The sequence below is a fragment of the Ovis aries genome, chromosome 7, assembly GCF_016772045.2.
Source record: "Ovis aries strain OAR_USU_Benz2616 breed Rambouillet chromosome 7, ARS-UI_Ramb_v3.0, whole genome shotgun sequence".
In the NCBI taxonomy this organism is placed as follows: Eukaryota; Metazoa; Chordata; class Mammalia; order Artiodactyla; family Bovidae; genus Ovis; species Ovis aries.
The window spans coordinates 36,791,966-36,936,144 of NC_056060.1; the positions used below are offsets into that span (position 1 = coordinate 36,791,966).

The 144,179-nt window shown below is 37.8% G+C and overlaps 1 protein-coding gene across 1 annotated transcript; it reads right to left on the reverse strand.

Annotated features, from left to right (window-relative positions):
* Positions 1 to 13,012: 13,012 nt before the first annotated feature.
* LOC101118703 (heterogeneous nuclear ribonucleoprotein D-like) lies at positions 13,013 to 105,761 on the reverse strand. The gene is given in 2 exon segments (XM_012181307.4): positions 13,013 to 14,134; positions 105,347 to 105,761. Coding segments are annotated over 2 exon segments (1,425 nt in total). The 3' UTR covers positions 13,013 to 13,124.
* Between the last annotated feature and the right edge of the window lie 38,418 nt (positions 105,762 to 144,179).

Consider the following 144,179-nt stretch of genomic DNA (forward strand, 5'->3'; position numbering starts at 1 on the left):
GGGCTGCCCGTCTATGGGGTTGCACAGAGTCGGACACGACTGAAGCGACTCAGCAGCAGCAGCAGCGGTGTATACTTGTCAATCCCAGTCTCCCAGTTTCTCTCTCTCCTTTCTCCCTTGGCAAGCATAAATGTGTTTTCCACACTTATGACTCCATTTCAGTTTTGTAAATAGGTTCATTTGTACCCTTTTAAAAGAGGTCATTTCCATATATAAATGGTATCATGTGATATTTGTCTCTCTGTCTGACTTTCCTCACTCAGTATGGAAATCTCTGCGTCTATCCATGTTGCTGAAAGTGGCATTATCGATATGTTTTTAAGGGTGGAGTAATTTTCCGTTGTATGTATGTGCCATATCTCCTTTACCTGTTCCTCTTCTGGTGTCCATTTAGGTTGCTTCTATATCCTGACATTGCAAATAGTGCTTCAGGGAACATTGTGGCGCATGGATCTTTTTGAATTATATTTTTCTTTGAATACATGCCCAGGAGTGGGATGGCTGGATCATAAAATAGATGGCTCTATTTTTAGTTTTTTAAGGAGTCTCCATACAGTTCTATATAGTTGCTTATTGATTTACATTCCCTAAGTAAAGGAGAGTTCCCTTTTCTCCACACTCTTTCCAGCATTTATTGTTGGTAGATTTTTTGATGATGGCCATTCTGACCAGTGTGGGGTGATATCTCATTGTAGTTTTGATTTGCATTTCTCTAATAATTGATGATGTTGAGCATCTTTTCATGTGCCTGTTGGCCATCTGTATGTCTTCTTTAGAGAAATGTCTATTTAGATTTTTCTGCCCATTTTTGATTGAGTTGTTTATTTATTTGTTTATTTTTAAGTTATTTATTTTTTATTGAAGAATAGTAGCTTTATAGAATTTTGCTGTTTTTTGTCAAAGCTCAACATGAATCAGCCATAGGTATACATATATCCCCTCCCTTTTGAACCTCCCTCCCCATCCCACCCCTCTAGGTTGGTATTGTTTATTTTGATATTGAGCTGTATGAGCTGTTTGCATGTTTTGGAGATGAATTCTTTGTCAGTTGCTTTGTTTATGAATATTTTCTCCCATTCTATGGGCTGTCTTTTTGTTTTATTTATGGTTTCCTTTGCTGTGCAAAAGCTTTAAAGTTTAATTCAGTCCCATTTGTTTATTTTGTTTTTATTTTTATTCCTCTGAGAGGTGGATCAAAAAAGATATTGCTGTGATTTATGTCAGAGTGTTTTGCCTATCTTTTCCTGTTAGAATTTTATAGTGTCCAATCTTGCATTTTGGTCTTTATTTTCAATTTATTTTTTATGTGGTGTTAGAGAATGCTCTAATTTCATTCTTTTACATGTAGCTGTCTAGTTTCCCCAGAGCCACTTATTTAATGCTGTCTTTTCTCCATTGTATATTCTTGCCTCCTTTGTCATAGATTAGGTGATGGTTCCATTGATTTATATTTCTGTTTTTGTGCCAGCATCATACTGTCTTGGTTACTGTAGCTTTGTAGTATAGTCTGAAGTCAGGGAGCTTGGTTCCTCAAGCTCTGTTTTCTTTTCTCAAAATTGCTTTGGCTCTTCAGTGTCTTTTGTGTCGCCATATAAATTGTAAAATTTTTTGTTCTAATTCTGTGAAAAGTGCTATTGATGATTTGATAGGGATTGATTGCATTGAATCTGCAGATTGTTTTGGGTAGTATAGTCATTTTGACAATACTGATGCTCCCAATCCAAGAACATGATAGATATATCTATCTGTATCGTCTTTGACTTCTTTCATCTGTATCTTATAGTTTTCAGAGTACAGGTCTTTTGCCTCCTTGGTGGATTCATTCTGAGGTATTTTGTTCTCTTTGATGCTATGGTAAATGGGATTATTTCCTTATCTTCTTTTTCTGATCTTTTGTGTTAGTGTATAATAACGCAGGAGATTTCTGGTATTAATTTTGTATCCTGCAACTTTGTTAAATTCATTGGTGAGCTTAGTAGTATTCTGGGAGGCTTTTTAGAATTTTCTATATATAGTATTATGTCATCTGCCAACAGTGATAGTTTTACTTCTTCTTTTCCAGTTTGTATTTCTTTTATTTATTTCTCTTCTCTGATTGCCATAGCTAGGACTTCCAAAACTATGATGAATAAAAGTGGTGGGAGTGGACATCCTTGTCTTGTTCCTGATCTTAAAGGAAATGTTTTCAGTTTCACTGTTGAGAATGATGCTTGCTATGGGTTTGTCGTATATGGCCTTTATTATGTTCGGGTAGGTTCCCTCTATGCTCACTGTGTGGAGAGTTTTTTTCATAAATAGGTATTGAATTTTGTCAAAAGATTTTTCTGCATTTATCCAGGCAAGGATACTGAAGTATGTTGCCATTTCCTTCTCCAGGGATTGAGGTGACCATATGGTTTTTATTCTTTATTTTATTAATATAGTATATCACATTGATTGATTTATGTATGTTGAAGAATCCCTGCAATTCCTGGGGTAAATCCCACTTGATCATGGTGTATGATTCTTTTAATGGGTTGTTGGATTCAGTTTGCTATGATTTTGTTAGGATTTTTATGTCTATGTTCATCAGTGATACTGGCCTGTAGTTTTCTTTTTTTGTGTGAGTGATAGCTTTGTCTGGTTTTGTTTTCTGGGTGATAGTGACCTCATAGAATGAGCTTGGGAGTGTTCCTTCCTCTACAATTTTTTGGTGTAGTTTGAGCAGGATAGGTGTTAACTCTTTGATAGAATTTGCCTGTGAAGCTGTCTGGCCCTTGGCTTTTGTTTGTTGGAAGTTTTTAAATCACGGCTTCAGTTTAAGCACTTATGATTTGTCTGTTAATATTTTCTATTTCTTCCTGGTTTGGTCTTAGAAGGTTGTACCTCTCTGAGAAATTGTCCATTTCTTCTATGTTGTCCATTTTATTTACATACAGTTGCTTGTAATAGTCTCTTAAGATCCTTTGTATCTCTGTGGTGTCAGTTGCGACTTCTCATTTTTATTTCTTATTTTATTGATTTGAGTCCTCTATTTTCTTCTTGATGAGTCTGGCTAAAGCTTTATCAATTTTGTTTATCTTCTCAAAGAACCAACTTTTAGTTTCATTGCTTTTTGCTATTGTTTCCTTTGTCTCTATTATTCTATTTTGCATGTGTTCTTCTATCTCTGTGGAACATTTTGTTGGACTGTTATCCTGTTATCCTGCTACTTCATCTATCCTAATAGCTCTTAAAAATTCCAGCTTCTCTATGAATACTTTCCCAATCAGTGCTCACTTTTCTTCCAAAAATATCAGCTCCATCTAAGTAAAATGTCCTTCTTCAGTGCTTCTAAGGCATCTTCACCCAACATAACATTCATCACTGTAAATTGCCACTACTTGTTTATTTCTCTGTGTCTCAAGGGGTGGGCCAGTGACTTGCACATATATATATTTCAAATATTTAATGCTGTGCTTGGTAAACCTTAGGGGGCATGCAAATAAAGATTTGCCAGATGAATGGAGAAGTTATTAAAAAAAGTTCCCACCTTAAAAAATAAATTGCTTTTCATGTTTTGTTTGATTCTATCTTAAGACAAAATTAAAATAGCAATATCAAATATTTCCATAAAAATAAGAAAATTGACATGTTTGTTTCTACGTTTTCTTTCAAAAGGGGTTATTTGTTACCAGGGTTGCTCCTGTGGACTTAATCATTGGGCATTTCATCAATACCCGAGGGTGATAAATCAAAGAACATAAAAAGAAGAATATTAGCCTTTATTATATAGTGTCTAGGTCATTTTCTTAGGTTGAGATAGAAGAAAAAAATTCTATGGAATTACAAACTGAGACCTAAAAAGGACACTTGAAATATGTATGGAGCACATTGCCTCCAGCACTCAGATTTGCTTAGAAACTTGGGAAGAATAGACTCAGCCACAAAATAGTTCTAGGTATGGCAGTGATAAGAAGAACAGTGGGGCAGTGGAAGGCACAGGAAGGGTGAGATTGCCTTTAGCTGGAGAAAGAGAGAAATTATTTTGGGGAGAGAGTTGAAGACATTAGATGTCAGGGTACATACATGTGAAAGGGTAAAGAAAACACATACATTCTTAACTCTGTCTAAAGAGAGGATTAATTTAACTATTCCTAGTGACTGAGAACTAAAACAATAAGGAGTGAGATCTCAGAGAGAAAATTCAACAAACTGATCTAGAGTTTATCCAGGACTATGAAACATTAAAGAATGCCTTCTGAAAGTTGTAGACAGGGAGTCAATATTGAGAGCTTTTTGGATGACTGGAAAAGCTGCACTAGTGATTATAGAATATTTGTACAGACTTGAGCTATTTAAACTGGAAATTTCACTACTGATCATTGTGAACATTGTTAGATGAATTTCAGGGTGACCACAGTTATCGTAGGTAGGGGAAACACATACGTGGTAGATCCCTTGGGGAAATATGGCCAAAATTTATGAGCTTGAGATATTACCTCCATGAGAATGTGCATTAAATATGAAACAGAGTAAAAATGAATCAAATGGGACTAATTACAGACAAATAAAGCTCAGATTACAAACTGGACTGATGGAAGATTTCCTTGTGTGGACTAACTCTTAACCCTGTCCAGGATTTGAAAGAGGGCAGAATTTGTTTAAACAATAGATATTTGTGGCAGATCTCGGACTTTGATTTCTTATCTCTCACTGTGGAGGACTTTAAAAGACAGAATCTAGAGTTAAGAAAGCAAATTTGAGGATGGGGAAGCAAACCAAAAAAAAAAAAAAACACACATAAAGAGCATTATTGTTATTACTTCTTATAGTAGAAAGAGAACAACAACCTAAGGATTATATTGAAATACTCAAATTTCACTTGGGCTTGATTAAAAAGAATAGAGGAACAATAGCCCGATGTGGAAGGCTGGACATATGTTCCATTACTATGAGGAACAAAGTGGCAGAAAGACGAGTTTCTACTGCTAATGAATTAGTGCAGTAGACAATAGATTGGAAAATTTATAAATTGAAGTAATGAAAAACTTTGAGGACAAAAACATGTCAGATGTCAGATGATAGCAAATATCATGGGATTACAAATTCTAAAATGGAACTCTAAAGTGATTGTCTGGTGGAACACATATGGAGATTAAGGATAAAGTTCTCCTTTGAGTCAAGATTAATATGCTCAAGGAATTCTTCACCAGGAGGTAATAACACTTGCCTGGCAACCCACTCCAGTATTCTTGCCTGGAGAATCCCATGGACGGAGGAGCCTGGTAGTCTACAGTCCATGGGGTCGCAAAGAGTCAGACACAACTGAGCGACTTCACCTTCACCTTTGATACAGGAGTTTTCCTAGGGATGCAAGACACCCAGAAAAGGTGTCTGGGACCACAGGGAATACAAGAACATGAAATTTGCTTGGAGAAAAGTGAAATGTGCCGTTTTATTAAGAGAGAGTGGGGGCCACTCATGTGCCAGGAGATTTACACCGTGTTTGGATTGTATTCCTCCAGAGAGGAGGGAAGATAGTAGGAGAATTTCTTTTATTTGGATGTGGGAAGTCAGTGTCACATTTACTCTCTTGAGAGGAGACTTTGGCAGTTGTGTTTATGTTTATATGTCATAAACACTAGACCCTGGCATGAATTTGCCAGCCTTCTGGCAAAACAGAATCAAGATGAGGTTTTCTTGTTCTGTCCTGTTTTCTCTTTTTACACTGTAGTAGTAAGGCTTCCCTAACAATACAAGGTGTCTGTTATCTTGACTGCCAAGCAATGTAGTCTCATTTTAATACATTCTTGTTTCTGAAGATACCATCTTTGCTTGGGATAGGGTTGTCAGCTACAAGATATTGATTTTTTAAGGTGGAGCTTATGCTATAGAAAAAGTCAAGGAATGTTAGATTAATGAAAAATTTCTGGAAGTTTAGGGAAAATTACAAAAGTAAATTCATAGGAAATACAAGTATAATCCTTTGATCTGGGATTCTGAGTAAGCTGTTGCTTATAAGGGAAACAGGGTTCTAAAAATTTGTTCTTACTTTAAGAACAAATAAATCTAAAGAGAGGGGAAAAGAGAGGTCATTTTAAGAACATCAGATAGTAATTTTTGGTATAAATCTAAAAGATAGACCAATCCATCCACTTACCTATGAGATATATCTATCTATATATACACATACACACACATAATTTAAAATGAAAATATGTAAATGTAAAACATATATATTTAATGGATGAGACATATATAATGGAGAGGTACACATATTTATAGTGGAATATATATATATATATATGGAAAGGCTTATGATAAGGAAAGGTGAAAAAGTGTTTTTTAAGGTAGCTAAAGCTTGAGTAAAATAAATTTCACACAAATGCTAGAAAAATATTAAAATTCTGATTTGGGTTTGAAGGAGAGAAGACAATGGTTCTGCTGAAGACTATGTAATGCTCACAGATGAATTAGAAATAGAATGATGAAGTTTCAATTGAACTTTCATTTTACATCAAGGGGAGAAATCTTAAAATTGGAAAGGGCAGAACATATAATGTTCAGGAGAAATTGAAGTCTCAGGCAGGTGAGGAGATGGGGAACATTCATTTTCTTTCGGTAAGTCTAGGTCTCCAGGCTCAGACGAAGTATGTTGGAGACCCAGATGAAATATATGAGCTGAAAGGATTTGAAGATAAAATCCCACAGCAATTATGAATTTCAGTTGGTCTTCATTTTGTGGGCTATAAAAGGAAATGAATAGAAAGCAAATCATGAATAAATATCCTGATTTTCTAAAAGATAAACAGTAGACTCCAGGATCTACAGACTGCTGAACTTGACATGGATTATTAGCATGATAAAATAGGTAATTAAATAATCAGTTTGAGCAATTAGAAGGAAATGATCAGTCATGAATTTGCCAAAAGCAATTTATTATACAAGTTTTTTCATTTGTATATTCATTAATTTTCAAAAATGATTTCTGAATATCAGATTGTCCCAGGCATTGATCTGGATGCTGTTGAAAGAAAGGGTCCAAGAGAGGTAAATGGGGAAAAACAAAAATAGGTAAAGTAATGAATTAAAAAAATAATCACAGATTATGGCATGTATTATACAGAAAATGAACTGAGTCAATTTATAAAGTAAGGGCATATGAGAGGGTGTTCAGAAAGGAAAGGGCTTTCTGAGGAGATACATTTGAATTGAATTTGGGAAAATGAGAAAGAGTGAGCTCTGCAAAAACCAGAGGAAGAGGGAACAGCATTTTCAAAGACGCAAAGGAAAAAATGATTTGAATATTTGAAGAGCATAAAGCAGACTAATGTAGCTGAAGTAAAATGAGAGAGGAAGGGAGAAGAGGAATCAGGTAATTTTGGAGGGGAAGAGAGGCATCAGGGTATACTACCTTGTGGGCCAAGATGTGAAATTTGAATTTTATTCTAAGAGCAGTGGGAAGCTAAGAATATTTTAAGAGGTGAGTGATCTGATATGCTTTATGTTTTAAGTGAATACTCTGTGGAGAATAATTTTCAAGATGGGCAGGGAAAGAAAGGAGGCTAGATAGGAGATTATTATGGAGGCTCAGGCAAGAGATGGTGGTGATTTAGATGAGATCCTGGCAGTGGACAGGCACTGATGGCTTGAACATATACTGTATAGGAGATGTTGAACTGATTGATTGGATATAGGAGATAAAGAGGTCAAGGGCAGCTCTCAGGTTCTTGGCCTGGGTGAATAGTGACGCTCTTTCCTGTGATGGGAAGGAATACATTTATTGGGAGTAGGAGGCATGAGGGACTCAAAAGTTGGATAGTGTAAAAAACAACAACAACAAAAAAAGGAGTCAGACAATGTAAGTTAGAGAGACCTATTAGACATTAGACATCTAAGTAGAGTGGGCAGTTGCCTACAGGAGTCCGAAATTTAGGGGAAAATTCAGAGCTAAGGAGGTATATTTGAGAGCTAGAAGCATATAGGATGTATCTAAGGGCATGGAACTCAAAGAGAGAAGACACTGAGAACACTCAATGAGTGTAGGTGAAGTTTAACGAGTTCAGGTTGAAATCCAGTTCTTGGAGGTTGGGCAAAAAGGATACTGAAAAGGCGTAGCTGAGAGGGAAAATGCAAATCAAGAAGGGTAGAGGCATGGAAGCTAAGAGAGGGGTGTTTCTCATGAAGAAGGTATGATCAGTTGTCAAGTGCTTATCAAGTTGTCATTTTGAGTAAGAAAACACGGAAAGAATTCTACTCTCATTTCCACTTAGGCTGTAGATCTCTTGCCGTTCAAAAACTTTTCCTGCAAAGATTTCTTTATTTTAAATTATGAACTCTTATCTTTTGTCAGAAGCATAAGCCCACAAGACCAAACAAACAAACAAACAAACCCTTGAATGCTTATTCTTCTCAACTACTTCCCTTTATCACTGATCTTTTTCATAGCACATTTTGTTAGAATTGCACAATTGTTCTTTCATTCCTGTCAGTCTCTCGAAACTATTATTACAGTCTCAAATCACCAAACAATACTTTGTCATATTGAATAAAGAATTCTCTATTTTCATTTAAAGAATTCTCTATTTCATTTAAAGCCCCAGCAGCACTTGACATGCTTTGCTAAAATATTTTTTTTTTGCTTCCTCTGCACCAAATTTTCCAAGTTTTCCTCCTACTTCATTGTTTTCTACTCTTTATATGTTTTGCCCACTTCTCTTCTTCCTGGAAAAGGTCAGTTTTCATTCCAATCCCAAAGAAAGGCAATGCCAAAGAATGTTCAAATGACTGCACAATTGCAGTCATCTCCCTGATGGCTCAGTTGGTAAAGAATCTGCCTGCAATGCAGGAGACCCTGATTCGATTCCTGTGTCAGGAAGATCCCCTGGAGAAGGGATAGGCTACCCACACTGGTATTCTTGGGCTTCCCTTGTGGCTCAGCTGATAAAGAATCCGCCTGCAGTGTGGTAGACCTGGGTTTGACCCCTGGGTTGGGAAGATCCCCTGGAGAAGGGAAAGGCTACCCACTCCAGTATTCTGGTCTGGAGAATGCCATGAACTGCATAGTTCATGGGGTTGCAAAGAGTCAACTTTCACTTTCATTTTCACATGCAAGCAAAGTGATGCTCAAAATTCTCCAAGCTAGGCTTCAATAGTACGTGAACCGAGAACTTCCAGGTGTTCAAGCTGGATTTAGAAAAGGCAGAGGAACCAGAGATCAAATTGCCAACATCTGTTGGATCAAAGAAAAAGCAAGCGAATCCCAGAAAAACATCTACTTCTGCTTCATTGACTACACTAAACCATTTGACTGTGTGGATCACAACAAACTGTGAAAATTCTTCAAGAATTGGGAACACCAGACCACCTTACCTGCCTTCTGAGAAATCTATACGCAGGTCAAGAAGCAACAGTTAGAACTGAACATGGAACAGTGGATTGGTTCCAAATTGGGAAAGGAGTATGTCAAAGCTATATACTGTCACCCTGCTTATTTAACTTATTTTCAGAATACCTCATGCAAAATGCCAGGCTGGATGAAGCACAAGCAGGAATCAAGATTTCCAGGAGAAATATCAGTAAACTCAGATATGCAGATGACACCACTCTTATGGCAGGGAGCGAAGAGGCGCTAAAGAGCCTCTTGATGAAAGTGAAAGAGGAGAGTAAAAAAGGTGGCTTAAAATTCAACGTTCAAAAAACTGAAATCATAGCATCTGGTCCTATTACTTCATGGCCAATAGATGGGAAAACAATGGAAACAGTGAGAGATTTTATTTTCTTGGACTCCAAAATCACTGCAGATGGTGACTGCAGCCGTGAAATTAAAAGACGCTTGCTCCTTGGAAAAGAAAATCTGTGACCAACCTACACAGCATATTTAAAAGCAGAGACATTACCTTGCTGACAAAGTCCATCTAGTCAAAGCTATGGTTTTTCCTGTAGTCATATACAGATGTGAGAGATGGACCATAAAGAAAGCTGAGCACTGAAGGATTGATGCTTTTGAACTGTGGTGTTGGAGAAGACTCTTGAGAGTCCCTTGGACTGCAAGGAGATCAAACCAGTCAATCCTAAAGGAAATCAGTCCAGAATATTCACTGGAAGGACTGATGCTGAAACTGTAGGTGCAATACTTTGGCCACCTGATGCAAAGAACTGACTCACTGGAAAAGACCCTGATGCTGGAAAAGATTGAGGGCAGGAGGAGAAGGGGATGACAGAGGACGAGATGGTTGGATGGCATCACTGACTTGATGGATATGAGTTTGAACAACCTTTGGGAGTTGGTGATGGACAGGGAAGCCTGGCGTGCTGCAGTCCACGGGGTTGCAAAGATTTGGACATGACTGAGCGACTGAACTGAATTGAACTCACAAAGTGTCTCACAATCCATGTGTCAATAAAATGGCAGAATGTGGGCTGAATGAGAGCGCAGGATTAAGAGATGATTGCAAGTTTGTCCCCAGAAGGTTGGAATTGAACTTTTAAGTAGAATTGGCTTTGTAATATATACTTGAATTTATCTGGGTAGGTAATTTTATTCTGCAAAGAGGGAGTAATCAGCAATATTTTGAGATAGTGAGTATTTATATACTATGCCTTTCCCCTGAATGTTTAGGAAAGCAAAACCTCAGAATTTGTATTTATAGGCTTTTTAAAGTCAGTCCCGTCCATTATGGACCTAACTAAATTTTTACTGACAGAGCACTTACTGCAAATAACCAGGAGATTAACTCTGAATTATAGCTTTTGTTTAATTCACATCCACTTCTAACAGAGCTTATTTCTAGCTTATGAAACTTAAATTTACTGTGATATAAAATAATTAATGACTTATGAACTTTTGTGCCCAGAAGAGAAGATATGTGGAAATGGGAAGCCAATGAAAAAAATGGATGTGCATTAAAACTTAGAAGGAAAAATGGTAACTTTTGTAAACAGGGTTTTACTCTAGGGCAATGATTCTTGACCATGGCAATGTTTCTCCCTCAGAGCCATTTAGCAATATCTGGAGACATCTTTGATTATCATGATGGGTGGTGGGGGGTTGCTACTGCTATCTAGTGGGTAGAAGCCAGACAAGACAATCCTCCTTGTCCCCCTAAAAGAAAGAATCATCTAGACCACAATGTTAGTAGTATCAAGCTTGAGAGAAATCTCTCTATAGACAGTTGTTCTTAAACTTTAATGTGCATCAGAATCACCTGGAAAACTTACTAAACCTATTTCTGTTTTGGGTCTCTAAGAGTTTCTTATTCAGCAGGTCTGGCATGGGGCCTGAGAATTTAAGTCCAGGTAATGTTGATGGTGCTGGTCTAGAGGCCACATGTTAATAACCATTGCTCTAAGGCTAATATTTTTTTAACTTATTTATTTATTTGGACTTACTTATTTATTTGAAGGATAATTGCATCACAGAATTTTGTTGTTTTCTGTCAAACCTCAACATGAATCAGCCATAGGTATACATATGTCCCCTCCCTCTTGAACCTCCCTCCATCTCCCTCCTCCTCCCACCCCTCTAGGTTGATACAGAGCCTCTATTTGAGTTCCCTGAGACTTATAGCAAATTCCCATTGGCTATCTATTTTACATATGGTGATGTAAGTTTTCATGGTATTCTCTCCATACATCTCACCCTCTCTTCAACTCAAGGCTAATATTTTTTATTTATTTATTTTATTTTACTTTATTTTAATTTACAATACTGTATTGGTTTTGCCATACATTGACATGAATCCACCATGGGTGTACATGCGTTCCCAAACATGAACCCCCCTCCCACCTCCCCTCCCCATAACATCTCTCTGGGTCATCACCGTGCACCAACCCCAAGCATGCTGTATCCTGCGTCGGACATAGACTGGCGATTCGATTCTTACATGATAGTATACATGTTACAATGCCATTCTCCCGAATCATCCCACCCTCTCCCTCTCCCTCTGAGTCCAAAAGTCCGTTATAGACAGCTGTGTCTTTTTTCCTGTCTTGCATACAGGGTCGTCATTGCCATCTTTCTAAATTCCATATATATTTGTTAGTATACTGTATTGGTGTTTTTCTTTCTGGCTTACTTCACTCTGTATAATCGGCTCCAGTTTCATCCATCTCATCAGAACTGATTCAAATGAATTCTTTTTAACAGCTGAGTAATACTCTATTGTGTATATGTACCACCGCTTTCTTATCCATTCATCTGCTGATGGACGTCTAGGTTGTTTCCATGTCCTGGCTATTATAAACAGTGCTGCGATGAACATTGGGGTACATGTGTCTCTTTCAATTCTGGTTTCCTCGGTGTGTATGCCCAGCAGTGGGATTGCTGGGTCATAAGGTAGTTCTATTTGCAATTTTTTAAGGAATCTCCACACTGTTCTCCATAGTGGCTGTACTAGTTTGCATTCGCACCAACAGTGTAGGAGGGTTCCCTTTTCTCCACACCCTCTCCAGCATTTATTGCTTGCAGATTTTTGGATCGCAGCCATTCTGACTGGTGTGAAGTGGTACCTCATTGTGGTTTTGATTTGCATTTCTCTAATAATGAGTGATGTTGCTTTTCATGTGTTTGTTAGCCATCCGTATGTCTTCTTTGGAGAAATGTCTATTTAGTTCTTTGGCCCATTTTTTGATTGGGTTGTTTATTTTTCTGGAATTGAGCTGCATAAGTTGCTTGTATATTTTTGAGATTAGTTGTTTGTCAGTTGCTTCATTTGCTATTGTTTTCTCCCATTCAGAAGGCTGTCTTTTCACTTTGCTTATATTTTTCTTTGTTGTGCAGAAGCTTTTAATTTTAATTAGATCCCATTTGTTTATTTTTGCTTTTATTTCCAGTATTCTGGGAGATGGATCATAGAGGATCCTGCTGTGATTTATGTCGGAGAGTGTTTTGCCTATATTCTCCTCTAGGAGTTTTATAGTTTCTGGTCTTACATTTAGATCTTTAATCCATTTTGAGTTTATTTTTGTGTGCAGTGTTAGAAAGTGATCTAGTTTCATTCTTACTAATTGGCGGCTATATGCAGTTGGACACAAATTGTGTCTTGTACACTAGAAAGTCTTTTACAAAATAATCATCTTAGATCAACAGAAGACCAATCTTCAATGTCCTCCTGCAAGATGGTTACTTTAGCAATCTCTTCCTGTTTTCTGCAGTGTCCCCTTTAATACGGCTGGTAATTGTTTTGGTGATTGCCACCCCCTCGGGATGCCTTGCTGTAAGAACTCTGTTGGCCACTGTAGTCTGCATATCCCTGTCCATATCCATAGTTCCCATAGTTATACCCAGTATAATCATAGCCGCCATAGCCACTATAGTTTTGATCACCACCATAGGCACTATTGTAATTTCCATATCCTTGATCATAATAGTTATTAAATCCTTGGTTCCAGTTTTGGCCCTGACCTTGGCCTCAACCCCTAGTACCACCTCGCCCACCAGCTGCAGTACCTCTTCCTCCCTTTTGTTGTTGCTGTTGCTGTCTATATACCTCTTTAGGTTGTGCAACTTTGATTTCACACTTCCCAGAACCAATTTGATGGTATCTGCTTTCTAACAATTTCTTTACTGGCTCCTCATCTGTATATGTAATAAAGCAAAATCCTCTTCTTTCATTTGTTTTTGTATCCATTGGAAGTTCAATATTTTCAATCTCTCCAAAGGCTCCAAAATATTCTTTAATTTGTTCCTCCGAAGTATCTGGGCTCAATCCACCCACGAAAACCTTTTTGGGGGGTTCCTTCCCTTTTAAAGCTTTGGCCCTTTTAGGGTCTATCAATTTGCCATCCAGTTTGTGTTCTTTCAGTTCCAAAACCTTATCAACACTAGCAGCATCCTTGAAAAGCACAAATCCAAATCCTTGTGATCTTCCAGTAACAGAATCTGTTTTAATTGTGCAGTCCACAACTTCCCCAAATCGAGACAAATATTCAGTTAGATCTTTCTTGCTTGTATCCCAGCTCAAGCCTCCAATAAACATTTTACCGTCATCCTGCTGGTTCTTGCTCGCGTTGATCTTGGATCCCTCTGTGAATTCCTCTATGTTGCTGTACTCGTTCATGTCTTCCATAGCGGCGGAAGGGTCGGCCGGAAGGTGCTGGCGCGCAGACCAAGTCGCTGCAGCAGCGGCGGCGGAGCGTTGTATGGAGCTGGATTTAAAATGGCGGCAGAGTTCTTTTTATTATGGAGCTTCCTCACTGTGGGTGGGGTTCTATCAGTGGCTTGTCAAGATTTCCTGGTTAGGGAGGCTTGTGTTGGAGTTCTGGTAGGTGGAGCTGGGTTTCTTCTCTCTGGAGTGCAGTGGAGTGACCAGTAATGGGTTATGAGACATCAAAGGTTTTGGAATAATTTTGAGCTGCCTGTATCTTGAAGCTCAGGGGAGTGTTCCTGTGTTGCTGGAGAATTTGAGTGGTATGTCTTGTTTTGGAACTTGTTGGCCCTTGGGTGGAGCTTGGTTTCGGTGTAGGTATGAAGGCATTTGATGAGCTCCTATTGCTTAATGTTCCCTGAATTCAAGAGTTCTCTAATGTTTTCAGGCTTTGGATTTCAGCCTCCTGCTTCTGGTTTTCAGTTTTATTTTTACAGTAGCCTCTAGACTTCTCCATCTATACAGCACCGATGATAAAACATCTAGGTTAAAGATGAAAAGTTTCTCCACATTGAGGGACACTCAGAGAGGTTCAGTGAGTTACAAGGAGAAGAGAAGATGGAGGGGGTAGTTAGAGGTAACTGGAATGAGATGTGGTGAGATCAAAAGAGGAGAGAGCAAGCTAGCCAGTAGTCACTTCCTTATGTGCGCTCTATAGTCTGGACCGCTCAGAGGTATTTACGGAGTTATATGGGAAAGAGAAGAGGGAGGAAGTAGACAGAGGTGACCAGGAGGATAAGAGAGAGGAATGAGAAGGAGAGAGACAAATCCTGCCAGTAACCACTTCCTTAGGTGTTCTCCACCGTCTGGAACACACAGCGATTCACAGAGTTGGATAGAGAAGAGATGGGGGAGAAAAGAGACAGAGGCCACCTGGTGGAGAAAAAGGAGAGTCCAAAGGAGGAGAGAGTGGTCAAGCCAGTAATCTCGCTCTCAGGTGAACTTTGGTAGTGAAGTTTGGGTTTTTAAATGTACAAAATTGACAACAAAAACCTAAGAGCAAAGATTAAAAATCTAGAGTAGAGGTTGGATTTTCAAAAATACAATATTAAAGAAAAGAAGCAGAAGGAAAAAGGAAGAAAGAAAAAAAATAACAAGAATTATTAAAAACCAGAATATAAAAAGGCCACCCCAAACGCAGCAATATAACCAAGATGAAGAGACAGAGGAATACTCAGCAGGTAAAGGAACAGGAGAGTTGCCCACCAAACCAAACAAAAGAGGAAGAAGTAGGGAATCTACCTGAGAAGGAATTCTGAAAATTGATAGTGAAAATGATCCAAAATCTTGAAATCAAAATGGAATCACAGATAAATAGCCTAGAGACAAGGATTGAGAAGATGCAAGAAAGGTTTAACATGGACCTAGGAGAAATAAAAAAGAGTCAAAATGTAATGAATAACGCAATAAATGAGATCAGAAACACTCTGGAGGCAACAAATAGTAGAATAATGGAGGCAGAAGATAGGATTAGTGAAATAGAAGATAGAATGGTAGAAATAAATGAAGCAGAGAGGAAACAAGAAAAACGAATTAAAAGAAATGAGGACAATCTCAGAGACCTCCAGGACAATATGAAATGCTCCAACATTCGAATTATAGGAGTCCCAGAAGAAGAAGACAGAAAGAAAGATCATGAGAAAATCCTTGAGGAGATAATAGTTGAAAACTTCCCTAAAATGGGGAAGGAAATAATCACCCAAGTCCAAGAAACACAGAGAGTTCCAAATAGGATAAACCCAAGGCGAAACACCCCAAGACACATATTAATCAAATTAACAAAGATCAAACACAAAGAACAACTATTAAAAGCAGCAAGGGAAAAACAACAAATAACACACAAGGGGATTCCCATAAGGATAACAGCTGATCTTTCAATAGAAACTCTTCAGGCCAGGAGGGAATGGCAAGACATACTTAAAGTGATGAAAGACAATAACCTACAGCCCAGATTACTGTAGCAAGGATCTCATTCAAATACGAAGGAGAAATCAAAAGCTTTATAGACAAGCAAAAGCTGAGAGAATTCAGCACCACCAAACCAGCTCTCCAACAAATTCTAAAGGATATTCCCTAGACAGGAAACACGAAAAGGGTGTATAAACCCGAACCCAAAACAATAAAGTAAATGGTAATGGGATCATACTTATCAATAATTACCTTAAACGTAAATGGGTTGAATGTCCCAACCAAAAGGCAAAGACTGGCCGAATGGATACAAAAACAAGACCCTCTATATGCTGCTTACAAGAGACCCACCTCAAAACAAGGGACACATACAGACTGAAAGTGAAGGGCTGGAAAAAGATATACCATGCAAATAGAGACCAAAAGAAAGCAGGAGTGGCAATACTCATATCCGATAAAATAGACTTTAAAACAAAGGCTGCGAAAAGAGACAAAGAAGGCCACTACATAATGATCAAAGGATCAATCCAAGAAGAAGATATAACAATTATAAATATATATGCACCCAATATAGGAGCACCGCAATATGTAAGACAAATGCTAACAAGTATGAAAGGGGAAATCAACAATAACACAATAATAGTGGGAGACTTTAATACCCCACTCACACCTATGGACAGATCAACTAAACAGAAAATTAACAAAGAAACGCAAACTTTAAATGATACATTAGATCAGTTAGACCTAATTGATATCTATAGGACATTTCACCCCAAAACAATGAATTTCACCTTTTATTCAAATGCTCATCGAACCTTCTCCAGGATAGATCACATCCTGGGCCATAAATCTAAACTTGATGAATTCAAAAAAATTGAAATCATTCCAAGCATCTTTTCTGACCATAATGCATTAAGATTAGATCTCAATTACAGGAGAAAAACTATTAAAAGTTCCAACATATGGAGGTTGAACAACACACTTCTGAATAACCAACAAATCACAGAAGAAATAAAAAAAGAAATCAAAATATGCATAGAAACTAATGAAAATGAAAACACAACAACCCAAAACCTGTGGGACACTATAAAAGCAGTGCTAAGAGGAAAGTTCATAGCAATACAGGCATACCTCAAGAAACAAGAAAAAAGTCAAATAAATAACCTAACTCTACAACTAAAGCAACTAGAAAAGGAAGAATTGGAGAACCCCAGAGTTAGTAGAAGGAAAGAAATCTTAAAAATTAGGGCAGAAATAAATGCAAAAGAAACCAAAGAGACCATAGCAAAAATCAACAAAGCCAAAAGCTGGTTCTTTGAAAGGATAAATAAAATTGACAAACCATTAGCCAGACTCATCAAGAAGCAAAGAGAGAAAAATCAAATCAATAAAATTAGAAATGCAAATGGAGAGATCACGACAGACAACACAGAAATACAAAGGATCATAAGAGACTACTATCAGCAGTTGTATGCCAATAAAATGGACAACGTGGAAGAAATGGACAAATTCTTAGAAAAGTACAATTTTCCAAAACTGAACCAGGAAGAAATAGAAAATCTTAACAGACCCATCACAAGCACGGAAATTGAAACTGTAATCAGAAATCTTCCAGCAAACAAAAGCCCAGGTCCAGACTACTTCACAGCTGAATTCTACCAAAAATTTCAAGAAGAGCTAACACTTATCCTACTCAAACTCTTCCAGAAAATTGCAGAGGAAGGTAAACTTCCAAACTCATTCTATGAGGCCACCATCACCCTAATACCAAAACCTGACAAAGATGTCACAAAAAAAGAAAACTACAGGCCAATATCACTGATGAACGTAGATGCAAAAATCCTCAACAAAATTCTAGCAATCAGAATCCAACAACACATTAAAAAGATCATACACCATGACCAAGTGGGCTTTATCCCAGGGATGCAAGGATTCTTCAATATCTGCAAATCAATCAATGTAATTCACCACATTAACAAATTGAAAAATAAAAACCATATGATTATCTCAATAGTGCAGAGAAGGCCTTTGACAAAATTCAACATCCATTTATGATAAAAACTCTCCAGAAAGCAGGAATAGAAGGAACAGACCTCAACATAATAAAACCTATCTATGACAAACCCACAGCAAACATTATCCTCAATGGTGAAAAATTGAAAGCATTTCCCCTAAAGTCAGGAACAAGACAAGGGTGTCCACTTTCACCGCTACTATTCAACATAGTTCTGGAAGTTTTGGCCACAGCAATCAGAGCAGAAAAAGAAATAAAAGGAATCCAAATTGGAAAAGAAGAAGTAAAACTCTCACTGTTTGCAGATCCTCTACATGGAAAACCCTACAGACTCCACCAGAAAATTACTAGAGCTCATCAATGAATATAGTAAAGTTGCAGGATGTAAAATCAACACACAGAAATCCCTTGCATTCCTATACACGAATAATGAGAAAGTAGAAAAAGAAATTGAGGAAACAATTCCATTCACCATTGCAACGAAAAGAATAAAATACTTAGGAATATATCTACCTAAAGAAACTAAAGACCTATATATAGAAAACTATAAAACACTGGTGAAAGAAATCAAAGAGGACACTAATAGATGGAGAAATATACCATGTTCATGGATCGGAAGAATCAATATAGTGAAAATGAGTATACTACCCAAAGCAATTTACAAATTCAATGCAATCCCTATCAAGCTACCAGCCATATTTTTCACAGAACTAGAACAAATAATTTCAAGATTTGTATGGAAATACAAAAAACCTCGAATAGCCAAAGCAATCTTGAGAAAGAAGAATGGAACTGGAGGAATCAACTTGCCTGACTTCAGGCTCTACTACAAAGCCACAGTCATCAAAACAGTATGGTATTGGCACAAAGACAGACATATAGATCAATGGAACAAAATAGAAAGCCCAGAGATAAATCCACACACATATGGACACCTTATCTTTGACAAAGGAGGCAAGAATATACAATGCAGTAAAGACAATCTCTTTAACAAGTGGTGCTGGGAAAACTGGTCAACCACCTGTAAAAGAATGAAACTAGATCACTTTCTAACACTGCACACAAAAATAAACTCAAAATGGATTAAAGATCTAAATGTAAGACCAGAAACTATAAAACTCCTAGAGGAGAACATAGGCAAAACACTCTCCGACATAAATCACAGCAGGATCCTCTATGATCCACCTCCCAGCATTCTGGAAATAAAAGCAAAAATAAACAAATGGGATCTAATTAAAATTAAAAGCTTCTGCACAACAAAGGATAATATAAGCAAGGTGAAAAGACAGCCTTCTGAATGGGAGAAAATGATAGCAAATGAAGCAACTGACAAACAACTAATCTCAAAAATATACAAGCAACTTATGCAGCTCAATTCCAGAAAAATAAACGACCCAATCAAAAAATGGGCCAAAGAACTAAATAGACATTTCTCCAAAGAAGACATACGGATGGCTAACAAACACATGAAAAGATGCTCAACATCACTCATTATTAGAGAAATGCAAATCAAAACCACAATGAGGTACCACTTCACACCAGTCAGAATGGCTGCGATCCAAAAATCTGCAAGCAATAAATGCTGGAGAGGGTGTGGAGAAAGGGAACCCTCCTACACTGTTGGTGGGAATGCAAACTAGTACAGCCACTATGGAGAACAGTGTGGAGATTCCTTAAAAAATTGCAAATAGAACTACCTTATGACCCAGCAATCCCACTGCTGGGCATACACACCGAGGAAACCAGAATTGAAAGAGACACATGTACCCCAATGTTCATCACAGCACTGTTTATAATAGCCAGGACATGGAAACAACCTAGATGTTCATCAGCAGATGAATGGATGAGAAAGCTGTGGTACATATACACAATGGAGTATTACTCAGCCGTTAAAAAGAATTCATTTGAATCAGTTCTGATGAGATGGATGAAACTGGAGCCGATTATACAGAGTGAAGTAAGCCAGAAAGAAAAACACCAATACAGTATACTAACACATATATATGGAATTTATAAAGATAGCAATGACGACCCTGTATGCAAGACAGGAAAAAAGACACAGCTGTCTATAACGGACTTTTGGACTCAGAGGGAGAGGGAGAGGGTGGGATGATTTGGGAGAATGGCATTCTAACATGTATACTATCATGTAAGAATTGAATCGCCAGTCTATGTCTGAGGCAGGATACAGCATGCTTGGGGCTGGTGCATGGGGATGACCCAGAGAGATGTTATGGGGAGGGAGGTGGGAGGGGGGTTCATGTTTGGGAACACATGTAAGAAATAAAGATTTTAAAATTAAAAAAATAAAAAGCTAAAAAAAAATAAATAAAATGGTGGCGGAAGAGCAAGGCTAATATTTTTAAAGGAAGTTTTTAAAACTCCTGAATTAAAACAAAAAACCAAAGCAAACACAATGAAGATAAGTAAAGGTCTTCCATCCTCATATCTCTTTGGTTTATTTTCCCTTTTATTTTTAATTATGTAACCATTTTATGAATATAGTCTTAGTACACAGTTTTATGAATTCTAGCACATGTATTCATTCCTGTAACCACCAATATTTTCATGATACAGAACAGATCCATCACTCCAAAAAATGTTTTTGGGCTATCCCCTCGTAGTCACATCTTCTTTCCACTTCAGATGTCTGGAAAACCGCTGATCTGTTCACGGTCACTGTAACTTTTAGTTTTTGAGAATGTCATATGAATGGAAGCATACAGCATATAATGTTTTGAGACTAGTTTCTTTCACTTAGTCTAAAGCCTTTGAGATTCAGTCATGTTATTGCATAACTCAGTAGATCTTTTTTATTGCAGGGCAGTCTTCCACTATAAGGTCTTCCCTCATAGCTCAGCTGGTAAAGAATCTGCCTGCAGTGCAGGAGACGTGGGTTTGATTCCTTGGTTGGGAAGATCCTCTGGAGAAGGAAACGGCTACCCACTCCAGTATTGTTTCCTGGAGAATCCCATGGACAGAAAAGCCTGGCAGGCTACAGTCCATGGGATCACAAGAGTCAGACACAACTTAGTGACTATATGGATTTCACTATATGGATATACCACAGTTTTAGAAATTGAAGTATAGTTGATTTACAGTATATTATGTATCTAGTGTGGTGGTGGTTTAGTCAATAAGTTGTGCCCAACACTTGTGACCCCATGGACTGTAGCCCATTAGGCTCCTCTGTCCCTGGGATTTTCCAGGCAAGCATACTGGAGTGGATTGCCATTTCCTTCTCCAGTGATCTTCCCAACCCAGGGATCAAACTCAGATCATCTGGATTACAGGCAGATTCTTACTGACTGAGCCATTAGTTGATTCACAACATATTATGTATCAAGTGTACAACATAGTATTTCAATATTTTGATGCAATTATATTCCATCTAAACTTACTAAAAATTATTGCCTTGATTTCCTGTGCTGTACACTGTTTCCTTGTAGCTTATTTATTTTATACGTAGTAGTTTGTACCTGTTAATCCCCTACCCCTATTTTGTTCCCACTGTTTCTTCTTCCCACTGTTAACTGCAATTTGTTCTGTCTATATAAGTCTGTTTCTGTTTTGTTATATTCCTTTGTTTGGTTTCTTACATTCCAAATATTAGTGATAACATATAGTATTTGTCTTTCTCTGTCTAACTTATTTCACTAAGCATGATGCCTTCTAGGTCCATCCACGTTGTTTCAAGTGGCAGAATCTCATTTTTTTAATTGGCCAGCAATATTCCATTGCACCTTTTATACCACAACTTCTTTGTCCATCCATCTGTTAATCGACACTTAAACACTGCTGGTGTGAACATTTGGGTACAGGTATTTTCACAGGTGGCACCAGTGGTAAAGAATCTGCCTGCCATGCAGGAGACACAAGAGATGCAGGTTTGATCCCTGGGTCAGGAAGATCCCCTGGAGGAGGAGATGGAAACCCACACCAGTTTTCTTGCCTGGGAAATCCCATGGACAGAGGAACCTGGTGAGCTATAGTCTGGGGACTCAAAGAGTCAGTCATGACTGAGAGACTAAAACAACAACAACAAATTCTTTTAGATAGTCTCCTGTAGATTTAAGATGATCTTTTCTTTTTGTTGCTATTCTCTTGCCTCTGCTCTGCTTCAATTTTGGTAATTTCTATTAACTTAACTTCAAGTTAGGAAATTTTTCCCCTCAGCAGTATTGAGTCTACTGACACGTCTTTTGAGGAGATTATTTTTTGTTACCATTGTTTTTATTTCTAGCACTTTTATTTGACTCTAAGGGCTTCCCTGGTGGCTCAGTGGTAAAGAATCTGCCTGCAATGCAGGTGACCCAGGTTCGATCCCTGGGTTGGGAAGATCCTCTGGAGAGGTTAACGGCAACCTACTCCTGTTTTTGCCTGGAGAATCCCCATGGACAGAGGAGCCTGGCGGGCTACAGTCCACAGGGTTGCAAAGAGTCAGACATGACTGAGCAACTAAGCACAAAGCTTTCATTTTTTTTAAGTTGAAATAAAACTGATATACAATATTATGTTAGTAACAGGTATACTACATAGTGATCTGACATTTTCAGTTCAGTTCAGTTCAGTTCAGTTCAGTCGCTCAGTTGTGTCCGACTCTTTGCCACCCCATGAATCGCAGCACTCCAGGCCTCCCTGTCCATCACCATCTCCCGGAGTTCACTCAGACTCACATCCATTGAGTCCGTGATGCCATCCAGCCATCTCATCCTCTGTCGTCCCCTTCTCCTCCTGCCCCCAATCTCTCCCAGCATCAGAGTCTTTTCCAATGAGTCAACTCTTCGCATGAGGTGGCCAAAGTACTGGAGCTTCAGCTTTATCATCATTCCTTCCAAAGAAATCCCAGGGCTGATCTCCTTCAGAATGGACTGGTTGGATCTCCTTGCAGTCCAAGGGACTCTCAAGAGTCTTCTCCAACACCACAGTTCAAAAGCATCAATTCTTCGGCACTCAGCCTTCTTCACAGTCCAACTCTCACATCCATACATGACCACAGGTAAAATCATAGCCTTGACTAGACGGACCTTAGTCGGCAAAGTAATGTCTCTGCTTTTGAATATACTATCTAGATTGGTCATAACTTTTCTTCCAAGGAGTAAGCATCTTTTAATTTCATGGCTGCAGTCACCATCTGCAGGGATTTTGGAGCCCCCCAAAATAAATTCTGACACAGTTTCCACTGTTTCCCCATCTATTTCCCATGAAGTGATGGGACCAGATGCCATGATCTTCGTTTTCTGAATGTTGAGCTTTAAGCCAACTTTTTCACTCTCCTCTTTCACTTTCATCAGGAGGCTTTTAGCTCCTCTTCACTTTCTGCCATAAGGGTGGTGTCATCTGCATATCTGAGGTTATTGATATTTCTCCTGGCAATCTCGATTCCAGCTTGTGTTTCTTCCAACCCAGCGTTTCTCATGATGTACTCTGCATATAAGTTAAATAAGCAGGGTGACAATATACAGCCTTAATGTACTCCTTTTCCTATTCGGAACCAGTCTGTTGTTCCATGTCCAGTTCTAACTGTTGCTTCCTGACCTGCATACAGATTTCTCAAGAGGCATGTCAGGTAGTCTGGTATTCCCATCTCTTTCAGAATTTTCCACGGTTTATTGTGATCCACACAGTCAAAGGCTTTGGCATAGTCAATAAAGCAGAAATAGATGTTTTTCTGGAACTCTCTTCCTTTTTCCATGATCCAGCGGATGTTGGCAATTTGATCTCTGGTTCCTCTGCCTTTTCTAAAACCAGCTTGAACATCAGGGAGTTCGTGGTTCATGTATTGCTGAAGCCTGGCTTGGAGAATTTTGAGCATTACTTTACTAGCATGTGAAATGAGTGCAATTGTGCGGAAGTTTGAGCATTCTTAGGCATTGCCTTTCTTTGGGATTGGAATGAAAACTGACCTTTTCCAGTCCTGTGGCCCCTGCTGAGTTTCCAAATTTGCTGGCATATTGAGTGCAGCACTTTCACAGCATCATCTTTCAGGATTTGAAACAGCTCAACTGGAATTCCATCACCTCCACTAGCTTTGTTCGTAGTGATGCTTTCTAAGTGACATTTTCATACACTGTAAAATGATCACTGTGAGAAATCTAGTAACCATCATGTCTTCATATAAGGTTATTACAATATTATTGACCATACTTATTATGCTATATATTACGTCCCTGAGCTTGTTTATTTTTTAACTGGAGGTTTGTACCTCTCAACCCTTTTCACCTATTTTGCCCACCCATCCAATGCCTCTTCTTTGGCAACTAACAGTTTGTGAGTTTTCATTCTGTTGTGTTTGTTTTATTTTTTAGATTCCACATATGTAGATACGTGGAGATTTTATGGTATTTGTCTTTTCTCTGTCTGACTTATTTTACTTAGTCTGATACCCTCTAGATCTGTTCCTATTAGCATATATGTAACCTTTTTTTTTATGGATGAGTAACATTCTATTGTGAGTATATGTATATGTACACATATTACATCTTCTTTATTCATCTGTCAGTGGATACTTAGGTTCTTTCATATCTCAGTTATTGTGAATAATGCTACTGTGAACAATGGTTTCATATACCTTTTTGAATTTGTACTTTTGTTTTCTCTGGGTAAATAACCATAAGTGAAATTTTTGAACCATGCTGTTTTCCATAATGGCTGCACCAATTTATAATACCACCAGCAGTGCGTGAGGGTTTCCTATTCTTCTCATCTTTGCCAACAACTGTTATTTGTCATCTTTTTGATGATAGTCATTCTGACAAGTGTGACGTGACATCTCATTGTGGTTTTGACTTGCATTTCCCCGATGATTAGTGATGATAAACTTCTTTTCATATGTTTGTTGACCTTCTATATAGCTCTTTTGGAAAAATGTCTATTCAGGTCCTCCGTGTTTTCTTTTTTTTTTTTTTTTTTGCTGTGCCGCATGGCTTGTAGATCTTAAAGTTTTCTGACCAGGGATTAAACCTGGGCCACGTCAGTGAAAGCACCAAATTCTAACCACTGGACTGCCAGGGAATTCTCTCTGTCCATTTTAATCAAGTTTGTTTTTTGTTGTTGATTTGTATGAGCTGTTTATATATTTTGGATATTGACCTCTCATCATATATATATTTGCAAATATCTTCTTCCATTTAGTATGTTGTCTTTTCATTTTAATAATTTCCTTCACTATGAAAATGCTTTTTAATTTGATGTAATCCCATTTCTTACTTTTTGCTTCTGTTTCCCTTTCCTGAGGAGGCAGATCCAAAAAAATATTGCTTACATTGATGTCAGAAAGTATACTGTTTGTTCTCTCCTAACAGTTTTATTATTTCAGGTCTTACATTTATATCTCTAGTCCATTTTGTGTATTATGTAAGAAAGTAGTCCAGTTTCATTCTTTTGCATGTAGCTGTTCAGTTTTCCAAATACCATTTGTTGAAAATGATATCTTCTCCCCATTGTATATTACTTCCTTCTTGTTACAGATAATTGGCCCTGTAAGCATGAGGTTATTTCAGGGCTCTCTCTTTTCTTCTGTTGATCTATGCATCTGTTTTTATACTATTGTCATATTATTGGGTTACTATAGCTCTATGGTATAGTTTGAAATTAGAGAGCTTGATACATCCAGCTTTGTTCTTCTTTCTCAAGATTACTTTGGCTACATGGGGTGTTCTGTGTTTCCATACAAATTTTAGAATTATTCTAGTTCTGTGAAGACTACCCTTGGCCTTTTGATAGAGGTTGAATTGAATCTGTAGATTGTCTTAAGTAGTATGGCCATTTTAACAATATTAATTCCTCTAATCCATGAGAACATTATAAATTTCCGTTTGTTTGTGTTGTCTTCAAATTCTTTTGTCAATGTCTTATAGTTTTCAGAGTCTAAAACTGTTACCTTGTTGGTTAAACCTATTTGTAGGTATTTTAATCCTTTTGATGGAATTGTAAATAAGATTATTTTCTTGATTTCTCTTTCTGATAGTTTGTAATTAGTTTTCAGGAATGCAACAGATTTCTGCATATTAATTTTGGATGCTACAACTTTACTGAATTCATTTATTAATTCTTATAATTTTTGGTGGTATCTTTCTTGTTGTTCAGTTGCTCAGTTGGGTCTGACTCTTTGAGACCCCATGGACTGCAGCATGCCAGGCTTCCCTGTCCTTCACCATCTCCTGGAGTTGGCTCAAATGCATGTCCATTGAGTCAGTGATGCCATCCAACCATTTTGTCCTCTGTCGTCCCCTTTACTTCTTGCCTGATGATCTTTCCCAACATCAGGGTCTTTTCAAGTGAGTCAGCTCTTTGCATCAGGTGGCCAAAGTATTGGAGCTTCAGCTTTATCAGCAGTCCTTCTAATGAATATTAGGATTGATTTCCTTTAGGATTGACTGGTTTGATCTCCTTGCAGTCCAACGGACTTTCAAGAGTTTTTTCCAACACCACAGCTCAAAAGTATCAGTTCTTTGGTGTTTGGCCTTCTTTATGTCAAATTCTCACATCCATACATGACTACTGAAAAAATCATAGCTTTGACTATATGGACCTTTGTTGGCAAAGTAATGTCTCTGCTTTTTAATATTCTGTCTAACTTGGTCATATCTTTTCTTCCAAGGAGCAAGCGTCTTTTAATTTTGTGGCTGCAGTCACCATCGGCAGTGATTCTGGGACCCAAGAAAATAAAGTCTGTCACTGTTTCTACTTTCTATATGTAGTATCTTGTTACCTGCAAACAGTGGCAGTTTTATATCTTCCTTTCTAATTTTTACTTCTTTGATTTCATTTTCTTGTCTGTTGCTGTGGCTAGGATTTTCAGTACTTTGTTGAATAAAAGTGTGAATGTGTGTATCCTTGTCTTAGAAATGCTTTCAGTTTTTCATCATTGAGTGTAGTGTTTGCTATAGGTTTGTCCTTTATGATGTTGAGGTTTGTTACTTCTATAATTACTTTGCTGATACTTCATCATAAATGGATGTTGAATTTTATCAAATGCTTTTCCTGGAGTTGTTTTTCTAGTTTCTTCTTTTTTTGGTTGTTGTTTGTTTTTCTTTTTTTGCTCGTTTCTTCTTTTACTCTCTTCTCTTGTGATTTGATGACTATCTTTAGTGTTATGTTTGGATTCCTTTTTTGTTTTATGAGTGTATCTATTGTAGATTTTTGGTTTGTGATTACCATGAGGTTCATGTATAACTGTATATATGAAACTTTATAACTATAAAACTGCTGCTGCTAAGTTGCTTCAGTCGTGTCCAACTCTGTGCGACCCAATGGATGGCAGCCCATCAGGCTCCACTGTCCCTGGGATTCTCCAGGCAAGAACACTGGAGTGGGTTGCCATTTCCTTCTCCAATGCATGAAAGTGAAAAGTGAAAGTGAAGTCGCTCAGTTGTGTCTGACTCTTAGCAACCCCATGGACTGTAGCCTACCAGGCTCCTCCGTCCATGGGATTTTCCAGGCAAGAGTATTGGAGTGGGGTGCCATTGCCTTCTCCAACTATAAAACTATATGACTATAATTATATTACTGGCTAAAACTAGGTGCATGACTCAGTGGTTGTGGGGATTGTTCCAGCTTGCTGGTGGGTAGGTAAGCTTCTGGTACTGATAGGCTAGACGGAGAATTTCAGAATTGCACTTGTCAGTACTGAATTTATTGCCATAGAATGAGTTTCCCAAAATGGGTGCTGCCATTATCTCCATCCTCAAAGTGAGTCCCAATTGACTCCTGCTTCTCTGGGAGGTTCTCCAAAATCACCAAGTTGTTCTGACCCAGGCTCTTTTTGAATTACTGCCTCTGTGCTGGGACTCAAGGTGTGAAATTTTGTGTGTACACTTTATGAGTCAAGTCTGCTACCTATATTTCTCTGGGTCTCTTGAACTTAAGCCCTGCTGGATTTCAAAGCCAAACACTTTTGGGGCTTATCTCCCTGGTGCTAGATTCCTAGGCTGGGGACCCCAGTGTGGGTCTTGAACTCTCAGATCCTTGGAGAAGACCTCTAAGATTGTGGTTTTCCTCCTATTTGTGTGTCACTGACCCAGGCTTGAGGGGCCTGACTGTATCCTAAACGACATCTCTTCTTTTCCTATCTTCTTCATTGTGCTCCTTCTTTATATCTTTAGTTGTGGTAAATCATTTCTACTGGTCTTCAGTTCATTCTCATAGAAGTTGCTCTGTAGTTAGTTATAATTTTGGTGTGCTTGTGGGAGGAAAGTTCAGGGTCTTTCTACTTTGCCATCTTAGCCACATCTGATTCTTTCTTATATTTCTATCTCTTGGCTAAAAGTTCCCATTTATGAATACAAATTGTTCACATTCCACCCCTCTCCCACCCTGCTATATCCTTTCATGTGTTCAGTTCAGTTCAGTTCAGTTCAATTGCTCAGTCGTGTCCGACTCTTTGCAACCCCATGAATCGCAGCACGCCAGGCCTCCCTGTCCATCACCATCTCCTGGAGTTCGCTCAGACTCACGTCCATCGAGTCCGTGATGCCATCCAGCCATCTCATCCCCGGTCGTCCCTTTCTCCTCCTGCCCCCAATCCCTCCCACCATCAGAGTCTTTTCCAATGAGTCAACTCTTCGCATGAGGTGGCCAAAGTACTGGAGTTTCAGCTTTAGCATCATTCCCTCCAGAGAAATCCCAGGGCTGATCTCCTTCAGAATGGACTAGTTGGATCTCCTTGCAGTCCAAGGGAATCTCAAGAGTCTTCTCCAATACCACAGTTCAAAAGCATCAATTCTTCAGTGCTCAGCCTTCTTCACAGTCCGACTCTCACATCCATACATGACCACAGGAAAAACCATAGCCTTAACTAGACGGACCTTTGTTTGCAAAGTAATGTCTCTGCTTTTGAATATGCTATCTAGGTTGGTCATAACTTTTCTTCCAAGGAGTAAGCATCTTTTAATTTCATGGCTGCAGTCACCATCTACGGTGATTTGGAGCCCCCAAAAATAGAGTCTGACACTGTTTCCACTGTTTCCCCATCTATTTCCCATGAAGTGATGGGACCAGATGCCATGATCTTCATTTTCTGAATGTTGAGCTTTAGGCCAACTTTTTCACTCTCCTCTTTCACTTTCATCAAGAGGCTTTTTAGCTCCTCTTCACTTTCTGCCATAAGGGTGGTGTCATCTGCATATCTGAGGTTATTGATATTTCTCCCAGCAATCCTGATTCCAGCTTGTGCTTCTTCCAGCCCAGCGTTTCTCATGATGTACTCTGCATAGAAGTTAAATAAGCAGAGTGACAATATACAGCCTTGACGTACACCTTTTCCTATTTGGAACCAGTCTGTCGTTCCATGTCCAGTTCTAACTGTTGCTTCCTGACCTGCATACAGGCTTCTCAAGAGGCAGGTTAGGTGTTCTGGTATTCCCATCTCTTTCAGAATTTTCATGTGTTAATCATATCTATTTAAATTCTCTGTCTGATAGTTTCAACATCCAGGTCATCTCTGAATCTGATTCTGTTGATTGCTTGTTTGTTTGTTAGTCTCTTAATTGATTGAATGTTGGACATCCTTTAGAACAAAAGACACTGAAGTTAATAATATTTATATGTCGGAATGAGCTTGCCTCTTCTCAGGAAGTATGTGTGAAGACTGAGTCAAACTGGTCAGGTGTTGAACTGAAATTTGGTTTTATTGTTGCTATGATTACCTTCAGTTCAACACAGGCTTCAAACTTCCCTCAAAATACCTTTTACTTAGAGACTGGAGTTGAGTCTTTGGGGTGAGATCTTAGCATTCCTGCTGCTTCTTCAAACTCTGCCCTGTATATATTAAGGATTTTAATCAGGGGAAAGTATCCTTCCCTTAACCCAGTGCAGTGTTTCTCAACTTTATTTTTTTTAAAATATCATCTACTAAGGAGTCTTTTAAGATACTTTTATCCTCTGACTTCTTATGAAATTTTAATACTAGAAATATACTGTCTGTCTTTATATACTGTGGCCCTTTGGAAGGCCACAATGAATTAATATTTTAGATTTTATTTTATTTTATTTTTTGCCTACAAATAATGTAGTGTTGCCCACTTTGGGGAAGATATTTATCCTGTGGAGAATGTATGCCCCGGTGGTATGTGACATCTACTACTATTAGTTTAAGATCCTGGGTTTAGGACTGTTTTCCTATTTCTTCCCCCAACATAGAAGCTTTTTCTTCTGTTCTTCCCCAAGCAGCAATGAGACTTTGTCTATGCCCTAAAGGCAATAGGTTCAGTGATCAATGCAAAGAAATAGAGGAAAAAAACAGAATGGGAAAGACTAGAGATCTCTTCAAGAAAATTAGAGATACCAAGGGAACATTTCATGCAAAGATGGGCTCAATAAAGGACAGAAATGGTATGGACCTAACAGAAGCAGAAAATATTAAGAAGAGGTGGCAAGAGTACACGGAAGAACTGTACCAAAAAGATCTTCACGACCCAGATAATCATGATGGTGTGATCACTCATCTAGAGCCAGACATCCTGGAATGCGAAGTCTAGTGGGCCTTAGAAAGCATCACTATGAACAAAGCTAGTGGAGGTGATGGAATTCCAGTTGAGCTGTTTCAAATCCTGAAAGATGATACTGTGAAAGTGCTGCCATCAATATGCCAGTAAAATTGGATAACTCAGCAGTGGGCACAGGACTGGAAAAGGTCAGTCTTCATTCCAATTCCAAAGAAAGGCAATGCCTAAGAATGCTCAAACTACCGCACAATTCCACTCATCTCACATGCTAGTAAAGTAACGCTCAAAATTCTCCAAGCCAGGCTTCAGCAATACGTGATCCGTGAACTTCCTGATGTTCAAGCTGGTTTTAGAAAAGGCAGAGGAACCAGAGATCAAATTGCCAACATCCGCTGGATCATGGAAAAGGAAGAGAGTTCCAGAAAAACATCTATTTCTGCGTTATTGACTATGCCAAAGCCTTTGACTGTGTGGATCACAATAAACTGTGGAAAATTCTGAAAGAGATAATACCAGACCACCTGACCTGCCTCTTGAGAAATCTGTATGCAGGTCAGGAAGCAACAGTTAGAACTGGACATGGAACAACGGACTGGTTCCAAATAGGAAAAGGAGGACGTCAAGGCTGTATATTGTCACCCTGCTTATTTAACTTCTATGCAGAGTACATCATGAACAACGCTGGGCTGGAAGAAACACAAGCTGGAATCAAGATTGCTAGGAGAAATACCAATAACCTCAGATATGCAGATGACACCACCCTTATGGCAGCAAGGGAAGAGGAGCTAAAAAGCCTCTTGATGAAAGTGAAAGAGGAGAGTGAAAAAGTTGGCTTAAAGCTCAACATTCAGAAAATGAAGATCATGGCATCCGGTCCCATCACTTCATGGGGAATAGATGGGGAAACAGTGGAAACAGTGTCAGACTTTATTTTTTGTGGCTCCAAAATCTCTGCAGATGGTGACTGCAGCCATGAAATTAAAAGATGCTTACTCCTTGGAAGAAAAGTTATGACCAACCTAGATAGCATATTCAAAAGCAGAGACATTACTTTGCCAACAAAGGTCCATCTAGTCAAGGCTATGATTTTACCTGTTGGTCACGTATGGATGTGAGAGTTGGACTGTGAAGAAGGCTGAGTGCCGAAGAATTGATGCTTTTGAACTGTGGTGTTGGAGAAGACTCTTGAGAGTCCCTTGGACTGCAAGGAGATCCAACCAGTCCATTCTGAAGGAGATCAGCCCTGAGATTCCTTTGGAAGGAATGATGCTAAAGCTGAAACTCCAGTACTTTGGCCACCTCATGCGAAGAGTTGACTCATTGGAAAAGACTCTGATGGTGGGAGGGATTGGGGGCAGGAGGAGAAGGGGACGACAGAGGATGAGATGACTGGATGGCATCACAGACTCGATGGACATGAGTCTGAGTGAACTCCGGGAGATGGTGATGGATAGGGAGCCCTGACGTGCTGCGATTCATGGGGTTGCAGAGTCGGAAATGACTGAGCGACTGAACTGAACTGAATGTGCATGACTACGTAATTTTTCCCCCAGCAGATTCCACTTGGCTGCATCTAAAAATGAAGGTATATATTAATAGTTGGAATAACTGGAGTTTCTTCAGCAAATAAATTGACCAAGGGGTGAGGTAGGGGTATTAGTAAGATAATTGTTTAGTTGCTAAGTTGTTTCTGACTCTTTTGTGACCCTATGGACTGCAGCCTGCCAGGCTCCTCTGTCCATGGGATTTCTCAGACGAGAATACTAAAGTGGGTTGCCATTTACTTCTCCAGGGGATCTTCCTGACCCAGGGATCAAATCTGCATCTCCTCTTTGGCAGGCAGATTCTTTACCACTGAGCCACCTGGGAAGCCCTAGTAAGATAATAGGGAATGAAATCTAAACAGGATAGGAAAGAGGATGAGGAAAGTAGGTGATTGACAGGGAGAAAGTATGTGGCATAATCTCCTTGTGTCTGGGGTAGTGTCTGTACAATCTATATTTTTCTTCAATGTTCCTTAGTATTCAATTCTACCTCCATTATTGGCTTATTGATAACTTTTGTTTTTATTATTTTATTGATTATCCTGGTTGGCTCCTGGGAACTAAGCACTAAGCTTTTTAAAATATTTTGTCTGTTAAGAATGTATTTTTTTATTCCTGAGTCCTGGGACTGTGCTGTACCTGTTTGATCAAATAGTGTGTATTAATACAGTAACATGCTGCATCTGAAGTGGATGAGAGTTAGGGATTTTTTAGTTTTAGAAGCCTAGTTTTAGTTTAGAAGCCACATGGGGGAGGGAAGATAATACTAATCACGCCCTTTGTGTCTCTCTTTGCTCAACGAAAAATTTCTGAGTACTTATTATATGCTAGACGTTCAAGATCTTTCACTATTTTCTTGGTTTTGACTTAGCAGTTAGAATCAAACTTCGTATGTTATGACTATACTCCATATGAATTTTCTGCCTCTATATACAGTATCACCCCATTCTTTTTAACATTCTTATTATGCTGCTTACCCTAGTCCTTTAAGCTGATACTGAATTCAAATTGCTCCATTTGAAAGTATTTTGTGCTAATAATTGTCTGGTGTGTCTTAGACTCAAACCATGAGTCATGACCCATCAGTAACTTTTGAAAACAATTTAATGGATCTTGAACAACATTTTAAAAGGGAAAAGCATGGTAGTTTAAGTATTAGCTTATTGGAATTAAATAGAATTCTGAGTATTTTACTGTTTTTCACCAAATGAAACGCAATTGCACAGTTCAACCTGATAGTTGATATTAGAGACTATCACACTTGGTCAGGTTTAATGTTGTTCTGTAAAACTTTTGTTTCATTCTGGCATTAAAAATCAACCAGAAAACTCCAGTTCATGGTCAAAACAGTTTGAAAATCAGTGTAATAGGCCACTCTCGCTGTCTTGCTGAGTCATGCCAGTGTGATCTAGGACACATGCCTGTGTGTTGGGTAACAAACTAGGGCCATGGTCTAAGGCTGGATGATAATTTGGGCTTTGACTTCGTTAGTTTTATGCTTTACTTTCATTCAGCTTGTGATTTTATTACACATCCTATTTTCTTTTCTTTTATTGTTTTTTAAAAATATTTATTTTTAATTGATTGATAATTGGTTTACAATATTGGTTTGATTTCTGTCATACATCAACATGAATTAACTATAGGTGTACTTATGTCCCTTCCCTCTTGACTCTCCCTCCCATCTCCCACCCATTCCCCCTCCCCCCAGGTTATTACACAGCCCCTGTTTGAGTTCCCTGAGTCATACAGCAAATTCCCATTGACTATCTATTTACATATGTTAGTGTATACGCATCCATGCTACTCTCTCCATTTATCTCACCCTCTTCCTCTTCTCTCCCAGCCCTGTCCATAAGTCTGTTCTCCCTGTCTGTGTCTCCATTGCTGCTCTGCACATAGATTTGTCAGTACCATCCTTCTAGATTCCATATATGTGTATTAATATATGATATTTGTTTTTCTCTTTTTGACTTACTTCACTCTGCATAATAGGCTCTAGGTTCATCCACCTCCTTTTCCCAAAGTTTTCTTCCTCTCATTTTTTTTTCTCTTTCTTCTTATCCTCTCTCTGCACCTTCTTTTTCTGTCTTTTGTGGCTCTGCTGGTGGACTTGGTTTTAAATAAATAAAATCATCATTACCACCTGCCAGGGCAAAATCATTATTTTTTCCTGGTTAGTGAAATTGATAAATATGAGATCACTTCAATTGTTTCATTTTTAATTGCTCTCATTTGTTTTTGTTACTTCTTATACTTGGGGCCTTTTGGAAATATTTCTGAGTTCATGGTTTGTATAAATGATTAGGGTCCTTGAGAAAAGTGACATGCTGATATATCAGATGTTTATTTATGTTTTAGTTTTTACTTTAGGAAGGGTAAGAAGTGTTTGCACTGACAGATGAGGAAACTGAGGGGCAAAGAAATGACATGAATCTGCTTCACCTTTTGCATACTGGGAAACATGGCAGTCTTTTGTATTAAACAGATCCTCCAGTGCTAATCATAGTGAATAGTATTAAGTTGAGAGTGCATTTGATTATTTCTGAAAAGATGGAAAGACTGTCTCTGTGGAGACAGATACAATGATTCTATCTAACTCTTCTTAGTCACCTAATCTTCTTGTCTTGATTTTATACCCACATATCCTCTTCACTTCAAAAAGATATTCTCAAAGTGAACTGAATAGCGATTCAGTTGAGGGTTTTATCTATTTGTTTATTTATTGGCCAGGAAAAGTTTTCTCCGTTTGCCAGGGCTGTGCATATCTTCCCTGTGAACAATTTGCCCTGTGAAATAGAATGCTCAAGTAGATGATTTTAGAAAGCTACTTGCTGCAAACTATGTGCTTTAGATCTGTTTAATAGCCTGACATGAACTGCTGTCACTGGGCATTAGGGTAGCTGCAATATTGCCTGTCATTAATAGTTTCTGCTACTCTGCCATCATAATTGCTGACCTTAGCTTAGTCCTCTGCTGTGAATTAGAAATTCTTTTTAAGAGGGAATATTAATGAAACAAAGTTAAATTCTTCAGCAATTTGCAACTGGAATTGAAGATAGCCTCCATTTCATTTATAAAAGAGAATGGCTTTGAATCTACAAACATTGCTATTGTGACTTCAAAATGCATGAAAATAATTATATTTAGAAGCATTTCTTTTTGAGGAGGTGGAAAAGGGTATTTTGTTCACTTTATAAAATTCTTAGAAGAATTTAAAACACTTTTTCTGAAGAACATATAAATAAAGGGGATTTTATGTCTGCCAATGCAGGAGTCTTAAGAGATGTGGGTTCAATCCCTGGGTCGGTAAGATGTGCTGGAGGAGGGCGTGGCAACCCACTCCAATTCTTACCTGGAGAATCCCCATGGACAGTGGAGCCTGGTGGGCTACAGTCCATGGGGTTGCAAAGAGCCAGACATGACTGAATGACGATGCACAGAACTTCAGCGATGAACTATCTCATCAGCTGAAGAATTACTTAATGAAAGGTATAAGAAGGAGAAATGCCTTCTTCTCATCACCATGTACTTCGATAATTTTAAATAAAAAACTGGCCCAGGACATTATTTCTTCAGAAATGCATACATAGCATATCCTATCCTGTTTTTAAATGTGGATTTCTCATGTTTTACTCATCTTCCAAGATATAGCATATTTATATATTGAGTCTTTATATTTTTATAGTGGAAATGAAAGAAAAGTTGAGTGATATGTTTCTTGTACTGAGTCATGCATCAGGCAATCATGGAAATGACTGTCAGACTGATAGAAATGTGACTGATTTTGGGAACTTAATAGTTGTGATGAGTTAAAAAATGCTTTATTATTAGGACATATATAATTTTAGAAATTAAAAAGAAAGTGTTTTATTTTAAATCTCTCATCATCCTCTCATTTGGGATACCTGACACCGAGGAATCCATGATCATAGAATCTAGAAACTGAAGATTATCTCCACTGTAATATTCTAATCACCTCATCTTTAAAAAAATGAGGACTTTATCTTGAAATTGTAGCTAATTCTAGTAACTTATTTCAGTGAAAATAATTTCTTTAATGTATTGCTTCAAATAAATGTTTTGCTTTTGAGATTGCTTCCTTTAGGTTAAATTTCTTTGCTCCTATTTTTCTTAAGTTTGGGGGCCATTACTGGTTCATCTATCTTCCTGTTATGGATATTCACTAGAGTAGCAAAAGTTACTAGCAAGAGGAGTTATGCAGTTCATCTGGCATTTGAGTTTTATGTAATACATCAACATGATTCTATTAATTCTGAATGTTGCTATGGAACTAAATATTCACAGGGCCTTCAGAAACAGCATTAGGGCTCACTATATATATATTCTGAGTGTTTCCTGATGGCTCAGAGGGTAAAGAATCTGCCTGCAGTGCAGGAGACATAAGAGACGCGGGTTCATTCCCCGGGTCAGGAAGATCCCCTGGAGAAGGGAATGTCAACTCATTCCAGAATTCTTGCATGATAACCCAGAGGAGCCTCGTGGGCTACAGTCGAAAAGGTTGCAAACGGTCAGACATGACTAAGCATCTAAGCACACAGACGTATAAATAGTTGATTGATGTTACTAGTCCAGTTCAGGGCTTCCCTGGTGACTCAGATGTTAAGAATCTGCCTGCAATTTGGGATACCTGGGTTCGATCCCTGGGTTGGGAAGATTCCCTGGAGGAGGGCATGGTAACCCATGCTGGTATTCTTGCCTGGAGAATCCCCACGGACAGAGGAGCCTGGCGGGCTACAGTCCGTGGAGTTGCAAAGAGTCAGATGTGACTGAGCAACTAAGCAGAGCATAGCAAAGTCCAGTTCAAATGATGGAAAGATGTTAAGATTAAGTTTTTAGGTGTGCTGATAGGCACCTGGTACACCTAGTCCAGATGCTGGCCCAATGAGTTATAGTCTTAAGACATTATAATAAGTCTGGATCTGGCCAGAGGATCCAAAAGCTACCCTTCTCTGTATCGTTTACTTTCTATTTTTCAAAGTGGCAAATTTATTTGCAAGTTGAATAAAATTTTACTTCATGACAACAGGATAGAACAATAGGCCTGAATATAAGATAGTTGGGGGTGGGGCTGGCAGATAGAGGACTCTGCTATCCTTTCTCTGTGAAGGGAATTTGACTAGAAGATTTGATTTGACTATCTGTCATCACCCACTCTCTCAGAAGTCTACTGAAATAATGTTTCAAAAATAGGCATCTAGAACCCACTCCGGTACTCTTGCCTGGAAAATCCCATGGATGGAGGAGGCTGGTAGGCTGCAGTCCATGGGATCGCTAAGAGTCAGACACAACTGAGCGACTTCACTTTCACTTTTCACTTTCATGCATTGGAGAAGGAAATGGCAACCCACTCCAGTGTTCTTGCCTGGAGAATCCCAGGGACGGGGGAGCCTGGTGGGCTGCCGTCTATGGGGTCACACAGAGTTGGGCATGACTGAAGCGACTTAGCAGCAACAGGTCAAGACCTAATCAACCTGGTATCTCTGTTATTTGTCTGGCAAGAAAACTCTAATTCCCAATACCAGTTCAAAATATTGCTTTTTCAGGAAAAAAGAAAAAACAATGAAAAGTAATATTACAAAATAAAAAAATGAAAAGACATGTCAAGCCATGTAATTATCAGATACTTTATATAAATTGGTAATCATCCAGTAAACAAAGAACTATTTTTCCTCCCCTCAATCTGACAACTATAAGGAGGGCCAAGGAGAAAATAAAAGAAACTTTAGCAAGGTTATTTAAAGCCTGACCTCCCTGTCTGGACTCTGTGCCGTTCCCTTAGAAATTACATTATCATTTGGACTTCTTTTTAGAGTAGACAGTTGGGGTAGCTGTAGTTCAGTTTGATTGTGATAAAAAATTTGATATTTAGACTTTTGTTAAGATGGTAGTAAAGTTAGGCAGTTTCAGTAAAACCTAAAAGGAAAAAGGACATTTCATTTTAGCTTCAAAATATAAGCATTTTTGATATAATCTTTGCTCTGGAAAAAATGTACATTAATTGCTAACAAGATTATTTTGAGCATAAAAAATTTGGAGTATTCAGACAGAAACCAGGCCAAAGTTTGTTTTTTTGACTATCTGTGAAAATTGGAATAAACAAGAAAATTAATGATATAAATAAAACCTTATGGAAGTCATTAATAAACAATAAAATGATGAGATTGTTTCCAAATATTGTGGTATATATTAATGCATAATTAATCAGTGGGATTAGAAATCATTTTCAGCTTTTTCTTAGAACATCCTGATGTAGTAAAATTTGTATTCATACTGGAGATTAGTAAGCTTTCAATTACTTAGCATAAAATAGAAAATAAACCACTTGTTTTTATTGTTCTTACTCTCATTGCAGTAGATATGTGATTACTCTTGAGATATTTTATATATTTTAAATGAACTAATAACTTCTTATCATATTGTATTGGTAGCAGAGAGATAGTATATAATATACATAACAATATCTTGGACATAAGTAAATGAGGAATAAAGTGACCTAAAGGTATCAAAATGCACCTCAGCTACCAACACATCATCTTCATGGTGAATAACCATTCTGGGCTAAAGCAAATGACCTCTGATAATTCCGAGTGTATTAAACTACTCTTAGCTACTGGCCTTAGTTGGGATGAATGTATCAATACTGGTATATTTTTTGCTCAAGTTGCCATCTAAGGGGCAGAAGTCATCAGATAATAAGGGCACTAAATCTCTGGGGAAGTAGAAGAGAACAGGTGAAGGTAAGGTTGACCAAGGGTGGATATCACAGGTAAAGTCTGCTTACTTTGCATTTTGGCTGAGTGTATGTATATTGATTATGTGGGTGAAGTGGTGGGAGGTAGGATAAATTATGTGTTTTTATTTAATACCTTTCAAACTTATGCTTTGTTAGATAGTTGCCATGGTGAATATCTTTCCTTTAAGTGACTGCTTAATACTAACTTCAAGTTATGAAGCAATTCCTGAAATTATGATAAAGATGCAAAACATCCCCTGCCTTTGGCAGAAAGTTAACTGTGGTTCAAGGGCAAACCACCATCAGATGTAAACAAAATTGTGCTATTTGATTCATATTCTCTCAAAGACCTACTGCTTGATTTAGCTTAACCTGTTCTTTCTGTTTGTAACCTATTGAAGAAGTGGAATAATTTAGACCCAGCTGATAAACAAAGTCATTGTTTGAGAATGAATTCTGCTATCTAAGAAAACTTTTGCTCATAAATTATTTAATGAAAATATTGACTTAAATCATAACAAGTAAAGCATTGAGGAAATTATCTGCAATAATTTATACCTAGGGAAAATTTCATCTAAACTTTGAAATAATAGAGAAAAATTTTTTTGGAGTTTTGTTTTGCTTAAATTATCTGTATAATTGCCTTTCCTAGTATGTATTAATCTGGAAACCACTCATTCATCCATCTTCTATTCTATAAATATTTACTGAACATCTACTCTGGCTAAGAATGGGGCATATGAGGTGAGATGAATAATACCATCCCTCCAAAAACTTACTGTTTTGTGGGATTCTTAGACGTTTAGTAGCTAGTTTTTATTACTTAGTAAAATATAAGTATAAAACTAATAAATCTAAGCAGACTTAAGGCCTACCCTTGAGATATTAGCCATCAAAAATAAAACCAGGCCAATGGGTAAATCGTCTGAAAAGCAACTTAAAATAGTCATTTAGTCTCCTGAAGCATGCCAACGTGAGATTGTATTAATAAAGCCCAGATAAATTTTCCACACCTCCCCATTTCTAGACAAGTGACTCTTTCCTAAATCTCTGAGCTTCTTTGCTGCAAAAAAACTTTTCAGCTCTGTTTCTCCCTTCCATATCTCCATCATCTCTTCTTTAGAAACATTGCCTTTTCAGACCCTTGTTTCTCCCCTCACTCACCTCTCTGACTTGCTGTAAGAAAGATCACATCACAGAGATAGAACACACACCTCTTTTTTTCTGTTACATAAAACTTATGAAAGAATATTTGAGCTCGAATTTTAGGATATCCAAAGTCGCAGAAAACATATTCACAAATCTAAAACATCAATTTATTGTCTTAGTCACTTAATATTAATTTCATCGAATACAATAACTTCATATATATATTTTGCTTTAGATCTTCATAATTTTGGCCCACAGAAGCATGAGTAGGCTAAATGATTTTGAAGTTGTAGAGCAGACAAGTAGACTATGATATGTGTGTTATGTTTTCTCTGTAGACACATTTAAGTAGATATTCTCTTCCTACACTGACGCCAGACTCTGGTGTCTGTCAGTGTTCCTTAGTCTTATAAAATCAAAACGTTTTTAAAAGCTTCAACTGTTTATATTTGGGAAAATTGCTGCTTTGTGCAATAGCTTGAGTATGTCTAATAAAACTTTTATCTTTAGAGCTAGTTAAGTCTATAAGATGTTATGGCGGCATTGAAATCATGATAGTTCTATTGATATCATAATTGCTCCGAAGGACCATTACAGCGTGAATATGCAAGTGCTCCTGACAAGCTACGCTGTTAAATGAAGCCACCAAAAACAAGCTAAATGTAACAGTGCAGATACAACAAGCCTACCTAAGAACTTGCTAAATGTGTAGCGACTATGGAACCAAGTTGTTTGTATTTAGTTTTAAGAATTAAAGTAGAACTGTGAACCTGGAAAAAGCCTAAATCACCATTTAGCTCATCCGTTTTATTAATACTTTTCAGAAGAGAAGAGGCAAAGGGAGGTTAATGGTTTATTTGAGGTTTCATACCTCAAATGGCATCAGAACCAGAGTTTTAGGCCTAATTTCTGTTCAGAATTGCTTTCACTGCATGGTTCCCACCCAATGACAAAGTAACTCTGTGCAAATAGACCTGTTTCTTTTGGGGGAAGGTATTGTTATTTGTCCGATGATGAGATCTTGATTGCCATCTGTGACTGTTGTCAGGATTAGTTGGAGTGTTGTCTGTCTCAAGTGAGCAGCATAATACTCTTTGCATATAAATAATAAGGTTTGGGAGAGAAAGAAGGAAATTCTCTGTAAAGTAGGATGGAATATCCCCTTCCTGAGAAGGTAATTAGGTGACCGGTAGCCCGTTCTTTTTGTCTGCTGTAAGGAGAGTAAGAAGGGTTGAGACAGAGGGCTGGTGAGGGCAACACTGGTCTGAGGGAATTTGGGGGGTGACCTGCTTGAGGGTCTTACATTAGCTGTACACTGAAAGAGCTAAAGAGTTTGGAATGCTAGGTTTCATTATGTAGGGTATTATATGTATATGTTAAACATTTCATCTAGAAACTCTCAATGTTCTGATACAGGCTTTGTTGCTTGCATCTCCTCTCCATAAAGTTAAGGGTGAGTAAGTGACTTCAGAAAAAGGGATGGCATCTTAACTTAGCGATTCTTTATCAGTAAATTTACATGAGTGATTCTTTAGAGATAGATGCTTAACAACCATCAATAATTATTTAAAAATTTACTGTACTGTCTACTTTGTAGGAGAAGGCTTGCAGCTCCCAAATGCACAAAACCTGGGATAATGAAGAGCTTCGTTTGTTGTAGAGCACTAATGGCTCCCTAAACAAAGTGACACTTGAGCCAAACTCAGACTGAAGAAGGAGTAGGAAATAACAAGGCAGAGAGTAGAACTTTCTAGTAGAGGGCAAAGGCTCAAAGTAAGAGGGAGTATGGCATGTTTAAGAAACGCATAGTTCAAGAGTAGAAAATAGATTGAAAGTGGCCAGAAAAGAGGCTCATGAGAAGGATAATCAGATTATACTTAATAATTGGATATTAAGTAACTACAAATATATATATAATTAACACAGCTTGAATATTTTAAAGTATAAAGTTAAATGGGCTGCCATTTTAAATGAAAAATTTTATATTTCTGAGTATTTTTACCACATAAAGATATTAAGTGAGGGAATTTTAAGGGAAAATATATTAATGTGCCAAGTTTTCGACAGGCTCAATAAACTAGTTAATTATCTGTTTTTTTCTTAATGAGTGAGCATATTTCAAATTCAAGAGAGATCAATTGTTCTATTTAGAAGTAAATGTAACACACACTGAACTTATAATGGAATGCATTAAATAATGAAATAGATTGATTTTAGTTATCACCATCATTTTTCCAAGGTGAGAAATACTTGTTTTCTTTTCCAGTTGTACATTATGATTGAATTAGCTTTGTCTTTTCATGCAGCATTTTCTTCCCTCTTGGTTGATTATATTCTGAAAGCTTGAAATTTTTTGAGTTTGAAAATAATTAGAAAAGTTATTTAACACTTAACTGTTTGATTCATTCCTTGAACTTCATGCTAGTTTGCCATTAGTGGTGGGAACTGAGGGAAATAAGCTGGATCTGGCTACCAGAGTATTGGGTTTATTTACTTGGAGATGATCAAACTGCCATAACAGTAAAACGTGTCACTGAAACTTTTAACTCAAGTTCTGATGCAAAGTTAGCTAATATGGCTATACTTATAATTACATGCAAGTATGTATGCCTTTTATTTACAAACTAATAATATTGCACAAAAATTCCTGCACTGCTCAGCCCTAACCAGTGATAATATGATTACCTTTAACTGAGTTTAATTAGGAGTCTTTTTTTAAATGATGATAGTGATGTGGTAAAATGTCTCATATGCCAGAGTAGGAATCAAATAGAATATTTTCTATTTTTTATACTTCCTGTGGGAATTTCTTATTTAGATATGCAGGCACAGAGGTGCTAATGGACTCTGTATAGAGCACTGACTGTAAGCCAGGCACTGCGCTGGCTGCTAGACACAGTTGGGAGCTTACCAAGATAGGAGTGATATTTATGCTCATGGAATTTCTAATCCATTTGCAGAGGCTGACTAAATAACTAGTTTCAAACTAGTTATTTAACACACAGTTACGACAAATTTATGAGAGCATATAATAAGGAAGTCAGCCTTGTTTTGAGTGGTCCAGAGAAAACAAGGGCACCAAGAAAATCTTTCTCTTGAATAAATGACATTTAAAAAAAAGCTGGAATAATTATGGATGAAGGTTGGACTGAGTGGGAGGAAGAGTCTTAAAGGAAAGGCTTTGAGGTGGAGGAAGTTGGCATCAATTCAAGGACTTAAAATATTATTGCTAATTATAACTAATAATTATAATTATTGATAATAAGTGATAATAATTATTACTGGCAACAGCCAATAATTGAGAGACACACCAAAGATTAAATATTACCTGCTCTACCTGAAAAGATTCTTTCTGCTGTATTAAATTTATTGATTAGATTTTATGGGCCTTGCTGAAAGATTGAAAAAATAACTAAGAAATCATTGTTTATATGACCTTTTCTCCTCTTTTGCCAAACACTGAAGATCATGAGAATTTGCTTATATCCTAAAAATTATGAGTTGGAATTTAAGTTGATTTGTTGCACAAGAATGAAATATAAAAACTTTCCAAGGAAAAACAAAAATAGAAATAATTACACATGGGAGAGTGGGGGTTATCTACTATTTTAAAAACAGAAACCAGTGAAGACTTATTATATTAACCAGAAATTTAAAGTTTGCTGCTTTTTGGTATAGATTCCAGTTAGTCTACAGACATTAGTTTGACAGATAAAAATATGGGAAGGCTAAATATTTTAATTTAATATTCAGTGGTGGCCCTTGAATAGCCTTTTACCCAGACATCTTCTGAATCCTCATGTTGACAGTCTCACTGGGCTTTGGTCATAGCCAGCTTTAATTATTTAACAATTACCATCAGGTTAATGAAAGTATGCTGAGACCTGACTTCCTGAGGCACAAAATGTTCAAGATGATCAACCATGAAATAATCAGTGGTGGCTGCCCTCAGAAATAGTGTTAGAGCCGTTTTGATTGTATTAATAGAATTGGGGGAAAAAAAAAAGAATTGGGTAGTAGTTCAGACTGTTGATCTCTTTGAACACAATGGCTATTCTAATTTTCCACCTCTGATGAAATCTGGTTTCTTATGAGTAGTCTTCACAGTCAAAGTTATGTCTCACCTGTGACAGGAAAAGAGGACAAATTCATGCTACTGACACTCATCTAACATAGCACCATCCAATAGAAATATAACGTGAGTAACATAAAATTTAAAAATTTCTGGCAGTCACATTGAGAAAATGAAAAGAAACTTGATAAATTAATTGTAATAGGATAACTTATTTAAACTAATATATGCAAAATATTATCATTTCAACATGTAATCAATATAAAATAATTAATGAGATATTTGGCTCAGTTGGTAAAGAATCTGCCTGCACTGCAGGAGACCCAGATTCAATCCCTGGGTTGGGAAGATCCTCTGGAGAAGGGAATGGCTACCGACTGCAGTATTCTTAACCTGGAGAATCCCATGGACAAAGGAGCCTGGCAGGCTACAGTCTATGGGGTTGGAAAGAGTTGAATAAGACTGAGTGACTAAGCACACACACACACACACACACACACACACACACACACACATCATTTCTACATGTAATCAATATACAATGATTAATGAGATATTTATACATTTTTAAATATTAAGATTTCAAAATCCAGTGTATATATTATAATTGTAGTACATTTTAATTCTGACTAGCAACTTACCAAATATTTAGTCATCACATATATTAATATTTTTCACGACAGAGACATGAAGTTTATCATAATTGTTTCCTTTTGCATGTAATGTGCTTTCCACATGCATGAAATTGCAATTTTTGGTTTGTTCTCTGTATTATCTATCATTAATTTTTTTTACATTGATAATTTCTTAGTTACTCATGCATCAAATCTATCAATTTCTTTTCCTTTCTCCCTGCAGACCTCTACTTCCTAGTCCTATGTCCTTTTGTCATAATCTACGCTGGTTGTTCTCTACTCCTTGGTGCATAACCAAAATTTTGGTGCTTCCCTTTGTCATTTTTTATTGGATCCACTCTTTCTTGCATGCCACATCTGTCTTTTACTTGGTTTCCTCCCATTTTTTGTTGATGATTATCTTCAGTGGTTTCTTAACCAAAAACGACAAAGGGCTGAAAATGATGTTTGCATGTTTAAATTGCAAAATTTATATTATAAGGAAAAGTTGGTGATTTTATAAGTGAAATTCATGAACTTTGTATGTGAAATAGCAGCAATCACTTGTCAAATACCTGCTTCCTCTCTGGAGGTTATAATGGCAGCACAATTCTGAAATTTGTGTATTGTTTATTGCTCTAGCCTTAGGGCAGAAAAGCTGTGGGGATTTAGAAATTATGCAGAGAATAGTCTGTGGCAAAAGATGAAGATTGAAGGGAGGTCCATGGATAGAGTCGTAAAGAAGGTCCTTAAAGGGACCTGTGTCCTAGTTAGTGGTCAAGAAAGAGAATGTGCATGTGTATATGTGTGCTAATTGAATGTGTACTTGTGTTTGTGCACAGCATATGCACAGCCTTGCCCTTTGAGGAGGAAATGGCAACCCACTCCAGTATTCTTGCCTGGAAAATCCCATGGACAGAGGAGCCTGGCGAGCTACAGTCTATGGAGTCGCAAAGAACTGGGCACACACACAGCAGATTCTTTACAGAAGAGGGAGAAATATTACTACCTTCCTCAAGGGACAATGATGAGGGTTAAGTGAGATAATGTTCTTAATGCACTGAAATGAGTACCCGACATGAAGTAAGCACAAAGTAAATTTTAGTTATCAAATCAAGTTGCATCTTGAACCCAGAAGTGCATGGGGCCAGGCTGGGAAGAAAGATCCCTGCAAAAAGACCTCATACTCCCTGGTATTTGCTCAAGTACATGCTGGAATACAGTGTGATGAACCAGGAAGAAGAAAGGGATCCCTCTCGTAGCTTGGGGAGGTGACAGAACCTTAACAATGATCAAATTAAAGGGTGATTGTGCTGCTAACGCTTCCTTTCCTGTGGAAATTGTAGTTAAGGGGTTCCTTAGAACATTTTAAGAAATAAAAAACAATTCAGCTGTGAAGCCGTCTGGACCTGGGCTTTTGTTTGCTGGAAGATTTCTGATTACCGTTTCAATTTCCGTGCTTGTGATGGGTCTGTTAAGATTTTCTATTTCTTCCTGGTTCAGTTTTGGAAAATTGTACTTTTCTAAGAATTTGTCCATTTCTTCCACGTTGTCCATTTTATTGGCATACAACTGCTCATAGTAGTCTCTTATGATCCTTTGTATTTCTGTGTTGTCTGTTGTGATCTCTCCATTTTCATTTCTAATTTTATTGATTTGATTTTTCTCTCTTTGCTTCTTGATGAGTCTGGCTAATGTTTTGTCAATTTTATTTATCCTTTCAAAGAACCAGCTTTTGGCTTTGTTGATTTTTGCTATGGTCTCTTTTGTTTCTTTTGCATTTATTTCTGCCCTAATTTTTAAGATTTCTTTCCTTCTACTAACTCTGGGGTTCTCCAACTCTTCCTTTTCTAGTTGCTTTAGTTGTAGAGTTAGGTTGTTTATTTGACTTTTTTCTTGTTTCTTGAGGTATGCCTGTATTGCTATGAACTTTCCTCTTAGCACTGCTTTTATAGTGTCCCACAGGTTTTGGGTTGTTTGTTTTCATTTTCATTAGTTTCTATGCATATTTTGATTTCTTTTTTGATTTCTTCTGTGATTTGTTGGTTATTCAGAAGTGTGTTGTTCAACCTCCATATGTTGGAATTTTTAATAGTTTTTCTCCTGTAATTGAGATCTAATCTTAATGCATTATGGTCAGAAAAGATGCTTGGAATGATTTCGATTTTTTTGAATTTATCAAGTTTAGATTTATGGCCCAGGATGTGATCTATCCTGGAGAAGGTTCCATGAGCACTTGAAAAAAAGGTGAAATTCATTGTTTTGGGGTGAAATGTCCTATAGATATCAATTAGGTCTAACTGATCTAATGTATCGTTTAAAGTTTGCGTTTCTTTGTTAATTTTCTGTTTAGTTGATCTGTCCATAGGTGTGAGTGGGGTATTAAAGTCTCCCACTATTATTGTGTTATTGTTGATTTCCCCTTTCATACTTGTTAGCATTTGTCCTATACAGAGTGAAGTAAGCCAGAAAGAAAAACACCAATACAGTATACTAACACATATATATGGAATTTAGGAAGATGGCAATGACGACCCTGTATGCAAGACAGGAAAAAAGACACAGATGTGTATAACGGACTTTTGGACTCAGAGGGAGAGGGAGAGGGTGGGATGATTTGGGAGAATGGGAATTCTAACATGTATACTATCATGTAAGAATTGAATCGCCAGTCCATGTCTGACGTAGGGTGCAGCATGCTTGGGGCTGGTGCATGGGGATGACCCAGAGAGATGTTGTGGGGAGGGAGGTGGGAGGGGGATTCATGTTTGGGAACGCATGTAAGAATTAAAGATTTTAAAATTAAAAAAAAAAAAATTCAGACCATGCCTTGCCAACTTCACAGACTTAAATTCAAATTCAGTGAACCAAAGAACGCACGTCTTTGTTCAGGATTAGTATATAAAGGAGACTTAACCCTATCTTCAGTTTTGGTCTTACTTTAGGATCAAAGGACATAGGTGTTGATCTCACCAGGGACTGTGACTTCTTTGAACATGGATTTAGGCAAAATGAGGTTTGTTGATCATTGCATCCTGACGTCTTCAGTTCATCTTTCTTTTCTTAAAATCTTAAAATATTTAAAGATAAACCAAACCGTGATGCAGTTTGCCATCTTCTCTCTTTTACCACTCCTCCTTTTTCTTCCTCTCTCAACCTTTCCATTTGTCCTTGCTCCCTTCCACTCAGACTGTCTTCTTAGGTCTCCATATTTTCCTTCCATCTTAATCTGCATCATTCTTTCTCTGAATTCTGCCCATGTCGCTTGTTTTTTTGTATTGAGGAGAGGAAAGGGAAAGGTTGGTTTGGGCAGCAAGTAGGGGAAGAGAAGGAAAGAGGAAAATGCAGCAAAGGGTGCATGTGGTGCTAAAAGACAGAAGCAGTGGACATATCTGGCTTCATGTGTTGAGTCCTCAGACCCTCATTTAGCTGAGAATTTCCCAGACACAAAAATGTTTAATCTTCTACTTATTTGACTGATATATATATTGTTATTCACTAATTCCAAATGGGTTATATAATCTGATTCTCTCTTTCTATCCTTCACTCTCTCTCTCAGTAAGAGGCAGAGGGAGGAAAAGAGAATGGAGGTTCAGTTCAGTTCAGTTCAGTCGCTCCGTCGTGTCAACCATCTTTTCTGTCTATATAATTCATCATTTTCGTTTGCTGATTGACTGCTGATGTGTTCCCAGAGACCAGCTGTATTGCATCACAGGGACTGAAGCCTTTCATGATGTCTTGCTTGCCCTGGTTGGCAGGGGTCCTACTGTGCTGCCATCTGACTTTCCAGGCCTTGAGCTGCCTCACTCCATGTAAGTTTGGCACTGAGGCTCCATTTCCTGTTGCTATGACCCAATGCCTGGTGCCCTCTGAAGATGCAGGTTCTCAGCTCTCATCATTGAACCTTTTTGTGCTAAGACCACTCTGGAGGTCAACTGAAAAAGTCAGACAAGCCTATGGATAGTGCATATTGGTGTGTTATCAGAGAAGACTAAAACCAGAGGCAAACTGGCTCTCCTTCCCCTGCTTGTTCTGTTGAGCGGTGGCCTTCAGGATGCCTTAAGTTCCCCCTAAGATCTCAGGAGAAGAGCAGTTCATAAAATTTCCACGATTAGGCATGTAGTCCAGTCACTCAGATGGCTCTCTGAGTACCACTTTCTCCTGCTAGTCTTTGTTTTTGTTTTGTGCCTCTTCTACCAGGAATACCTTTCTTATTTTGGTTTAATTGTCAATATACAAGTTACATGTCTTTCCTGACACTGTACTGGTTCGGATATATGTCATTTCTGTTGCAGAGAGCAGAACATACATTCCTCTGTCAACGAAATTTGCATGTCTGATTCTGATTTCCTTACACATGGAAGTGTTTTCATTTATCTTCAGGGAGGGCTCACATTTTATTCTTTTTGAATTTCCAGCACTTTGCACATGCTTGTAAGCTGTAGGAAGTCAATACAACATCAACATGTTGCTTAAATATGCTGTCTACGGTGGAAAGATGGCATCACCATCTATGGTGGTTGGATGGCATCACCAACTCGATGGACATGAGTTTAAGAAAGCTCCAGGAGTTGGTGATAGACAGGGAAGCCTGGCGTACTGCAGTCCATGGGATCACAAAGAGACACAACTGAGCGACTGAACTGATGGTGGAAAGACTGAGAGAGGAAATTTGGGGCCAAATGTTATGAGTTTGAGAGGAAGCAAAGAGCTTCATGTGAACATGCATCAGGATCCCCAGATGGCGTTATTTCAGGCAGGTTTTCCAAGGTCTGTTTCTAAGACCAGGTAATTTTTCTTTAAAGGCATTGATTTCTACATGTCTCCACATAATTAACTTTAATCATGGTGTCTCTTTTTAAATATATGAGTAGTATAAGAAACAATGTGATCGATTTTCTGTGAGTAAACACTTGTCTTATATTTCTAATTTTAAAAATTTCATCCTTAAGATACTAATTTTGAGTTACTTTTGTCTTATATTTTTATGAGCTAATATATTTAAAGTTTCAATCTTGACTTTTCCTCATTTTCTATCATTATTTTAGCTTGCTTGCAGAGTTGTAAGTGAAGAAGGTCCTTGTTGAGAAGTCATCTGGGACAGCTGGGTCAGCGAGATAGTTGGCCAGAATCTTATAGAGGGACAGTGAAAGCCTGACAATCTGTCTAGTCTGTGTTTTGAAGCAAATGGTTAGTTTAGAAATCCTGATGGTAAAAGTCAGTGCAAATGCTCATTTTTATTGTTTCACCTCAATTCTGCACTGTACCAGGATGGTTTAAAACTCTGGTGACTCCTATTTGGTGCAAGTTAAGAAGTATGTGCTTACTTCTGTATATTCTAAAACATGTGCACATTATATTCCTATTCCCGTGTGAAATATTATACTTTCTTCTATTCCTTCCAAGTAAGAAAAGAAAATAGGAATAGACAGATCCATGGATTCTTTCTCTACCATATATTATATAGATTTTTGAGTCATATGGTTGATTATAAAATGCTACTGATCAGATATGTATTATTTTGAGAAAAAAGTAAACCAAAAATGAAAATGACTTATACCAATATGGCACATTAATAAAAATTAAGATGTAAAATATTCATTTACCTGGTTTCTAACATTCATCTTATCTGGATTTGAACTTGGATAAGATTCACCTTTACAGTGTTAAACTATCTGCTTTTTGTGTCTTTAAAACAGATTTATCAAACACACAAGTGGTAACATTTCTGTTAATTGCCTCTGAACATACTGAAAAACTGCTCTGTGTGTAGAATCATTATATAAGTAGAATTGAAGGCCTGCAGAGCAGATTGTGAATTTTGCAATTGCATTTTTAGAGCCAACTCAATCTAGCCTATAACTATTTTCTTGGCTTGTATTCATGTAATGGATGATGGGTACTTTCTGTAAGGTAAGCAGATTGAAATGAATATTGAAGTTTGTATTTCTTTGCTTGAGAAAGCTGACTTTTTTAGTTAGGCCTAAACTATAGCAGTCTTTATGGACAAAAATAATCTAACATTCTCAAAAAGTATATTTCAAGCCTATCATCATAATAACAATGAAATATGGAGGTTGAGTGCTGCTCCTTGAACAGCGGTTCGTAGAGTTTTAATATGAATTTCTCATATATAGAGGAAAATGGCATAATTGCTTTCCATCTTCCTCTCCTCTTTCTGCCCTATCTTCTTCCTTTTATTTCCCTTCCTCCTGTGAAATTCAGCAACAGTAAAGAAAAATATAAAAAGTGAAATTAAACTGTTTTTCTTATTTTACATTAATTTAATATGTAAGTGTATACAGCATGTGAATTTCACTGTATGTACTATTTTGCATTCCATAAAACCTAATGATCTTATTTGTATACATATACAGCCAACATACTAACATACTTAATTATAGGCTTTCTTTTTTAGAGAAGTTTTAGCTTCACAGCAACATTGAACAGAAAGTAGAGTTTCCAAATACTCCCTCTTCCCACACCCTCACAATTTCCTCCACAATCAACATCCCACACATTTGTTACAATTGATGAACTGACATCGACTCATCATTATTGCTCACAGTCTATAGCTTGCAAGAAATTGAAAAGTTTAGGAAAGATGAAAGGTATTTTCAGATCAGTCTTGTTTTAGGCAGAGAAATAGAAAGCTTTTTCCAGGATGAAGGAATCATAGTTGCAAAGTAAGATCCAATAGCAGGGGCTAAATTTTGGGAACAGTAATATAGTAATTGAGGCTGCAGTATGTGTTCCAATGGGTTGGGGGAGACAGTGAATTACGTAGGAATTATGAGTGAGACTGGATTCTTAGGCTGGCCTGTACTCTAACAGGTCCTATGTCTCCAAATGAGCTTGAGCTTTATCCTTTAGACAGAAGAGACCTAAAGGATAGAGTAGACTTTACAAGAACTTCCCCTGTTAATCTAGGGGTTAAATGACAACAGCAAATGTTATGGAGCTCAGCGGTTCTCAAACCTTTGTGTGACTTGGAATCACTTACAGAGCTAATAAAACATAGGGAGGACCAGGCTTGTTGGAGTGGAATGGGGCCAAGACCTCTGGATTTTTGCGTGTCTCCGGATGATTCTTCTTCTTCTTCTTTTTGAATAGCTTTATTTACTTACTTTTGGCTGTTCCAGGCCTTTGTTGCTGCATGGACTTTTCTCTAGTTGTAGCGAGTGGGGTACTCTCTAGTTGCAGTGTGCAGGCTTCTCACTGTGGTGACTTTTCTTGTTGCAGGGCACAGACTCTAGGGTGAGAGCTTCAGTAGTTAGGAACATGCAATAAGTAGTTGTGGGGGCTCTAGAGTGTAGGCTCAGGAGTTGTGGTACATGGGCTTGGTTGTGCCACAGCTCAGTAGTTGTGGTACACAGGCTTAGTTGCTCCAAGACATGTGGAATCTTCCTGGACCAGGGATCAAACCCATGTCTCCTGCATTGGCATGCAGATTCTTTACCTCTGAGCCACCAGGGAATCCCACCTGGTGATAAGATGCCAAAGTTTGAGAACCACTGATATAATGTGTATGTAACAGCTGTTGTGTGGCTCAGTTTTAGTAGCATTCCAAGAAACTTCTTTCACAGGAAAATTTAAATATTTAACAGTTTAAAAAATAACACTCAAGTAAATGTCCTTTATAACTTAGATTCTGCTTTCCCCATCTCTCTTTTTATATACTTCTGAGATGGAATTTAAACCCTCTGTGTAAATTACTTGTACCTTGCTCATAGTCTTGTTACAGCGACTAAAAATTTTTAGTATATATAAGTCCTTAGAAGTGTGCCTGGCACATATTAATAGTAAGAGTCTATATATTTCAGCAATTAATATTTTATCTTACCTTTTTGACTACTTTTATGAAAATGTCTCAAATTCATTTTCTCTAAACAGCTCCTTGATACAACTCTTTCTCAAACGAATTTTCTCAGAGTCTTGAATTTTTCATGTCTCATCTCTCACTTTCAGGACCCATTCTAGTTTTTGTTTTGTTTTCTTTCTTTCTTTCTTTTTTTTTTCTGCTGGCTTCTATCAGTTCTTCCCAATGTAAATCTTAGAAGCCCCTCTGGCTTTTCCTAAACTTCTTGCTTCATAGACTCTTTAACACCATGTAAGTCCTAGACTGAGATTTACCTGACCTTCAAAGACTCTCTTGAAGAAGAGAATCAAAAAATACTGTAATTGAATCTTTCTTTTTTCTCCCTTTTACTTAAAGTTATGTCAAAAGAGTCTTCGACATTGAGCGCTTCACCCAGTTAGATTTCTTTCCCTGACAGAAGGTCCTTAAAGATCTACGCCCATTGTATAGTTCCATTTTAATGTCTCTGTGGCATGCGTGCCAGTTGTGTCCGAGTCTTTGTGACCCCATGGACTGCAGCCCACCATACTCCTCTGTTCATGGAATTTTCCAGGCAAGAATACTGGAATGGGTTGCCATTTCCTACTCCAGGGTATCTTCTCAATCCAGGGATCAAACCTGTGTCTCTTGCATCTCCTGCATTGACAGGCGGATTCACTGGCACCTCGATTGGGCTTAGATAGATTTTTGTATCTGTGTAGTGGCTGGATGGCTTCACTGACTCGATGGACGTGAGTCTGAGTGAACTCTGGGAGTTGGTGATGGACAGGGAGGCCTGGCGTGCTGCGATTCATGGGGTCGCAAAGAGTTGGACACGACTGAGCGACTGAACTGAACTGAACTGAGTGATATTTTTAACAGTTTTAGGAAGTTCTTAGCCATCATCTTTCAAATATTGACTCTATTTTCTTTATCTTTTTCTCATGGTCCTACAGTTAATTATAATTCATAACTTCTCTCTTATTACTCCTCATTCCATATTTTTCATATTTTGTCTCTGTACTTAATTATGGATATTTTGGCATATCTTCCAGTTAATATATTCTCACTTTACCAGTGTGCAATCTGCTTTTAAACCCATTCACAAAGTTTTTAATTTCAGTTGTTTTATTTTTTCAATGTTAAAGTTTCTACTTGATTTTCTTTCAGGATTATGCCATTTTTCTGTTTTAATTCTTTGCTTGAAGTTTGAATTTAATCATTTATTTATTTGATAAGAATAGTTATTTTAAAATCTATATCTGACCATTTATATATCTATAGTTTTAGTGATCCTGCTTTTATGGTCTGTTGATTCTACTTCTTTTTGTCTATGCTGTCTTGATCTTCTCATTTGCCAGTTTATTTTTAATGTTTGCCATTGTATTGAAAAATTGTTTGTAAGAAATTTAAGGCCTATATCATGATATTTGCCTTCACAAAAGACTATTTCTGACAAAGTGCCTGGGTGGGGGGAGTAGCAATTTGAATATTTGGTAATTTTTCTTGGGACAATGCAAATGACTGACTGCTGAACCTTAGCCTGTGCAAGAATTTTATTACTTCTGTTTCACTCCATTCCCTTTGCAGTTTCTAAAGGAAACTGTGGGGGCTTTATTAGGACTCTAATCCTTCATGAAATCCTGTCTTCAAACTTGAGGTTTTCAGAAGTGCTGCTTAACCTCCCATTTATGTTTTCTGGAAATGGCAAATGCCCACAAAATGGCAAAAATCATTTCTGGATATGTCTGTCATAGATTTTGACTACGTAATTCTTCACTATAATGTTAATATGCCCATGCATTTGATAGATAATTTTATACATTTTATATTTTGGCAAAATTTTCTAATTGGCCTAAATAAGAGATTTGGTCTGATTCATCTGCCATTATTAGATGTGAAAGTTCAGTTTTCCTTTCTTTTCTAAAACTTTTTTCTTTCATATTGTGGTCTTTTAAATTAATTTCTTTTTAAAAATTTATATATATATTTTAATTGAAGGGTAATTACTTTACATAATTCTTCAAGACACGTGAAGGGTAGATCAGAGAAAAGAAGGGACGTATAGTTCTCACCAAATTGGTTCCAAAGTGGATGTGCCAATAGACACTTCCATTGCTATTGCAGGAGAGTTCTGATTGTTCTATGAGTTATGTTTCTTTAGCTCTGTTATCATAGCAAGGAGTTCTTAAAAAATATGTTTATAAGACAGTGTATTCTGTCTTCATTATAGAGCTGTATCTCTGATGTGTGGGTGGGAGGGGATGTGGCCAGGTGGTTTGGGCAAGTAGCTCTTTTTTTTTTTTTTGCAACATGAAAGCTTCCTTTTCATTTTAGCAGCTGTAAGGATACTGGCCACTTTTCTGGTTCCATTGCCCAATCAAAATGTATCTGTAGTTAGAATTCCCATCTTAAAGTTTATTTAGAACATTATCTTGGACACAAATTGAATTAGATGCAAGTATTCTCCTTTACTTGATCCAGATAATCAAGATGGTGTAATCACTCACTTAGAGCCAGACATCCTGGAATAAGTCAAGTAGGCCTTAGGAAGCATCACCACAAACAAAGCTACTGGAGGTGATGGAATTCCAGTTGAGATATTTCAAATCTTAAAAGATGATGCTGTGACAGTGCTGCATTCAATATGCCAGCAAATTTGGAAACTCAGCAGTGGCCACAGGACTGGAAAAGGTCAGGTTTTATTCCAATCCCTAAGAAAGGCAATGCCAAAGAATGCTCAAACTATTGCACAATTGCACTCATCTCACACACTAGTAAAATAACGCTCGAAATTCTCCAAGCTAGGCTTCAACAATACATGAACTATGAACTTCCAGATGTTCAAGCTGGTTTTAGAAAAGGCAGAGGAACCAGAGATCAAATTGCCAACATCTACTCAATCATCAAAAAAGCGAGAGAATTCTACAAAAACATCTATTTCTGCTTTATTGACTATGCCAAAGCCTTTGACTGTGTGGATCACAATAAACTATGGAAAATTTTGAAAGAGATGGGAATACAGACCACCTGACCTGCCTCTTGAGAAATCTGTATGCAGGTCAGGAAGCAACAGTTAGAACTGGACATGGAATAATAGACTGGTTCCAAATAGGAAAAGGAGTACATCAAGGCTGTATATTGTCACCCTGCTTATTAACTTCTATGCAGAGTACATCATGAGAGACGCTGGGCTGGAGGAAGCACAAGCTGGAATCAAGATTGCTGGGAGAAATATCAATAGCCTCAGATATGCAGATAACACCACCCTTATGGCAGAAAGTGAAGAAGAACTAAAGAGCCTCTTGATGAAAGTAAAAGAGGAGAGTGAAAAAGTTGACTTAAAACTCAACATTCAGAAAATGAAGATCATGGTCCCATCACTTTATGGCAAATAGATGGGGAAACAGTGAAAACAGTGGCAGACTTTATTTTGGGGGGCTCCAAATTCACTGCAGATGGTGACTGCAGCCATGAAATTAAAAGACGCTTACTCCTTAGAAGAAAAGTTATGACCACCCTAGACAGCATATTAGAAAGCAGAGACATTACTTTGCCAACAAAGGTCTGTCTAGTCAAAGCTATGGTTTTTCCAGTGGTCATGTATGGATGTGAGAGTTGGACTGTAAAGAAAGCTGAGCACCAAGGAATTGATGCTTTTGAAATGTGGTGTTGGAGAAGACTCTTGAGAGTCCCTTGGACTGCAAGGAGATCTAACCAGTCCATCCTAAAGGAGATCAGTCCTGAGTGTTCATTGAAAGGACTGATGCTGTAGCTGAAACTCCAACACTTTGGCCACCTGATGTGAAGAGTTGACTCATTAGAAAAGACCCTGATGCTGGGAAACATTGAAGGCAGGAGAAGAAGAGGAAGACAGGATGAGATGGTTGGATGGCATCACCGACTCAATGGACATGAGTTTGGGTAAACTCCAGGAGTTGGTGTTGGACAGGGAGGCCTGGAGTGCTGCAGTTCATGGGATCACAAAGAGTCAGACATGACTGAGTGACTGAACTGAACTGAACTGATTCTCCTTTACAGTAATTACCTGGTAGAATCCCCATAGCTCTTTCCCTTCTTATGTCCCCAGATCCTCATATCTCTGATCTTCACATCATTTCTGTGGTTTGCTGGGAGGATTCCTTGTTTGGAAGATTCTTCTTGTATCTTTTGTGTGTTTGTGGGTTTTTGGAAGTGTTGAATTTCAGCACCATTTTACTCTCATCTATTACATATTATTCAGGAAATCCTTATTGCTTTCTCTGGCATTCTTCCTGTTTTTCTAGTGTTTTTAAAATGAAATATTTATTAATATTATTACCTTTTGAGGGAGAGAGAAAATCTGTGTTTTTGTCACCTTGCTCGGTTGCTCAGAAATGCCATGAATTTCTAATATTATCGTTGATATACTTCAAGATAACTACTTCAATAAGTATACTTCAAAATATTTCATATTTTATATTGTCACCAAGCACATAATATACTCTTCCAAGAAGATCAAGAAAAAATAATTACTTGGATTTACATTTCCAATCCCCTTTGTTTTCTTCATTGTTTTTTCTTGATAGTTTGAAATCCATCTGACATTCAGTGTTCAAATCTCATATAAGCAAAGCTGTATCATCTAATAAAACAATGTTTACCTTTAGCTTTCTTCATTTTCAAATTTACTTATCTCTTAAAATATTTTTCATCTTCTAACTCCCGTGGCTTCTTGTCTTGATCATTGTATTCTTAATGATTTTGCTGAAAAACTGTTCCAGGTTTTGAAATATTCTTCTTTTGTTTCTGTTAGATAGGAAGTTAGGCATGAGCAATGAGGGGTAGCCTATCTGAAAAGGGTGCAAGCTGACCTCTAAACCCCATCCCAGACACACCCAGATCTCACAGATAGGCTACAAAATAACCACAGAGGTTTTTCCAACTCCTGCACATGGGCCCTATGCACACAGTGAATACAAGCTAACACATAGAAATTCCTCAAGTAACCTTGCTGCTGTTGCTGCTAAGTTGCTTCAGTCGTGTCCAACTCTGTGCGACCCTCATAGATGGCAGCCCACCAGGCTCCCCCGTCCCTGGGATTCTCCAGGCAAGAACACTGGAGTGGGTTGCCATTTCCTTCTCCAATGCATGAAAGTGAAAAGTGAAAGTGAAGTCACTCAGTCGTGTCCGACTCTTAGCAACCCCATGGACTGCAGCCTCCCAGGCTCCTCCATCCATGGGGTTATCCAGGCAAAAGTACTGGAGTGGGGTGCCATTGCCTTCTCCACAAGTAACCTTAGGCCTACATATATACATCTGATTATAATGGACTGAATTACGGGAAGACATACACAACAAGGCCTGCTGCTGTATAACTTGCAGCTATCAATTGGCCTTGAGCTTTTGCCCATTTGCATTACCTTTCATTGACTGGTGTTTGGTACAAGCCCTGATTTACACAGGGCACAACCTAAAGGAAGACACAGGACATGTAAAAAGGGGAAAGCCAAGAGGGATCATTAAGGGGAGGATGACTCCTTTGGGGTTGGCTTGCTCCCATATCTTGAGAGTGTCTGTCTAATAAAAGATCTGTCTGCTTGAGCCGTACTTAGTTGTAATTTGTCTGTTGTTCCCCTTTCATCCATGGTTCCAGATTTTTGTTTTGATGAGACAAAAACCAAGAAAGAGGAGGAAAAACTGTCTTGCTTTTACTCTTTTGTGATATCAACCTTGTCTGTTTCAAATTTTTGTAAATTTTTCTTAAAGCTTGAAAAACCCCCAAAGCTATAATATTAGGGCAAAGGAAAAAAAATCGTTCTTATTGTCCCTAATGTAAATGTTATGGATTATTTCCTTTCTGATACATTTTTTTAATTCCTAGCACTGGCAATCAGATATTCAGGGTAGGCTAGTAATGGCTTTGTGTTTCATTGAAAATGGTTGTTTACAGCCATTGCTTTAGACACTGGGGATACAGTGGTAAGTAAGATAGACCTGCCTGACCTTATAAAGCCTACTCATGGAGAAGGGAGAAAATCACATAAGTTATAGTAGTGTGATGAGTTTTATGACAAGGTTATTATTTGGATTTATCATAATATACCACAGCATGTTCTATCTTAATCTAGAGATGAGGGCAAGTCTCCTAGGGACAGTATGATATCCCTACCAGACTGTTACTTAGAGATCAGCTATATTGTCTGAATCTAACATGCTAACTATAGATGGACTCTTTTGTGTTTTCTATTTTATCATTTTTTTTCATAATTCTAATTTGTGTGTTTTAGTTCTGTTCTTTTTACACCTATGTAACCACCATAGGGATACCAGGGCACAGGACACACAAGCCTTATTTTCTCAGAGTATTATATTGTAAAGTACAAAAGTTACAAAAATTTATTTTAAGAGAAATTGTTATGCTCCTAGCCCGTATCTTCGAACCGACAGAGAGAGCAAGTCCACCACAGTATTGCAAACGCAAGAAGGGAGTTTGTTTATTCCTAGCGTGCTAGGGCCCAAGTCTCATCCCACACAACGGAATCTGACAAGAGCCCCGAACAAAGGAGTATGGCGGCTTATATACAGGCAGTTCTTTGTCTCAGTTAAAGCAGTAGCTGGCGTTACATGATTGGCCAGGCAGGATGAGTGCATATCCTGTCTCTTTCTGGTAAACATGACTCAGGTCCTAGAGACTGTCGTTTGGTCCCTAACAGAAATAATAATTTCAAAGAGAGTTCTTCCTTCTGAAGGGCTTAGGGGACACATTCACTGTCCGCTGTCATTATCCAAAGTAAAATGTGAGAAGCACCAATTTGAGGATCCTATGTTACTTAGTACCAAGTGTCTTCATCTTTACTTTTCATTTAATCTATTTTTATCTTGCTTAAATCTAGTATTTTCTTTAATTTCATATGAATTCTGCTTGTTTCTTTATATTTGTCTTGGTGCCTTTACCACTGTAATCATATATAAATGTTTTAAATGAAATATCAAATTGTAATGATTCCGCTCAAGTCAGTAGTTCTAGAATGTACAAGGTGGAGGCTGCTGATGTTAACTCTTGTGTTTTTAAAAAATTTTTATTTCAGTTTTATTGAGCTATAAACTGTATAAATTTAGTGTATACAGCATAATGATTTGACTTACATGGTGGCTCAGTTGGTAAAGAACTCGCCTGCAACGTTGGAGACACAGGTTTGATCCCTGGGTCGGGAAGATTCCCTGGGGAAGGAAATGTCAATCCACTCCAGTATTCTTTCCTGGAAAATCCCATGGGCAGAGAAGCTACACTCCATGGGTCGCAAGAGTTGGACACAACTTAGTGATTAAACCACCATCACCACCATCATGAAATGACCCGCAATAAGTTTAGTGAACGTTCATCATTTCACATAGATGATCAACAGTTTAAAAGCAGAAAATACAAACTTTTTTTTCCTTGGGATGAAACCTCTTAGGATTTACTCACTTAACAGCTTTCTTATGTAATGTACAGTAATATCAATTATGCTTGTCATGTCATACATTACATCCTGAGTACTTATTTATCTGATAACCAGAAGTTTGTACCTTTTGACTACCTTCATCCAGTTCCCCTTCCCCCAGCTCCTTGACTCTGGTACCCGTGGATATAATCCCTTTCTGTGAGTTCATTTGTTTGTTTTTGAAGTATAATTGACCTACAACACTATTCTAGATCTTGGCTGGCAACATAGTGATTCACTATTTCTATACATTTCAAAATGATCACCATAATAAGTCTAGTTGTCATCTGTCACCATAAAATATAGTATATAATTATTTACTCTATTCCCCACACTGTACATTTCATATCTGTGACTCATTTATTTTGAAAGTTTATATCTCTTAATCTCCCTCACATATTTCTTTCCTTCTACCACCCCTCTTCCTTCTGGCAACCACTTGTATCTCTGGTATCTATATCTCTGTTATCTCTGTTTCTGTTCAGTTATGTTTGTTCTTTTTTTTTAATTTTAATTTTTACTTTATTTTGCTTTATAATACTGTATTGGTTTTGCCATACATTGACATGAATCAGCCACGAGTGTACATGAGTTTAGATTCCATATACAAGTGAAGTAATGTACTTGTCTTTGTCTGGCTTATTTCACTTTAGCATAATACCTTGTAGTTCTGTTCATGTTGTTGCAAATGTCACAAGATTTCTTTTTTTCATGTGACTGGGTGATATTTCAGTGTATATATGTATATATCACATCTTCTTTATCCATTTATCTGTTGATGAGCACTTAGGTTGCTTTATATATCTTGGCTATTGTAAACAATGCTATGAACATAGGGGTGCATATAACTTTTTGATTTGGTATTTTTATTTTCTTTGGATTAAATACCCAGGAGTAAAATTGCTGGATTGTATGGTGGTTCTATTTTTAATTTTTTGAGAAATGTCTGTACTGTTTCCTTGAGAAAGGGAAACAGCAAAAGGGAACAAAGGTGAAAATAAACAAATGTGACTGCATCAAACTAAAAACTGTTCTGCAGTGAAGGAAGCTATCAGCAAAACAAAAAGATCAGCTACTGAATGGGAGAAGATATTTGCAAACAATGTATCTGACAAGGAATTAGTATTCAAAATATACAAAGAACCCATACAACTCAGCATCAAAGATACAAACAACCCAAATAAAAAATGGGTAGAGGACCTGAATTCATATTTTCCCAAAGACATACAAATGACCAACAAGTGCCTGAAAAGATGCTGAACAGCACTAATCATCAGGGAAATGCACATCAAAATCACAGTGGACTATAACCTCATACCTGTCAGAATGGCTGTTACCAAAAAGCCAAGAAACAGTAAAAGTGCATGTTGATAGGAATGTAAATTGGTGCAGCCAATATGGAAAACAGTATGGAGATAGCTCTTAAATAGTTTTCTTGTTCAGTCTGATTCTTGACTTTTCTAGTGATTAGGGATGTGTAATGAGGGATGGTTTTTATATTAATATGAGCCTAATGACTTTTTTTTTTCTAGCAACCATATGGCAAATAATAAGTTCTAATATTCAGTAATTTCAGACCTCTACCTTGTACTAAGTACTGGCTTCAAGGTTGGTTTTAGAGTTTTTTCTTTAGTATTAGGTTTTTCATTTCTGTTTCTGTCTTGAGATAGCCTCAGAGTATTGTTCAAGTGTGAGTCCATTTGCCTTCATGAGAGCCATAGGAGGCTTCCATGCAGAAAACTGGGGCACTCCAGGTTGGTGGACTAAGCCAGTTTTTTTTTTAAAATTTAATTAAAATAACCTAGGTTTTTTATTGCGGCAGAGATCAGAATTTTGAGGACTTTGAAACTCAGAGATAACTTGTGCTCTTGGTGGAATGATAAGGGAGTTTAATTCAGGTGTTGAGAATAATCAGTCATAAAGGCTATCTTTTCACCTTGCTTATAGTTTCCTTTGTTGTGCAAAAGCTTTTAATTTTAATTAGATCCCATTTGTTTATTTTTGCTTTTATTTCCAGAATTCTGGGAGGTGGATCATAGAGGATCCTGCTGTGATTTATGTCTGAGAGTGTTTTGCCTATGTTCTCCTCTAGGAGTTTTATAGTTTCTAGTCTTACATTTAGATCTTTAATCCATTTTGAGTTTATTTTTGTGTGCGGTGTTAGAAAGTGATCTAGTTTCATTCTTTTACAAGTGGTTGACCAGTTTTCCCAGCACCACTTGTTAAAGAGATTGTCTTTACTCCATTGTATATTCTTGCCTCCTTTGTCAAAGATAAGGTGTCCATATGTGTGTGGATTTATCTCTGGGCTTTCTATTTTGTTCCATCCAAAGAACTAAATAGACTTTTCTCCAAAGAAGACATACGGATGGCTAACAAACACATGAAAAGATGCTCAACATCACTCATTATTAGAGAAATGCAAATCAAAACCACAATGAGGTACCACTTCACACCAGTCAGAATGGCTGCGATCCAAAAATCTGCAAGCAATAAATGCTGGAGAGGGTGTGGAGAAAAGGGAACCCTCCTACACTGTTGGTGGGAATGCAAACTAGTACAGCCACTATGGAGAACAGTGTGGAGATTCCTTAAAAAACTGGAAATAGAACTACCGTATGACCCAGCAATCCCACTTCTGGGCATACACACCGAGGAAACCAGAATTGAAAGAGACACATGTACCCCAATGTTCATCGCAGCACTGTTTATAATAGCCAGGACATGGAAACAACCTAGATGTCCATCAGCAGATGAATGGATAAGAAAGCTGTGGTACATATACACAATGGAGTATTACTCAGCTGTTAAAAAGAATTCATTTGAATCAGTTCTGATGAGATGGATGAAGCTGGAGCCGATTATACAGAGTGAAGTAAGCCAGAAAGAAAAACACCAATATAGTATACTAACACATATATATGGAATTTAGAAAGATGGCAATGACGACCCTGTATGCCAGACAGCAAAAAAGACACAGATATGTATAACAGACTTTTGGACTCAGAGGGAGAGGGAGAGGGTGGGATGATTTGGGAGAATGGCATTCTAACATGTATACTATCATGTAAGAATCGAATCGCCAGTTTATGTCTGACGCAGGGTGCAGCATGCTTGGGGCTGGTGCATGGGGATGACCCAGAGAGATGTTGTGGGGAGGGAGGTGGGAGGGGGGTTCATGTTTGGGAACGCATGTAAGAATTAAAGTTTTTAAAATTAAAAAAAATAAATTAAAAAAAATAATCAGTCATAAAAACAAAAGGCTTTGGAAAGAAAATTAGAGATGGTTTGAGTCAACACCCTCCTGTTAGAGGTAAATATATTTCTAGTCTTCCCAAGTTTGAGATATTTGCTCAAAGTTGAAGGACTTATTCAAGGAAACTGAGTTGATGACAGACCTGAAATTAGGTTCCAGGTATTCTTAGTTCTAGCACTTTTTTTTTTTTTTAAAATAATGCCGTTTTAATGTAATCGCATGTAGCAACATTTCTTGTAGTTTAACAAAGATAACAGAAATTCATATGGATATTCCAGATCTATCAGCATGCTTATTCAGAATATGCAATTAATGCATCAAATAAACTTAGAAACTACCTCACATTTTCAAAGGCCATATTTTATTCCTTTTTGTATCACAGATGTCTAACAGTGCACTCGGTTACTAATATCATACCTCTAGCATGGTTTTTGTACATTTAAAACTGTACTGCTGTCTAAAGTCTCAATGGCAAGCTTGTCAGAACATTCTGGTAACTGGTTTCTTGGGACCGCATTACTCAGCCACTAAAATTAGATCCCATTGCTCCTCTACCCATCTGCAGCAAACTTTTCACTATACCTTTCCTTCACATCCCATGGAGTTTCTACAGATAGTTAAATAAATTTTTGAATTTAACCTGAGAGACAGACAGATAGGAGGGAGGTGAGCACTCATAATTGCTTAATTCTGTTCTTATCATTAAAAATTCCTTTTCAGTGTTGTTAATAGGCAAGGTAATTTTTTATAATCACAGTGTCAATATTATTTAGTCTTCATTTTACCTGGAATGCTGTAAAAAGTCTACATATTTCATTATTCATTTTATTCTACTTATACTGTAAATTGAGATTAAAATTTTTTCTTTACCATAAATGGTGACTATGACTCATTTTGCAGGAACTATTCTTTTAAACTTCTTCGTAAAAGAAAAGAAAAACTCATTTCACTGTGAATCTTCAGTCTTTTGGTATGATTTCCTTTATTTGTAAATAATCTCTCATTAAATATTATGATTTCAGTGTTGTAGTTAAGTAGTTTTATTTTAGAGCAATTTATTGTCTAGTTGGCTAGTCTGTTCTAAATACTGGAAATATACATAATTCTGTTTTTCTGAAACTTCTGCTTGGTTTAAATCTCTTCTATTAAAAATAATATTAATTTGAATTGTACTGAAAATCAGCCAATCAAGAATATTTACTTATTGATGAAGAAAAGAAAATATAAATTTAACCTATCAGTTTTTATTAAGTACCATAATTCACAACCCTGGACTATATGAAGGTATAGAAAATAAATGTAAGGTACGTTATCCATTCTCAATTTTAAAAATTGATGCACACACACACAGAGGAGCATTTTTTGACTTTTTCATTCATCAAGTAGTAGCCCCAATAGCCCATACAATTTCTAGTGATATTGGGTTTTGTGCAGATACTGTAATATAGTATATGATAGAAAACTTTGTGCCTTTCTTTATAATGTTCTTTCTCTCTGCCCAGAATGTGACTCCTCTCTTTCTCTCTTGATTTACCTGCTTGTTTGCTTACTTATCTGTAAAGATTCAATTTCAGGATCCCTTCTTCTAACGGCAGTCCTCTCTAGTACCGCCTTCCCTTACTGCACCATTAAAAATAGTTCTTTTCTCTGTGCTCCTTCTGTACTGTGTACTTGTACCTTTTCTTAGACCTAGAGAAAACCTGTTTGCCCCAAAAATCATCAACAACAACAAAATAAGAGCTCTGTGTTTGTGAGCATGGGTGAGTGTAGGTAATTTCGTATATGGAAAAACATTTACTTGTCAAAATCCATAGGAAGAATATAAAAAAAAAAAGTTGAAAAACTGTTTCAGAATTAAATTATTGGAGGTATAATGTATTTATCACACTTAAAAAAAGTGAAAATCTCCTTTTTCTTGACTGTGAACTTTTCAAGAGAAGGAACTGTGTCTCATTCCTATTTGTGTTTTCCCTGCTTAGAAATATGTCTTATATACCAGTTCAGTTCAACTCTTTGGGAACAACTGGACACTTAGTAACATCCAACTCTTTGCAACCCCATGGACTGCAGCACACCAGGCTTCCCTGTCTATCACCAGCTCCTGGAGCTTGCTCAAACTCATGTCCATAGGGTTGGTGATGCCATCCAACCATCTTATCCTCGTCGTCCCCTTCTCCTCTTGACCTCAATCTTTCCTGGCATCAAGGTCTTTTCTAATGAGTCAGTTCTTTGCATCAAGTGGCCAAAGTATTGGAGTTTCAGCTTTACTATCAGTCCTTCCAATGAATATTCAGGACTGATCACCTGTAGGATTGACTGGTTTGATTTCCTTGCAGTCCAAGAGACTCTCAAGAGTCCTCTCCAACTCCACAGTTCAAAAGCATCAGTTCTTTGACGCTCAGCTTTATGGTTCAGCTCTCACATTTGTACATGCATGACCACTGGAAAAACCATAGCTCTGACTAGACCTTTGTTGGCAAAGTAATGTCTCTGCTTTTTAATATGCTGTCTAGGTTGATCGTAGCTTTTTTCCCAAGGAGCAAGCATCTTTTAATTTCATGGCTGCAGTTACCATATGCAGTGATTTTGGAGTCCGAGAAAATAGTCTGTCACAGTTTCCACTGTTTCCCCAACTATTTGCCATGAAGTGATGGCACCAGATGCCATGATCTTTTTCTGAATGTTGAGTTTTAAGCCAGCTTTTTCACTTTCCTCTTTCATCTTCATCAAGAGGCTCTTTAGTTCCTCTTCTCTTTCTGCCAAAGGAGTGGTGTTATCTGCATATCTGAGGTTATTGATATTTCTTCTAGTGATATTGATTCCTGCTTATGCTTCATCCAGCCCGGCATTCCACATGATGTACTCTGCATATAAGTTAAATAAGCAGGGTGACAATATGCAGCCCTGACATACTCCTTTCCCAATTTGGAACCAGTCTGTTGTTCCATATCCAGTTCTGTTGCTTCCTGACCTGCATACAGAATTCTCAGGAGGCTGGTAAGGTGATCTGGTATTCCCTTCTCTTTAAGAATTTTCCAGTTTGTTGTGGTCCACACAGTCAAAGGCTTTGGCATAGCCAATAAAGCATAAGTAGATTTTTTTTCTGGAATTTTCTTGCTTTTTCTATGATTTCAGTAGATGTTGGCAACTTGATTTCTGGTTCCTCTGCCTTTTCTAAATTCAGCTTGAACATCTGAAAGTTCTTGGTTCACGTATTACTGACGCCTAGCTTGGAGAATTTTTTCATAGTGATGCTTCCTAAGGCTCACTTGATTTTGCATTCCAGAATGTGTGACTCTCTAGGTGAGTGACCAGACCATTGTGGTTATCTGGGTCATTAAGTTCTTTTTTGTTTAGTTCTTCTGTGTATTCTTGCCACGTCTTCTTAACATCTTCTGCTTCTGTTAGGTCCATACTGTTTCTGTCCTTTATTGTGACCATGTTTATCTGAAACAGAGGAACTCAACCATTGTTTGTTTAATGAAAGGATGAGCATCCAGAGATTGTGCTGTATAACCTACATTCACTCACTTGCTCAGTGTGTTACATAATTTCTATTTGCCACTGCAAATCCATCCTCTGCCCTTACCTACCCTACTGTCTGCCTTGGGGTGTCTTTAAGGCTTGTATTGATGGGCTCCCATTTCCTCTGTTTTTGGTTTAGTTTAGGTAGTTGGGAGTCCTGGGAAGAGATTGGAGGGACAGAAGGTTTATTTTTTTCTGCAAGACTCTTTACTTTTTGTTTTTAGTAACTGCTGCTTTTCTTTATCCCTTTGGACAGCTCTTCTAAGTTACTAGACTATTTCTTGTGGCTCTTCTATACCCTATTTATACCTTTGTAATTTGTCCCTTTGAAAATAAATTTTCTCAGATTATCCCAAACTGAGTGTTCCATTTGTTTCTTTTTGGGACTGATAAAACCCAGCAGCCATTCTTCTGTCTTTTCCTTGGATGAAAAGCCCTTTCTTTCCTTTCAAAAACACCTTTCTTCCATGTATAGCTCATGGAGCTGATCTCACCCATGTTCTGGGAATTGGCCTATGACTCAGACTTGCCAAGGTATTCATTCCTTTAGCTTGAGTTATTGGTTTATCCATGGGCTCAGAACAAGAATAATGTCTCCTCTTGGTATTTTTTCTAGCACTGTTGGAAAGGAAGCACCCTCTTCTAAAATTATATAATCCAGGGTTATTTGGGAGCTATCTTTGCTTTCGTGTGGAGGGAGAGTGTTCATAGAAATAAGCCAATATAAAGAAGCACTGGAAGAGGAAAGGATTTATTCCAGTTTGAGCTGAGTCTCTGTTATTTGCAACTGAAAAAAAATTAATATATGGTATCATTAACATCCAAAGACAATAGTTTTGTGTTAGAAATTGGGTAAAGGAAGATGACTATATTTGAGGGGTGTGTTGTGTTAAATTATGACAATAGCATCTAGAGAATAGAGGTCATTTTGTTTCTGTATAGGTCTACATACCTATTAACTTCTGGCTGTAAAAATTTAAATAGTAATGATTCTATTTCTAGGGTATTATAAGAAATGTATCTGCATAATATTAAAAAGCTCTTCTATTTAAACAAGTTTTTGAAACCTTGTAGAATGAATCTTTTTTACCCTTTTCTTATATATTTTCAGTTTTCAGTAAACATCTTATTTCCCAGCCTGTATTTGTAAGCTTAGTTTTTTATTCCTCAATAGGCCAATGTTTTCAAAATAAAGATGGTTAGGTTTAGCTATAGTCTGAAGGAATCCATCAGATTGATTTCACTTGTGGTGTAAGTTTTATTTTCACTTAAATCTCTAGAGCAGGAAACCTACCAGTTGCACAAATTCATCCCTGAGTAAGAATTTTGAATGGAGCAGAAAGCAAATTGCAAAAGCAAATAGAATATATTGTTGAAAAATGTCCTGTTTCTGGCTGCATCTCAAAATAAGTTAAATGTGATAATTTCCTCAAACAGGCAATTTAAAGTAAGTAGTTTATCCTAAGACTGCAGCCAGTTAGATGTGTCTTAGAATTCAAAAATCATGGTTGTGTTTTCATTCAAATAAGTCTAAACATTCGAATCATGCTTCTCTTTTCAGTGGAGGTGAAAAGGAAACACAACAGCAACAATGCGCTCATTTTTAAGGGTTTGGGATGAAGGGATTGCTTCTTGATCTATTTAAATCATGAGTTACAAATCTCTGTTAATGTCAAGTTATTTTTTTCAGGAAAGCTTTGAATTCTTTCGGATAACCCTGACAGTTGAGACTCTTTTCCCTAAAGATTGATTATTTGGACCTCAATTGTCAGTTTTTCTAAAAAGGAAAATACTGCCAAACAGTATGTTTCAGTCCAAGATAAAGCACCAAATACCTTCTGATTTGGTGGTTAAAATCCAGGAACACCTGCTGATGGGTCTGAATCCTTATTATTCAACCCTTCCTCTGAGTCTCACAGATACCCTTGTAACCTCCCTTCAAAACTCCCACCCTATACTAAAAAATAAAACAAACAAATATATATAACAACACAGAAATGGATTTACAGATATACAGAATGAATTAGAAGTTACCAGTGAGGAGAAGGAAAGGGGGAGGGGCAAGATAGGGGTATGGGATTAAGGCAGACAAACCACTATGCATAACATAAATAAGAACAAGGATATATTGCCCAGCACAGGGAAATATAGCCATTCTATTGAAATAACATTAAATGGAGTATAATCTGTAATAATATTGAATCTCTATGTTGTACACCTAAACATATTATAAATCAACTACAGGTCAATCAAAAAATTAAAAAAAAAGAAGAAAATCAAAAGCATATTTTGTAACATAAAAATTATGTGAAATTCAAATTTCAGTGTCCAAATTGTATTGAAACATTTAAAAAACGTTCCAGCCTCTAATTAAATTTTTTTTTTTTTTTTACTGTTTTGTTTGCACTAGCCTGAGTTGATTCTGTTGCTTGCAACTAAATGATGTTCCTGAAGTGGTTGCACTCTTTACATAAGATGCAATGGAAAATGCCTGACCTTCCGCCCCTAGCAAAAGCACAAATTTCATTATTATACCTCTTTCAAAAGAGATTAAAATAAATTTTAGTAAAAAACTGAGTAACTGCTATGAGCAGTTGATATGCCTGCTTTTCATATATTTCATTTGCATCTGTATTTATTTTCTAGGGCTGCTTTAATAAATCACCACAAACTGGGTGGCTTTAAAGCAACAAAAATTTATTCTCTGATAGTTCTGTATGCCAGAATTCTGAAATGAAGATGTTGGCAAGGTTTCAGTTCCTTTCCGAGTCTCCGAGGGAAAATCTGTTCCGTGCCTGTTTCCTAGCTTCTGGTGACTGCGGGCAGTTCTTTGCCCTCCTTAGTTAGTAGCTACATAACTCCACTCTCTGCCTTAATCTTCTCATGGCTTTCTCCCCTCTGTCTCTGTGTCTTCTCCATTTCTACCTCTTAAGGACCCACCCTGAATCCAGGAGCGCCCTCTGGTGGCTCAGACAGGAAAGAATCCGCCTGCAATAAAAGAAACCCGGTTCATTCTCTGGATTGGGAAGATCCCCTGGAGGAGGGAATGGCAACCCATTCCAGTCTTTTTGCCTGGGAAATCCCTTGGACAGAGGAGCTTGGTGGGCTGCATTCCATGGGGTCGCAGAGTCAGACACAACTGAGTGATTAACACTTTCACTTTCAGGACTTCCCAGGAAGCGGTGGTGGTAAAGAACCTGCCTGCCAATGCAGGAGACGTAAGAGATGTCGGTTTGATGCCTGGGTCAGGAAGACTCCTTGGAGGAGTGCATGGTAGATCACTCCAATATTCTTGCCTGGAAAATCCCATAAACAGAGGAGCCTGGTGGGCTACAGTCCATGGGGTCACAAAAGAGTCTGACATGACTTAGCTACTAAACAACAACACAAATATTTACTGATCACTTATGCCATGTCATGTATTGTAAAGAGCAGCAGTCCTTAGGGTTACACAGAATCAATCAGGCATGACTGAAGTGACTTAGCTGCAGAGTCAAAATTATTTAAAACCATTATATTCTAAAAATGACCAATCAAAACTTGAAACCTTTTATACAAAACCTAGATGTTCTTCATACCTGAGCACGTCAATCATCTGAGTATCTCATTCCTAGTAGAGATGCTCTGGCCTGGGGGAACTGTTATGCTTAGTCTCAAGAGGTGGTTTTCTGTGTCATTTTCTCCTCCTTACAACCCGTCTCAGTCCCCAGATTACTCTGACTTGATCCACAGTGTTCTGGGACAGGTTTTGCAAGAACCTGAGTTTGGCTTTGAACACATTGAGTTTGAGCTGACCGCAGTATATCCAAGGGAAAATGTCTAGAAGATATGTTAACTGGGTTTTCTGAGAAGCAAGTACCAAGAAGGAACCTGAAGTACAAGAGACATTAGTGAAAAACGTGTAAAAGATAAAGAGAGTGGGATTAGGGATCCACAGGGAGCCTACAGATGCAGCTGTGACACCTGTGAAAAGAGATGGGGAAAGGAGGAGAGTTGGGTAAAGACAGGCTCAGACGATAATGAAGTTCTGAGCATGTGTTGGCCAGGCCACTGGGAGCTCCAGTATGCCTTCTGTGTAGGGTCATTGACAGGGTACAGCCAGTGAGATAAGGCCTTGGTGTGGGTGTGAATGCTGTGGTGGATTCTGAAGATGGAGGTTATCAGTCAACTATACTCCCTGTAGCAGGTTCTTACTTGAAGGGAAATCTGAGCCGTTCTCCTCCGGGGCTGCCACAGAGACATGGAACTTCATTTAAAGATGTGCGAAGGTTGTTTTCTTAATAGTTGGCAAAGCATTCCTTTCAGGAAGGAAATATTTTAATTTGGAAAAATAATGAGCCTATTTATATGTGGAAGGATGACTGTAGAAACCCAAGCAGTTATAAAGTATAGCTAAGATACTCTGAGGAAGAAAATTTTTTTGTTATTTACTCAACAAATATCGGGCTTCCCTGGTGGCTCAGAGAGCAAAGAATCTGTCTGCAGTGCAGGAGACCCAGGTTTGATCCCTGGGTTGGGAAGATCCCCTGGAGAAGGGAACAGCAACCCACTCCAGTATTCTTGTCTAGAGAATTCCATGGACAGAGGAGGAGCCTGGCGGGCTACAGTCCATGGGGTCGCAAAGAGTTGGACATGACTGAGGGACTAACACTTTCACTTTCAACAAAAATTTAGAAGTTAGTGGTAGAGTGTGGTGCTGGGTTCAATCCCCAGTACCTCCATCCTTGATTTAGAGCTTCCCCGGCTTGGTGGTAAAGAATCTGCCTGGAATGCAGGAGACATGGGTTTGATCCCTGGGTTGGGAAGATCCCCTGGAAAAGGAAAGGGCAACCCTTCCAGTGTCCTTGCCTAGGAAATCCCATGGACAGAGGAGCCCGGTGGGCTACAGTCCATGGGGTTGCAAAAGAGTTGGACGTATCTTAGTGACTAAACAACAACAGATATTTACTGAGCATTTATGACATATCAGATATTGTGAAGATAGAGCAGCAATCAAAACAGGCAGCATTCCTTGCCCTTATGAGGTTTACATTCTAGTGGGTAGAGAAAGGTATTAAACAAATGAGCAAGTTATAGTCCTATGGAGAGAAAACAGGTCAGGAAAGGTTGGTGAGTAATTCAGAAGTGATGACTTACTATTATAAAAATGGGGTCTGGGAAGTTTTCACTGAGCTAAATGGGAGTGGGGGGAGTGAGCCACGTAGATAACTAGAAGGATGTTCTAGGCAGAATGATAAAAGGCTCTGAGGCAGGAGTGTTCTGGAACAACAAAGAGGTTTTTGTGGTGGGAGCTGATAAAGAAGGTGGGCCTTGGTAGGAGAAAGGTCTGAGAGTTACTAGGGGGACCAGGTGATGTAGGACACATCATAAGCACTTTTGGCTTTTCCACTGAGTATGGTGCAAAGTTATTGAAAGCTTCTGAGCAGGGGAGTGGCAAAAAAAAAATGGCCCATTTTCAAAGGATCCCTCTGGCTGCTATGTTGAAAATGGAGAGCAGGATTGCAAAGCAGAAGAAGAGAGACCAGTTGGGGGGTGGGCTATGGCAACAATTCAAGTGAGACAATGGGAAGAATTAATTTTTCTCCTTAGATGAAAGGGGCAGAGGTGTGAGGAGGAAAGAGAGTAGAAACGAAAGTTATAAGGAAACAGGTTGTACGGAGACATAATTGATGAAGGTTTTCCATTGTGAAGTGAATAAGGGACATTTTAAGAAGGTGAATGTCAAATATTACCTTTGAAATTGTTGTCATGTTTATGTTTCTGCTTTGTATTTAAAATCAATCCTATTTTACTCACAATGTATTATGGGAATGTGTCTCCATCATCTTTTTTTTTTTTTATTCTAGAAAAAGTCTGTGGATTACAACTGGGTTGGCGTATAGAACACAGGAAATTCATGGTAATATGAGTTTAAAATGAAACATAATCAGGAGAATGAAAACCATGGTAGTTGGCAAAAGTCTTGGGGAAAGCTTTGCATCTTAAAAGTGGATTAAAGATTTGAACAAATCATTTAGTTTCAAATGGTTTTAAACTTTCAGCTGACTTCTGATTTATAGCAAGCCTAGAGATTAAAATTTTTGCGCTATCCCTTGTAGAAATGATGACTAAATACAGGGACTCTTGGAGGAGGGAAAAAAAATGTCTGTACTTTAAGACTTAAGTACAGACATTTTCCACATAGAAGAGAGAGATCGTAGATTTAGTAGAGTGATAGATGAGAAGCAGTGTTGCATGTCGTGGCGGAGTCTTCTGATTCCCCACCCAAATCCACATTTCCACTGCATATATACAAAATGTAATTGTATGGCTGAAATACTGCATTTCTTCTCCTCCATATGTAACAAGATTTGACTCAGTTCTTTCCAGTGAGATGAAAGTAGAAGTTGGATGGAAATTTTTGACAGAATGAAAAGGAGCCTCAAAAGTGATCAGATAGATAGGATCAATTTTTCCCTCTTTTCCTCTATTTTATCTCCAGGAAGTTGGAAATATTATGATGGCTGGAACTTCATCAGTCGTTTTGGACCATTAAGTTGCCCTTGAGGATGGACAGTAATGCTAGGATGATAGAACAAAAAGTAGGAAGGGCCCTGGACTTCCTATTTCCAGACTTCATTTATGTGAATGAAAAATAAATTATTTTTCTTATTTAGGTCACAGTTAATTTAGGTGTTCTGTTTATGCCAGTATAACTGCTGTATGATAATGGCAGCCACCATTTGCTGAGCTCTATTACAGTTCAGGTGTGGTCCTAATAACTTATATTATTAGCTCAGTTAATCATCACAGTTATCCTATTAAATGGGTGCTGTTATTTCCACTAAATTAATAGATAAGGAACATGAAATTTAGAAGGGTCATATAAATTCCCCAAGATCACCTAGGGAGTGTATAGTCTCAAACTTACTTGGTTGATTTTAAAGCTTGGGTATATTCCAACATGCTGTCAGGTGGGGATAAAACTTAAATGAAATTCTGAGAGTCTTATTTGAAACTACTATGTCTCTAAACTTAATTCTTTATCATCGACCAGCTATACCTTTTAGGGCTATCTTCTGTACACACAATTTTGACAAATTCTCATCTCATCTAAGACTCATTCCACCACAGCTATGCTGCAGTCCAATATGATGTTTAAATCCTGCTTGGCACAGTTCTCTAGGATAGCAGTCCTGAGGTCAGGGGAGAGCTTTGTTCTCAGAGGGTAGGTCTTTGTTCAAAACTGAAAGGAGGTAGCAGCTGGCCTAAAATTATGACTGGCATTTGGTTTCAGACTCATTATGGTTGCCCCGATGCTTTCTCAGATGCACTGAAATGTTTTTTCCTCTGAGAACAAAGCTTCCAGAAACTAAGAACACATCTATTAACTGTTGATCTAAAAGGAGCACTTACCTGCTAACTTCCTGGCCAGTTTTCAGGTGGTTTGGCAGAGACTTCCAGCTGTAACCAGGCTGCTGTAAAAAATTAATCATTCTGAATAGCTAGGCCTATTTGAACAGAATCTGCCTCACTGTTAAAATCTGTCTTTTGAAAATTTCTAATAACTATTATGAGGCCATTGGTAAAATTATAAGGAAAATAAGAAGGTAAGACTAGTAAAGCCATTATCCCAGTTACTCCTGCTTGATGACACAGCATGCTTTAGCTTCTGTGGACGGCTTTTGGTCTTTTGTTTTACAATTAATCTAGATTACAGAGATGAAAGAGCTTCAGATCTTTTTATTTGCAAGTGTGATCAGGCGTGAAGTATGAAAGAGTAGGTATGAATGGAAAGGATCGTTAAAATATTTTATTCAAAATTACATAAGCACTTATCATTTATAGACTGCCTATTAGGTGCCAGATGTCACATGAGGTATGTTACTTGTCTCATTTAATGTCACCCTTGCACCAGTCCATGTGAGGTAGAGCACAGTTTGTAAATAGGATGATGTTCAGAGGCACTGAGTGAATTGCCTAAGGTCACATAGTGGGAATTTATGTATAGATCTGTCTGTCTCCAAAGTACATGCTCTTTAGTTTATTACTCTGTGACAAAAAATGCTCTGCTATGGGATATTTTCGGAGAAGGCAATGGCACCCCACTCCAGTACTCTCGCCTGGAAAATCCCATGGATGGAGGAACCTATAGTCCATGGGGTCATTAAGGGTTGGACACGACTGAGTGACTTAACTTTCACTTTTCCTTTCATGCAGTGGAGAAGGAAATGGAAACCCACTCCAGTGTTCTTGCCTGGAGAATCCCAGGAACGGGGGAGTCTGGTGGGCTGCCGTCTATGTTGCACAGAGTTGGGCATGATGAAGCAACTTAGCAGCAGTAGCAGCGTGGGATATTTTAAACTGGGATCTGTTTTATAGAACTTCAGTGATAATGAAAACTCAAGTAGCACTTGTGAACAACTCTGAATCACTGATTATGGTCTGGTTTAAAGTTTTCAGATCTCACCTTTCTCTTTCCTGCTTCTACCTTTTGACCATTTCATATATGCCAGAAGAAAGAACACAATTAATTAATTCTGTTCATTACTAACTGCCTTGGCAAAAGTTTTGATGAAGAAGGAAATGGAAATTACTGATTAGAATGAACTTTATTTATTGTTTTTCAATTTCATTTAATGGAACATTACCATTTTTCATTCCCTTGATTTCTTGAATTGACTTTAGTTTAAAAAAATCTCTTAATTGCGCTCATTTAGCAAGTGAATACAGACTTGTTTTCACAAATAAGAACATTAACTTATATTTTAGTTTATAGTTACCCTAATGGTAACATCAGAGAAGGAAATGGCAACCCACTCCAGTACTCTTGCCTGGAGAATCCCAGGGATGGAGGAGGCTGGTGGGCTGCCGTCTATGGGGTCACACAGAGTCGGACAGCGACTGAAAGTGACTGAGCAGCAGCAGCAGCAATGGTCACATAAACAAAGTAAATCCTTAAAGCAACCAGCTTCATTTGTTACTTTGAAGAGGTTTAGCTATAAAATAGTAGCATGGTTCTGGAAGAGCTTAGTGCAGTAGGGTCTTGACTGAACAGTATATTGGTTCCTTTGATGGACAACCTAGCTATGTATACAGTTAATCCTTAAAAATCTTAGCCTTAAGGTTTTATCACCATTAGCAATTACTAACATCATGAAATATAGTAATACTTTAAAGTTACTGCTTAAATAAATTTATCACTTGCTTAATTTTATATGAAGGTCAAACAACATTAACTATTTTGGTAGTTATAAAATGTTTACTCTTATCAGCTATCTTCTATGGAAAATTTGAAAAAACAAATATATCTTTTTATTTCTATTTTGTATATCTTTCCAGCTAATGAAGTCTGGAGAAAGTAATGATCAAATTCTTATGTTTTTCTTTCTTTACATTTAAGTAGATAAGGTACTTTTAGTTTCATTTATGGGTATTATATTGACTATGTTATTACTACTAGGAAATTATACAAAAAATTGATTATTCAATGTGTGTAGAACATTCATGTTTTTGGAAACACAAGGGAAAGAGGAAAATATGTAAATATTTACAAATTTGTTTGACAAGATTAAATAATCCCATTATCACTAACTTGTTGCTGATAGTATTTGTGGGAGTATGTGTAGGGAAAGGAGAGTTTATGTATAGACTCAAGACTACTGGACTACTTTTTTTTTTTAACTGATTCAAAGGTTTCTTAGAGTTAGGGGATAAGCAGGAATCATGTATTTCTATTACAAAAGGAAAATTTGTTTGAGAGTATAATTTTGCCTGAATTTTCATTGCTCGTCTGGCCTTCTATGCAAGTTTAGAGGTCATTTGCAGCCCCCGTCCTAGGATTAGACTGAAATAAATTTCGGGGGAAGGAGGGTGTTCATCAAGGTGCTTTTCTCTGTAATCCCAGGTTTGAGAAGAATGAATGGTCCCAGGGAATAAGATAGAATAGTTTGCATTAGAAACTTTTCTTATCCCTTCTCCCCAGAATTTAAAATTGGAGACTATCAGAATAGCTTCAGTCAGTGTCCAATGGTAAGGACAGGACATTGAGCTGAAGAAGTGGCCTTGAGTCAGGCCTGACATGAGGGATTAAGTATCTATGAAAGAGGACTTGTTTCATCTAGTGTGTTTGTGACCATAACCAGTTACTCGAGCATGGTGGTTCTCAAACTTTGACATGCATCCGAAACTCCTGGAGTAAACGCATACGTTTTGGGCCCCCAATAGGTTTAGGGTGATATCTGAGAGTTTTCATTTACAATCAATTTCTGCGTGATGCTGCTGCTGGTGGTTCAGAGACTACACTTTGAAAATCATTGCCCCCTACATACAGTTAAGCTTTGTGTACGATCCTGTGAACCCAGAGTGCTGATGCGAACAAATGAGACATTATGGCGCTTTGGTAGCAATCCAGCTGAAAAAAGGCATCTCTGGAGGAGTGGTCAGCTTCCTTTGGATTGGGCCTAATTGTCTTTTGTAGCTGTGCTGTGATAGCACAATGAGAAGCAATGGCAGTGACTCGTACCTTTTAACTCTCTCTCACCTCTCCTGGAGGAGGATGGATAGGGAATGTTTGCTGAGCACATGACAACAGAGTTAGCTCTTCAATAAGTTCTTTGGGGAAAAATATTCTGGGCAGAGGGGAATATCCCCTGGAGAAAGGAATGGCTACTCTCTCCAGTATTCTTGCCTGGAGAATTCCATGGACAGAGGAGGCTGGTGGGCTACAGTCTATAAGGGTTGCAAACAGCTGGACACAACTGGGTGACATACTTTCACTTTCACAGCTTCCATAAAAGCAAAAATCAGCTTGATAGTATGATGATGATATGTGAGTATGTTTCATGCGTGTGTGGTAGGAAGTGAGAGATGGAGGTAAAAGATAAATAGGGAATGCAACAAGATGTTTTAAAAAATATGTATGGAGCAACTTGGACATTGATTGAGGTGTACAGTTTCACACATGTGCATTTTCACGCACATGGTGAAAGAAATGAATAGGGCTTGGGGGCTCTCATACTCTTTTCAACCAGGGTTTATTTATATCTTTTATAATTTGGGCTTTTCCTAGTCTTTATATTAAACAAAGCACTCTACAACTCTCATATTTACCTATGGTGGTTATGTGTTTTTTGCCATTTCTGCATAATCTTTACATTTTTGGCACATAATGTCATTGTCTTAGCTAGTCTATGAACTGCTTGGACAATTGTGTTTCTTTTTGCCTTTTCATATTGTACAAAATGCTAAAGCCATGGATTACAACAAACTGTGGAAAATTCTTAAAGAGATGGAAATAGCAGATCACCTTACCTGCGTCCTGTGAAACCTGTATGCAGGTCAAGAAGCAACAGTTAGAACCTGACATGGAGCAACGACTGGTTCAAAATTGGGAAAGTACATCAAGGCTATATACCGTCATCCTGATTATTTAACTTACATGCAGAGTACATCATAGGAAATGCTGGACTGGATGAAGCACAAGCTGGAATCAGGATTGCTGGGAGAAATATCAGTAACCTCAGATATGCAGATGACACCACCCTTATGGCAGAAAGTGAAGAGGAACTAAAGAGCCTCTTGATGAAGGTGAAAGAGGAGAGTGAAAAAGCTGGCTTAAAACTCAGCATTCAGAAAACTAAGATCATGGTATCTGGACCCATCACTTCATGGCAAATGGATGGGTAAACAATGGAAACAGTGACAGACTTTATTTTCTTGGGCTCTAAAATCACTGCAGATGGTGACTGCAGCCATGAAATTAAAACACACATGCTCCTTGGAAGAAAAGCTATGACCAACCTAGACAGCATATTAAAAAGCAGAGACATTACTTTACTGACAAATATTCGTCTAGTTAAAGCTATGATTTTACCAGTAGTCTGGATATGAGAGCTGGACCATAAAGAAGGCTGAGTGCTGAAGAGTTAATGCTTTTGAACTATGGTTGGAGAAGACTCTTGAGAGTCCCTTTACTGCAAGAAGATCAAACCAGTCAATCCTAAGGGAATCAGCTTTGAATATTCATTAGAAGGACTGATGCTGAAACTGAAGCTCCAATACTTTGGCCACTTGATACGAAGAGCCAACTCAGTAGAAAAGACCCTGATGCTGGCAAAAATTGAAGGCAAGAGGAGAAGGGGATGACAGAGGATGAGATGCTCAGATGGCATCACCATCACAGACTCAATGGACATGAGTTTGAGCAAGCTCCACGAGATAGAGAAGGATAAGGAAGCCTGGCATGTTGCAGTCCATGGGGTTGCAAACAGTCAGACACAACTGGAGTGACTGGGCAACAACAACAGCAGCAACAATCTTGTTTCTTCATTTTGCTCCTTCGTTCTTTTCTCTCCTCATGAAGATGATGTGTAATTGGATAAATAGAATTATGTCTTGTGAAGGTTCTAATACCTTTGATCTCTATTTTCCCATTTAGAATTACATGCCATAGAATCATGAGTATTTTCTCCAAACTTTCAAGTTCTTGTCTTACTACAGTTTAGACTTATATCAAGCCATCTGGCTCAACTGTTTCATTGTTGGTTGTTGTAAGCCTTTGAGTGACTGAATGCGTGAATCCTGATTGTAAGCACTCTTGCTTCACTAACCAATTCTTTTTATGGTCTTAAGTTCCTAAGTGTTTCCTTGATCTTCTCAGTGCCCAAACTATGAAGACTTGTCATGTTTTGCTTTTACTAAATGAGAGACAAGGTCTTTATCATGACTGTGCCTATTTTGCAAACTATCTCACTAGCACGTTTTAGAATTGACTCAATACTATTACAGTATCATCACAATACTTTTTCTTTCTTTCTTCCCACAAATTTCTACCAAAATGTTATCTTCATTAATATATTTTGACTGCATTTACCTTTTACCAACCTAATGAATCTTTTCATTAAAATAGAGTAACTCAGAGAAAAAGAGAAAAAATAAAATAGGGTGACTCCTCTTATTATTACATCTGAAATATATAGGCTTATACTAGCAATTATCAGTAGTACCTGTATGATCATGATTATTGTCCAATATTATACATTTAAGCTTGATGTTCATTTCGGTTCAATCTTGTTGGTTTTCAAGACTGTGTATAGCTTCATAGCTATGCTAACATAGTGATTGTTAAGTAGCATTTCAGATCTTTAAAGTTATTTTCTCATGGTAATTGTCAGACATCTGCTCTCTGGTTAGAGTTTTTTAGGCAGACTGATGAGAGAGACTTGTTGGAAAGATAGAATTTTTCAGCATTTATCAATACCACTTAGAAATAATTTTCTATTGTGTTCAGTGGTAATAATTCATGATGTATATAAGCCCAGTTGAGAGACCTCTTTAAGAACAATGGCAGTAAATATGAGGACGAAAAAGTGGGAAAGAGTGCTAACCTTGCACCCAGTTGGGGATTTGACAAGCCTTGCACACAATAAAACTTGACTAATTTTCCCCTTAAAGGTCACCGTTTGAGGACACCATTAGACCGAGACACACAATTGTGATTATCCACTGTAAAACAAAACAAAGACTGTAAAAGAAATGAAATGTGGTATTATTGGATTATTTCTAGATAAAGGTACGCAATTTGCTTTTACTATTTTGTGTGTGTGTATGTGCTTAGTTGCTCGGTTGTGTCCAACTCTTTGCGACCCCATAGATGTAGCCCACCAGGTTCCTTTGTCCATGCAGTTTTCCGGGTAAGAATACTGCAGTGGCTTGCCATTCCTTTCTTCAGGGGATCTTCCCAACCTAGGGATGGAACCCATGTCTCCTGTATCTCCTGCTTTTGCAGGTGGGATTCTTTACCCCTGAGCCACTTAGGAAGCTTTGCTATCACAGGGAGATTCTATTAGAATGAGATGTAGCTAGAGATGATCACTAGTTATTATTTAGTTTATAGGGAGCTTGGAAATCCAGTTTATTTAAGCAAGTGAAGTGCTGTGTTATTCATGATAAATTATTAGTTCAGTATTTTAATACATGCTTTGGGAAATCATGTTTACCTTTAGAAATCTGTGTTATCTCAGTAGAATTTTTTTCCCTCTGTGAATGCAGGGTCTACTTTGTGATGATTCTAATGTTAGTGCTTATGTGGACAAAATGTTTGTTTTCATTTTTTCAGTGTTATTGATTTTGTTTTAGACAGTAATTTTGCTCCTTTTGCTTATCACTGAGAATATTGGTTCATTCCCACTGTTATTTGGGGAACTGACTGAAGAAGAGAGTTTATAACCCTACAAAGTCTTTTGACAAAATATTTATTACTTAAGTGGTTTCCCTGACCACTGCTATCCATGCTATAATACTGCTTTTCTTATTTCAATATTTTTTCCCTGTTAACTATAATTACAGAATTAAGATATTGTGAATGAGATATTGACTTTCTTGATCTGTTATAAAAACTGTCAAGGATTAGAAGCAGTTATATCCAGCAGTAAGTGTTAATGGATTTTTTTTTTTTGATAAGTGTTATACAGAACCTAGAATTTAGGTAACTGGAGCTTGGAAAGATATAAGCAAAAAAGAAGGCTAAAAGACTATTGTGTATAACAGAAATCCCATGTAAATTTAAGTTAGAACAAACTCATAGAATAAAAAACTCTTTTAAAAAATAGTTATAAGAGAAATGGCATTTTCTCAAATCCCTTGCTTTTGGATCTTTCAACCTAATAAAGCTACATTGAGATTTCTAATAAAGATTCAGAAATTTCTGATAAAAATTTCTGATAAAGAACATGAGCACTCTTCAGGCTAGCATAAGAAAGGGCTTCCATCTACTTGCCAGCTTTTGTTTATTTCTTAAATCATATTCCAGTGAACTTTCTGCACACTAAAATTTATCTAGTTCAGCTGTGGTATGGTTTCTTATATTTTAAAAGTACTAGTTTCATCTACTAAGGAGAACGGATGGAAACCTTTGGTAGGAAGTGAGCCCTGTAGTGCTTTTCATCAAGTAAGACTATGGCAAAGCCTTCTGATGGTACTAAAGAGAAATACGTGAGTAAAAAGACAACTGCTGCTTGAGTCTTTCCTGAAGATGGCACTGGTGTTGCTTAGATAAAGAACGTTTTCATGCTCAGCAGCTTTTGGTTCTTTGTGCACAGTGAAAAGGCTTGTAGGTACTGACTAGAAGTGAAGTGAAGTGAAGTGAAAGTTGCTCAGTCATGTCTGACTCTTTGCGACCCCATGGACTATACAGTCTCTAGGAGTTTTCTAGGCCAGGATGCTGGAGTGGGTAGACTTTCCCTTCTCCAGGGGATCTTCCAAAGGCAGGGATCAAACCCAGGAGGATTCTTAACCAGCTGAGCCACAAGGGGAGCCCGAATACGTACTAGGAAACCTAAGTAGATGTCTTACAGTAAGTAGTTACTTCTCTGTGCATGACTGAAGCCCAGCATGGTTCAGCCAGTCATTTTGGAGGTCTGTATTTCAATTAATGCCTTCACATGGAAAATAAAATCTGATGGAATACTCTTTTTGACCAGGGAAGAAGACAGTACCAAAGTTACATTATGAAGCTCCAGGCTCATTCTCCCACTTTCAAAGTATAAAAACCTAGTAGCTTTATTCTGATAATCTTAAAAGTTAATTCAACAAAGATTTACTGAACACTTGTTTGAGGCAATGCATTGTGCCAGATTGTTTTGGAGGGTTCAGGATGGAAAACAAAAACAAACATAATCTTCATCTTCTCACATCTTTAGACATATGCATAAATACATGAGATACAAGTGTCTTAGCCCATTCAGGATACTGTAACAAAATATCACTGATGGAGTAGTTTAAACGACAGAAATTTATTTTGCAGATTTTCGGATGCTGGAAGCCTGAGATTAGGGTGCCAGGATGGTTGAATGAGGGCTGTCTTCTAGATCATAGACATCTCACTGTACCCTCTCATGGTAGAAGGGGCTAGAAATCTCTCCAGAACCTCTTTCATGAGGCTTTAATCCTACTTATGGAGCTTCCCAGGTGGCTCAGTGGTAAAGAATCCGCTTGCCATGCATGAGACACAGATTTGGTCCCTGGGTCAGGAAGGCCCCCTGGAGAAGAAATGGCAACCCACTCCAGTATCCTTGCCTGGGAGATCCCATGGACAGAGGAGCCTGGTGGGCTATATAGTCCATGGGGTAGCAAAAGAGTTGGACTCGACTTAGTGACTAAATAGCAATAAAATCCTACTCATGAGGGATCCGCTTTTATGACTTGATCACCTCCCCTAAACCCACATCCTAATGCCATCATCTCTAGCAATTAGGATTTCAATATATGAATTTGGGGGGAGGGAGTGATACCATCATTCAGACCATAGCATACAAATTAGTTTCATAAGTCATAGACAAATTACTAAAGAAGTTATTGGAGTACGGGAGGAGGGTTGAGGTAGGTTTGAGATAGACTATGAAAGGAGGGCCTGCTTTCAGCTGAATATGAAGTGAGAATGAGACAAAATAGAATTTCTAATAAGGGAACTATATGAGTGAAGCAGTGTATAGAGAATGGTATTCCTTTTGTGTTTAATGATTTATTCAGGGACTGTTCCGTGCTCTCTGTTAGGTGTTCTGAAGCATGACTGTATACCACTGTTATCTTAGTTCAGGTTTCTATAACAGGTATACTATGGACTGAGCAGCTTACACAATTAACATTGACTTCGCACAGTTCTGGAGGCTGGGAAGTCTAAGATTAAGGTGTCAGCAGATCCAGTGTGTGGTGAGGACCTGTTTCCTGGCTAGCAGGTGGGCACCTTCTCATTTTCTCCTCACGTGATGGTGAGTTGAGTGAGAGGAAGCAAGGTCTCTCATGTCTTTTCTTATAAGGACACTAATTTCATACATGAGGGCTCTCCTTTATGACCTAATTACCTCCCAAAGGCCTCAACTTGAAATACGTCACATTGAGGATTAGGCATGCTGGCGTGCTGCAGTCCATGGGTCACATGACTGAGCAACAGAACTGAACTGAGGACTAGGCATTAAAACATGAATTTGGGGGGGACACAAAATTCAGCCCATCACAACTTTGCAATTTTCTCTTTTAGTTAAAATTTCTTTTTTTGGCTGTGCTGGGTCTTCGTTGCTTTTGCGTCGGCTTTTTCTAGTTGTGGTGAGCAGGGGTGTTTTGCCAAAAGTTTTCACTTTTGTCTTAGGTTCAAAGGATTTGTTAACAAAATAAACCACTTTTTATATACAAATACATAATACAAATATTTATTAGAGAATTATAGAACTTACTTTCAATATGCTAACATTAAAAGAAAAGAGAATAGCAAAGTATACATCACCAAATTGGGTTTTGAGCAGCATTCAGACTTAATCAGCACTGGGAAGTCCCGTGTCAGAGCACATCTGGAGTCTCAACCGGGAAAAGGTCCCAGGCAGCTTGTCTGCTCCGTGGGTGAGACTTCAAAGATTGTAGTTTGGGGTTTCAGGGTTCCTGTTTATAATCCCAGGAGGTCGCAAACTGATAGCATCATCAATCTGTGACCAGACTGCAGCTCTGGTTTCATGTTAATGCTGTTTGTTTTGTTGTATAAAACTTGGGATGTAGTCAAGCGTGGGGCTCTGTTGGCTAGCCCCCCCTCGAGGGGCTCAACAATCTCAAGATTTCTCCCCCATCTTATCTATGGTGCTACAAGGCTTGCCCTCACAGCAGCCAGTCACTCACAGTCACTCCCAATCAGGGCAGTGTCCAGGCAGGATAGAAGCAAGGTCAGAGGCCTACTCTGCTTTGTCTCTGAAGCCTAAAAAAGACTATTCATTTTAATTTCCCAAATAAGGGTCTACTCTCTAGTTGTGGTGCATGGGCTTCTCATTGTGGTGACTTCTTTTGTTGCAGAACACAAGCTCTAGGCATGCAGGCTCAGTAGTTGTAGCTCGTGGTCTCTAGAGCATGAGCTCAGTAGTTGCGGCTCACGGGGTTTGAAAAGTGAAAGCATTAGTCCCTCAGTCATGTCCCACTCTTTGTGACCCCATGGACTATAGCCCACCAGGCTCCTCTGTCCATGGAATTCTCCAGGCAAGAATACTGAAGTTGGTAGCCATTCCCTTCTCCAGGGGATCTTCCCCACCCAGGGATCAAACCTGGGGTCTCCTGCATTGCAGGCAGATTCTTTACTGTCTGAACCATCAGGAAGCCTGATGCATGGGCATAGCAACTTTCTAATTTTGTATTAGAAAAATAGAAAATAGAAAATTAGTTTTAATCTCCTGCCCCTCTGCTTGTGTATCTTGGGTTACTTAAGCTCTTTGTCTTTGCTTCCTCATCAAATGGAAAATGGTAAAATGGAAGTTTGATAAGACTACTTACTTCAAAGGGTTTCTGAGAACATTAAATGAGCTAGTGTATGTATAGTACCTGGCCATAGTAATAAATATTACTGTAGTTATAGACATAAATGTTAGATGTTATTATGAATATTTGTATTTTATACCAATCATTCTATTAGAGAATTCTGATTCTTTTGAGAGGCTAAGAATTAAGACAATTTAGGCACAGGAAAATTAACTTGCTAAAGAGGTACAGGTTACATTTTTAAAAATTGAAGTATAATTGATAGTTAAAATATGTTTAAGGTATATAATTTGATGGTTTAATATACATATACATTGTTAAATAATTACTGTATTCAAGCCAATTAACATGTCCATCAGTAGAGGCTGCATTTGAACTGAGGCCAAATCTGTCCTTTTTTTCTGCTTCATCATTCAATTCTTAATAATTATGTTGATTATAACATCTTTCTGGTGAGTGGATAGCAAGGAGCTTCAGTAGGATATAAAGATATTAGTGTTCCAAGGTGGAGGGCTTCTAATGCTTGGCCAAGGGTTTAAACTTTGTTGTGTAATGGGAAATAAATTATGAGATGTCATGGGCATTGCTTGTTTCCCTTGGCAGAGGGATAGATAGCTAGCATCTGTAAGTCAATTAACAGGTATAATGAAAGACTCTTAGTCGTGTCTGACTCTTTGTGACCCCATGGACTCTGTAGTACATGGAATTCTCCAGGCCAGAATACTGGAGTGGATAGCCTTTCCCTTCTCTTCCCAACCCAGGGATCGAACCCAGGTCTCCTGCATTGCAGGTGGATTCTTTACCACCTGAGCCACAGTTCAGTTCAATTTAGTCACTCAGTCATGTCCAACTCTTTGCGACCCCATGAATCGCAGCACGCCAGGCCTCCCTGTCCATCACCAACTCCTGGAGTTCACTCAGATTCACGTCCATCGAGTCCATGATGCCATCCAGCCATCTCATCCTCTGTCGTCCCCTTCTCCTCCTGCCCCCAATCCCTCCCAGCATCAGAGTCTTTTCCAAGGAGTCAACTCTTTGCATGAGGTGGTCAAAGTACTGGAGGAGTTTCAGCTTTAGCATCATTCCTTCCAAAGCAGTCCCAGGGCTGATCTCCTTCAGAATGGACTGGTTGGATCTCCTTGCAGTCCAAGGGACTCTCAAGAGTCTTCTCCAACACCACAGTTCAAAAGCATCAATTCTTCGGTGCTCAGATTAACAGGTGTGGTTGAGATCTCTTGCCTGTCTCCCTGGATAGCCCAGTATGATACCTTACAAAGATTCCCCTAGGCCAGGATTCCAGTCTATAAAGGAATGGTTGGCAGACATTTATAGACTGGTATCCTGGTCTAGGAGAATGTTCAGAAAGTATACTGGGCTCTCCAGGGAGACAGGCAAGAGATCTGAACACAGGAGAACGTGTAAACTTTTGATAAACTTTTGTAAACTTTTAATCCAAGTGGTTAGGGGAGAATCAGGAGATATCCTGAGTGTCATGGATCCAAATAATGAGAACATTTTGGGAAAGAACAAAGCCTTGGCTGCTAAAGAGTGGTTGATCAAAACAATTGCTAAGAAGAAATGATTGGACTTCCTGGCTGGATGGACATCTGTGACTCTTCAAAGAACTCTCCATTGTTGTGGTTTCAGACTGATACATGAAGTAAAGAGAGATTCAGAAAAATAAGTGGGGACAAACATGGATTAGTCTGATAAGAATGAAGCTTGGAGATAAAAGAAAATCGTAATTTAAGGTAGAAATATTATTACTAAGGGAGAAATGTTATTACTGAAGATTTTCTTTTAGTAAGAGGATGGAGCATGGTAGTACTTCAAGGGACTACAGTAGCAAAGGACACTTAAATGGAACAGTTCAAGAAGATATGGAGAAAGCACTGAGATATTTTGGGATGGGCATGGACATAATGGCCAGGAGAATGCAGAGGAGCAATCAGTAAAGTCAAATGCAGAAGAGAAATCAAATACAATGTCAGAGAAGGTGTGAGAACAGAAACTGTGTGTATTGATAGAAGTTTCTTTTCAGGAGCTTGATATGCTTGGGTATGAAGAGGAGAGAAGAGGCAGCCCCCAGGTGGTGGGAGTTTTGTATTTTTAAGGATGGAATTGTATTTATAGTCTTTGAGGAAGATATCAATAAAGCTGAAGCCAGAGAAAGAGAGGTAAACCATGAAGGCCAGGGAGATAACGATAGAGAATCTGATCATGAGCTGAAAGTGTTTAGTTATCCAGGACAATGAAAGTTGGATACGTTTGCTGATGGAGATGGGATGTTAAAGGAGCTCCTTTTTGCTTCACAAAGAAAATGGACCAGGGACAGCTCCGTACACTCTGAATTTGCCTATACAACACATAAAGCCCTTGACTAATATCCTAGTTTTCATCCCCTGCCCTTCTGCTTGTGATGTAGCACCATTTAGACCTGTTACCCAAGTGCTGTTCATATCCTGAGTCTTCCATGTGCTGCTCCTTCTGTTTTTTTTTTTTTGGGTGCCTCTGCTGTTCAGGTAGAATTTAAAGTCTTTCTGTGGCCTTCTGTGTCTTGAGCCCTATAAAACCCCTCTAAATAGACCATTAGATTGAAAGCACTTTAGGAACATGGACCATTTTCCAGTTCCATTTTTATATGTGGTTCCTAGCACACAGTAGTCGCACAATAATACTTATTGAATTTCATTTCTGCATTTTTCAAAATAACACTTTTGTGTGTTTTGAAAGTTTTATAGCAATTGAAGATGATTGCAACCTACATATGTTCAATTTATAAAGTTGAATTGGAGACTGATTTGATTTTAAAACCGATGGAACTAACATTTTACTGGTTAATTCACCTTCTTAAGCACATACTATCTCTGCTTATTTGACTTGGTATGTGTGTCTGTTATCTCTGTGTGGATAATGGGTCATAATGCTCAAAATTCTCCAAGCCAGGCTTTAGCAATATGTGAACCATGAACTTCCTGATGTTCAAGCTGGTTTTAGAAAAGGCAGAGGAACCAGAGATCAAATTGCCAACATCCTCTGGATCATGGAAAAAGCAAGAGAGTTCCAGAAAAACATCTATTTCTGCTCTATTGACTATGTCAAAGCCTTTGACTGTGTGGATCACAATAAACTGTGGAAAATTCTGAGAGAGATGGGAATACCAGAACACCTGACCTGCCTCTTGAGAAATCTGTATGCAGGTCAGGAAGCAGCAGTTAGAACTGGACATGGAACAACAGACTGGTTCCAAATAGGAAAAGGAGTATGTCAAGGCTGTATATTGTCACCCTACCTATTTAACTTCTATGCAGAGTACATCATGAGAAATGCTGGACTGGAAGAAACACAAGCTGGAATCAAGATTGCTGGGAGAAATCTCAATAACCTCAGATATGCAGATGACACCACCTTTATGGCAGAAAGTGAAGAGGAGCTAAAAAGCCTCTTGATGAAAGTGAAAGAGGAGAGTGAAAAAGTTGGCTTAAAGCTCAACATTCAGAAAACGAAGATCATGGCATCTGGTCCCATCACTTCATGGGAAATAGATGGGAAACAGTGGAAACAATGTCAGACTTTATTTTTTGGGGCTCCAAAATCACTGCAGATGGTGACTGCAGCCATGAAATTAAAAGATGCTTACTCCTTGGAAGAAAAGTTATGACCAACCTAGATAGCATATTCAAAAGCAGAGACATTACTTTGCTGACTAAGGTCCGTCTAGTCAAGGCTATGGTTTTTCCTGTGGTCATGTATGGATGTGAGAGTTGGACTGTGAAGAAGGCTGAGCACCGAAGAATTGATGCTTTTGAACTGTGGTGTTGGAGAAGACTCTTGAGAGTCCCTTGGACTGCAAGGAGATCCAACCAGTCCATTCTGAAGGAGATCAGCCCTGGGATTTCTTTGGAAGGAATGATGCTAAAGCTGAAACTCCAGTACTTTGGCCACCTCATGCAAAGAGTTGACTCATTGGAAAAGACTCTGATACTGGGAGGGATTGTGGGCAGGAGGAGAAGGGGACAACAGAGGATGAGATGGCTGGATGGCATCACGGACTCGATGGACGTGAGTCTGAGTGAACTCCAGGAGTTGGTGATGGACAGGGAGGCCTGGCGTGCTGTGATTCATGGGGTTGCAAAGAGTCGTACATGACTGAGCATCTGAACTGAACTGAGTCAGTGTTAAATCCGTCAAGGGCAGAAGGTTCGCTTCATTTTCTAAATCTGCAATACAACATAGGCATGATTTGTGGGTATAGTGTTTTTGGAGAAGTCACTTTACATCCCTGTGTCATAGTTATTGCTCTGTGAAGTGATTTCATCTGCTAACCTCTTTCCCACAATTATAGCTCAGAATTAAGCAGGTTATATTGATTAATATTAATAATTTTTGCTCATAAAAGGTAAACACTGTACAAATAATTATTCACCAAGAGAAAGTTTCTTAGTCATGTGCTGAACTTTTCAGTGGATGACTGTACATGAGTAATATCATCTGCAACAACCATGCTAGTATGCAAAACCAGTGATAAATAACTTAACAGATGCTTTTGCTCTTATTTAAATGAACACGAATGTATTGCCTTGATTCCTTCAATGATCAGTTCCCTTTTCTGCCTTATTTGGATCATTTTATATTTCCGTCTCCTTTCTTCCATGATTTGTAATACGTCTCGCCTCAGTCCTGTCAGCATGTACTGATAGTTTTCATATTACGTGCTGACAGTGCTACTACTCAGGACTGGGAACATGGTCAGAAAGACAGATATGACCATCTATCCTTTCCAGGTACTATTGCTGTCATAAGGAACACTCATAGGAGACTTTCTGTTTTAGCTACCAAGGTAACTTTGGTGTGCACATATTACTTTTTATTTTCCAAATGAATACTGCTGCTATGTTTCTGAAGGCTTTGCTTGACATCATGTCCTAGGGTTTTGCTTCTGTGAGTTTTGCTTAGCATGCATGCAAAGAAATAGCGGTGCTGACATTCTCTATCTTATTTACAGTATTTTATTGGTGCCCAACGTATGGTGTGGTTTAATTTTAAATAACAGATTGAATACAAATGGAAATGTGTGCTGTCTTCTGAAACACGCTTCATAGGGCCCTTTTTGGAAACTGATGTGACTATCAAAGGTCACCATTACAGAAACATAACCTTGTGTGTGCTGTGCTCAGTTGCTCAGTCATGGCTGACTCTTTACAACCGCATGGAGTGTAGCCCACCAGGCTCCTCAGTCCATGGAATTTTCCAGGCAAGAATACTGGAGTGGGTTGCTATTTCCTTCTCCAGGGAACCTTGTGTACCATTCCATGTTTGAATGTGCTTCAGGAAGACAATAACTTCCTGAAGATAAAGAATCAAATTTTAAGTCCATTAGCCTTAAAACAAAATTTCAGCATGTCTGAAATGTGATTTTCTGTAAGGACACATCCCATGATGTTACGTTTAATCAATTTCTTAATATTTGTATTAATACACTTACCACTTTTATTCAGATTACAGATATTATAAGAAAAGAGAGTGGATTAAATTGAGTAAAATGAATAGTCGGTAAAAGGAGTGTAGAATTAGAGGGGAATATTTGAGAATCTGTTTATAAACTTTAATTGAAATGGTTATAAGACATGAAATTTAAAACACTTAGTAAAAGTCATTGATAAATATGATTAACAAAATTTAAAATTTTTGCTTAAATTGGACCCTATAAAGTCCAGACAGGCAGTACACTGGAAAATGTTTATTCATTCACTTTCTTATTCATATTTACAATAAACATTTATTGAGTACAAATTATGTTCCACATATCATTTTTGGATATAGGAATCTAGTGAGCAAAACAGATAAAAACCATTGGCATCACAGAGTTTATAGTGGATTAGCATTCAGAATATAAGAAGAACTTCTTCAAACAAAACAAAAACCCAATGAACAAAGGAGATGTCTAGGTAATTCAAAAGGAAAGTACTTAGAGCCAATGAACTTTTGAAATCTTTTAAAACTCCAGTAGTAAGTGAAGGATACGAAGTAAATTAAAACAATTAGATAGCATTTGTTTTTTCTAAAAAAAATGGAGAACTAAGAAAGATCAACAAATCAAGTGATAGTAATAGTGTTGGGCAGTGGGTAGTTTCAAGCATTTTGGTCCTCCAGTAAGTTGGTACAATCCTTCTGGGAGACAACCTGGCAGAACCTTACACCCTGTGGCTCTCCTCCCTGGTATATATCTGCCATGGACTGAATGTTTGTGTATCTTCAAAATTCGTATGTTGGATTTCTAACTCCCAGTATGATGGATGGAATTTGGAGATGGGAATTTAGGATTAGATGAAGTCACGTAAGAACTCTGCAAGCCAAGAAGAGCACTCTTATGAGAACCCAAGCTGGTACTCTGATCTCAGGCATTCAGCCTCCTGAACTGTGATTGAAATAATTTTATTTAAGTCTATGGTATTTTGTTATGGTAGTCTGAGCTGACTAATATAATATCCTAGAAAGAGAGCACAATCATGCTCATTGAGGTTCTTTGTTTGTTTTTACTATTTTCTTCAGTGGCAAAAATGGAGAACAGGTGAAAGGGATAAATAGATGGACCACATAGGATTTTTATGTCAGTGAAAATATTCTATATGATACTGTAATAGAGATACATGTCATTATACATTTGTCCAAACCTATAGAATGTACAACACCAAGAGTAAAATCTACTATAGAATACAGATTTTGGATAATAATTACGTGTCAATAGAAGTTCATCAGTTATAACACATGTACCACTCTGGTGTGGGATGTTGATAATGGGGGAGGATATACATGTGTTGGGCAGTGAGCATGTGGGATAACACTGTACTTGCTCTTCCATATTGCTGTGAACCTTAAACTTCTCTAAAAAATGAAGTCTTTAAAAAATAGGAGAGAATAAAACAAAACAAAACCAAATGGAGATAATCCAAATAATCCAAATATTCATGGTAGGTGGGTTGTTAAATAAAACATGATATATCATACTTGGAATATTATAGCAGATGTCTATTACTGACATAAGAAAATGGGTAAGGAAAAGAGTTAAAATGATTTGGGTATGATCCTATTTATGTAAAATAAACACCAAAATACACAAAACAAAGTCATATATATAAATATATATATACACATATATATGTATTTATATATCTTATATGTACATATGCCAATATATATAAAGAGGTATGTTAATATTGATTGCCCCTCTGGGGATAGGGATTGGAAGAGAAATCCAGGGGGAACTTTAACATCTCCTAAATTATTTGAATTCTGTGTGATAGTGAATTAACTTAATAATTGTATAATTAAACTGTTTTAAATAGAGATGATTGCAGAAGATTTTTAAAAAGTCAATGAGCAGAAAAGAAAATTGGCAGCTGAGAGTATTAAGGGAACTGAATTCTCCAAAGTAGAAAAACAGTGCCTAGTCAAGTTTGTCTGAAGTTCACATAAGAAGTTGAAGACTGAGAAAAAATCTGAAAAATTGAACTAGAAGTGTTTGCATATGGTTTTTAAGGTTGGACTACATTTTGTAGATTGTTTTAAGAAAACATGTATTAGATCTCATAAATATACTGACAAATATACTACTTGTGGTTGGTAGTAGAAATAATTTTGAGCACACTCACACATTAATGTGTCTACATAATTTTCCTATCTTAGCTACTATTATCTTTTGTACATATTTAACTAAAATTCAAGATGCCAAGATTTGTAGAATTTAGCAAAAAAAAATTAATCTGTTTTTCAAGAACACTTGTTCTGCTTTTTTTCTATCCCCTTGGCTTCACATTCTTAAGAAACTACGAACGTTATATCAGGCCAAAAAGACAGATGATACCTACTTCAACATTTATCTCGTGGAATCGTTCTTAATTCTTTAAATAAAAAAAGATGGATATTGAGAAAGTCATCAGTCACCACTGCCTTTTCCCCTACTTGTAATAGAGATGGATTCAATCAATCTGAGCATCTGCCGGGGTCAGCAGACTAGAAGAGACTTTTGACATGGAAACACATTTCATGATACAGGTCTCCCTCCAGAATGCATACTAATCTTAATCCTGGACTCCATTTTTTTTTTTAGGAAGAAAGATTGATGTTCTTGTATCTCAAGAAAACTGTTTACCTTTTCCTATGCTGTTTTTCATCACCAAGTTTTTTTTTTTAAACTATCTGCTGCTGTTGCTGCTAAGTCGCTTCTGTTGTGTTCGACTCTGTGCGACCCCATAGACAGCTAGCTCATACTTTAAACACAAAACCTCTTCTCTCAATTGTCTCTTCACCTCCTAGTGTGTGATTTTAAAAAGTTGAAAGAGGGAAAAGAAATCTGTCTTCTGCAGGACATAGCATACATTTGGTACTACATACTTGTCTAGTTTTCAAAAGTGAGATTCCAAAAGAGATGATAAATGAAGGTGATGTTCTTATGTTCCCTTCTCTTTTCAAGTCCATTTAATTCTCCTTCCCTTCATTCTCAATCTCCCTGCTCCTAAAACCCTCATTCTTATCTCCACTATATAAAATGGACAGACATTTGTCCTGTGCCTACTAAACACAAGCCCCCAGAGCAAAAGAACAATTTTGTCTTAACTGTGGATAGAGAAGAATTGAAAAGGAAATGGGATATAATGATCATGAATTTCTTAAGCACAGGATTTTTTCATTCAAAAAATGTTGAACACTAGGTAGTAGGGACATGTGATTTATGGCAACTCTGCCTTCGAGGGGCTCAGATGACTAGGAAAGGCCTAAAGGTAAGCATACCATTGTATCAGTACCATATCATAGCTATATCAGAGGTCTTTAAAGACCTGCTGCATAAATTCAGAATAAAGGTAAAAACTCTGAACTCATGTGGAGAGAGGTCAAGGAAGTAAGGCATCGTAAAGAAGATGCCACCCAGATAACTGAAGGAGCAGTGTAATGAGAAGAAGGGAGTGAAGGTTATTCCATCGTGCATGGCATGTGTGAGGGCAGAGAGCAAGAAAGCATTTATTCCTCAGGGAAAGAAGGCTGCTCAGTGTGGTTACAGAACAGGATGAATAGAGGGGGGTTTGGGGAAGAACTAGGGGTGGGGAACAGCTAGAAGGGTTGCTGTGCTGGCAGGAATGACCAGTCACTGTTTTCAATGTCGTATATGTTTTCTAACATTTATTCCTTTCAAAAATTTTGAGTCAGGTATTATTACCCCTATTTTTCACAAGATAAATCTTAGATAAAGTAAAACTAAACCTCCAAATATCTCAAGGTTACATTGGCAGAGAGTGGCAGAGACAGGATTTGGATTCAGATTTAATAGGTTTTTAACGCTTTAGCCTGTGATTCATAGAAGAGTGGAAGGAAAAGGGAGGTCTACCTTGTTTGCAATGGGAATTTGAATTTTTTGTATATGCAGTAGGAATTGAAAGAAACATTTTAAGCAAGAGGAAAGGAATAGTCCATCATATTCCAAGATGAAAACAATTTTTTAAAGAATTTCTTTCGTTAACATTAGTAGCAATATTTTGGCTACCTGATGAAAAGAGCTGACTCACTGGAAAAGACCCTGATGCTGGGAAAGATTGAGGGCAGGAGGAGAAGGGCCTGACAGAGGATGAGATGGTTGGATGGCATAATTGACTCCATGGACATGAGTTTGAGCAAACTCTGGGAGGTAGTGAAGGACAGGGAAGCCTGGCATGCTACTGTCTACAGGGTCACAAAGAGTCAGACACAACTTAGTGACTGACAATAACAACAATGTTAGTAGCATATAGTCATTAGTATTAAAGATTTGCCTCAAGTCAATGACTGGGCAGGAACAAAATATAATTAAATTTTCTGTGGTAACTGGATATAGTCATCTATATAAAATTAAAGTAAGATACGATTTAATTTAGAAAAGCAACCTGAAAGGACAAAAGTTAAAGCTAGCTGACTGCACAATTTTCAGTATATTCTCAGCTCATCGACATTTAAGAATTAAGAATGAATTAAGAACAGAGAACAGCTCAAATACTTCTGCAGAAGAATCACTTTCATGATTATTTAGGGTCGATGTCAACACAAGATCCAAACAAACCCAGTATGACACAATAACTGTCATAGCCAGGCTTTTCATACTCAATGAAAAAGGAAATCAGTCCTGAATATTCATTGGAAGGACTGATGCTGAAGCTGAAACTCCAGTACTTTAATACTTTGGCCACCTGATGCGAAGAACTGGCTCATTTGAAAAGACTCTGATGCTGGGAAAGATTGAAGGCTGGAGGAGAACGGGACGACAGAGGATGACATGGTTGAATGGCATCACTGACTCAATGGACATGAGTTTGAGTGAACTCCGGGAGTTGGTGATGGACAAGAAGGCCTGGTGTGCTGCAGTCCATAGGGTCGCAAAGAATCAGACACGACTGAGCAATTGAACTTAACTGATAAATTAAAAATCTGTATAAATTTGAAACAAATCTGTAAAATTTGTTAGCATCAGGTGGAGGTCAGTGTACAAACTTATTTTTTATCTGAAACAAAAGGCATACTGTACTGTGTTGTTTTATAGGAAATAAAGCATAAACCAAGAAGAACTCCTTTATTAGGCCCTATGATGTCCCTGAACTATGTGTACAGAAACTCAACTGATGTGCAAAGCATGCTGATCTGTTATATGGCAAACGTTTGTGTTTATTTCCTTTCATTTTTTTTAGAACAAATGAGTAAAACCATTAATAAGCTGAACAGTTTGATGCATTAATCTGCTCATGTTATCTTTTATTGCAAATTATGTGTGTATTGTAAAGGAAATCTCAATATAGAAATTAACTGGGAAAGATACTTAAAAAATTAAAAAAAATTATTTATTTTAATTGGAGGCTAATTACTTTACAATATTGTATAGGTTTTGCCATACATCAACATTAATCCGCCACAGGTATACACGTGTTTCCCATCCTGAACCCCACTCCTACCTCCCTCCCCAGACTCCCTCTGGGTCATGCCAGTGCACCAGCTCTGAGCATCCTGTATCATGCATTGAGCCTGGACTGGAGATTCATTTCACATATGATATTCTACATATTTCAATGCCATTCTCCCAAATCATCCTACCCTCTCCCTCCCACAGAGTCCAAAAGACTGTTTTATACATCTGTGTCTCTTTTGCTGTCTTGCATACAAAGTTATCGTTTCCATCTTTCTAAATTCCATATATATGCGTTAGTGTACTGTATTGGTGTTTTTCTTTCTGGCTTACTTCACTCTGTATAATAGGCTCCAGTTTCATCTACCGCATTAGAACTGATTCAAATGTATTCTTTTTAATGGCTGAGTAATACTCCATTGTGTATATGTACCACAGCTTTCTTATCCATTTGTCTGCTGATGGACATTTAGGTTGCTTCCATGTCCTGGCTATTATCAACAGTGCTGTGATGAACATTGGGGTACATGTGTCTGGAAAGAGACATTTTTAAAAAAGTGAGGGAATGATACTTTTCTCTCTGAATTCCATATTTAAAGATGATGATTACAGGTTGAGTGAACTCATTCAAGCTGATTCTTCCACTTTGATTCCTGATTCTTCTACTTATTAGCTAGATGATCTGAACAAGTTACTTATCAGTTCTGAGGCTCAGTTTCCTAAACTGGAAAATGGAAATGAAACCTGCCTTTCCTCTAGAATTGGTATGAAGTTTAAAGGATACACTCAGTTCATGAAGGCTCCCCATTGCCCTGCCTACAGGAGGTCACACATAAATTGGTATCAGCATCCGATTGCTGCCAAAAAGACAGTCTTGCTGAGAAACACATGTGTTTATCCAAAAATAAAGAAGGTTCTAAGTATGAATATTGGAATTTGTCTGAATATTCAAATACTATTTATGTTGGTGTTCGTTTTTCATTGTTGTTTAGTTGCTAAGTCATATCCAACTCTTTTCATTCCCATAGACTGTAACCCATCAGGCTTGTTTGTCCATGGGATTTCCCAGGCAAGAATACTGGAGTGAGTTGCCATTTTCTTCCCCAGGGGATCTTCCCAGCCCAGGTATCGAACCCATGTCTCCTGCATTGGCAAGCAGATTCTTTACCACTAACTCTCAGGGAAGCCCAGTTATTCATTAGAAAGTTGGAATTCTGATGCTTCTGCCTTCCTCAAAGCAATTGGAGTTCACCAAAAGGAATTTTAAAAAAGATAACAGCAAGATGCTCTTGAAGATACCCTTATCTGGAACATGACTTTTGAAGATGCTTTCTTTACTCCCCAAATCTAGTTTTAGATTCTCATGAGAAGACAGCTTGGTTCTAATTTGCAATCTGCAGGATAAATCATGATCTCACTTTCTCTCTTATGACAGAGCTGGTTTTGAAACCAAACCAAAAAGCCTTGAAAGATGCTCAGGATAACTCTGCCAAGAACTAGGGTGAGGGTCCGTTTTTTTTTTTTTTTCTTTTTTATTGCAGCTAATTTTGGAATCTGTAATTTAGAGGTTGCCATGGAAATAAGTCACAAGTGTAATTCCTTTGGCAAAAGTGCCAGTTTGTGAATGGTGAATATTCAAGGTGGTACACTGAGAATAGTTCAGTTCTAAAGTATTCAGAAATCTAAGTCATAGGTGCAGCAGAAAGGGCACTGTTTTAGTGAATTAGAAAGCAATTGCCTAATACATTTCTCTACTGCATGGACTATGCCTGCTTAGACGTAAAGAGAAGATTCTTCTGTGTGGATGTGTCATGGTGCTATACTTATATTGTCCAGGACAGGTTGATTTCTTTCCCACCAACGATGAATGAAATGTTAATAAGAATACCAACTTGATGTTTTAGTGTTATGTTTTAGTCAATCAACTTTGATATCTTTAAATTAACCTTGAAAAATAACACCAGTTGAGTTGAGCTATCAGCATAAAACTTCATTCTAAAGAAAGGTTAATACATTAAAAACCATACTCACTGTTCTATGGGTTGCTTTATATACTCTACAAAGGAAAGCTACTTAAATTCTAGTTTTAAATGTATTTTTGTTATCCTTATGCTTCTTACTCACTTGCCTACTTCTTTCACTTACTAAAATAGATAGCAGAGAGTAGGTAGATGAATAGGTAAGGAAATTTCCAAGTGGTATGCATTCTGAAGACATACATTTCAGATGTCAAGATGCTAGAGAAGTCATATTTATGTATTAGTCAGTATTTTCATCTTGTTTTAGTATACTTTGCGCTTGGATTCCTTGACATGACTAGTAAAATAGACTTCGCGACTAAGAGGTTCTAATTACAGAAACCCAAGAAGAAATTTTCTGTTGTTTTGAGTAGTCCCCCAATAAAATTTAACCTACTATTGATACATATGGTTGAAATTCCTATTCCAATTCTGTTATTGTGATTCAGGTCTCAATTCACCACCTCTTTCAGGATTTGCAAATCTCTATAGTTATTTTATACTCTACTCTGACCACTTTGAATGACTATGGTTTTATTCCTTTTTATATACCATTTCTATAACTTTTTTCAGTTTACCATGCAGCACTGTATATGTGGTATTTGTGTATGTCTGTCAATATATTATCATCTTTCAAACCTTACGTATAAACAAAACTATTTCTTACTTGTTTCTATCTTGCCTTCATTTCAGAAGACCTGGAGATTTCATTTGAAGTTTATGGAATTTGCCTTAAGTAGGTATCTTGGACAAGTGCTAAAATTAAAACAGTAGAATCACTGATCTTCAAAGATAACATTCCATATTCTTCATACTAACTTCATCCCCTAGATTGCTTGATGCTTGGTGTGTGTCCAAAAGGTGCGATGATGAACAATTCACAGATTTTTGTCAGATTTAGTTTGCCGAGTGCATATACATGCAGCCAAAGGGTGACTAGGTAGAATTCCAATGGAGCATAATAGAAAAGCCATAAAATAAAAAAAACTGTTTGGAGATGTAATAATGAGGAATGGGTTGTCAACACAAAAAAGAAAGAGGGGTAAAGGTTACAACTCAAGAGAAAATGCTTAAATGAAACTAGAGGGAAATGTTGGAAAGAGAGTAAAACATTTCACAGGGAAAAAAGAAGTAAAAGAAAAATGAACAGATTATAGACAGAATCATTCTATAACAGATCACGTCTGAAGTGACAGGCAATACATCTCTAAAAATGTATTTGGGAGAGCAGTCGTTTCTTTTTAATAGTAAGCTAGTCTCAAATGCCATGAAAGACGTGAGGTTTGGTGTCAATTCTACTCTTGGCATCCAGTCTTTCTGTATGGACAGAAGAGGAAACCATGAGGCTAAAAAAAGGTAGAAGACAGTTTTTTGGAAGGAAAAAAAGAAATGATATTGACATCATTGGAAAAAGCAGTTTAGGACTATTGCTCTTTTAAATGCTTATGCATATGTGCTGTGACTTGCAGGCACCTTCAACAGCATTGTTGCCAAACACTGATTTGAAATCAAATGCCTGGCATACTTTAGGTTGTATGTTCTATTGTATATTTGAAAACCCTGTCTAATAAAACTGTGGGAGGAATTGTGGAGTGAGTTTTTCTTCATGGGAGTTGTAAAATTCATTTACAGTGGCTTCAGTAAAGTTTCACAGTGTTTAAACTGCTAAAACATTTCTTTAAGCACAAAGTATCAAAATGTTTGAGAACTGCAATCATTATAAAACATTGAACATTTAAAGTAAGCTTTTGTTTATTTATTTTTATTTTTTATTTTTTTACTTTACAATACTGTATTGGTTTTGCCATACATCAACATGAATCCGCCACGGGTGTACATAAATTCCAAATCCTGAACCCCCCTTCCCACCTCCCTCCCCATACCATCCCTCTGGGTTATCCCAGTGCACCAGCCCCAAGCATCCTGTATCCGGCATCGAATCTAGACTGGTGATTCATTTCTTATATGATATTATACATGTTTCAATGCCATTCTCCCAAATCATCCTGCCCTCTCCCTCTCCCACAGAGTGAAAAAGTCTGTTCTGTACATCCGCGTCTCTTTTGCTGTCTCGCATACAGGGTTATCGTTACTATCTTTCTAAATTCCATATATATGTGTTAGTGTACTGTATTGGTGTTTTTCTTTCTGGCTTACTTCACTCTGTATAATCGGCTCCAGTTTCATCCACCTCATTAGAACTGATTCAAATTAAGTAGGCTTTTGAACTCATCTATTTTTGTTATAGAGATTTCCTTTAGTTCTGATACCAGTGCCACATTTCTATTCTTGCACATTTTCATTCCATTAAAAAGAAGACAAGAAGAATTTCAGCTCTTTCCAAGAAAGTGTTTTGTAGAAAAAGATTGATATAATGTGCCTGTTGAGATTCATTCCCTCTCAAACAGAAAATCACAGCCCAATTGAACTTTATTTTATATTTGATGGATGGACAAAGATTCAGGACTTTTGAATGCCTCACTACCAATTAGAAAAAATTACTGTTTGGAGATGTAATAATGAGGAATGGGTTGTCAACACAAAAAAGAAATCATTGGGAGACTCTAGTGCCCAGCTTGTTTCTGTGATTTTTGTCTTTCTTTGGTTATGGCACTACAAAACAACTAAAAATCTGATAGAAATAAATATATAACCTGTATTGCATGATGTTTTTAGCTAAACTGCACTCAAGTGAATTAAAATGAGGGCCAAGAGTCCTTGAGTTTTTCCACTTTTTAATATTCTTTTCTCTCCTAAAAAGAGAAATATATTAGTATGGAATTAGCTATCCCCAATTTTTTATGCCCAAGTTCATTTCAAGTCTTTGAGGTGGCAATATAAGTCATAAATAAAACTGAGAATTTTTTAATATGTTAGTTTCAGGTGTACACCATAGCAATTCAATATTTTTATAATTATACTCCACTTAAAGTTATTATAAATAACATATATAAAATATTTAAATAATTATATAAAATTATAATGTAAATATTATAAATAAAGTTATTATAAAATATTATAAAAGTTATAAGATATAGGCTATATTCCTATATATGCTGTATATCCAATACAGCATACATGCTGTACCATATATCCTCATAGCTTATTTATTTCACACACAGAAGTTTGTACCTATCCCTCCCCTATCCCTCTTCCCACTGGTAATCACTAGTTTCTTCTATAAATATGGTTCTGTTTTGTTATATTCATTCACTTGTGTTATTTTTTAAGATTCCATATACCAGTGACGACATACAGCATTTGTCTTTCTTGGTCTTACTTATTTTATGAAGAATAATATCTTTGACTGTTCATATTGTGACAAAAGACAAAATTTCATTCTTTTTTGTGGCTGAGTAATATTCCATTGTAATATTAAAAAGCAGAGACATCACTTTGCTGACAAAGGTCCATAGAGTCAAAGCTATGGTTTTTCTAGTAGTCATGTACAGATGTGAGAGTTGGACCATAAAGAAAGCTGAGCACTGAAGAATTGATGCTTTTGAACTGTGGTGTTGGAGAAGACTCTTGGGAGTCCGTTGGACAGCAAGGAAATCAAACCAGTCAATCCTAAAGGAAATCAGTCCTGAATATTCATTGGAAGGGCTGATGCTGAAGCTCCAATACATTGGCCACCTGATGTGAAGAGCCTGCTTATTGGAAAAGACCTTGGTGCTGGGAAAGACTGAGGGCAAGAGAGAAGGGGGCAGCAGAGGATGAGATGGTTGAATGGTGTCACTGAATTAATGGACATGAGTATGAGCAAGCTCTGGGAGATGGTAGAGGACAGAGAAGCCTGGCATGCTTCAGTCCATGGGGTCACAAATAGTCAGACATGACTTAGCAACTGGACAATGAACAACAATATTCCATTGTATATGTGCATCAGGGCAACTTTGTCCATTCTTATGTTAATGGACACTTAGGTTGCTTCCATATCTTGACTGTTATAGATAATGCTGCTGTAAATATTAGGTTGCCCATATCTTTTCAAATTAGTGTTGGTTTTTTTTTTTTTTTGATATATACCCAGGAGGGGAATTGTTGAATAATATGGTAGTTCTATTTTTAGTTTTTTAAGGAGCCTCTATAGTGTTTTCCATAGTGTCTGTACTGATTTACATCCCCACTAATAGCAAACAGAGTTTCACTTTTTTTCACATTCTTGCCAGCATTTGTTATTTGTGGTCCTTTTAATGATAGCAGTTCAGACAGTCATGAGGTGATATCTCATTATGGTTTTGATTTGCATTTCTTTGATGATTTGCAATTTTGAGCATCTTTTCATTGGTATATTGGCCATCTGTATGTCTTCTTTGGAAAAATATCTTTTCAGGTCTTCTGCCCATTTTTGATAGGATTATTTTTTATATTGAGCTGCATAAGCTGTTTATATACATTTTGGATTTTAGCCCCTTGTCAGTCATATCATTTGCAAATATTTTCTCCCATTCTATAAGTTGTCTTTTGTTTTGTCAGTAGTTTACTTTGCCATGCAAAAGCTTTTTTTAAAATATAAATTTATTTATTTTAATTGGAGACTAATGACTTTACAATATTGTATTGGTTGCAAAAGCTTTCAAGTTTAATTAGGTCTTATTTGCTTATTTTTGCTTTTGTTTACTTTGTTTTAGGACATAGAACCATGAAAATAGTGCCAAGATTTATGTCATAGAATGTTCTGCCTATATTTTCTTCTGTAGATTTTTGGGTTTTGATTTAGATTTTTAATCCATTCTGAATTTAATTTTGTATATGATATGAGATACATTCTGAATGTATTCTTTGACGTGTAGCTTTCCAGTTTTGCCAGCACCACTTACTGAAGAGACTGTCTTTTCTTCATTGTATATTCTTGCCTCCTTTGTTGCAGATTAATTGACTGTAAGTGCATGGGTTTATTTCATGTGCTCTCTGTTTGTTCCATTGATCTATGTATCTGTTTTTGTGCCAGTACAATGTTGTTTTGATGACTGTTGCTTTGTGGTACAGTCTGAAGTCAAGAAGAGTGATACCTCCAGCTTTGTTCTTTTTTCTCAAGATTCCTTTAGCTGGAGAGTCTTACATATTTCCACATAAATTTTAGGATTGTTTGATCTAGTTGTGAAAAATGTCATGGATATCTCTATAGGGATTGCATTAGACCTGTAGATTGCTTTGTGTAGTATGCACAGTTTAGCAATGCTGATTTCTTCTAATCCATAAACTTGGTATATCTTTCCATTTGTGTCACCTTTGATTTCTTCATTAGTGTCTTACAATTTTCTGAGTATAAGTTTATTACTGCCTTGGTTAGATTTGTTCCTAGATTGCCGGGAGCCGCCATGGGAGATCCCACCCATGACAAGGTCATGTGGAAGAGAACTGTTAAGCAAGGCTTCAGAATTCAAGGGGCTCCCTAGGCTTTCTCGAGCATCTACCCCAAAACCAGAATCTGTCTGTTTTACTGTTTCATGACTTTCCCCAACTCCTCTGACATTAACAGGGGGCTAACCCTGACCACCTTTCTCTGGAGAAAATCAACTTAGGGCTATAGCTAATAAGTCTCCTGGACATTGGCAGGTTATCCAGACTCTTGCAGCTATGCATACAATTATTTACAGCTTCCCAACTGTGAGAGGCACAGAAAACCTAAAACATAGAGCCTTTGAAAGAGTTAAAAGTTATTAGAGTAATGCTAGTGCTGATGTAGGATTTCATTACTGGGCCAATGCTTGTTGCTAAGTTCCCATATCTCTTATCCACTGTGCACCTGGGAATGCATTAGTTAACATAGTGAGAATGCTGGAAAAATAAGTGTAGCCTTGAATTTAACCATATCAGACTTTTGAACTAATTGGTTCTTTCTTGTAACTCACTGCACCTTTGCTCTGTAAAAAATGTAACTCTGGCATTTTCTGAGGCTGACATAGATTAGAAATATAAAGAAAAAACACTTTGAGGGAAAATAAGTTTTCTGGTTGAGCAGCCTTTATCAAAAGAGGGTCATAAAATGTTCACAGGCCTCCAAGGCCAGAAGATACTGTACACATCTTTTGTGGAAAAGGTATGCAGAAAAATCATGGTTTTGATAAGGGCAATACTGCTGGAATGTTGGGCTGACTCTGTATGACCTTGCATCTTTCATTTCCCTCTATGTACAAAAAAGGTATATAAGTTCCATTTAAAAATAAAGCTATAGATCTCGCTCATCAAAGCAGCTTGATCACCTTGTGTCAATCATTTTCCTCCTCTTACTCTCTCTTTCAGGCTAGTTCCTGTCTGGAGTACAGAGATCCGCCATGTCTACTTATTTGCCTGGGTTTCTAAGACTTTAACGGGAAGGTGCCCTGCGCCTTCACTCCCTCGGGAGACTGAGAGGGCACCTGTGGCCTCACGTAGACGGTGCAAGTCTCTTGTCTTGAGACTTTATTGATTTTCTGTATAAACCAAGGAACACCAGCCTCTTTTCTTCTCTCCTCTATTTTCTTATCTACAACATTCTTAACTATCTCTCTCTCTAAATCAATTGCAATCGCTGACTCTGTTTCTCCTTCGGGTTTCCCTGGATCCTGTGGGGGCTGGACCCTGGCGCTAGATATTTTATCCTTTTTGATGAGATTGTAAATGAGGTTGTTTTCCTAATGTCTCTTTCTTGTATTTTGTTGGGAGGGTTATGCCTCCATCTTTGTTCTTCTTTTCTTAAGATTGCTTTGGCAATTCAAGATCTTTTATGATTCCATATCAAATTTTAGGGTATTGGATTTTCCATCTCTTTTTGATTATCCCTTATAGTTTCTCTTTGCTAACAACTTCTAACACTTCCTTCTGTTCATTCAATTTTCTCCCAAGTTCTTTGATCATCTTTACAACCATTACCCTGTAACTCTTTTGGGTAGGTTGCATGTCTCCCTTTACTTATTTCTTCTTCTGGGGTTTCATCTTGTTCCATTGTTTGAAACATGTTTCTCTGTCATCTCATTTTGCCCAATTTGCTATTTTTATTTCTATGTATTTGCTACTTTTGTTATGTTTCCCAACTTTGTAGAAGTGGCATTTTGTAAGAGATGTCCTATGCATCCCAGGAACGCACTCCCCTCTGGTCACCAGAGCTATGTGCTCTAAGGGTGCCCCTGATGTGGGCTTCATGGTCTCCTCTGTGGTGGTTGTGTGACCACTGGGGGTGGTGTATTAGGTGTGGCTGGCCCCTGTTTGGTTGGTTGCCTGTGCGTGCTTTGTGTGGAGACTGCTGGCAGCTGTCCGCTGGTGGAGTTGTGTCTTGAGGCAACTGGCTTTGGAGCCCTGCAGGGTCCTGGGACTTGTGATAGCCTGTTGGTGGGTGGCACTGAAGCCTGACATGAGTGACTGTGAGCTCTGGGGTGTCCCAGAGTTGATACTGGTCCACTGATGAGTGGAGCTAGAGCCTGAGGCTACTGGCTGAGGGGTTCAGGGTGTCCCCAACCTGATGTTGGCCTGAGGGTTATCAGGCACTGGGTCCAGAGGGTCTCAGGGCAGGTACGGGATGACTGGTGTGTGTAGACAAGTCCTGAGGCAAGTGCAGAGCCACTGGTGGGCAGAGTCAGCTCCTGAGGTCTCTGGCTGCATGGTTTAGGGTTCTTAGAGCCCTGCCCCTCTGCTGTCAGCACTCTGGTTAGTTGAAGGCAAGGTCCAGAGATCCCACTGGTAGGTGTAACTGTATCCTGGGGTGGCTGACTGAGGAGCCAAAGTGTCTCAGAATGGGTGTTGGCCTGTTGGTCTGCAGGGCTTGGGCCTAGGGGTGCTGGGGCTTGTGCTGATAACTGGTGAGTGAACTGGGTCCTGACACAGCAGGCTGTGATGCTACAAAAAATGTCCCCCCAAACTAAAAACAACCCCATAGTGATATGTTAAAAGGAAGGAGTCAACTGAAAGAGCTCCCAGTTGTCAAACTTATAATTAAAGTAACAAAAGTTAGTAATATTGGATTATAGTCCAATGTATAAAAATTCATGAGTGTATACTAATATAAATAGAGTAGCAAAATAAGTGGAGAACAGTCAAATCTCCCATGCAAAAGAATTCCACATAATTTATGTATTGTGCCCTGAAGGGTGTGGAACATAAGTTCCCACTCTTAAAATATGAGCTATGGAAAGTGGTTTCCTGTCAGAGAATATAGTTTGGGAAGGGGCAGAAAGATTAACTTCATTCTGGAGAACTCTGACAACTATTAACTCTGCAAAGTTATCAATGTTGGAATCAACAATAATGTCATGTTAATTGTATGTTCTTTTGATATTATTTCATGACAATGGCATTTTACCTTGTTTTTTTCTTCAAAAAATTCATAACCCCAGTTACTCATGAGAAAAATATTAGACAAATCCCATTTAAGGGATGGTTATAAAATACCTGACCAGCATTCCTCAAAACTGTCAAGATTATAAAAAGTAAGGAAAATATGAAAACTGTCACGGCCAAGAGCAACCTAAGGAGACACAACAACTAGATGTAATGTGGGTGTCCTGAGTGGGATCCTAGCTTTTCTGGAGGCACTTGAGGGACTGATTTTCTGCTGCGTGTGTTGTGGAGTGCTGATGGGACCCAGCATACTGTAGGTAACTGGGTGCCACTAAGAACAAAGACAGTGGCTTGAACTAGTATGAAATTTTGAGAGTTTCTCAAGACTACTTAAAAATTAACTTAACCAAGGAGTTGAAAGACTTGTACACTGAAAACTAAAGAACACTGATGAAAGAAATTAAACAAGACACAAATAAATAGAAGGGCATCCACATTCATAAATTAGAGACAATATTGTTTAAACATCCTCACCACTATGGATTTCAATGAAATCCATATCAAAATCCCAATGGCATTTAAAAAATTAGAAATACAAAAAGTCTTAAAGTACATATAAATCCACAAAGGACTCTGAATAGCCAAAACAATCTTGAGAAGGAAGAATCAGCCATCACACTTCCTGATTTCAAGATATATTACAAAGTTATAATAATCAAAACAGCATGGTATTGGCATTAAGACCAACATACAGAACAATACAACAGAATAGTGAGTCAGAAATTAACTCATGCATATTGTCAACTGATCTTTGACAAGGGTATCAAGAATACACAGTGGAGAAAGAATAATGTCTTCAACAGACAGTGCTAGAAAAATTAGATTGCTACATACAAAACAATGAAATTAGTACCTTGTCATATGCAAAAATCAACTCAAAATGGATTAAAGACTTAAACATAAGATTTCAAACTATAAATCTCCTGTAACAAAACATAAGGCAGAAGCTCCATGACATTGGTCTTGACACTGAATTTTTTGATTTGACATCAACTGCAAAGGAGCAAAAGCAAAAATAAGCAAGTGGGACTGCATCAAATTAAGAAGACTTTGCATAGCAAAGGAAGCCAACAAAATGAAAAGACAAGCTACTGAGTAAGTTAATGCCATATTGTATATTTGAAAGTTGCTAAGAGAGTAGATCTTAAAAGTTTTCATCACATGAAAAAAATGTGTAAGGTGATATATGTTAACTAAATTTATTGTGGTGATCATTTACAGACATATATACATATAATAATTGCAATCGTTATGCTGTATACCCTTAAACTATTGAATAATAGTGTTATATGTCATTGTATCTCAAAATTGAAAAGAAGAATTACATACTTTGGAGATTTTTATATTGACTTCCACATTGTTAGAGAATTGATAAAGTTTTATCTAGGTTGGACCAATGCAATTATTTCTTTTCTCTCAGGTATGAATTTTTCTTCTTGTGGACTACAATTTCTATTAATCTTTTCTCAGTATACATTGCACTTCTTGGAAAAGATTATTCCTTTTTGAGGTAATAATAAAGCAAATGTATAACGTGCTTCCCTGGAGAAGGCAATGGCACCCCACTCCAGTACTCCTGCCTGGAAACTCCCATGGATGGAGGAGCCTGGTAGGCTGCAGTCCATGGGGTTGCTAAGAGTCGGACACAACTGAGCGACTTCACTTTCACTCTTCACTTTCCTGCATTGGATAAGGAAATGGCAACCCACTCCAGTGTTCTTGCCTGGAGAATCCCAGGGACGGGGGAGCCTGGTGGGCTGCTGTCTATAGGGTCACACAGAGTCGGACACGACTGACGTGACTTAGCAGCAGCAGCAGCATAACGTGTTTCCCATGAGACCAGTATTATTTGAAGTGTTTTACAGGTGTTAACTTGCTTGATGCTCACAACAACCCTACTGAATGGCTTCTATTATTAATATTTCCATTTAACAAATGAGGGAAATTAGTCTCATACCATATAGGGGGAAGAGCAGGGATGAAGAATTTATTTACTAAATATTAGGCTCTTACATGGAGAAGGCAATGGCACCCCACTCCAGTACTCTTGCCTGGAAAATCCCATGGATGCAGGAGCCTGGTATGCCACAGTCCATGGGGTCGCTAAGAGTCAGACACAACTGAGCGACTTCACTTTCACTCTTCACTTTCATGCATTGGAGAAGGAAATGGCAACCCACTCCAGTACTCTTGCCTGGAGAATCCCAGGGACGGGGGAACCTGGTGGGCTGCTGTCTATGGGGTCGCACAGAGTCAGATACGACTAAAGTGACTTAACAGCAGCAGCAGCAGCAGGCTCTTATATAAAAATGTGGCTTTAGGGTATTGGAGTCCACGTTACTAAATTACTACATTTTCAGTTTGTATATGAAAGTGCTCAATCCACAGGTTCAAATAACAATTATGTCCAGAGGAAAGCTTTGTTTCATTCAAAATGCTCTAAAGAATTGTGAGGAATGGCTGACATCTGCTCGGCACTCCGCTATTTCGGTTTCAGTGCTCCTCAGCATTCTGCCTTTGAGTGTTCTGCCCCAGTTGCCACGACCAGAAGGAATTCTAATCTGTTTCTTGTAATTGGAGGGGTATTTTATTGAATGAGATTCAAGAGGAAAACTGATTCCCAGGCTAGTCCCAACCCAGGCCAATTGACATCAGTTCTCCTTAGTTGTGTCCTTGATATAGCTTTGAACTTAAAAAACTTTTGACTTACCTAATGAAAAGTATATGAATACAGATTTCTAAGATATCAACTGCTAATAAGAACCATCAAATACCTAATAATAATTTTCTTTGCTTGATCAGAGATCTCCACAGGAAGGAGATTGGCAATTCAGTAGGTGGAATTTTCCCACTGAGCCAGACCTAAAACAAAACCCCAGGAATTCAATCTGCCCCAGGAACAAGTATCTTTCCACTGAGAAATGGGACAAAGAAGGTGTTTATTGATGGTATTAAAAATATATTTATTTTGAAGTGCTCTAGTGTGCTGGTTAAAATCCAGTTTGGATAATTATATTCTTTTCATAGAAATTCCACCTACAATTATAACTGCCAACTCCAGTTTCACCAGCAGTTTGAATTCTAAACAGCCTTTCTTTGACACACATTCTTCTTTAGCTCCACTTTGCAATTTCTGGCCAACTCCCTTCCCCTCCCAACCCCCTCACCCCACCCCCACTGTAACTGACTGGGATGAAGTAGCACAGCTAAATAGTTTTGGGAATAATGAAGTGATTTGAAATGAATGGCATTATATTAAAGTGATGTAGTACTTATTAAAATACAATCTGATTATATAGACTTTCATGCTACTGCTGCTAAGTTGCTTCAGGTGGTCCGCCTCTGTGCGACCCCATAGACGACAGCCCACCACGCTCCCCAGTCCTTGGGATTTTCCAGGCAAGAACACAGGAATGGGTTGCCATTTCCTTCTCCAATGCATGAAAGTGAAAAGTGAAAGTGAAGTCACTCATTAGCGACCCCATGGACTGCAGCCTACCAGGCTCTTCCCTCCATGGGATTCTCCAAGCAAGAGTACTGGAGTCAGTTGCCATTGCCTTCTCCAGTAGACTTTCACAGATTTTTGGAATTCCTCTGATGATGAATACTTTTGGCTTTTTCACTTGTGATACCCTATAAACCTAGAACTTGATGTACTATATTCTTTTTTTATTATACAAGTTTCAGATGTATAGCGTTGCATCAACATCTGTATATACTAAAGAGTGATCACCACCATAAGTCTGGTTACCATCCATCATTTCCACCACTCCCCCCCTTTTGCTCTGGTAACCACTAATCTGTTTTCTATATCTATTAGTTTGTTTTTGTTTTATTTTTTATTGTTTTTATTTTTAGATGCCACATACGAGTAAAATCATGTCATATTGGTCTTCCTCTGACAGATTTATTTCACTTATTTTCACTCAAGGTCCATCTATGTTGTTGCAGATGACAGGATTTCATTCTTTTTCATGGCTAAGTAGTATTCCATTATTCAATGGAAGGACTGATGCTGAAGCAGAAGCTCCAATACTTTGGTCACCTGAAGCAAAGGGCCAACTCACTGGAAAAGACCTTGATGCTGGGAAAGATTGAGGGCAGAAGGAGAAGGCGGCAACAAAGGATGAGATGATTGGATGGCATCATTGACTCATTGGACATGAGTTTGAGCAAACTCTGAGAGGTAGTGAAGGACAAGGAAGCCTGGCATGCTGCAGTCCATGGGGTCTTAGAGTTGGGTGTGACTGAGCAACTGAACAACACAAGTCTTCCGTGAAAGATATAGATGTGGTACACACTCACACACACACCCACCCCACATCTTCATCCATTTATCCACTGTGGGACATTTCAATTGTTTCCATATCTTGGCTACTGTAAATAATGCTTTAGTGAAAATATATTTCTCGTCTATGTTTTCTTGTCCTTTGGATAAATACCAGAAAACTAGCTAGGTCATACGGTAGTTCTGGTCTTAATTCTTTAAGGAATCTCCATACCCTTGTCCATAGTGATTGTGTACTGTATCCTTTAGCTTTAAAAAAAATAAATATGTGAGTGTGTTACCTGCCTGATTAAAACATATTCATGCTGTTGGTTTTCATTTCATAAAGTATGACATGTTAGTCACTCAGCTGTGTCTGACTCTTTGTGATCCCATGGACTATAGCCCACCAGGCTCTTCTGTCCCTGTGGGCAAGAATACTGATGTGAGTAGCCATTCCCTTCTCCAGGAGATCTTTTCAACCCAGGGACTGAACCTGGGTCCCCTGCATTGTAAGCAAATTCGTTACCATCTGAGCCACAAGGGAAGCTCATGGTATGACATATATGAAAGATAAAGTACTTCATATGGAAAACACAGAGTACTTCACTAATACATATATCAAACTCCTTCCTTAAACTAAGAAATATATGAAAGTTAATTTGTTTTTCTTCTTAAGACCTTATAATTTTAAAATTGAGTGAACCAAAAAAAAAAAAATTTCCTTAGAACTAGTCTTCAGAACAGTTAAGTTATATCTTAAGGTGAAAATGGTTTTGAGAATTAATTTCTTTATTAACTATGGATATCCTTTATTCTTCCATCGTTTCACATCACTGTTCTTATCCCAAAACTCAGAGAAGCATGATTAGTTCCTTATTCTTTATTCCTTTCAGTCCCTTTGTATGTGTTTCATGTCTTTCTATTCCTTGCACCCTCCTTTAAAAATTGAGTGTGCATAATGAATTTTGAATTTCACCTTTTTATTAATGCCTAAAATCACTGCAGATGGTGATTGCAGCCATGAAATTAAAAGGCGCTTACTCTTTGGAAGGAAAGTTATGACCAACCTAGATTGCATATTCAAAAGCAGAGACATTACTTTGCCAACAAAGGTCCGTCTAGTCAAGGCTATGGTTTTTCCAGTGGTCATGTATGGATATGAGAGTTGGACTGTGAAGAAAGCTGAGCGCCGAAGAATTGATGCGTTTGAACTGCGGTGTTGGAGAAGACTCTTGAGAGTCCCTTGGACTGCAAGGAGATCCAACCAGTCCATTCTGAAGGAGATCAGTCCTGGGTGTTCTTTGGAAGGACTGATGTTGAAGCTGAAACTCCAATACTTTGGCCACCTGATGCGAAGAGTTGACTCATTTGAAAAGACCCTGATGCTGTGAGAGATTGGGGACAGGAAGAGAAGGGAACGACAGAGGATGAGATGGCTGGATGGCATCACTGACTCAATGGATGTGAGTTTGAGTGAACTCCGGGAGTTGGTGATGGACAGGGAGGCCTGGCGTGCTGCGATTCATGGGGTCGCAAAGAGTCGGACACGACTAAGTGATTGAAATGAACTGAACTGAACTGAATGCATAATAATCACGATTCAGATAAACTAAATTAAATCTCTTTGAAAGACTGAGAACTTTGAAAAGTAAAAGACATTAATGAATAATTACTGCGCACTAACTGTAAGACAGACATATTAAAATGTTAGATATAATGATTGTTACTTTTATTTTCACTAACTAAAAGTTGACATCAAAGCTCAAGGCCTCACAGCATTCCTTGATAAAGCCTGATTCATACACCTGCTCTTCTCATTCCCTAGCCTGAGTTTCAGTCATCTAAGGCCAATTGTTATGATATATCATTGCAGTCAGCGATGGCAACAGTACATGAACCTCCTCTGTCAACACATGTCAGTCCTATTGCCAATCTCCAGTTCCAGCTTGTATTATTCTTATTGTATCAACAAGGTAAAATTAAATCCCTGCCAGCACCCTTTTTCATATAGTTGGGAGGAGAACAAGCATACACCGTGAAAATCTTGTTACTCATCTAGGTGATGTAATTCAGAGGATATTATTAGATTTTCTTACCTCAAGGTAAAGGCAACAGGCAAGAACACAGAAAATATAAAGTTTAAGTAAACAAAATCCATATTTGAAAAATAGAGGGTTTCTAAATAAAGTTTTCTTAGATCAGCAAATGGAACTCTCACATATCTGTCTGATAAGATGTGCCCTCAAGTTTCTGTGAGGGCTACTTAATACTTATGAATTGAAAAGTATTTCCTCTTTGATCCAACTTTATTAAGGCTCCATTGAGCCTTCTTTTTGACTGGGTTCTGCCTTTCGCTGCCTGAGCCCAGTTTTTAGCAAAGAATCTGGTTGAATCCATTTTCACCAGGGATCCTGCTTATCCAGTTTAGTGAGAATTCTTCCATGCTTGATAACCCTCCACCTCTGATATTTAATCAAGTTTCTCTTAGTAATTTTCTATCCAAAGACTCCCTCACCCTGCTCTTTGGCTGTATATCCCCAGCTGTCCCAGTATTCAGAGTTGAGTTCACTGTTTCTCTCCTAATAAAATAATCTCTCTCCCTCATTTCAATAATCTTGAATAAAGTCTTCCTTGCCCATTTAATTGCAGTAGTTGCAACTTTTCTTTGACAGAATCAAAAGGGTGCATTTGATCCAAATATGTTCCATCATAGCCTACCAAGATATGAATCATTCACACTTACAGTTTTTGAATGGCAGACTTGAAAAATGCAAATATATAATGTAGGAGGGGCATGTATTAACATTCATATGCCTTTGGGATCTATAACAGATAACTTTTAATAAGGAAAGAGGAATCTAGGAAACAGTTACAGCATGCAGAGTTTATCTGATGAAAGTGGGTGTCTATCTAGGACCACAGTGGGGGATCTCAAGCAGTTTGCCTTTGGGGTGGATGATAATTCTCACGTGAGATGTAAGGTGTCAATAGGAAGGCAAAGAGGAAGGCAATAAAACGGGAAATGTTTGAGTATACTGAAAAAATGACAAAACTATAGTTAGATTCTGTGGTACCTCAGGTTTATATGCTCTCACTACAAAATAAGCTCTAGCAAACACCTTGGATAGCATTGGAAAGAATAATGTCACAAAGAAAGGATTCTCTTAATAGCTTGCTGAGTTTTATGAATGAAAGAGAACTTCAGTTTTTTAAATTATGATTTAGGAATCTTAGCTGAAAATTTTGCTTATCTCTCTTAGGTGTGGGAGCAGGGTGGAACTAAACTCTATTGTCAAATACCAAAAATCTTAACAAAAAATAGACAAATAAACATTTATTTTGTATAATTTGTAAAATATTTAAACATGCCCCATCTTTGAAAACTGTTAGTGTAAGCAGAATACGCTATTTAGATTGATTTTCAGGGATCAGTGAGTTATTTGCTCTGAGCCACACATATTCCTTTCTCATCACTTTTAAGTCCAAGAGCAAGCATTGATAACAGTTAACTGGTTTTCTAGGACAACTTTTAACATGGAAGAAAAGCAAAGTTAACAGACTTGTGAAAGCTTTGAACCCAAGACTTTGACCAAGTTTTGATCTATTATAAGACAAAAGCATTGAGAAAGACAAAATCACTATCATCACATGGACCATGTGTTTGAACACATTTTACAGAACTTACACTACTCTCTAAGGATCATAGTATTATTTCTCCAGATTCATACTTAGGAACACAGATAATGCCAGTTGTCAAAGCTTTGGAAGTAACCGTTTCTTTTCTCACCTAGGGAAAGATTATTCTCATTCTAATAAGAGTGATGATTTTATTTATTTTACTGCAGTAGATGGCTACTGGAAGGGATAGCACTCTATGATAGAGCTGTGTTGCATGGTGAATTGTTTTCAACATATTTACAATGTCATATTACTATGATAGCTGGTTTGAAAATAAATGATTTCCATAGGTCATTTTGTCTGTTTAAATGTGAATTATTGTTGTTGTTATTGTTTTTCAGTCACTAAGTCATGTCCGACTCTTGGCAACCAGATGAACTACAGCATGCCACACTTCTCTGTCCATCACTATCTCCCTGAATTTCCTCAAACTCATATCCACTGAGTCAGTAATGCCATCCATTGATCTTATCCTCTGTTGCCCCCTTCTCCTCTTGCCCTCAATTCTTCCAAGCAACACGGTGTTTTCCAATGAATCACCTCTTCACATCAGGTGGCCAAAGTATTAGAACTTTAGCTTCAGCATCAGTACATGCAATGAATATTCAGGGTTGATTTCCTTTAGGATTGACTGGTCTGATTTCCTTGCTGTCCACAGTACTCTCGAGTCTTCACCAGCACCACAGTCTGAAAGCGTCAATTCTTTGGTGTTCAGCCTTCTTGATGGTGCAACTCTCACATCCATACATGATTATTGGATGTGTCATGTATGGATGACTACACAGACCTTTGTTGGCACAGTGATGTCTATGCTTTTTAAAGCACTGTCTAGGTTTGACACAGCTATTCTCTGAAGCATAGCTTGGGGAATTTTGAGCAAAATCTTCCTGGCATCTGAAATGAGTGTAATTGTATGCTAATTTGAACATTCTTTGGCACTGCCTTTCTTTGGTATTGGAATGAAAATAGACCTTTTCCAGTCTTGTGGTCAAGCTGAGTTTTCCAAATATGTTGGCGTAATGAGTGCAGCACTTTAGCAGCAGCATCTTTTAAGCTTTGAAGTAGATCAGATGGAATTCCATCATCTCCACTAGCTTTGTTAGTAGTAATGCTTCCTATGGCCCACTTGACTTCACAGTCCAGGATGTCTGACTCTAGGTGAGTGATCACATCATTGTGGTTAACTGGGTCATTAAGACCTTTTTTTGTACAGTTCTTCTGTGTATTCTTGCCATCTTTTCTTAATCTCTTCTGCTTCTGTTAGGTCCTTGCCATTTTTGTCCTTTATTGTGCCCATCTTTGCATGAAATGTTCCCTTGGTAACTCCAGCTTTCTTGAAGAGATCGCTAGTCTTTCCCATTTTGTTCTTTTCCTCTATTTCTTTTCATTGGTCACTTAAGAAGGCTTACTTATCTCTCCTTCCTATTCTTTGGAACTCTGCATTCAGTTGGATATATCTTTCCCTTTCTCCCTTGCCTCTTGCTTCTTTTCTTTTCTCTGCTATTTTTAAGGCATCCTCAGACAACCACTTTGCCTTCTTGCATTTCTTTTTCTAGGGGCTGATTTTGGTCCTCTCCTCCTATACAATGTTATGAACTTCTGTCGATAGTTCTTCAGGCACTCTGTCTACCAGATGTAGTCCCTGGAATCTATTGATCACCTCCACTGTATAATGGTAAGGGATTTGATTTAGGTTATACCTTAATGGCCTAATGGTTTTCCCTACTTTCCTCAATTTAAGCCTGGATTTTGTAATAAGGAGCTGATGATCTGAGGCACAGTCAGCTCCAGATCTTGTTTTTGCTGACTGTATAGAGCTTCTCCATCTTCAGCTGCAGAGAATATAATATCTGATTTCAGTACTGATCATCTGGTGATGTACATGTGTAGAGTCGTCTCTTGTGTTGTTGGAAGATGGTGTTTGCTAGAAGACTGTCTCTTTGTTGTTGGAAGACCAAATATGGATAATACTAACTTACTCTGAATAGTAGGGGGAGAAAATTGACAGAATAGTGTTAAATCCTTTTATTGAAGTGAATAAAAATAATAATGAGAAAAGATGAACATTATTCCCTAATTCTAGTAGTATATATGCCTTGGTGAAAATAAAACTAATCTTTATGTGAAATTTTATATGAGATTCTACAAGTATCCGTATCAGAATCAAAAGCTGCTTTCATGGCTCCTCCTATTTAATTCAAGGGGTATTGTCCAAGTGCATCAAACTGGTCAGATGTTGCCAGTTCCAACAAAGGATCTGATGAGAATCAGGCCATTTGAATGTAATTAAAACAGAACAGTAAACACCAGAGCTCTTCTACTTTCACAGAAGAAAGCTACTTTTAGTGAATGTAAAGTGAGCATAAAGGACAGTTGTGTGGAGTAGGAAAGTATGAATAGAGCCAGGAAGTCACCACTTACATGCCAGTCCACCAAGCACTTCAGAGGTCACCCAATCAGACATCACTCAGGAAGTCTTTTCAACTCTGTAGGCACGTGTTTCATTATAAACTCTAAGACTGACACCGAAAAAGGCTGAAAAAGTTCAGTGCTTTTGAGTAAACACAATATCATGTGAGACTTTCCACTTTACAACAGGAATGTTTTAGCCTGTATGTAATATAGTGAACAACCGTCATACACTCACTAATGCAGCCTGATTTTCTCATAGATAAGTTCTCCTTCATTGCTCCCCAAAATTCAATAGCCTAACTCAAACAGGAGATTTCTCAGAGGATTGCCTTCTTGCTCAATTTCCCAGACCCATGAAACTGCTTTCACAGATTTTCAAGAAGCCTATTGATCTACTTGGATTCATCTGCTGGAACACGCACAACTTCTAATTTCTCTGCCTTCTTTCCTCCAAGATGTCTTTGCTTCATTTCCCCTGGGGTTTCCATTTCCCAAAAAGTTTGCTATAAAAATGACCTGTAATACATCCATTTCAGCACTTTTCCATCCATCCACTAAAATCCATTCTTCAAAGCTAAAAAAAATCAGGATTTGATTGTCATAAGGAGCCAAACACTCTAAAGAAATACTTTTTGAATGATGTGATACATATAGTACATCAACTTGAAGCTACAGAAAAGACACAGATTAACTATCTCAAATATTTAGATACACACGTGTACACACACATATATATGCATACATACATCACATATTTATTATATATGTATTCATAAAAAAAACTAGAAGGCAGTAAATAAGCCCCACATGCATATAATACATGCATTCTACTTGTAGTGCTTAATTAAAAAGCATTTTCTTGCTCCTCAACTATTGTTTATAGTCCTCAGATGAAAAACTGAAATTTAACATGTCAAACTTCCCAAAAAAGGGAAACCCTTGTGCATTGTTGGTGGGAATGTAAATTACTATAGGCACTGTGGAAAATGGTACTGAGATTCCTCAAAAAATTAAAAATAGAACTACCATATGATTCAGCAGTTCCACTGCTGGGTTTTTCTCCAAGGAAACGAAATCACTATCTTGAAGAGATGTCTGTACCCTGATGTTCATTGCAATCTTATTTATAATAGCCAAAACATGAAAATAACCTAAATGTCCATTATATATATAAATGGAATATTATTCCACCATAGAAGGTAGAAAAATACTGTTATTTGTGAAAACATGGGAGAACCTTGAAAGCATTATACTAAATGAAATCAGCCGGACGAAAAAGATAAATACTATATGTTCTCATTTATATGAGGAATCAAAAAATACCCAAACTCCTAGAAAGAGAGAATGGATTGGTGGTTTCCAGAAGTGGGGTTTGCAGGGTGGGTGGGAGAAAACTGTGAAGGTGGTCAAAAGGTATACACTTCCAGTTATAAGATAAATAAGTTCTAGGGATGTTATGTTCAGCATAGTGATCATAGGTAACAACACTGTACTGTATATTTGAAAATTACTAAGAAAGTAGATCTCAAAATTCTCACTGCAATAAAAATTGAGAAAAAAGATAACTTTCTCTGGGGTCAGTGATTTTTGGGTTGTTGGCTGTACAAACTTTTAGTCAGCGCTTGGTTGGGGAACTGAGACACTAACAAAATACACACTGTCATTGACAAAAACAAAATAAAATGTTTCTACATCTAAAGAACCATTCTTTACTTAAAACTTCCATGATCTTTAAAAAACGACATTGTTTTCTGTGATTGTTTGTTCCATATGATACTTACATATGCAAGTAAAAAAACTTCATTCCACTTTATCCATTTATAAGTCAAATTTTCCCATTTGCTATTCATGACATGGCCCTCAAATCCTTTGCCCTCTTGGCCTTCCATTGCTCCTGCTTTGCCAATTCCCATGCCTCAGTGAGCCTCATTTTCTGTTTCTGTTCTCAGAGCTTCTGACTATTGCTGGATCCACTATAATTTCATGCTGTATGTTCACTGGTGCTGAGAGATCCTTTGTTTCATCTCTTGTTGATTTTTATTTAATTTCTGGAAGTGGCATTTCCAACTGATTTAGATTTTGCTTCAGCTCTTAACTTTAACTTTTAGTAGTTGATTTGGTTTCTAGTTAGTGAGAAGTGTGAATTCTTTTAATTTTCTAATTTATTCTCACTTTATTTTTCTTATTAATGTTCCACCTGGCCTTTTTATTCCATAATTACTCAACAATATTCTTTATTCAATCCTGGTTTTTTTCAACTGTCTGTAGCATTCTACACTGTTATGTCATAAAAGTTATTGGTTATATTGGGTACAAAAGGAGATAATCCTTTCTTCTCCTCCTCTGTTTTTTCTTGCATATTTCTCTTTCCTTGGCTTCCATCACACTTTACATAACCTGCTTTTTGTCACAAACAATTGCTTTTATATCCTCATAGCAGAGTCTTCTTCCTTTCAAAATACAGTATTTGAGGGAATCACCTTTACGTACCCTACTCCTCTGCCACATAGCTGGTGTTCAACAGAGCTTTTTAAAAATTAATTTATTTTTAATTGAAGGATAATTGCCTTGCAATATTGTGTTGGTTTCTACCATATATCAACATGAATCAACCATAGGTATACATATGTCCCCTTCCCATGACCCTCCCTCCTACCTCCCACCCCTCTAGGTTGTCACAGAATACTGGTTTGAACTCCTTGAGTCATATAGCAAATTCCTGCTGGCTATTTACATATGGCAGGGTATATGTTTCCATGCTTCTCTCTCCAATTGTCTCACCCTCTCCTTCCCCTTCCCGCCATGTCTACAAGTCTGTTCTCTGTGTCTGTGTCTCCATTGTTTCCCTGCAAATACATTAATCAGTGCCATATTTCTATATTTCATGTTGTTGCTGTTGTTGTTCAGTCACTAAGTCATGTCTGACTCTTCACAACCCCATGGACTGAAGCACGCCAGGCTTCCCAGTCCATCACCATCTCCCAGAGTTTGCCCAAATTCATGTCTATTGAATCAGTGATGCCATCTAACCATCTCATCCTTTATCACCCCCTTCTTCTTCTGTCTTCAATCTTTCCCAGCATCAGGGCCTTTTCCAACGAGTTGGCTGTTTGCATCAGGTGGCCAAAGTTTTGGAGCTTCAGCTACAGCATCAGTCCTTCCAGTGAGTATTCAGGGTTTATTTCCTTTAAGACTGACTGGTTTGATCTCCTTTAGGAGAGATCAGAGAGAAATCTCTCAAAAGTCTTCTCCAGCACCAGTTTGAAAGTGTCAATTATTTGGCACTCTATGGTGGCTCAGAGGTTAAAGCGTTTGCCTCCAATGTGGGAAACCCGGGTTCGATCCCTGGGTCAGGAAGATCCCCTGGAGAAGGAAATGGCAACCCACTCCAGTATTCTTGCCTGGAGAATCCCATGGACAGAGGAGCTTGGTAGGCTATAGTCCAAGGGGTCACAAAGAGTCGGACACAACTGAGTGACTTCACTTTTGCTTTCACTTGCACTTTCTATACATGATAGTTTTCCCTTTCTGACTTACTTTACTCTGTATAATAGGCTCTAGGTTCATCCACCTCATTAGTCAGTCAGTTCAGGTGCTCAGCTGTATTGGAGTTTTAGCTTCAGCATCAGTCCCTCCAATGAACACCCAGGGCTGATCTCCTTTAGGATGGACTGGTTGGCTCTCCTTGCAGTCCAAGGGACTCTCAAGAGTCTTCTTCAACACCACAGTTCAAAAGCATCAATTCTTTGGTGCTCAGCTTTCTTTATAGTCCAACTCTCACATCCATACATGACTACTGGAAAAACCATAGATTTTACTAGATGGATATTTGTGGACAAAGTAATATCTCTGCTTTTTAATATGTTGTCTCGGTTGGTCATAACTTTTCTTCCAAGGAGTAAGCGTCTTTTAATTTCATGGCTATAGTTACCATCTGCAGTGATTTTGGAGCCCCCCAAAATAAAGTCTGCCACTGTTTCCACTGTTTCCCCATCTATTTGCCATGAAGTGATGGGACTGGATGCCATGATCTTCGTTTTCTGAATGTTGAGCTTTAAGCCAACTTTTTCACTCTCCTCTTACACTTTCATCAAGAGCCTCTTTAGTTCCTCTTCACTTTCTGCCATAAGGGTGGTGTAATCTGCATATCTGAGGTTATTGATATTTCTCCTGGCAATCTTGATACCAGCTGGTGCCTCTTCCAGTCCAGTGTTTCTCATGATGTACTCTGCATAGAAGTTAAATAAGCAGGGTGACAATAGACAGCCTTGACGTACTCCTTTTCCTATTTGGAACCAGTCTATTGTTCCGTGTCCAGTTCTAACTGTTGCTTCCTGACCTGCATACAGGTTTCTCAAGAGGCAGGTCAGGTGGTCTGGTATTCCCATCTCTTGAAGAATTTTCCACAGTTTCTTGTGATCCACACAGTCAAAGGCTTTGGCATAGTCAATAAAGCAGAAATAGATGTTTTTCTGGAACTCTCTTGCTTTTTCTATGATCCAGTAGATGTTGGCAGTTTGATCTGGTCACCTCATTAGAACTGACTTAAATGTCTTCCTTTTTATGACTGGGTAATATTCCATTGTATATATGTACCACAGCTTCTTTACCTATTTGTGTATCAGTGGACATCTAGGTGGCTTCCCTGTCCTAGTTATTGTAAATCGTGCTGCAGTGAACACTGGGGACATGTGTTTTTTCAATTATGATTTCCTGAGGGTGTGTGCCCAGTGGTGGGATTGCTGGGTCACATGGTAGACTTATTCTCAGTTTTTTAAGGAACCTCCATACTATTCTCCATAGTGTCTGCATCAATTTACATTCCCACAAACAGTGTAAGAGTGTTCCCTTTTCTCCACATCCTCTCCATCATTTATTATTTGTAGATATTTTGATGATGACCATTCTGACCCATGTGAGGTGATATCTCATTGTAGTTTGATTTGCATTTCTCTGAAATGAGTGATGTTGAGCATTTTTCTTGTGTTTATTAGCCATCTGTTTGTCTTCTTTGGAGAAATGTCTGTTCATGTCTTCTGCCCACTTTTTGATTGGATTATTTGTTTTTGTATTGAGTTACATGAAGTGCTTGTATATTTTGGAAATTAATCCTTTGTCAATGGTTTCATTTACTGTTATTTTCTCCCATTCTGAAGGTTGTCTTTTCACCTTGTTTATAGTTTCCTTTGCTGTGCAAAAGATTTTAGGTTTGATTAGGTCTCACTTGTTTATTTTTGTTTTTATTTCCATTACTCTAGGAGGTGGATCATAGAGGATCTTGCTGTGATTTATGTAATAGAGTGTTCTGCCTATGTTTTCCTCTAATAATTTTGTAGTTTCTGTTCTTACATTTAGGTCTTTAATCCACTTTGAGTTCATTTTTGTGTATGTTATTAGGAAGTGTTCTAATTTTCATTCTTTTATATGTAGCTTTTCCCAGCACCACTTATTGAAGAGACTATCTTTTTTTCCATTCTTACCTCATTTGTCAAAGATAGGTGCCCATAGGTGCATGGGTTTATTTCTGGACTTTCTTTCTTGTTCCATTGGTTTGTATTTCTGTTTTTGTACCAGTACCATACTATCTTATTAACTGTAGCTTTGTAGTATAGGCTGAAGTCAGGAAGATTGAATCTTCTAACTCTATTCTTCTTTCTCAAGATTTTGGCTATTCAGGGTCTTTGTGTTTCCATTTGAATTATAAATTTTTTTGTTCTAGTTCTCAACATGAATTTTTGACTTATAAAGCTACTAAGATTCTCTTTTCTCTTTTTTAGCCCTTTCATCACTTCATTAATTTTCTTCTCTCTCTTCTCTATTTTTATAACAATTCTCTTTCTCCTGGTAACTTTTCCAAGACCTGTAAATAGGCTTACTTCCCCATCATTAAACTCACAGACACAAAATAAACGTGTGCACTCAAGTTTTTCAGTTACAAGAAGTGGAAACCAATTCTGGCTAAACATAAAGGTATTTAATTTTATCTCCAGAAGCTCATCAAATCAAATGGAATCACAGAAAACTAGGATCTGGTTGAAAGAGGCTTATTTACATATCTAAAAAAAGGAACATAAGACAAGCAACATAAAATAACTTTTCTTCATACACCTAGATACACGTTTACTTCCTCCTCAGTGCTTCAGGACCCACATGCAACTTTAGGGTCTGACTTATAATCAATTAACCTTTAGTTCTCTTGTGATCCTACTTGATATTTTATAGTCTATAGACTAAGTTGTAAAGTTACAAACCCCAAATAACTTCACATAAAGTAGCAGAGGAAAGTGTAAAATTATTTTAATAACTTTATATTTATTGATTATTATTTAATAAATTATGAATAAGTTGACAGCACATTGATTATATTTATTTTTTAATATGTGTGCATATACACATATATCACATACCTAAATATGTGATCTATATTACTGAAGAAAAAGACACAATACATGTTTCAACATTATTTCTGTAACTAGTTACAAAGTTACAGATACTTTTGAGATTACTCCACTACTCTTAATGTTCCCCATGATTCCTTCAGAAGTTCTATGCCTCTGACTTACATCTTGGTAGGAAGAAGAAGCTCCAGGGGCTTCTACTTGCTTCTAGAGTAATAATCTGTAGAAGAGTCATAGCAGTGTAACAAAAGTATGAATTCAAACCAGAGTCTCCAGCTGTGAACCTAGAATCTGATACTAGCTTTGTGACCCTGGGCAAGTTACTTAACTGATTTGTTTCCTAGTTGTTTTTGCCTGTAAAATGAAGTTAATGATGGTAAAAGTTTGCTGTGAGATTAAATAAGTAAATTCATGTAAAAAATTTATAACAATGTCTGACACATCACAAGTACTTGGGTGTTAGTAATTATTATTAGTGGTGGTGATGGTGGTAGTAGTTCTCCAAGGATTGGGTAGCTAATGGTGTATTAGCTGGGGAGTATTCTGAGTCTTACTGGTCAACAAGGAGGTGAACTTAAGTTGAATTTTTTAAATCCCTCTTTTCCTATAAGTTCCCTAGCTGACAACCGGACTACAGTGGTAATATGAGGAACCTTCCTCATGTTATAGCCTCCCTTACAATTCAAGGGGCTATGGATGTGAGAGCTGGACTGTAAAGAAAGCTGAGGGCTGAAGAATTGATACTTTTTAACTGTGGTATTGGAGAAGACTTTTGAGAGTCCCTTGGACTTCAAGGAGATCCAGCTAGTCCACCCTAAAGGAGATCAGTCCTGAGTGTTCATTGAAAGGACTGATGTTGAAGCTGAGAGTCCATTATTTTGGCCATGTGATGTGAAGAGCTGACTCATTTGAAAAGACCCTGATGCTGGGAAGGATTGAAGGTGGGAGGAGAAGGGGATGACAAGGATGAGATGGTTGGATGGCATCATGACTCAATGGACACGAGTTTGGGTAAAATCTGAAAGTTGGTGATGGACCGGGAGGCTTGGCCTCCTTCAGTCCATGGGGTCACAAAGAGTTGGACCCGACTTAGTGACTGAACTGAACTGAAAAGCATATGAACTGTCTTAGATCTGAAAACTAGAAGAGGAGTCATGACTCTCAACAGTGTTGTATATCAGGTGGTATCTTAGTGAACTATCTATTCTGTTCTTAAGTGATTGCCAGTTCATGTCCTTCAAAAGCAAAAGCATTTTTTTCATTTGCAAATAAATTTACTTCTCAGGTGTTTGATTGCAAAGGAAGGTCACACACATATACTTCATATCACCCTGTTTGTATTGAATATGACCTCTATTCAGTCTTTCCTACTAATTTAACTCAGCTGCTCCATCAGAACACAATTTTGACTTCTGAAAGAATGTGAGTAAAATATAAAAAGATCATAATCACTGTTTTGTTTCTGATCCCTTACTGGTTTTTTCAGAACTGTGGCAGTTTGTAGTTGACTATGACAAGACTGACTAGTCTGTTTAGAAAATGTAAACTGGATCTCACCTTCACTGCCTTTGGAGGCTATAAATCCTGAGTACCAAGAAAGACTCATTGTTTAGAATATTATTTCTCTGCTTAAACTGTACTGTGGGCTGTTAGTCTCATTAACCAATGGTTGTAAACTTTGGGGAATATGTAGTTAATAATACCTACTGTGAAACTGGCTTTTTGTTCTATATCCAAGCATACTGCTGCCTTTTAAAACTATGAGATATAGCCAAATGACCTCAACTCTCACCTCCCCACCATCACCCACCCATACCCATAACTAAGGCCTTAAAGTCACCAGCTGATAACCCCTGATATGAACACAGAACTTTGAAATGTCAAGAACACGGAGACAGGAGCAACTGGGTACAATAGTCATGAAGTGTTAAAGGAAAGAGGAAGAAGTTGGTTTGAGGTAGCAGATGTTTGCTTCACCAGCACCTGGGAACTGCCAGAGCAGAATGTGCAGGGCAACTGTACAACAATCCCATTCCAGGGAGACCTTGCTGAATCTGAGTATATTTCTTTAGGAACTTTGCCAAGACTAACAAATATTTACCAGAGGGTAGACACTATCACTACAGTGCTAATGATGTTTTCCAAGTGCCAGTGGGTTATGTTTGAATTCCATATCTTAGGTCAAGCAAATATCCCTAAATCTTAGGTCAAGCAAATATCCCTAATGTGTAAAAGATTGTCAAATGTTTCCCATAGCCTTTAATAAGACTGTTTTTGTTGCTTTCGTTGCTCAGTTGTGTCCGACTCTTTTTTGACCCCATGGACTATTGCCCTACAGGTTCCTCTGTTCATGAGATTTCCCAAGCAAAAATACTGGAGTGGGTTGCCATCTTCTTCTCCAGGGATCTTTCCCAACCCAGGGATTGAACCTGCATTTCTGTGTCTCCTATATTGACAGGCAGATTCTTTACCACTGAGCCATCTGGGAAGCCAGGTTTATAGGGACTTTATGTAATCAAACATTCTTATATGATGTAGTTCTTCAATACTTGAGTACTGTTGTCAAGTCTTTTGAAATCATCTCTTGAGTTAATTTATCTTTTTTCCCTTGCCAACCAAATCATTTGTGAATGACACTTTAAAATCACTCCACACTATTTAGCAGTACAGATCAAAACCCTGCCAATGTTTTACCTAAATAATCACACTTCTAGGAGTTTATCCTAAGGAAATAATTATATAAAATATAAGACTTAAGACATTTTGTGTGGAAAAATAGTAATTTATAAAAGTTGAAAAGTTATTCTGGTTTAAATATCCCTAATAAATTAACTAAGTAAGTTTTAAAATGTTCATATGATGGTATGTTGAAATGCCATTAAAATACTGCATAAATGTACCTACTGATAGGGGATAATGTTTATTTTATAAGGTTATTTCCATTTTCTCTTTCTGCCTAACAAATCTCTCCAAAACTTATTGACTTAAAACAAAAGCAATTTATTTCTCCTGATACTGTGGGTTAACAATCTGGGTGGTTCTGCTTGTCTTCTCTGAGATTACGTATACAGGGGTAGTTATTTGATGACTTAACTGGTGGTGGAGAGGCTATGATGGCCTCTCTCACTTAAATGATAGTCCCTGTTATTGATTGTGGTGCCTCAGTTCTCTGAGGCTCCTAAACTTATACAATGTCACTTCTGTTACGTTTTATCTGTTAAAGCAGGTCACAAGACCAGACCAGATCCATGACATGAGGAAATAGACTCTACCTCTCGATGGATAGAGCCACAAATAATTTGTGGACGTGTTCATGATCTACCATAAATATCAAGTAAAAGAGACAGCTTATAAATAGCTTGACTCATATTTTCTAATGTTATTGATACATACACACAGATAAAATTTTTTAAAGATATATGTGCAAATATTAAAAGTGATGTTTTGTGGGTGATAAGATTATTTTTTGTGAAGATTTTAATGAGTGGTATCATTTATGACTAATTCTTTTTTTACAATGAATCGATTTACAATGAAAATAAGAGATGACCTCTCAAAATACTAATTTTGTGTTTTCTGTGTATGTCCCTCCTCCTCGGCTCTCTCTAAGGTATTTTTAGGGTCATTTTTCTTTTCTTCAACTAGAAAAATATCACAGAAGAGATTGTTATTAAATTCTTTACAGAGAGTAATATGCACTTGCTTATGGCCTTCCTTTTATTAGACTCTTGGATTTACATAGGTTACTTGACTTATCTTGTTCGTTGTGTCACATTCTGGATTCCAGTAATTACCACCTCCTTTTCTAAGTGTTCACAAATTGTCCCCCAAGATCTCTGTAAATAGCTATGTCTGTAACAGTTCTTATTAGAATTGCTGGGGATCATGTTAAATTTATCAGGTAACACTAAGCAAAATTATAATATAAGTAGGAAGACCAAAACTGACTTACATGAAATAATCACTACTATTTGAGGATTTATCTTGGTATGTAAGCTACCCCTTCCTGGAATGTCTTCCTTCCAACTCACTCCTTTATATGTCCTCCCCTTCTGAATTCACATCTTTAAAATGCCCTCCATTTCTTAGATCAGGCTTAACCCAGTTCTTCTTGAAAGACTTCTTTCAAGACTAGACCATACTGATGTTACTAGACTATATTGGTGTTACTAGACTATACTGATCTCTCACTGTCCTAAATTTTTATTGCTTTAGTGTCTTTACATGTTAACGTGGTATTTGCTATATTTTGCAATGCTCTCAAAAAGTCGGGACAAATGTCTTCTATGATATCTATGCAACAATTTTATATATAGTCCTAGGTACCCATCAATAATTTAGCAAATTCCGGTTCACCTGACTGTTAAGAGTTACTGTTTTTGCTTAGAACATTTCCTTTTTACGAAAGTGTTTATTGTCTTCTGAGCTCGGGAATATTCCTCCTTTGTCACTGTTCTACACTGTCCTCTTAGCCCTCCTTGCTCTGTGTGTGTCCTGAATTTATAATTAGACTTCCTAGAATATTGCCTTAATTTTTCTTTTGTAAATGTATTTCTTTTTTAATACTGTGTTGATAATTTTATGAGAGTGGAGATGAGGATAATGCAACATGATCTGTTTGAAAACTTTAAATTTAATACTCAAGAATTTGAGGATTAAGTTTGCTTCATATTTATTCTCAGCATTCAGGAACTTACTGTAAGGGATACCAGTGTGTATTTTTAAGTGCATAATGGCAATACTCTAAGGAAGAACATTATTTAAATTGAAGAAATAGACTATTCTTAAGGCACCACTTAATGCCTACATGTACTTCTTGATTGATCATGTTCCCTTTCTCAAATATGTAATGTATCTGTGAATGAATGTTTTTATACCATCTGTGTGCATTATTGTCTTTCTTCCTTTCTTCTCCCCACCCCCTACTCCTGCCCCGACTCTCCTCTTAGGTGTATGTTGTTCAGTATGTTGGCTGATAGTTACAGTGGCTATTGACTACTTGAAATGTGGGTAGTCCCAAATTGAAATGTGCTCTAAGTATAAAATACACAGAAATTCAGTAATTTTAATAAAAATTTAAAAATTTACAATTTTTCTATTGATTGCCTAAGATATAATATTTTTAGAAATTAGTCTATATAAAATAAAATATAGTACTGAAGTTAATTTTGCTTCTTGAAATTTACTTTTTATTTATTTATTTTTTATATTTTTATATTTTATATTTTTTATTTTTTTTAGTTTTTTATTTTTTAAATTTTAAAATCTTTAATTCTTACATGCGTTCCCAAACATGAACCCCCCTCCCACCTCCCCTCCCCATAACATCTCTCTGGGTCATCCCCATGCACCAGCTCCAAGCATGCTGCATCCTGCGTCAGACATAGACTGGCGATTCAATTCTTACATGATAGTATACATGTTAGAATGTCATTCTCCCAAATCATCCCACCCTCTCCCTCTCCCTCTGAGTCCAAAAGTCCGTTATACACATCTGTGTCTCTTTCCCTGTCTTGCACACAGGGTCGTCATTGCCATCTTCCTAAATTCCATATATATGTGTTAGTATACTGTATTGGTGTTTTTCTTTCTGGCTTACTTCACTTTGTATAATCGGCTCCAGTTTCATCCATCTCATCAGAACTGATTCAAATGAATTCTTTTTAAAGGCTGAGTAATACTCCATTGTGTATATGTACCACCGCTTTCTTATCCATTCATCTGCTGATGGACATCTAGGTTGTTTCCATGTCCTGGCTATTATAAACAGTGCTGCGATGAACATTGGGGTACATGTGTCTCTTTCCATTCTGGTTTCCTCGGTGTGTATGCCCAGCAGTGGGATTGCTGGGTCATAAGGTAGTTCTATTTGCAATTTTTTAAGGAATCTCCACACTGTTCTCCATAGTGGCTGTACTAGTTTGCATTCCCACCAACAGTGTAGGAGGGTTCCCTTTTCTCCACACCCTCTCCAGCATTTATTGCTTGCAGATTTTTGGATCGCATCCATTCTGACTGGTGTGAAGTGGTAGAGCTAATCAATGAATATAGTAAAGTTGCAGGATATAAAATCAACACACAGAAATCCCTTGCATTCCTATACACGAATAATGAGAAAGTAGAAAAAGAAATTAAGGAAACAATTCCATTCACCATTGCAATGAAAAGAATAAAATACTTAGGAATATATCTACCTAAAGAAACTAAAGACCTATATATAGAAAACTATAAAACACTGATGAAAGAAATCAAAGAGGACACTAATAGATGGAGAAATATACCATGTTCATGGATCGGAAGAATCAATATAGTGAAAATGAGTATACTACCCAAAGCAATTTACAAATTCAATGCAATCCCTATCAAGCTATCAGCCACATTTTTCACAGAACTAGAACAAATAATTTCAAGATTTGTATGGAAATACAAAAACCTCGAATAGCCAAAGCAATCTTGAGAAAGAAGAATGGAACTGGAGGAATCAACTTGCCTGACTTCAGGCTCTACTACAAAGCCACAGTCATTAAGACAGTATGGTACTGGCACAAAGACAGAAATATAGATCAATGGAACAAAATAGAAAGCCCAGAGATAAATCCACACACATATGGACACCTTATCTTTGACAAAGGAGGCAAGAATATACAATGGAGTAAAGACAATCTCTTTAACAAGTGGTGCTGGGAAAACTGGTCAACCACTTGTAAAAAGAATGAAACTAGATCACTTCCTAACACCGCACACAAAAATAAACTCAAAATGGATTAAAGATCTAAATGTAAGATCAGAAACTATAAAACTCCTATAGGAGAACATAGGCAAAACACTCTCCGACATAAATCACAGCAGGATCCTCTATGATCCACCTCCCAGAATTCTGGAAATAAAAGCAAAAATAAACAAATGGGATCTAATTAAAATTAAAAGCTTCTGCACAACAAAGGAAAATATAAGCAAGGTGAAAAGACAGCCTTCTGAATGGGAGAAAATAATAGCAAATGAAGCAACTGACAAACAACTAATCTCAAAAATATACAAGCAACTTATGCAGCTCAATTCCAGAAAAATAAACAACCCAATCAAAAAATGGGCCAAAGAACTAAATAGACATTTCTCCAAAGAAGACATACGGATGGCTAACAAACACATGAAAAGATGCTCAACATCACTCATTATCAGAGAAATGCAAATCAAAACCACAATGAGGTACCACTTCACACCAGTCAGAATGGCTGCGATCCAAAAATCTGAAATTTACTTTTTAAATATAGCTGTTAGAAAGCTTAAATTAAGCATGTGCCTCAAGTTTATGACTCAAATTAAATTTTTATCAGACAGTGCGTTCTAAATCAGCTGAAGGATTGGATGTCTTTCCCCTTCCTTCCTTTTCACTTCATTCCTTCTTTCCTTCCTTTTTTCTTCAATGTGTAGGGTGATTTGTTGTACCCTGTGGTACAACAAATTTTTAGTGGTCAAAGTGGTCACAATTTTGGGAGAAAGAGTGTCTGAAATAACTTTATGGGCATTAAAGTTTAACTAGCAATGAACAGAAGAAATTCTATTTGGACTTTATATCTCCTACTTTAAGCTTGGTCAAAAAACAGGAACTAAATTATGTCACTCAGGATCTGTGAAATCTATCTTAATTCCCTTCTATTTGGAAATTGTTGCTTGGGAAACATGTAAATCTGAGCACAAAAACTCCCAACATATATTATCCACTACAATTTCAAAATTATAGGTAAAATTTCAAGAACTAATTTAAGGGCAGCTGTTATGACAGATTACTTACTAGATTAAAATGTTTTATCAAATACTATCTGCTGTTTGGGAAGTACACAGTCCTTTTAGTTTAATCAGTGATGCAAATAAATTTGCTTCTGTGAACTCTGGTTATGTCGTTTAGTGCCAAATTAAAAAAAAAATCCCTCAATAAAAGGGAGACATAAAGGAATTAGAAAAGTTTATCTTTTGGCAAAATTTGGAAATCTACTGAATTTCTTTCAAAAATTGACATCTGTCAGATTTAAAAAATGAATACCAAAAATTCAGAATTGTTTTCTTTTTTCTCTGTGAAGAAGAGTTAATGCATTGGTAACTAATTTTATGGCTTCTAGGATAATGTTCAGAGAAAACAAGAAAGGTTGAATTTGAACGATCTCTGTTCAGCCTTCACTGATAATTGACTCACAACATATAATTTTCTCCAGTGTGTATACAAAAGGCCAAACCTGGGAAGAATAGAATCAGCTCCCTAAAAGAATGACAAATGGAAACTTTTCCATTTAACTAACAAAAAAGACACACTTTTTCCAACTTTTTTAAAACAAATTAGTTCAGTTTAAATATGAATAAACACACCTTTTCTAATAATATTTAAATTACTTTCTCTAATGACATTCCCCCCAGTTCAGTTCAGTTCAGTAGCTCAGTTGTGTCCGACTCTGTGACCCCATGAATTGCAGTATGCCAGGCCTCCCTGTCCATCACCAATTTCCAGAGTTCACTCAGACTCACGTCCATCGAGTCCGTGATGCCATCCAGCCATCTCATCCTTGGTTGTCCCCTTCTCCTCCTGCCCCCAATCCCTCCCAGCATCAGAGTCTTTTCCAATGAGTCAACTCTTCGCATGAGATGGCCAAAGTACTGGAGCTTCAGCTTTAGCATCATTCCTTCCAAAGAAATCCCAGGGTTGATCTCCTTCAGAATGGACTGGTTGGATCTCCTTGCAGTCCAAGGGACTCTCAAGAGTCTTCTCCAACACCACAGTTCAAAAGCATCAATTCTTCGGCACTCTGCCTTCTTCACAGTCCAACTCTCACATCCATACATGACCACAGGAAAAACCATAGCCTTGACTAGACGGACCTTAGTCGGCAAAGTAATGTCTCTGTTTTTGAATATACTATCTAGGTTGGTCATAACTTCCAAGGAGTAAGCGTCTTTTAATTTCATGGCTGCAGTCACCATCTGCAGTGATTTTGGAGCCCCCCCAAATAAAGTCTGACACTATTTCCACTGTTTCCCCATCTATTTCCCATGAAGTGATGGGACCAGATGCCATGATCTTCGTTTTCTGAATGTTGAGCTTTAAGCCAACTTTTTCACTCTCCTCTTTCACTTTCATCAAGAGGCTTTTTAGTTCCTCTTCACTTTCTGCCATAAGGGTGGTGTCATCTGCATATCTGAGGTTATTGATATTTCTCCCGGCAATCTTGATTCCAGCTTGTGTTTCTTCCAGTCCAGCGTTTCTCATGATGTACTCTGCATAGAAGTTCCCCTATCTATAGTATAATAAGTTTTAGATACAAAAAACATAAATACTATTTTGAGAATTTAATTTTGCCTATTAACTTTCTTTATTAGAACACATTTTTAATGACCTGTTAAAAGATAAACTTCAAAGTGTCCCTTTGGGACTTTGTTGTAGACAAGCTCTAGACTAAGGTTTGGTAAATCTTATCTGGTCTATCCTCATAGCTGATGGAATTAGACATTTTAAATAACAGATACTAAAAAGCAAAAAACAGGAGAAAAAAAAAAGGTGTCTTATTTGCTGGGTCAGTAAAGAAGGCATTAATGTTCCCATCCTTTTCCTCTACCATGGGTTCTGAGATGACATTCTCTCACTTGTCAGTGTTTTCTCTTTTAGGTGGCATTATGTGTCTGATGATGGATGCAAGTGTTAATGGCCCCCCTTGGTCCATTGCTTTGCTTTCTGTGCCACTGGGACTAAGGTGGAAGTTTTATTTCTCAGGAAATCTCTTCCTCACAAGGTGTTAGAAATAAGTTGATCACCATAGTCCTCGTCTGTGACCCCTAATTTTTGTCACTGATTCCATGGAAGGATATAAATTAGTATTATTAGGGTAAACTGAAGTAATGAATTAAGCCCCAAATATCAGTGGTTTAATAAAACAAAGATTTTTCTTCTTGTTTATATTTCATGTCCGGTGAAGTTCAGTGGTGATGGTGTATGGGATTCTGCTCCATATAGTTGCTCAGGGATTCATGCTGGCTGAGCTACCAAACTGTGGTTGTTGTTTTTGTTCAGTTGTTCAGTCCCTAAATTGTGTCCAACTCTTTGCTACCCCATAAATTGCAACACATCAGGCTTCCTTGTCCTTCACTGTCTCCTGGAGTTTGCTCAAACTCATGTTCATTGAGTTGGTGATGCTGTCTATCTATCTCATCCTTTGTCACCCCCTTTTCCTCCTGCCCTCAATCTTTCCAAGCATCAGGGTCTTTTCCAATGAGTAGGCTCTTCGCATCAGGTGGTCAAAGTATTGGAGATTCAGCTTCAGCTTCAACATCAGTCCTTCCAATGAATATTCAGGGTTGATTTCCTTTAGGATTGACTGGTTTGATCTCCTTGCAGTCCAAGGGACTCTCAAGAATCTTCTCTAGCACCAAAGTTTAAAAGCATCAGTTCTTCGGTGCTCAGCCTTCTTTATGGTCCAACTTTCACCTCCATATATGACTACTGGAAAAACCATAGCTTTGACTATATTGGCAAAATTTATTGGCAAACTGGTATCTCTGCCTTTTACTATGCTGTCTAGGTTTGTCATAGCTTTTATGCCAAGGAACAAGAGTCTTTTAATATTGTGGCTGCAGTTACTATCTGTGTGATTTTGGTGCCCAAGAAAATAAAATGTCACTGTTTCCATTTTTCCACCATCTATTGGCCACGAAGTGATGGGACTAGATGCCATGATCTTTATTTTTCGAATGTTGAGTTTTAAGCCAGCTTTTTCACTCCCCTCTTTCACCCTCATTAAAGGCTCTTTAGTTCCTCTTCACTTTCTGCTGTTAGAGTGGTATCACTTGTATATCTGTATATCATCTGTATATCTGTATATTATCTGTATGTTTAAAAGACACTTGCTCCTTGGAAGAAAAGTTATGACCAACATAGACAGCATATTAAAAAGCAGAGACATTACTTTGCTAAAGGAGGTCCATCTAGTCAAATCTATTGTTTTTCCAGTAGTTATGTATGATTATGATAGTTAGACCATAAAGAAAGCTGAACACCAAAGAATTGATGCTTTTGAACTGTGGTGTTGGAGAAGACTCTTGAGAATCCCTTGGACTGAAAGGAAATCAAACCAGTCAAGCCTAAAGGAAATCAATCCTGAATATTCATTGGAAGGACTGATGCTGAAGATGAAAATCCAATACTTTGGTCACCTGATGCGATGTGAAGAATTGACTCATTTGAAAGACCCTGATGCTGGAAAAGATTGAAGGTGGGAGGAGAAGCAGATGACAGAGGATGAGATGGTTGGATGGCCTCATTGATTCAGTGGACATGAGTTTGAGCAAGCTCCAGGAGTTGGTGATGGACAGGGAAGCTTGGCATGCTGCGGTCCACGGGGTCTCAAAGAGTCAGACATGACTGAGGGACTGAACTGAATGAACTAAACTGATTTGTATATCTGAGGATGTTGATATATCTCCCAGCAATCCTGATTCGAGGTTGTGCTTCATCCAGCCTACCATTTTGCATGATGTAATGTACATGTAAGTTAAATAAGCAGGGTGACAATATACAGTCTTGTCATATTCCTTCCCCAATTTTGAACCAGTTTGTCTTACCATGTCTGGTTCTAACTGTTACTTCTTGTCCTGCATGTAAGTTTCTCAGCAGACAGGTAGGTTGCTGTGGCATTCCCAACTCTTTAAGAATTTTCCACTGTTCGTTGGTGGCTCACATGGTAAAGAATCTGCCGGCATTGTGGAAGACCCGGGTTCAATCCCTGCATCAGGAAGATCCTCTGGAGAAGGAACTGGCAGCCCACTCCAGTATTCTTGCCTGGAGAATTCCATAGACTAGGAGCCTGGTGGGGTATATTCCAAGGGGTCATAGAGTTGGACACGACTGAGAGCCTAAGACACACGCAGAGTCAAAGGCTTCAATGTAGTCAATGAAGCAGAAGTAGATTTTTTTTTTTTTTTTGGAATTCTCTTGCCTTTTGGTTTCATGTTATTACAGCAGGGAAAGAGAAAACTGGAGGATTGTGCATTGACTTTTAAAAGCTTTGACTTAGAAGTGACACACATCCTTCTGCTCATAGCTCATTGGTCAGAATTAGTCATATCCTAAAACGTCAAGGCTGTATATTGTCACCGTGCTTATTTAACTTCTATGCAGAGTACATCATGAGAAATGCTGGACTGGAAGAAACACAAGCTAGAATCAAGATTGCCAGGAGAAATCTCAATAACCTCAGATATGCAGATGACACCACCCTTATGGCAGAAAGTGAAGAGGAACTAAAAAGCCTCTTGATGAAAATGAAAGAGGAGAGTGAAAAAGTTGGCTTAAAGCTCAACATTCAGAAAACGAAGATCATGGCACCCAGTTCCATCACTTCATGGGAAATAGATGGGGAAACATTGGAAACAATGTCAGACTTTATTTTTTTGGGCTCCAAAATCCCTGCAGATGGTGATTGCAGCCATGAAATTAAAAGACGCTTACTCCTTGGAAGGAAAGTTATGACCAACCTAGATAGCATATTTAAAAGCAGAGACATTACTTTGCCAACTAAGGTCCATCTAGTCAAGGCTATGGTTTTTCCAGTGGTCATGTATGGATGTGAGAGTTGGACTGTGAAGAAGGCAGAGTGCTGAAGAATTGATGCTTTTGAACTGTGGTGTTGGAGAAGACTCTTGAGTCCCTTGGACTGCAAGGAGATCCAACCAGACCATTCTGAAGGAGATCAACCCTGGGATTTCTTTGGAAGGAATGATGCTAAAGCTGAAGCTCCAGTACTTTGGCCACCTCATGCGAAGAGTTGACTCATTGGAAAAGACTCTGATGCTGGGAGGGATTGGGGGCAGGAGGAGAAGGGGACGACAGAGGATGAGATGGCTGGATGGCATCACGGACTCGATGGACATGAGTTTGAGTGACCTCCGGGAGTTGGTGATGGACAGGGAGGCCCGGCATACTGCGATTCATGGGGTCGCAAAGAGTTGAGCGACTGAACTGAACTGAAGGAGCTATTAGGGGATTGTGACATGAGAAACGTGTGGATATTTGGTGAATAATAAATGTATCTGACATAATATTCCTTTTTGGTCATTAATATTTTTTCTTTGTTCCTTTTAAACATAGAATATCTCCTTAAAAGAGACAAAGTTCCATCCAATTTTGACCATTAAACACAAAGCTCAAGTTCCATCCAACTTTAAGCATTAAGTTCAAAAATTGGAATGATACAAATCAATCTCTATATCAGGTTTGAATGTGTTCTTCTTAGTGTAGAGTCCTATGAACTAAAAGATGAATTGTCTCCCTCTTAGAAACCTGATCTGAAGTAGTAGAATATGTACAGAATGACTACAATGAGCCCTTTCATTTAGAAATAGGAAAAATGAGGGCATGGCAGTCATTGGTCTTTAGCAATTTTGAAATCCCAAAGTCAGACACTAGGGAAGTGGAGGGGGGCCTCTATCCCTCCCCTAAGGCAGAGGAATGTTCCCTGGATAGACTTGGTTTTCCTGAAAGAGCTTCTTTGTCCATGTCCTCGCTGGCCCTGACTGTGCCCCTTATGATGTTCTTCTTTATCTTCTTCAGTCACTTCTGAAGCAGGCATTGGATAATATTATCTTTTTGGAGGGCATATAGCTTTTTAGGAGGGGGGGGGGCTCCTCTCTGGTGGTTCAGATGGTAGGGAGTCTGCCTGCAAAGTGGAAGAGTCAGGTTCAATCTCTGGGTTGGGAAGGTCCCTTGGAGAAGGGGATGGCAATCCATTCCAGTATTCTTGCCTGGAGTATTCCATGGACAGGGGAACCTGGTGGGCTACAATTCACGGGACTGCGAAGAATCGGGCAGGATTGAGCAACTGACACTTTCGCTTTCATAGCTTTTGAAGTCCAATTCCTATTTCTTGAAGTTTGGGAGCCTGGATCATTTTATACCTCACAAACTTGCAGTTTCCCTTGATAGTTAATTTTCTTGAGAACTTAATAGGCTTTCATTTGAATCAGGCCAGTTATATAATCTAGTAAATAACCGACAGTTATATTTGAGACAGTTCTTAGATCTCCCATATCTCTTTGTGTTTCTTCTCTCACATACTCATCTCAACTTTCTCTTTCTTATTTAATTATGGATACACTGAGTCCAACTTTAGAATAATAGGTTGGTATGTGTGTGTATGTGCTCAGTCACTAAGTCGTGTCTAACTCTAAGTCGTGTAGCCCACTGGACTCCTCTGTCCATGATATTTTCCAGGCAAGAATACTGGAGTGGGTTGCCATTTCTTCCACTAGGGGATCTTCCCAACCCAGGGATTGAACATGTGTCTCCTGCATTGGCAGGCGATCCTTTATGCTGAGCCACCAGGGGGAAAGCATATAATAGTTGTTGTTCAGTTGCTAAGTTTTGTTCGACCACTAAGCCAGTGACATATGTTAGGTTTTTGTTGTGGCAGCACCCCACTCCTACTCCTGGCATGAATTCTGTACTCATTAGATAGGCTAGACTATGCTATGTTAATAAATCTGCTCTGAAATATAATTGGCTTAACATAACACTGGTCTATTTCTTGCTCGTATTAAATGTCCAATGAAATAAAAGGCTTTGTACAATGTAGTTTCTAACAGACTCAGTCTGAACAAGGCTTCTTCATTTTATAATGTTACTATTTAAGCATGTAACCTGATGCTTTGTTCAGAACAGGAAGAGGAGGCTATCTATTGGCTCATAAATGTAAGAGAGGTAGGAAAAAAGAAGCAGAGTGGTATTTCAGTTCAGTTCAGTTCAGTTGCTCAGTCGTGTCCGACTCTTTGCGACCCCATGAATTGCAGCACGCCAGGCCTCCCTGTCCATCACCAACTCCCGGAGTTCACTCAGATTCACGTCCATCAAGTCCGTGATCCCATCCAGCCATCTCATCCTCTGTCATCCCCTTCTCCTCCTGCCCCCAATCCCTCCCAGCATTAGAGTCTTTTCCAATGAGTCAACTCTTCGCATGAGGTGGCCAAAGTACTGGAGTTTCAGCTTTATTTTGCTTAGTAGTAAACATTTCTGCAGAGTAAATTCAGAAAGGCTCTTACTTAATATTAACCAACATAGAGAAATAAAGGATACTTATTCAGTAATAAAAATATTACTGAAAAATACTATATCATCACTGATTCATGATACCAATCATAGTTGACCAAGCCATATTTTATTTCTCCTTTTTTCAGAGTATGGCTTTATTGTATCAGTATTAAAGAAAAAGTTCTCTGTATGTATGGTACTTACTCTTCTTTTTTCCTAATCTCTCTGGGATAAAATACTTATAACAACATTTTATATAATATTTTGTTTTTATCCTTGAAGATGGAGGTGGCAGAGAATAGTAGAGGGAAGACTACATCTTTTTCTAAGTATTATCAAAATTTACCCAATTAGGTATTGTCAGGATCCAAAATTTTACCCTATTGCAAGCTAACAAGCTTGTGTTTTACTGCTTCAGAGATGCTGATACATCAGAGATCGTGATAAGACATGATACTTCTGCTTCAAAGACAAAGGACTTTATTACTCATTACTTAAGCAATGGTCAGGGTTTCATGTTCAGTTGAATTGGTTCCGTGTCCCCCAAGACCCATGCAGGTAGGCCCAAGTGGATGGCTGCACATGCAGTCGACTGCATTATAGGAGAGGAACACTAAGTTTGGGACTTGGTGAAGAGTCACTCTATATTTTTTTGTGTAGAGAGAGGTCTTACCTCATTTTTTAAGGCTGCTTTCTCAAACATGATCCTGATGAAACTGGCCATTACAGCCTTTCATTTTTGGCATACTTGGCAAGAATGTGGAGAGATGCTCAAGGGGTCAGGGTGGATGGATGGCTGTTTCCAATAACTGGTAGCAGAATGAAGACTAGAACTAGATCTCTCAGTTCCTAGTTTGCTAAGTTATACATAGCACTGTCACTGAAGACAAAATCTTTTGATGAATTATCTTTTTTCTGTTTTAAGTATTCTCTATTATCTTCTTTCTTGCATTGGGGTCATATTTTCCAGTCCCATTGACATACTGAATATTTTCTTCTGCTACACAGATTTGTATTAAGATCACATGTAATGACCCTTAATTATCTCATATACAATAAGACATAGTTGAAGACCAACAAATTTGTGCCAGTGTATTCTGAATTACAGAGAGTTTATCTTTTGAAAATATCATTATCTTACTTTTTAATTTGTTTTATACTTTGTTCTCACTAGTCAAACTTCATGGATTCCCTAATTTGTCCCAGTCTATACTTGTGGTTTGGGTTCTACAATAAATTACAAGTCATGGCATCACAGTGCTTATACGACCCATGCAAAAGAAAGTGAAAAACAAAAATGAAGAAGTGGCATGGAGTGGAATTCTAAGAGTGGAATGAGCAGTACAGAATGCAAGTTCATTAGGTGCCGGAAGAGTTAGAGATTTCTGGCTAAATGTGGTCAGGAAGGATTCATGGATGAAATGGAGAAAGAAAGGTAGTTCCTAGAACAGAGGGAAAAGAGTGATTTCTATTACTTTTTATATTCTCTCTGATTTTTAGAGTAAGCATTAAAAGAGCCTGTTTAATAGCAACCATATAGGCATTTTCCTTATCAGTTTTATTTACTGCTCGATCTTCAGTTCTTTGAAAAATGCCTTTTCCATGTTAAAAATACATAAAAACACTTAATGAACCAGGGACAATGGTTGAGGAAGTGCATGGTTTGTATTATGTGACTTCAACATTCATCTTTTATACAGCCCACACATTCATATAATACACAGTCCACCTGTATATAGATAGTTTCTCAATGGATTGTATCTCTCATATGGTTCTGGTGAAATGTAATTTCAAGATCAGTTTAGTTCAGTTGCTCAGTTGTGTCTGACTCTTTGTGACCCCATGGGCTGCAGCATGCCAAGCTTCCCTGTCCATCACTAACTCCTGAGCTTGCTCAAACTCATATCCATTGAGTTGGTGATGTCATCCAACCATCTCTCCTCTGTTGTCCCCTCCTTCCGCCTTCAATCTTTCCCAGCATCAGGGTCTTTTCCAGTGAGTTAGTTCTTTGCATCAGGTGGCCAAAGTATTGGAGTTTCAGCTTCAGCATCAGTCCTTCCAATGAATATTCAGGATTGATTTCCTTTAGGATTGACTGGTTTGATCAGTTTCAAGATACCAACTATAATATAGTCTGATCCTGGCCCTAGGATAGGGGAGTTGATTTCAGTGCTGAAGTACAAGATTTTTTAACCATTTCCAAATCTTCCTCAGTTGTATCCAAATCTTTCTTACTCTGTGAAACGCAGGGCCTCTTAGGGCAGCAGTGACTTGGCTAGTGTATACTCACATTTTAATTATTTTTTATTCAGCCTAACTTTCCTCTGTATACTGTTCTTTGCATCCCACTTCTTCCTCCACTTACTCCTAATTGCAAGCTCAGGCTTGTGGAAGCCACAGCTGCTGGTGGAGAGTGGTGGAGCAAATCTACTGTGCAGTGGCAGTGGAGACAGCCTCCTTTTGTCTTGTTTTCAGGACACTCTGAGCCCTGCTGGTAGAGCTTTAAAGACCAGGGGCAGCTTTAACACCCATGTGAAATCATACTAGGCCCATGGGAAGTGGACAAGCCTGGAACAGACTGTTGCAGCTCGATGGAATGCCTAGCATTCTTGTCACCTGTCACCAATTCCTGACAATCACTCGGGTCTGCAGAGATTCTTGTTGCCATGTTCTTTGGAACTTGGAAAGTAGTATTGCCCTGTTATTATTATAATTATGTAATAATAATATTTTAATATATTCCATATAATGTTGAAACATAATATTGTTTTTTATTCTTTGGGAATGAAGCCAGTTGGGAACTATGTAGACTCAACTTTCCAACATTTAACTTTCAAATGCATATACAGAAAAATAGGAGATTACCTATATTTTGTTCTTGGACTATGAATTTTATGTCTACTACTAATGATAACTATGTGATTTTCTAGTGAAAACTTTAAATTAAGTGAAGATAATAATACAAAGTGTTATAGATTGTAGAAACCTTTTCTCAAGTAATGCGTGCCACATTTTCACATTTTCTTTTTTTTTTTTTTTTTTTTTTATTTTTTTTTTTTTTACATTTTCTTTACAAAATTTTAAGTTTGTTCATGCCTTATGGATCTGGTGAATATAATGATAATTAATATATTTTTACCTTCCTTGGAAGGAAACTATTAAATTATGTAACTTATATACTCACTTCTTACACTAAGAGACTCATTCTGTAGAAACATCATCTGTTAAAAATCTGCTATTGCAATGATGTAGTTTTCTGAAGGGAAACTAAAATAGGCAGCCTGAAAGAAATGCCAGATGGTCCAGCATTGCACAGGGAGAGCTGTGAAGCCAGGTGTAATGCCAGGTGATGCTTCCTAGGATCGCAGTGGGGGTAGGAGCAAATGAAGCATTGACCTCAGTCTGAATCTTTTATGTCTAGGCTAATTCAGGGACTCATAAGATTTGCAGGGCTCTCCACAAGTTGGGAAGATGGGAGTCTGACTACAGTTTAGTTTCCCAATTAGACTTACTCTGGCCCCAGGTTACCTGGAAGCCAGAGAACCTGTAGCTGGAGATAATGACTTCCTAGAATGTTATGATTTAAAAGTGATCAGTAAGTATCAAAATTTCCACTTCCATCTGTCCCCTAAAACCCTGTAACCATGGCAAAACTTGACTCTTGAGGGAATCCCAGGTACTATGATCTAAATGTTAGTTTTCTCCCAAATCCATATATAGAAATCCTAACCTCCTAAGGTGGTGATGTTAGGAGATGGAGCCTTTGGGATATGCTTGATTCACTAAATGAAAGGAGCGCCTTACAAAAGAGTCTCCAGAGAAACCCTTTGCCCACCTGCAATGTGAGGACACAGCAAGGAATTGCCACTTAAACCAGGAAGAGGTCGTTCACCAGAAAGTGATCATTCTGGCACTTTGATCTTGGACTTCCCAGTTTCTAGAACTGTGAGGAATAAATATTTGTTGTTTATAGGCCACCTAGATCCTGATATTTTGTTATAACAGTCTGAATGAACTAGGAAACTAGGAAAATTAAAAATCTAACCTAAGTATTTGTTAATAGTGTTAAGGGATTAGGAATCATAAAAATATCCAGGGAATGTAATAAAATAGCACTAATCATTCATTCATTCCTCCATCCAGTGATTATTCACTGGTCCTGGATGTACCAGATATTCTGCTGGGCCCTGGAAGAGACAAGCAGATTAAAGACATAGTCCTGATCCTCAAGGATATTGTGGTTCAGGTAAACAATGGTATTGAGATTTTTATGTACAAAATAATGGCGAATTATGAAGCGCTGGGGACTTCCCAGTTCTTGACTTTTTCCAGGCAGTTTACATATCTGTTCAAGAATACTTTGTTAGCCAGTGCACAATGTTTGCACAGTATATTAATGTATAAGTGCAGTCAGTGAAATTTGATCAATAACAATTTTAAAATTTCTAGTGTATTTTTATTGGAGAAAAGTAGGATTTGAAAAGAATTCTTTTAGTTCACATACCATTCCCAATTCCTGGCTGTTCATCAACACCATTTACTTTAATTTAAGGTCAAGTTTCTCAGTTTAGTAGGGGCAGTGGTGAGAATGGTTGGTTGTAGGGTAGGCATTTTTCGCATTTCCCCTGACCAAAAAGAAAATTATTATTGTTATGGACAAAATGTTTGCCAAGTAATTTTCACAATATTTGTCTCTAAAAGGCAGAATTATATTTACATCACTGGTGGACTGTTGACAAGGTACTGATGATCACTGAAGATTGAGAAGGGAAAAGTTTCATTTTTTTTTGAGTTCACAATTCCTTTTGTGCAATGGGTCTAAATGGAGGAAGATGTAGAGCACAAAATACATACAATGAATAGTTTTTGTTGATTGTAAAAATAATAATAAATGGTTAATGAAAACAAAACTGAGAGTTTATTGATTAATATTTATTCAATAAGCACTATAGGAAAGGCACTAAAGGAAAAGCTCTGTAGGTGATATAGAAATGACCGTGACCATTGATCCCTGCTTTCTAGAATGTTGCAGTCACTGACTGTAGGAGTATGACAAATATATATGTGTAACTATAATACACACATAATAGGTTAAGGATTTATGACAAAGAAAGAAATAAAAGGCTAAAAGTTTCAGGAAAAGAGAGAACATTTTGTTGTGTATGTATTTAGGGCTTAGAGCACTGGTAAGATTAGTGAAAAGAAATTTCTGTTGTGTCTGAGGATGGATGACATTTAATCAACAGATGGGCAGAGGTGCAAAGGTAGGAAAGCACAGTTGAGGAAATGGCCAACAATCCTTTGGGGAGAAATGGCTGATAAAGCTAGCAAGGTGGTGAGGGAAAAGCCTATACCTATTTATTATTTATGTCTTTTTTTCCTCTTATTTTTCAATTCAGTTCATTTCAATTGCTCAGTCGTGTCTGACTCTTTGTAACCCCATGGACTGTGGCACGCCAAACTTCCCTGTCCATCACCATCATTCCGGAGCTTACTCAAACTCATGTCCATTGAGTTGGTGATGCCATCCAATCACTCATCCTCTGTCTTCCCCTTTTCCTCCTGCCTTATTTTTACCCTTTTAAAAATTTGAATCTTTCCTCCTATCTGATCCTCTTTTTTTTTCTTGTACTTAACAGTGAAAAATCTGTCCTTGAAAAAAATCATTTTGCTTAATTGTAAGGTTGTTAATGTGTTTTAACCAAATGCCTATTATATGTGATTTTTTAAGTCACTGCAATGAAATAGTACTCATAAGTCTCTAGTGGAGCAAATCTTAGAGGATCAAAAAGAGAAAAGAGAATAAAAGTGAACCTTTAAATATATGGATGTGAAACCAGGTCCCTAGCAACCTTTCCCCCTATAGGCATACAGTTTTGATGTATTGCGTTTAACTTCTAGTGGATTAAAGATAAAATCTCAGAGTTGAAACAGATCAGTAATTAGATTTTTCCCAGCCTCTTACTTTAAGGGCAGAAATAGGCTACTCTCTATCCTGAGTTACTTAATTTTTGGCTCACCTCATGGTTGTTCAGCTTTGAAACATTTCATGTTTAGTTTAAGCACGCCTTTGGGCAAATTTGATTTTTATCAGAGTAATTCCAAGCCATACTACATCCACAAAGTTGGAGGCATA